Source organism: Malus sylvestris, chromosome 15 (assembly GCF_916048215.2).
Source record: "Malus sylvestris chromosome 15, drMalSylv7.2, whole genome shotgun sequence".
NCBI classification, from domain to species: domain Eukaryota; kingdom Viridiplantae; phylum Streptophyta; class Magnoliopsida; order Rosales; family Rosaceae; genus Malus; species Malus sylvestris.
In genome coordinates this window covers 44,778,044-44,922,222 of record NC_062274.1, presented here as the reverse complement: position 1 = coordinate 44,922,222, position 144,179 = coordinate 44,778,044, and the positions used below count along the sequence as shown (strand labels likewise).

General features: G+C 39.3%; 6 protein-coding genes and 1 pseudogene across 12 annotated transcripts; 5 read left to right on the top strand and 2 right to left on the bottom strand.

Moving 5' to 3' along the window:
- The first annotated feature begins 36,022 nt into the window (after window positions 1-36,022).
- On the top strand, window positions 36,023-42,608 carry LOC126601688 (probable pectin methyltransferase QUA2). Of its 2 annotated transcripts, XM_050268430.1 has the most exons (10): window positions 36,023-36,404; window positions 36,767-36,883; window positions 37,102-37,849; window positions 37,944-38,076; window positions 38,932-39,172; window positions 39,616-39,841; window positions 39,956-40,131; window positions 40,267-40,570; window positions 41,308-41,446; window positions 41,896-42,608. In XM_050268430.1, exons 3-10 carry the CDS (start codon window positions 37,140-37,142, stop codon window positions 42,052-42,054), a joined length of 2,088 nt encoding a protein of 695 aa, XP_050124387.1. In that variant the 5' UTR covers window positions 36,023-36,404; window positions 36,767-36,883; window positions 37,102-37,139; the 3' UTR covers window positions 42,055-42,608. The 2 variants fall into 2 exon arrangements, with proteins under 2 accessions (XP_050124387.1, XP_050124386.1); XM_050268429.1 differs by lacking the exon at window positions 36,767-36,883.
- A 1,669-nt stretch (window positions 42,609-44,277) lies between these two features.
- LOC126601687 (uncharacterized) lies at window positions 44,278-49,316 on the top strand. The gene is made up of 6 exons (XM_050268428.1): window positions 44,278-44,590; window positions 44,837-44,886; window positions 45,977-47,611; window positions 47,698-47,828; window positions 47,896-47,971; window positions 48,055-49,316. Exons 3-6 carry the CDS (start codon window positions 45,988-45,990, stop codon window positions 49,212-49,214), a joined length of 2,991 nt encoding a protein of 996 aa, XP_050124385.1. The 5' UTR covers window positions 44,278-44,590; window positions 44,837-44,886; window positions 45,977-45,987; the 3' UTR covers window positions 49,215-49,316.
- Window positions 49,317-71,157: 21,841 nt separating this feature from the next.
- Window positions 71,158-72,685, top strand: LOC126601690 (protein WHAT'S THIS FACTOR 1 homolog, chloroplastic-like). Its single transcript, XM_050268432.1, has one exon. The coding sequence runs from the start codon at window positions 71,230-71,232 to the stop codon at window positions 72,439-72,441; it is 1,212 nt and encodes a 403-aa protein (XP_050124389.1). The 5' UTR covers window positions 71,158-71,229; the 3' UTR covers window positions 72,442-72,685.
- A 1,499-nt stretch (window positions 72,686-74,184) lies between these two features.
- On the bottom strand, window positions 74,185-77,653 carry LOC126601689 (uncharacterized). The gene is made up of 4 exons (XM_050268431.1): window positions 76,685-77,653; window positions 75,265-76,579; window positions 75,014-75,160; window positions 74,185-74,911 (listed from the first exon to the last, which is right to left on the bottom strand). The coding sequence occupies exons 1-4, from the start codon at window positions 76,736-76,738 to the stop codon at window positions 74,430-74,432; spliced, it is 1,998 nt and encodes a 665-aa protein (XP_050124388.1). The 5' UTR covers window positions 76,739-77,653; the 3' UTR covers window positions 74,185-74,429.
- A 12,453-nt stretch (window positions 77,654-90,106) lies between these two features.
- On the top strand, window positions 90,107-96,921 carry LOC126602067 (uncharacterized). Of its 6 annotated transcripts, none has more exons than XM_050268882.1 (6): window positions 90,107-91,248; window positions 91,354-91,417; window positions 92,919-93,038; window positions 93,248-94,906; window positions 95,578-96,015; window positions 96,500-96,921. In XM_050268882.1, exons 1-5 carry the CDS (start codon window positions 90,194-90,196, stop codon window positions 95,929-95,931), a joined length of 3,252 nt encoding a protein of 1,083 aa, XP_050124839.1. In that variant the 5' UTR covers window positions 90,107-90,193; the 3' UTR covers window positions 95,932-96,015; window positions 96,500-96,921. The 6 variants fall into 6 exon arrangements, with proteins under 6 accessions (XP_050124839.1, XP_050124836.1, XP_050124835.1 ...); XM_050268879.1 differs by having other exon boundaries at window positions 93,122-94,906; XM_050268878.1 differs by having other exon boundaries at window positions 93,110-94,906.
- An 18,847-nt stretch (window positions 96,922-115,768) lies between these two features.
- LOC126602068 (5'-adenylylsulfate reductase-like 4) lies at window positions 115,769-118,582 on the top strand. The gene is made up of 4 exons (XM_050268884.1): window positions 115,769-116,346; window positions 117,130-117,317; window positions 117,400-117,524; window positions 117,846-118,582. The coding sequence occupies exons 1-4, from the start codon at window positions 116,164-116,166 to the stop codon at window positions 118,289-118,291; spliced, it is 942 nt and encodes a 313-aa protein (XP_050124841.1). The 5' UTR covers window positions 115,769-116,163; the 3' UTR covers window positions 118,292-118,582.
- Window positions 118,583-125,158: 6,576 nt separating this feature from the next.
- Window positions 125,159-135,105, bottom strand: LOC126602071 (uncharacterized; annotated as a pseudogene).
- Window positions 135,106-144,179: the final 9,074 nt, after the last annotated feature.

Here is a 144,179-nt window from a genome sequence, read left to right as displayed (position 1 = left end):
TCTAAGTTAGTAAAATTCATTGTTAACTACCACCTAATTCTAGCAATTAATGGAAATCCGACCGTCGGATCGCAATGAGATTTTAGTATGTTGTTCTTTGAGCATAATATGGACTTTAGGAAGTTGTAGATCTAGATTATGATGTCCGAATCTTCGAAATTAAATTGCTAAGTTGTGGACCCCACCGTTGATTTTTGGTCAACAGGTCTTGAACCATGTGAATTACTAAAATTAGTATTACTAGAGAATCAGTGAAGCTTTGCGGACTTGTCTCGGTGAGTGACTTTAATATATGTGATATCGTGATTACCCGATTCTTTATATTAATATCCTTTGTGGATATGACATGGTTTTCTGTTAAAATGTGATTCTTTTATAATTGGCCATCAATCTATTTTTATTAAATGTGATTTGATTCATGGATTGGTAATATTTGTGGAAAAGTGATTCGAATTGCATATTGAAATATTTTGTAAATTGGGGGCTAGTAGACGACTATGACCCTACTTGGTTAATCCGCATTAGGGGGTCGTTAGTGATCCTGCTTGGTTAATCCACGTTGGGGGACCATACTATATATGGATCGAACTTGGTTAATCCACGTTGGGCGATCCTTATGGCCATTTATACTTAGGGGTGATCATGCTTGGTTAATCCGCGTTGGGTGATCACTGTCTAACTGTCACATCCCGGCCCAAAACGGACAATATCGTGCTACGGTGGTGGATTGGGCCCGGGAAGTGGTAAGGGACATGAAGAGGCATTGGGCCGGGTGGTAGTTATCTCTGGCTACGGGCGCAGAGACTTAGGTGCAGGCATTGGGCCGGGAGTTATATTTATTCGGTGATCTTACTAGCAGCACACCGCGCTTACGAGACGATTCATGAGACGTTTATTGTTTTGATTTGTGCGATGATATTCCGCTATATGGCTTTTGAGATATTTTTGGCATGCTAAGATTTTTATTAAATCCATCACTTATTATGCTAGTAGTTTTCATTATATAAATTGTGGGGGATAGTACCTTGATAACTGTTTTATTATTATTATATATATGAACTTGGTCCACTCACCTTTGTTTTGCGCCCCCATTCAGGACTTAGAATCAAGGCACCTAATCCCCGCGTGAAGGCACTTCTGCAGCAGCATCTTCGGATCCTCTCGATGTAGGACCCACTCTTTTATTCATTCAATTTTATCTAAATTCTTTTTAGTGATTAGGTTTAGTTGTATGCTCTGAGCACGTTCCTAAAATTTTTAACTCTTAGTATTTTAAATTTCTAACTCGTATTTACTTCTTATTCTTAGCTTTTGTATCAATTAATGACTTTCGTCACCCTCGGGTGTCGGCCAGCACGTGTCTATCCTGGTATTCGGGGAATATCAGGGTCCGGACGTGTCACTAACAGCTCTATAAGTGTGACTCTGCTTGGTTTATCCGCGTTGGGGGGTTACTACCTACCTGATTATCTTGACCATGCTTGGTTAATCCACATTAGGGGGTTACTAGTGGTCCGCTTGGTTAATCCGCGTTGGGGGACCATACTATATATGGATCGCGCTTGGTTAATCCGCGTTAGGCGATCCTTATGGCCATGCATGCTTAGGAGCGATCATGCTTGGTTAATCCGTTTTGGGTGATCACTTCCTAACAGCTGTAAGAGTGACTATGCTTGGTTAATCCGCGTTGGGGGGTCACTACCTACTTAGTTGCTTTTTTAGGGGTGGCTCTGCTTGGTTAATCCTTTTTGGGGGGGGGCACTTCCTGTTTGGTTATTTATTTAGGCTTCAGCCAAACTACGTCCCTCTAGCCCTAGTTTTTAATGTACATATAAACGATGGTTTTTGAGAATCTTGGTGGTTTGAATGGGAAAAGTCGTTGGATGTCTAGGTGACTCCTTCGGAGTTGTTAGAGACTAGGCTATATTTTCATATTTACGAACTTATATTTGAGGTTTATAAACTGTGATCGATGGTCTTTCTTTTTATTGATTATCACATACTTGTATTATTGTCACTCACCCGAGCTCTGTAGCTTCTCTGAGTTTCGTTTAGCCGGTGCACCATTTTCATGATGTAGGCACTGATTTAACATATGACAGGTCTAGGTAGATTATGAGAAACCGCTTGATGTTTTGGTTCCGTTGAGTGGTCTGGAACCCAGTGTCATTGGATTCCATTGAGTGGTCCAGAATCCTTGCTCTCGCTCATTCCCATAAGGGTAGTCTAGAACTCTAGATTTGAGTGAATGAGAATTGCCCATAATAGACCTTGTGAATATAAAACAGATTTACCATGTTATTGCTCATAATCCAAGTAGGAAATTATATAGAGTCCCTTGGTTAAATTCGTGAAATGATATGTTATTGCATTCATTGATTAACATAATTAAATGCTAAGATCATGTATCTTTGATTCATGAATTGATTGATTGATGGGATTGTGGAATGACCTTGGTTATGGTTGTTATTATTCTGATTATTTTAGTTGATCAATGTAGCTTGAGAATAATATGTGCTTCATTGGTTATTTGATATGTTATATGCTGTGGATGGAAGTATTGTGCTGAAAACATGAAATTTATATGATGGATGGAATGAGAATCTTGAATGGCATGTTGGTTTTTGTAGCCCTGAACTTGATAATGTCATGCATGTCAAGTTCTAATAATTGATTACAGAATGCTATGTATTCTTGTTAGAACACACTGGAATAAATGTCTAAATTAGTGAACGCTGAACTAAGAATGGTTTGATCCCTATCGAGGGTATGTAGGCAGTCTAACGGGAGGTTAGATGCAGCCATAAAGTGTACAAAAAAAATTACTACGCAATTCGAGGTATGGGATGTGCTTGGTACATATCCTGAAGACGGGTGTAGACATCGAAATTTTGGTAAATAAATGTTGACCGATAAATCAAAGTTTCAACGCTCATGTATTACATAAATTTTACACGTAGCGTGTGTCTAAACAAAAAATCAAAATAAGTTGGAAAAATCATCAAACAGGACACGTGTCAACACCTGGCAGAAACGACTTATTTCATCTGGAATATTATATTCAAAATTAGGCCTTGGAAATTTCTATAAATAGAAGGCTAATTCATTCATTTAGGGGAACCAATTCATATTACACCTTGAAGCTCTGAAACTCTGAAGCTCTCAAGCATCCAGGTTCCCGAAGAATCAAGAAAGTCTTCTTCTTTCTTCGTTCATCGTTCTTCCAAGATCAAGCCCCGACAGCCCTTGGATCAACAATTATCCACCTTCAAGATCAAGCCCCGACGGCCCTTGAAGAAAGTGTTCTTCGTTCTTCGTTCATCGTTCTTCCAAGATCAAGCCCCGACGGCCCTTGGATCAACAATCACCAACTCAAGATCAAGCCCCGACGGCTCTTGAAGAAAGCGTTCTTCGTTCTTCGTTCATCGTTCTTCCAAGATCAAGCCCCGACGGCCCTTGGATCAACAACATCAACAAATCCACACATCCAACCGTTCTTCAAGATCAAGCCCAAAAGCCCTTGAAGATCTGTTCATCACCATTATTCAAGATCAAGCCTCAACGGCCCTTGAAGAAACACTCATCCTCAAGATCAAGCCCCAACGGCTCCTTAAAGATCTGCTCAAATCCACCTTCAAAGATCAAGCCCACGGCCCTTAAAGAACGTTCATCCAAGATCAAGCATCGACGGCCCTTGGATCAATCTCACATCCACAAATACACACCTTACGGAGATTGAATCAGAAGATCAAATTTGAGAGAGATTGTAACCCAAAATCATCAAATACAAATATTATTTTGTGCACGTTGTTCTTGTCTCTTTCGTTTCAGCAAATTTTTTCGTGTTCACAAATTGGCACGCCCAGTGGGACAATCTCTACCTCTCATCTCTTTCTCCGTTCAAGGAATCCAAACACACCTCAAAGTCAATGGCATCAAGCAAGGGACAAGCCGTTCTCGCAACCACTGAGGGAAGGATCCTAAGCACTTCTGCCGCAAACGGACAATCCATTGGCGCCATAACCGCTCATCAACATGCCACTTCAAAGTTGGTGCCGCTAAAAGAGCAAAGGGAGCATCAAAGGTGTGAGTCTGTCATCAACCTGACCTCGCTGGGGGCACCGAAGCATACTGCTGAGGCACACAAGATGACATCCCAAAACAACCAACGACGTTCTTCGTCAGCATCTTGGATGTCTAAAGGAAAGTCACGTCTATTAGTTGCACAAGTCATGACCATCGGCGTTACCTCCATCGAATAACAACTGGCTCAAATGAATGAAGCAATCGCAAGGCTAACCCGAACTGTGGAAGAAAAAGACTTGCAAATCGCTGCACTCGTCAGTCGACTGAAGCCACAGGACGGCTAGAACCCTAACCCAGAAGATGAGCCTACGGTGGAGAGAATCGATGTGAAGCCGGAGCCAGACCAAGAAGCGGCACTCATGGGATCTCTTTCTATCCAACAGTTGCAAAAGATGATTGCCAGCACCGTCAAGGCATAGTACGAATGGAGCTCAAATACCTTCAGGTTGTCCTCAAAGCCTTATTCAAAGAAGATTGATGCCCTAAAGATGCCGAGGGGATATCAACCACCAAAGTTCATGCAGTTTGATGGAAAAGGAAACCCAAAGCAGCACGTTGCACATTTCGTTGAAACTTGCAACAACGCGGGGACGGAGGGAGACTACCTCACCAAGCAGTTTGTGCACTCGCTGAAAGGAAACGCCTTTGAGTGGTACACGGACCTAGAGCCTAAGTCCATCAACAGCTGGGAACAGTTGGAAAGGGAATTCCTCAACCGCTTCTACAGCACCCGCCGCACTGTGAGCATGCTAGAACTAACGAGCACAAAGCAGTGGAAGACGAGCCAGTCATTGACTACATCAACAGATGGCGCACTCTAAGCCTCGACTGTAAAGACAGGCTCTCGGAAACCTCTTCAATCGAGATGTGCATCCAAGGCATGCAATGGGGTTTGCAATACATCCTTCAAGGCATTAAACCACGGACCTTCGAGGAATTGGCCACTCGCGCCCATGACATGGAGTTAAGCATCGCCCATCATGGGAAGAAAGAACCGATCTCTGACTACAAGATTGACAAAGTTCTTGAGATAAAGGTGGAGAAGGCTGCGTGGAAATCCACCAAGGAAGCAATGACGGTCAACACAACTCCCGTCAAAATCCCTACACGAGGCAAGGCGATTCAAACCGAAGCTTTTCGTGATCAAGAGATGCGTAGACGCACTTTGAAGGAGCTTGAGGAGAAGACTTATCCATTCCCCGACTCTGATGTGGTTGCCATGTTAGAAAACTTGCTGGAAAAGAAGGTGATCGGCTTGCTTGAGTGCAGACGGCCAGAAGAGATGAATCACACCGACAGTCCTAGGTACTGTAAATTCCACCGCTTCATCAGTCATCCGACAGAAAAATGCTTCGTGCTGAAAGATCTCATCATGAAGCTGGCTCAGAAAGGAATCATCGAGCTAGATCTTGACGATGTGGTGAAGTCAAATTATACCACCATCACTTCTGGCTCTTCCTACTCAAAGTTTTTACCTCAACCTCTGGGGGCATCCTCCAAGACGAGCAAAGTTGAAAGATGGACTCAAGTCACTCCTAAGAAGTTGCACAAAAAGCATACGTCTCCTCCACAAGTCCGCCAATCGGAAAGGGGGCAAAGCAGCTCTTGTCAACCTTCAAAGCAACGTGAACGTGTTGAAGATGATGAAACTTCGACACGAAGATCGTCCGTCCCCATCACAATGCGCAATTTCTTGCCCGAAAACTTCTTCAATCACTCGGTCAAGGCTCCTTGCTATGAAGATTGTGAGGAACGCCTCTCCAAAATTGTTTGACAAATTCATCAAACTGCACAAACCAATGCTCCTTGTTCGCACGAGCCTAAACTGCACGAACCAAAGCTCCTTATCCACACGAGCCTAAACTGTAGGACACGAAGCTCCTCGCCTGCACGAGCCTAAACTGCATGGCGCAACGCTCCTGGTCTGCACGAGCATAAAAGGCAACACCAACGCTCCTGGTCTGCACGAGCATAAAAGGCAATACAACATTCTCCTCGCCCGCACGAGCCTAAACTGCATGGCACCAAATGCTCCTGGTCTGCATGAGCATAAAAGGCAACACCAAAGCTCCTGGCCTGCAAGAGCATAAACTGTGTACGGCAAAATCATCATCAAAATCACCATCAAAATCATTGTCAAAACCACCATCAAAACCGCCAAAAGCAATCCATCACCTATTTGAACTACGTTTTGACTTGATCTCTTTCTTTGGAAAGGTACGTAAGCAGCTCAAGCATTCAATTTCGAGTTCAGTCACTTGATTAAAGTCTCATTAATGAAGGTTAATTTTATTACAAATTTACTTGCAATTTTCTTGGTACAAAATTAAATTACAGTTTCTTTGAAAAAAAATATATATATATATACATGTCTGAGCCCAGCTACAAAATCTGGCCCATCTTCATCTCTCCTCAGACCCAAACCGTGAGCCTAACAAGCCCAGGCCCAGTTCTTCACCTCCAGCAAATTCCTCTGCGTGTGGCGCATCTCAGGGGATAAGGACAACTTAGATTCCCTCATTTACACCTACACCGACGCGGTGACGCCTACCACGGCTTCACCGCCTCCTTAGATCCGGACTAGCCCCAGCTGCTCCACCAGTTCGACTCTGTCATTGGCGTCTACGAAGGCACGGTTTACAATCTCCACACCAACCGCGCACGACCACCATACCAAAGGGCCACGGACGACTTGGCCAAGGTGAAGCGGTTCAGGGAAGTCCTTCTAGGTTATTCTCGACGACTCGGACATCGGCCGCACGACTTGGACCTCGACTCAGTCATGAAAACCTCCGAGGAAGCCCAAAGTCGCCAGACTCCTTCGTCCTCACTCCACCCAAACCCCACATGTGTACACATGGTGTGTACACCCGGAGTAGCCATACCGTCTACCCAGCCGCCGATCTCAAGGTCTTCATTCTCGGCCTGCAGCTCCAACAAGACCAAGTCCGAGTGCCAGTGGTGCGTCGAAACACTCCACCATTCGTTGCTCATTCTACAGGGCCCTCCTCTTCCCTTTTCTGAATCTCCATCCGCCATTCTCAAGGCACCTGTCTCTGACATTTTAACCAGAACCTCTTCCTCTTCCCCTCGAGTCCTCGACATCGACCTCGCCGTGTCTTCTCTCGACAGTTAAAGCTTGATTCTCAGTTCAAAGCTCGATTCGTGGGGATTAAAGCTTGACATCGATTCATGGGGATCAAATTTCACCTGCAATTCCAGGAGTCGTGACTTGTGAACTCGCTTCCTCTCCAGCTTCAGAGGCTTGGGCTGCGCCACCTCCGCCTCGTAGCAAGTCTCGGTGCCGGGAAAGATTCAGAACTCCGCTGATTAGAAGGGAAAGAAGATGAAGAAGAACAAAGAGGTTGTTGACCACGGCGGCTTTGACTTTTCGCCACCAGAAGTTCAAATCCGTTTCTGACGGCGTGCTCCACCGTCTCTCCTCTCATCTTCGCACTTTCCGCTGTGACCCTCTTCCACTCTCTCTTCGTCTTTTAAACGGCAGTGGTGGCGGTGACAAATCGACGTCGCTGGCTGCGGAGATTCTGCCTGCTGGGGTCCAGAGTCGTCGAAAGACGAGTGGGCCTGCGAGCTCCAGTCGATTCGGAGCGGCGGATTGGAGGCCGTGACCAGATCGGGATGAAGGGTCGAGAAGTGCGGCCTTGGGCTTGGCGGGTTGAAGGATTGGGAGACTATGCTCTCCGAAACGGCAGCGTCTCCACGACCAGTCTCTGCTGAGGTGGATAGCCGGGGATGTGGACGACATGTCGTGTGGACTCAAGCAGCTATTGCAGAGCGAGAAGGGCAACCACCACAACAGCCTCATTGATTTCGACAGCAACGCCGGGTTGGGAATCGTTGATCAGGGCCCTAATTTCGATCTAATTGGGAGCAGCGGCATCTAGTGATCCCTTCCTCCACGACGACACGCAGTGCAACGGTTGTGCTCAGTGGCAGTGCTATGTGGTGGTGCTCCGAAGCTCCCCGACCATCCCTACAATTCCTCAACTCACCATCCAAATTTATACAAAAAATAAAAAATAAATAAATAAATAAATAAAATAAAAAAGGAAAGATGGTGGAATATTAGTACATCCACACCATATATATAAAAAATATATATATATGTATAATAATATATAATATATATATGGTAGTGGATGCATGACAAAATAGGAGAATAGTGCCGCACCATTTGCACAATTGGTGGTGGTCAGCACCGAAAGCAGACGTGAAAAGAAATAAAATATATATATATATATATATAAAAAGTGATGGTGCATCTGGCACCATGTGCAAAAAATAAAAAATAAAAAAGGAAAAGAAAAGAAAATATAAAAAATTAAAAAAAATGGATGGTGCATCTGGCACCATGTGCAAAAAAAAAAAAAAGCATTAAGAGAAATAAAATCCATTTTATTTATTTTTTCTGGAAATTTTACATAAATTTGCATTATACATACCTTAAAAAAAAGGGTCAAATCAAATTTACAGGAGGGGATCTTCAAGGATGATCAGGTGGCACCTCATCACTCGGCGAAACTCCAGGAAGAAGAGGAGCCGGAGGTTGATCATCTGGAGCTTCATTACGCGGTACAGCCCCAGAAGACCAAGGCAAATGCCGTTGGAACAGACCCACGAACTTCTAATGATCAAGTAAAATCTGACCATCAGATTCCTGTATCTGGTTAATCTTCCTCTTCATGTTTGTAGCATAGCTATGTGCAAGCATGTGCAACTGTTTATTCTCATGCTTAAGCCCCCTAATCTCCTGTTTGAGACTCATCACTTCAACCGCCAAGGATTCAACTTGACGGGTTCGAGCAAATAGGCGTTGGGCCATATTAGACACAGAATCTGCACACTGCACACTGAGAGTCAGAGAATCCTTAACAGCCAACTCATCAGACCGCTTGGAAAGTAGTCTGTTATCTTTGGGAGTGACAAGGTTTCGGGCCACCACCGTAGCGGTCATATCATTTTTCATCATCGAATCCCCAACGGTAAGAGGACCAGTAGGGGATATGAAGGATGGACGCCATATGTTGTCTGGAGAAGGCAGGACTACCTCTTCACCAAGGTTCAAATCAAAACGACGGTCGGAGGGTCCAGACATTTTCAAAGGTGTTGAAGAAAGAAGAGGTCAGACAAATCAAGATCTTAGAAGTGCAAGAAGGGAGTTTCTACAAGCAAAAATTCAAGTGTGCTTTGAAACGAACTGCGTGCCTCTATAAAGATCAACACTCGACGGGATTTCAGAGATCGAAGAGGCGAGCTCAGAATTCGAAGAGGCCAATTCAAAAATCAAAGAGGCAAGCTCAGAAATCGGAGAAGCATCTTGCTTTTCCAGACGCGTTAGCACCCGTCACGCGCAAACTCAGCTTTGCGGAAATCACGGGCAATTTGTTAAAGCGCCAATCCCAAATATCGAAGAGGCGCCAGTCTTTTTCAGCCTCGTCAGCACCCGTCACGCGTAAACTCAGCTTTGCGGAAATCACGGGCAATTTGTCGAAGCGCCGATCCCAGATATCGAAGAGGCGCCAGTCTTTTTCAGCCTCGTCAACACCTATCACATGCACACTCAGCTTGACGAAAATTACGGACAATTTGTCGAAGATTTCTGATAAAGAAGAAAGCACGTGAAGCCATACGGATCAATCACGCATTGGTTGCCAACACGAGTAAAAGAATAGTACCTCTACAGGTATTAAAGAATTTCCTATAACTGTCCACCTTTACCCTCCATAGCAAGGCAGACATACATAACCTTTCTTCATCTCCGAGAACCTTTCTTCATCTCCGAGAATGCCTTCCCAACGAAGCCTCTCGAGTCACTCAGTGTTTCTTATTCCTTGGGGTACCTCTGCAAACAAATGACACCAAAGCAAAAGTATCTCATATCACCAGGGTAGAAAGCAAGAGTATCTCATATCATGCGTTCTCCTTGTCCTTTCCTTTGTCCTTGTTCTTACCTACAAAGACAAGGATAAAGAAAACAATATGCCGGAACCTCCACTCAAACTCAAATGCCACATTTGCCTGGAGAACAGATAAGGCAAGTGAAAATGATATCTTGCAGCATGTGGAGACAACGTGCAGAAGGAACAACCAGAGAAGAATGCAGTCTTCACAGTCAGCTCAGCAGAAGGAATCCGAGCTAAGGAACTTAAGAAGCTGCCACATCTACCTGAAGAAACAAGTAGAGAAGAATGCAGCCTGCATAGTCAGCTCAGCAGAAGGAGTCTGAGCTGAAGAACTCGAGAAGATGCTACATTCTGCCAGAAGAATAGATAAGACAAGGGAAAATGATACATTGAAGCATGTGGAGACAAGCACAACAAAGCACGTGCCGATTCATCCGCTACTTCTTCAAAATCAAAAGTATCTCATATCATCAGGTTTGCAATCACTCTGGGTGGAAGACTCGTTTTGACCCTCAAATTCTTGGGTCGACTTGCTAGACGTTGTGGGCTGCATGTGCCATTTCACCACCCTTGAATCAAATCCTTAAAGATCAAGTCACCAACTGGAAAAAGAGCCCATCAATCTTGAAGATCATACCGTTGACCAAACTGCTCAGGTGTGAATTAGAAAGATTGAACAAAGCAACAAGTCGTCACCTTCACCTCGTGCCTGCTTGCCATGTGTTCGAGTCAACCTTCAAGAATCAAGCCTCAACGGCCCTTGAAGAAGTTTCCGGCCAAATTCAAGATCAAGCCTCGACAGACCTTGAAGAAATCACAAGTCCGATTCAAGATCAAGTGTCTACCACTCTTGAATCAAAACCTAGTTCAAGAATAAGCTGTGGAAAATCAACAATTGGAGGAATCCAGAAAATCCTCCAACCCAGTTCAAGATCAAAGCTGTGGAAAGTCAACAAAGCGCAAAAACAAATACGTGCCGATTCATCCACTACCAAAGCCAAAGATCATCTACCACATGAAGCTCCTTGTGGTCCAATTTCAACCTTCAAGATCAAGCCTCGACGGCCCTTGAAGAAATTTCAAACAAAAGTTCAAGAACAAGCCTCAAACGGCCCTTGAAGAAATCTCAAACAAAGTCCAAGAACAAGCCTTAACGGCCCTTGAAGAAATCTCCAGCCCAATTCAAAATCAAGCCTCGATGGCCCTTGGATCGACATCTACAGTAAGGGACTTCAAAACGCATCTCTTACACGCGACAAGCACATGTATACAATGCGTCTTGAAGTGGGGGCATTTGTAGACATCCAAATTTCGGTAAATAAATGTTGACCGATAAATCAAAGTTTCAACGCTCATGTATTACATAAATTTTACACGTAGCGTGTGTCTAAACAAAAAATCAAAATAAGTTGGAAAAGTCATCAAACAGGACACGTGTCAACACTTGGCAGAAACGACTTATTTCATCTGGAATATTATATTCAAAATTAGGCCTTGGAAATTTCTATAAATAGAAGGCTAATTCATTCATTTAAGGGAACCAATTCATATTACACCTTGAAGCTCTGAAGCTCTGAAACTCTGAAGCTCTCAAGCATCCAGGTTCCCGAAGAATTAAGAAAGTCTTCTTCTTTCTTCGTTCATCGGTCTTCCAAGATCAAGCCCCGACAGCCTTTGGATCAACAATTATCCACCTTCAAGATCAAGCCTCGACGGCCCTTGAAGAAAGTGTTCTTCGTTCTTCGTTCATCGTTCTTCCAAGATCAAGCCCCGACGGCCCTTGGATCAACAATCACCAACTCAAGATCAAGCCCCGACGGTTCTTGAAGAAAGCGTTCTTCGTTCTTCGTTCATCGTTCTTCCAAGATCAAGCCCCGACGGCCCTTGGATCAACAACATCAACGAATCCACACATCCAACCGTTCTTCAAGATCAAGCCCAAAAGCCCTTGAAGATCCGTTCATCACTGTTCTTCAAGATCAAGCCCAAAAGCCCTTGAAGATCCGTTCATCACCATTATTAAAGATCAAGCCTCAACGGCCATTGAAGAAACACTCATCCTTAAGATCAAGCCCCAACGGCTCCTTAAAGATCTGCTCAAATCCACCTTCAAAGATCAAGCCCACGGCCCTTAAAGAACGTTCATCCAAGATCAAGCCTTGACGGCCCTTGGATCAATCACACATCCACAAATACACACCTTACGGAGATCGAATCAGATGATCAAATTTGAGAGAGATTGTAACCCAAAATCATCAAATACAAATATTATTTTGTGCACGTTGTTCTTGTCTCTTTCGTTTCAGGAAATTTTTCCGTGTTCATAATGGGTTTGTTAGATATATGGTTATTTGATGACGTCACGTGTCGATCCTGGATATATATCGAGATTGTGGCATGATAGGATTTGTATGGATATTTTCATGGATTTCTTAGGACTTTTATCATGCCAATCAACGCAGAGCCTAAGTATGAATTCATCTCCAATTTCTTCTCAACTACAAAACACTCCCCCTCGTACCCAAATTCAAACCTCTCATGTCCCCGCACGCTCAAGAACCGTCGCCAAAGTCGTTTCATTAGGCTCAAATCCATCACCCCTTATTTCCCGAAACAACCCCACCCCATCTCCAGCACACCCCATCTTGCAATACCCAAAAATCATGGAATTCCACGAAACCAAATCCCTCTCAATAATTTCATCAAACATTTTCCGTGCAAAAACCCACTTACCACACCTTGCATACATAGTAATCAAAGAGTGACTCACTTGTTCATCCTTATTCAATGTCATCCATGATTTGTATTGGATTCAAACAATAACAAACACTCACAAGCTTTAATCGCGACCTTACCTGCAACGACATTGGATTGTTCATCAAATAAAGGCAAAGCACGAAATCATACCCATTTTGGCAATGAGTGGGTGGGATTGTTCATCCAATATGGTAGTCGGTGGGTCAGGGGGAGGGATGAGGGATGGTGAAAGCAAGTTAGAGAAATGAGGATTTGGAAACCTGTTATGTATAGATGGTGAGCTGCTCACCGGGTTCTCAGGCTGGGTCAAAAATAGGAAATATTATTCCTCTTCTACAAATAGAATTCTTTGTTCTTGAAATGAAATCCTAGGGGTGAAGGTTGGATTGTTTATGACATTTGTTATTTATATTTTTACTCTCAAATCCATCAAAATCCTTCACCCATTAAATCCTAGCAAATCCTTGATATTTTCACTACACCTAGACTCTTGTGGACTTTTTAAAATCATAATCGACTACCCATGAATTTGGATGTATTCTTTAAAATCCTAATTTGACTACATCATGATTTCAAAATCTTTTAAAATCTCATTGACTACTCCTGAATTTTAAAGTCTATTAAAATACTATCAAGTCCTATCAAATCTTAATTTGACTACACCCCCCAAGTCAATTCATGGACAAACCAATGCAGCCACATCTCGAAGCTGCTCACAAGGTCCTTAAATATATTAAGCAAGCACCTGGGCAAGGGATTCTTCTACCCTTTACAGGTTCATTAGAGCTACGAGCGTTTTGTGATGTCGATTGGGTGTGTTGTAAAGATACAATGAGATCAATAATTGGCTTTTGCATTCTACTTGGCCAAGCACCAATTTCTTGGAAGACAAAGATACAACGCATTGTGTCCCAATCAAGCGCAGAGGTGGAATATCGTTCTATGGCCACTACTTGTTGTGAGATTACATGGTTGAAAAATACATTCAAGGACTTGAGGGTAACTCACATGCAAGCAGTTACATTGTTTTGTGACAACCAAGTGGCCATGCATATAGCTTCGAATCTTGTGTTCCATGAACAAACGAAGCACATAGAGATTGATCGTCATTTAGTACGTGAGAAGATTCAAAGGGGACTAGTGCAGATAGCCTACATTCGAACTACAAATCAGCCAGTTGACTTGTTCACTAAGCCGTTAAGTTCAACACAATTTGAAGTGCTGCTCAGCAAGTTGGGTGTCCTTAACATACACTCCAACTTTAGTGTTAAAGGAAAGAATCCCACAAAATAAGTGTCGAATATTGTCACTGATGAGTAGTTATTTGTTTCCTTACTCTGTATCCATCTATGCATAATTATAGGCAATAGAGTAGGATCTTGATATGTAAATCATGTATAAATCTATAATCCCAGCAGTGTGATTATACAATGAATATTATTCCTACCATATCATGTTTTTCTTGATCACCAACCCTTTTTTTCAAATTTGGGCCTCAATCAAAGCTTGATCATCGACATCAAGCGGACAAGCGTAAAACAATGAGATCCATTCATAAGCATAGGTCATAGGCTCAGTGTGCGATTGATTGTCACAACACGACCAAGCCTAGATAAGCAACTATGTAAAGCATTTGTCGCACAACTTAAAGAAAACAAACGGTTGGAATCATTAAATTCTCATATAAAGTACGCCATACCAATATGTCTAAAATCCGTCAACAAAATGAGAAGGACTGGTAAAGTACATGTACACGGCTACGGTAGTATCCTGCGTCATATAAGTTGCTCTCCAATAGAATATCCCTAATATATTAATCATGAATGAAATAATGAAAGAAATTTCGAAAGAGAAGAGTCAAAAGACCCATACACTAACATTATGGACTCAAGACTCTCTTTTGAATACATTGGGCCGAAGCTTATTGCCTGCAATCTTGGCGAGTCAAATAACCAACCAATCCCATACGCTGAATGGTTCCACTTACAAAATAATTGTTTTGGCTGGGTAGTTACCATTTGGGGTGGTGGCGCAGTTGGCTACCGCGTAGGTCTCATATGGCTCTCTCACCCCCCAGTTATCCATTTTTTCTCACCCCCTATATTTTAAAGTAAAAGTTATCTTAATGCACCACATACCGCACACCAAAATCAATCACAAGTTTTCATATGGTCCAGAAAAAACATGTTCACCATGAACACAACGTATCAAATTCTGCTACTTCAAGGTTTTGTGTCAAATTTAGGGGTTTTACGTTTCCAATGTGAATTTGATTTTCTGCTACTTCAAGGTTTTTGTCAAATTTAGGGGTTTTACGTTTCCAATGTGAATTTGACTTTTCTTTTTTTAACAAACGATATTATCTACACTAAAGGGAAGGGGATACGCTTAACCTCACAATGGGTTAACAATAATATGGAGAAATATGATATGATGTATACATATTCATGATATGGTTGTATGGTTGTGCAGAAATATTCAAAAATTTGAAGTGGTTAAGTTTGAAATTGTGCTGCCTGAAATTAAACCCCACAGCCACAGGCAGTCAATTTTTGAAGTTAATTAGTAGAGTCCAATATTAGAGGGGGATCATTGATTTATTCATCTCATTAAACAAGTGGAAGTGGAAGTGGTCCTCTCCTTGCATGCCCCTTCCTTCTCTTTGCAGATTTGCATCCATAGTTTGTTGTTGGCTGTCCCACTCAACTTAATTCTTGATTATTATTCTTTTAAACTATTTATTAGACCCATCAATTTCCAACTTATCAAACAAGTTATTTTTTTGTCAAAAGGATGGGATTGGATTGTGTCAAAATAGTTCAAATTTTGATACTCTCAAAAGAGTCCTCTATACTACTTGGTATTAACAGATAAATAAGATTCGAAGTGATCTGGGTTATGAATTGTGAAGGGGGACTGATGGCAAAAGGATTTTACCAAGACATAAAATGTAAGCTGTAAAGAGTTTGTAGTTCAAATTTGAGAGCATTTGCCGTTTCAATTTGACGTTACACTTTTTTGTTTTTTTCTCTTCTCAAATATTGCTCGTATATAAATAAAAAATTTCAGTTAAAAGCCTAAAACTAAGCATGAGCAGCAACTGTGCAAGTTGTTGTAGCTTAATATGACATTGAAATTTGTTGAGTTACAAGTCAGGTATCAAGTAACATATTCGTAACGAATTATTGATTTATTAATACATTTAAATGGCTACACAATATTCGATTAGAATGATTTTCTTGTAAGGATGATGTTCAAATGAATATTAAGAAAAATTGAACGATTCCGATGATAAAATTTGTACGATAAATATACGATATTTGCAAGTGAATAATGAACTCATTTCTGCATGGAAGCAACGGAAGTATTGTTCATTTAAGAGAGGAATTCCAAAATTATAGACCATGTGTTGGACATCTTTAGAGATGGCAAGCTGTGTGCATGATGGACCTACAAGAAATTAAAAGAGTGTGGCAATCAAATGGGTAAAGTGGGGTTAAGGAATGGCGTAACGAATCATATTTAACATGCATGCACGAACCTTTTAAACTTTTTTTTCCTAGAATTTCTTTTGATTCCTACATACGATTTGAAATGTTCTTGCTCCTACAGGATACTGTTACTTTTTGTTTTCAGACTGCCAGTAATGGATCTTGGGCCCGCACGAGATGTTTGAGTAACTCATCCAATGATATTGCATTACTGCTCCGTTTGGTTGGTAGGAAGAAGACGATCCCCACACAGATACATATCTACTTGTTCAAAAGTATATTTTTACTAAATTGAATTTAACTCTAGGTAAATTCGAAATTGAGACATCAGGTACAAAAAAGAATTATCTTATTAATCAACTGAACTAAAGTCATCTCCAACTGAGACGGTCATAGGATTATAGGCCAAAACATAACCTTTTTTTTACACAAAACTCATCTCTAATGGAGGGTTAGGCCAAAAAAATTTAGGACCCACTATGACAAAATATAGCCAAATGGCCAAAGGGCTAGGCAAACATATTCAGCCAACCAACCCTAAAAGTTGGGGTCATCTATGCTGCTAGTTGACATCATGTAGCCCTTTTTTTTAAGACGAAATTTTTTTAAAAATTAAAAATTCTAATTTTTTTTTTCCTATAAATACTTAAGTCATTTCTACACCATTTCTCACATTATTTTCACCCTTCATACTATCTTATCTCATTTTAATGTCTAAGTTGTTAACATGCAAGTAAAATTAAAATATTTAATAACATGAAACTTAAAACAACATTTAGTGACAGGTGGCCCTCAAAATATGTTCGGAAACTTTATTTTAATATGGTAGTTTAATTCAATTAACTGATAAAATTAAAAAAAAAACTTAAATAATAAATTATTGAGGGGGCTAAAAAATTGCCTCCTTCTGTTGGAGATTGTATATAGATATGGTATGGCACTGTTTATTAAAAAATAATTTTTTGTATGGTTATAATCTGAATAGGGGCTAAACGTGACCCATTCGGTTGGAGATAGCCTAAGCTCATTGCAATACACGTTAGAGTAAAAACATCTCTTTGATTTGGTTCAGTTTGCTTAATTATAATCTTCTTCTTTTTTTGTCGAAATGAAAATAATATTAAATATGAATCGAAATTTTTACATCATTAGCCAAAGTGTTAAACAACCACTATGGTTTTAACCCATCCCATGAATGACTACCCCCCATAGGTGTGACATAAGAAGCCACAAGATGCGCAGCCTCATTACATGCACGAGGAGCATACAGAAATTGAACAGAATAAAATTGTTTGCTTAATTATAATCACTTAGATACATTAACATTATTAGTTATATAAAATATGTTACTATCTCTAACGACGTGATTAGATATTAGATAAACAGTTGGATATATAAAAGAAGATTTTCTGGATTTTCTACTTAGCTACATTCATGACCATCTTATATGTATTACAGAACAACCGCAATGTTAATGTTATATACAAATACAAGAAAAATGGCAACAACAACAGAACAAGCCTAGTTGTTACTGGCCTAGCTATTTCTAAAGGCGTTATAAACAGTCTAAAGTATGACAACTTTTTGATTTTTTGTCAAGTGTTCTGACTTTTTACACTTTTTAAGCAATAACTACCGCAACAACAACTACTCTTGCTCTGTGATTGTTGCCCTTTTTTCTTGTAACGTGTATCCTAGATTGCTCCAGCATAAAATGGAAGTGAACTTTTTGTGGCTTAGATCAAAACATCAAAACTAGATTCAAATGAATAAACTTCTTATTGTTTGGGTAATTATAAATAATGCAGTATGTAGATAGTTTCATCAAATACCATTTGAGATTTGATCCATGTTGTGAGAACAAGGAAATGGGAGCCACGAGAGATTGTTGACATGAGCTGAAATCTTGTTATTCAGTTAATGCAGAAAACCTTAGTTTGAAATGGGAAGATATTCTGATATTCTTGTTCTAGCTAGGCAGCTTCATATTTGGTTTGAAAATTTGAATTGCAATGTCAAACTTGTGGTCTAGGCAGAGAGTAAATACCTTGAAAGGAGTAACGTGACTGATAAGGTACGTACTTGTAGTAGTGCCTGATCAATGAACTTGTGGCCGGTCCAGCTTTCCGGGAGCAATTTCAACAGGATAACAAATAAAAGGTTGCCTATTCTTCTTTTTTTAGGTAGTTTAATTAGTTTTTTTAAAGAAAAATGTACGATATTTACCAAATCATCTCCCGTGTAATTAGTTAAAATGCAAACCCAAATATTAAATAGGTAGAGTTGGTATAAAAGAAAAATCATATGATATACCATATGGCATCACTTATTAGAAAATGTGTACAAGTTCATATGACATTTCAAAAAATTTCCGTAAATCTAATAAGTTATGCCATATGGTATATCCAAGGAAGAAAATATCGGTAATATCAAAAATATCGGTAGTTCGAAAACACGGAAATATCGATGGAAATATCGGGATAATATCGATATCGATAAAAATTACATGAAAACCACGGAAATTGTAAGAAAAACTTGAAAATTTTTATTGAAACTTTGCAGGATGTTTATTTAGTCAATTATCTATTAGTTTATCACAAAAAATTGGAAGGAAATGCATTGCATGATGGATTTAACATTATCAAGTTGATTATATAGCGAGCTGACAAACATTGTGAGTGTACAAATATGTAGTAATTAATGAAAGAAATTTAAACACACCAATTGGGGCTTATTGCGGCAAGTTTTTTAGATATGACCTCGCATCAAGTCGTCTTTTGTGTTAATTTGCAATCTTAACTGGTTTTGTTGTGTTGTGTCAATTAGTTAAATTAAGCGGTACATCCAATTGGGGCTTATAAACATTTTAATTCTCCTTAAAAATCTAAGGGCATTTAATCAGGATTTTAAGTGATTCTTTAAAGTTTAAGGGGTATTCGATCATGATTTTTAAGAAATTCATACATTCCAAATGTATTCATTTAGAAATTGATTCGAAGAGATTTTTAAAAAGTTGGGAAACTCGAAAAAATTAGAAATATTTCACATAATATTTTAAACATTCTCAAATCGCTCCCTGAAAATTTGAGGGAATTCACTTAAAATTTTACATAAAAGTTTTAAAAATTATTAAACTTCATCAAAATTCATAAATTTTTAAATATATTATAATCCTTTAAAATCTGAATGGAGTAAAAAATTCAAATCTAAACCTAATATGAAACAATCACTAAATTACATAGAATTTCTAAACCAAATCTAACAAGGATCAATTACAATTCTAATACGATGTTGTAATTACTTGGAGTTTTTTAGGGCAATATGTAACACCCACCCCCATTTATAAAGATATATTTGTGTAATTATCCCCTAAACATTTTAATATATCAAATTGGTCCTCTTTGACTACCCAATCAGGATCCAAAACATTGGATCCCTTTCTTTCTGAAGTGGCTACGTGGCAGCCCCCCACCACTCTTCTCTTTTCTCTCTTTGTTCCCCCGTGACTCCCTTCTTCTTTTCTTCTTCTTTCTGTTTTCTTTTCTGTTTTCTTCTGTCTCCCTCTCGGCTCTCTCTCTCATATCTCCCTCATCTCTCTTCTCTGCACCGCAGCACGCACGCACCCATCGCATGCACCCATCTCCCTGCACGAGGAACATCACCATCACCATCTCGTCCTCATGGCCGCGCTCCACCCTCAGTCTCTCGATCGATCCTTCTCCCTCAGTCTCTCCTTGTTTCTTCTTCGGTTCTCCCCCCTATCTCTTCTCTGCAACTCACCTTCTCCCTCAGTCTCTCCTTGTTTCTTCTTCGGTTCTCCTCCCCATTTCTTCTTCGGCTGCCTGCCGTTGCGATGACGACGGAGGATCCTCGGCGATATTATGGCTAATATCGCGATATTATCGATATTAGCGATATTATCGCGATATCATTACGATAATTAAGTGTAAACGTTGAAAATATCGCTATGTAAAAATAACGATATTATCGGCGATATTTCGCCGATAATATCGATATTTTCTTCCCTGGGTATATCATATGAACTTGTACACATTTTTTAAGCAATATGTCATACCAACTTTCTGAAATCATTAATTTATCATCTTAACCTAACTCCATTAAGTTTTTCATCCAAAATAAGTAATGTTCTAAGTTATTCCTATCATATAAGATCTTTTTACAAGTTCTTTACTTTTCTTTAGTAAAACTCTTAAATTTTGTGTTTGAAATTATTCATGTGGATCGTTGACAATTCCATTTCTGGCACCAAATCTCAACTCGTTTCTTATATAATAGCACGTATTCATGTGGATCGTTAAAAATTATTAAATGAGTACAAGTTCATATGACATTTCAAAAAATTTCCTACTAGATTTACTAATATAATAGCACATATACAATTACAATCCTTATACCACATATTGAAGTTGGATATTTAAAAAATAGGGATTAATTGTGGGACTCGCTCCACATCGAACATCAACGATCCGAACCGTTTATTTTGTAAGTCTCAATTCATAGATCGTATTTTAAAAATTCAATTCAATTCAAAACCATTTACCTTTTTAATTGTCTCAATGAAATTACAATGTTTCTTAGAATATAGTGTTCGTCAATTTCTTTCTTTGAACTCAATTAGATGCCTCAAATATTTCAACATCAAACATTAACAATCCAAACCGTTTACTTTGTAAGTTTCGATTCATAGATCATATTTCAAAAATTCAATTCAATTCTAAACCTTTTACATTTCTAATTGTCACAATGAAATTTCAATGTTTCTTAGAACATAGTGTTTATCAATTTCTTTGAACTCAATTAGATGCCTCATATATTTTCGATTTGACTAACATTTTGCAAGGATGATCCATGAGTTTCAACTTGAAAAATAGACTGTTCGGATCGTTGAAGTTCGATGCAGAGTGAGTCTCACAACTAATCCTCATTTTTTGAAGAAAATGAAGATCCCTTCTCATAAAGGCCCTATAGAATTAAATACATATACAATTATTATAACTTAGGTATACGTCATGCATCACAACAATGTCACGCAATATATGCAATAATTTCTTGGCATAAAACACAAATGGCTCATCTTTAGCATATCAAACATGTTTAACAAGCATTGTTTGTTCAAAAAAAAAATTGCTTTGTATCATTTTCTACTCAATTATATCATTTTAAGTTAATAGTTTTTTCCTTGGCATATAGTTAGTCAATGAAAATGGTATTGGCAACTTAGCATGGCATGGCATGGCTTATAATATGGTGCCAATATTTTCCGTCCAGTGAGTTGCTAATTTTATTGTCCTTTTGCCCATGGATCTTGGTTTTATTTGATTGTCAATTCGATGCTATATACACATTCCAGTAGGATCAGGTGTAGTCACTAACTAAGATGAGCTTTAAGCCTTTAACTCCTCTTCTTGTTACGTATGTAGTGGAATTTTCGCACACATTTTCACCTTCTTTTTAATTTCGGTTGTTAATTTGTTTAATTTAATAGTTAATACAAAAACGTGCGAAAAAGGGATACAAAAATCATTCTCCCTATGAAAACTGCATTTTAGATATGTAATTGATATCCAACGAGTCGTTTATGTATTTCTTGCGTTAAATAGAATGATATATCGATCGTATACCTTTTCTTTTTGTCACTTGGACAGTTTTCTGTCGTGAGAAATGTTTTGTATTGTACACCACGGAAAAACACTCTTTTTTGTTTTGTCTATTACTCAACTCTATGCTACATCTAAAGTTTGAAAGTCATTCCCCAATTCTGATATTCATCCTCCAATTCGAAAATCAAAAACCTAAATTTTGAAAGAGAGAGGGAATGAGTTGCAAAGAGATATAGAGAGGAGAGAGAGATGGACATTGTCGGTCAAATCGAGATATTGTTGAGAATTGATGGAGCTCTACGTCGACGACTGAAACGCAGATGGAAAGAGAGAGGTGGTCGACGACTATCTAATAGAGGAATGGGTGGTGGAGGGTCGAGCGGGAGGGACTGTTTGTGTGCAAGCTGTGGGTGGAAGATGAATTTAGTGGGACTGGGCGATGAATTTGACGGTGCAGTGTTGCATGTAAAGATGAATTTGGAGGTGCGGTGTGGTCTGTGTTGTGGTGTGGAGTCGTCGGAGAAGAAACAGAGGAAGAGGATCAGAGTCGTGAGAGAGCGTCAGAGTCATCGAGGAAAGTGCTTGGTCGTTTGGGAAGGTTCTAGCTGGGGAGAGATTTTTCAGTGTGACCATCACACGAAGTGGTACATCACGTTCCGTCTCGTTATATAAATGATGAGATATGTGTATTAAAAAGTTAATAAGTTAAAAAATAAAATTTCTCGCTTACATAAAATCACGGCAATAAGTGATGTGGATAAGTCACATGGTACATGAACTATGCATAACCAAATTTAAGCAGTGCATGGAGGCTATGTCTTCAGCCAAATCACCCAGATAGAAAATCAAAGTGCCATTATTTAAAGACATCACATGCACCGCGGGGTCTTGTATGTGTGGGGTTTAACGTAATCCAGCTTACATCCCATATTGCCATGCATGGTTGGCATTTTGTGCGATTTCTATGGTTTTCAAAGTGAAACATTTGAAACTTTACAGGGTTTTAGTTTGATTTATGTAAGGCAATTGAATTTAAGATTACATTTACGGTTTTTTATTTATAAGGTTGGCTATAGTACATGTATTTATTTAATATGTTCATTATCTAACAGTCGAATATATACTAAAGAATTTTCTGACCACAAAAAACGTATACATGTTTTACATCCCCATAACTTATACATCCCGACTAAAAATGCTCTAACGAACGAATATTACTGCCAAAAACATCATAGTCGACATGATATAATAAGGACCAATTTTCCCATAAGTTTGTATTGGGGTGGTGGGAGTGGGGTTATTAGAAGGAGGCAATACAATTAGTAAGTTGGTTAGAGTAGTTAGGCTTTCTTTTATAAAAACTGTTGTGTAACCTTCATTCTATCAGTGAATACAAAAGCATATTTCTCTCTCTAAATCTCTGGCTCTCTCTAAAACTCTTTGTGTTCATCTTTCTTCTTGATTTTCCCTTCAATTCTCAAACATGCAATGTAGTTAACATGGAGTTTGTATCTGTTGGATATATGTCAACAATATGTGATTTAATTATATATATGCTAATAAACTATAAATGCGAATATAAAAATTATTGAACAGAGTATGAACAATGAAATAAATTTAAACAGAAAAATTGAAGATCGAGCCTTGCGTACCGCAATGTCCTTGAAATAGAAATTTTGTCCCTACTCAATGCTTGTAGTTCTACGGACGTCTGCTTCACTAGGATTCAACGATCAAGTTAGAATTCCAACATCGGAAAACTTAACTTTTGGTGAATTTCTGTGTGGTTCTCTCAGAAATGATGTTTGTGATTGTAGTAGAAGAATATTGATTTTCTGTGTCCTAAATGTCATGCAGATGGATGTATATATAATAGAATGATGCATGTTCGCAACAGGTATGAGAATGGGATGTGTCTGTTGGAAGACATCTTCTCCAGAGGGGTGCTTTGTTCTGTGTTCTTTCTAAACTCTTCAGACTTCATCTGAAAGGATGAGTCTGTTGGTAAAAAATAAATAATTAATTAAATGCGAAATTAATTAAAATAATTAATTAAATCGAAAATAATTAATTAAATAATTTAATTATTAGAGCCCAAGCCCAATAAAGGTCCATCTTTTGATAATTAATTATATATTAATTATATATATATATTAATTATAATCAATTACCAATTAATTAGTGCACCCCAAGGGTGAGCCTAATTTTATTCTCCAGGCCTATTACTTCAATCAGTTTCTATAAAGGACAAAGCCTTATAAAGTGATAAAATCTTTTGGGAATGCCAATGTGGGACAAAGAAATTTCTACTCAAACTACTCAAATTTCCAACAGTATCAAAATATAGAAATCGGAGTGAGGTGAGGTGTTGGGATTTGTACGAAACATGCGAAAGACAAGTTGAGGGGTCAAAAGCCATTTGGAGGTTAAATTACAGTCGTCGCGTGTTTGTTTGCACATATAAAATTAAGGCAATTGTTGATATATTATTTTATTTTATTAATAAATAAAATTAAGTAATGGTATTCATACTATATTTTTATATCACATTTCTATACACTTTAGGTGGCATCTGATGTGGACAGCTACATCATTTGAAAAATTTGCAAAACCCAAGGAAATGAAGGAGAAAGACTCCTCGTATACCACAATCATTATTTAATTAACTAGTTTTTCTTAATTATTAGTTTATAAAATAATGAACTAAATTTAAAATTTTGATTAATTTAAATGATATGGATGTCCACATCAAATGCTACCTAAGGTGGTATGAAACTATGGTACAAAAATATGGTATGAATAGTATTACTCAATAAAATTAGAGAAAATAACAACAATACGTGTCCCAAAACGCAAAAGATCATCGAGCATAGGAGTTCCAACCAAACAACACAAAATTTAATTACTCATAAGAACATTTCCAAAAGAGAAGTCAAATAATCTAACAAAAGTTACAACAAGCCCCAAATCAGCACTAACCCTAAAACACGAGAAATTTTTAATTATGACGGGTATACAAGTGGTACACCACGTGTTTCAATAGAAGTGGTATGAAATTTTATTTTTTAAGTTATTAACATGTTAGCACACATATCTTATTGTTTGTATAATGACACGTGGTGCACCATCTCATGTACCGGTCACACTGAAAAACTCTCCTAAAACACCTACACCAAAATGTCTTTGAGAACTAGCAGCTGCCACTGCCACTGAGATAAACACCATCACATCGGGAGATTTTTCAGTGTGACTGGTACACGGGGTAGTACACCATATGTCACTAAACAAATGGTGGGATATGTGTGCTAAAAAGTTAATAACATAAAAAATAAAAGGGTTAATCTCTGTTTACTACCCTAAAGTTTCGTGGTTTTCAACATTTAGTACATGAAGTTTTTTTCATCCTAGAGTCATACCTCAAGTCTTAAATTTGGGACGGTTTCATACATCCGTTAGTTAAACTATTAAGTTTACCGTTAACTGATGATGTGGCGTCTATGTGGACAATGACTGGGGCACCATGTGTCATCCACGTGGAAATTAAAAATAAATTATTTATAAAATAAAATAAAATAATTAATTAATTAAAAAAAAAAAAAAACCTTCTTCCCCAAATCCTACCCGTGCCCACCCACCCACCCCTTCGTCTTCCCCAAATCCCTCCTCCTTTTGCAACAACAACAATGACCCGAGGCACCACCTCGCCTTGCCCCTCCAGCAAGCTTCACCTCCTCGTTCCCCTTGTCCTGCTCTCTCTCCTTTGTGCTCGAGGCACCACCTCGCCACCATCACTGTCTACCCTGCACATCCCCGTTCCCTTCGTCCTGCTCTCTCTCCTCTGTGCTCGAGGCACAGCTGCAACAATGGTAGCCACCATCGCCATACTTCCCGGCGAGATTTCACGGTGCTCCGACTTAGGTAAGCCTCACGATGCTTAAGATTCTTTAATTTTCGTCATGGTGGTTTAATTTTAACCTAGAGTTTGTGATTTAAACATTGGATTTGCACAGGAACAGAGAAAGCAAGAAACTCAGTTTTCGGCAAGGGTCCGACGGCTTTTGAGCCGTTTTCCGGCCACTTTCCGGCTACGGCAGGGCCAAATATTGGTATATTTATACTTCTCTCCTCCGTAGCTTCAATTTGGTATATAATATGTCTAGGTTTTGGGGTTGATCAGAGTTTGGGGAGCTCCGGCGTTCTTCTTCGTGGAGTCCTTTTAACTAAATTTACAACGGACCCGTTAGTGATAGAATGTTGGGGTGTGGGTGCGAGAGAAAGAGTGTTTTGGGGGAGGGGGGTAAGAGAAGGGGTGGGTGGGCATGGGTGGGATTTGAGGAAGAAGAGTTTTTTATTTTATTTTATTATTATTATTTTAATTAATTAACTATTTTATTTTATTTTATAAATAATTTATTTTTAATTTCCACGTGAATGATACGTGATGCTCAGTCATTGTTCACATGGACGCCACATCATCAGCTAACGGCAAACTTAGCAGTTTGACTAACGGAGGTATGAAACTGTCCCAAATTTAAGACTCGAGGTATGACTTTGGGATGAAAAAAACTTCATGTACCAAATGTTGAAAACCACAAACTTTAGGGTAGTAAACAAAGATTAACCCAAAATAAAATTTCTCATCATTCCTATTAAAACAAATGGTGTATCACTTGTGTTTCCATCACAACTAAAAATTTCTCTATCACAGCAGCCACCTGAACACAGTGGATAAATCTACACATATATACAATACAACGCCAGATTAAAAGCCCAACCAACAAAATCAAAGCTGATCTGGCACAAAACGAAAAGGAAAAGATAAAGTCTCAGAGGTAGATATGCGCTTACCTCGAGCCTGCCAGCGATTCGCAGCCCTTGATTGAAACGCACCGTACAGAGATTTCCGGAGAGGAAAATGCGATGAGGGCTTGGTAATGCAAAAACATGGACGAAGGAAGGAGGAATGACAACCTGAGATGAGGATACAAAGTACTGTGCTCAAAGAACCTGAGATGCAAAACCAGGGACGAAGGGAGGAGAAGAAATCAATAAAAAATTAATAAAAATTGTAGAATAATTAATTAAAAAACATTTGAAGCTGCTATCAAATTTGACATCAACCAGAAATTTTTAGTTATGACGGAAACACGGATGGTACACCACGTGTTTTTATGTAAGTGGTGGAAATTTTTAATTTTTAAGTTATTAATCTTTTAACACACATAACTCACCATTTATATAGAGACACATGGTGTACTACTTCGTGTGACAGTCACACTGAAAAATCTCTCGATAGCAAGAGGTAGAGATGCTGTTTCATGTCATGCCACATCAGATTTGGCTTCTTGATTGAAAAATATTGCTACTATCTTTTATTATCGTTATTACTGATTTGAACATTTTAACATCTCTTTTGAAAATCTTCTAACAAAACGAAAAATATACCGTTATATACTAAACCCTGTGGCTGTCGTGGCTGACTTGCGAGTGCTATACAAATGGGTTGATGATAAGATCATAAGACTCAGAAGAGCCTCCCAAGTGGAGGGCCTCCATGATTAACATTATTTACTAACACAATAATTATCTTTTAACAATTGACAAACAACACTCACAAATTCCGCAAACACGCGTTTTAAGCTATTTCGTTGGCCTCTTTGACATCAACGTCCGCAGCAGCAGCTGGCCTCACTAATTAATCATTCCTCTAAATATATAATAGAAATGCCAAGGACACTTTCTCCTAGAGAAACTGATTATAGATTTTCTGTCACCTCACAATTTTACGTTAATTATCATAATTATAAAATATTGTACAAAGAATATGAGATGGTCCATTGAGAGTCTTACTTTTGAGAAAATTTTCATAGCATTACTCTATATACAAATATATAATGGAAACACATTACAAACATTATTAATTTATATACAACTAATGTAATTACGTTGATGTTCCTGTTGGGGCTGATTATTTTTTCGATTAGAGAAATACTAAGCAAATTTTTTCATAGTGAGATTCTTTATAGACTCTCTACTATCTTATATTTTGTACCAAAAACATGAAATTTCGGAAAGTCTATAAAAATCTCATTTTGGAAAGACCCCCTTAGTATTTCCCTTTTATGCTAAGTCAAATGGTTGATGATTTGCAAAGGTGGAAACACACCGAGACTTCATGTGAACGTTTTGACCTAAACACTTCCAATTAATTATTATTATTATTATTCTTTCCCAATGACATTAATTAATTAATTAAAATCCTTAGAGTCAAACCGGGGATCAAGATCCACTATAAGTAAGATCTACTTAGGGTTGGTACTTAACCATAAACCTGTACGTAAATGCTATTATATTATGACCCACTACAAATACAAGTCGACAAGATTTACGCTTCTGGTTGTTTTTTCTTTTCATTTTTTATCGTTTTGGTAGGAAAAGATGGATCATCATTTAAGATGAAAAACAATGGGTAATCATTCATCTAGGAAGGGGACTTTTGTATTTCAAACGCATTTATTACTTGGCAAAATTATACACTAGTGTAATGCGTGTTTAATACTGAAAGTGGTTAAGGTAGTGTTAGTGTCCCTTTTTTGCATTACACAATCAATGTATTTGTTTTACTACGAGTAAGGTTAGAGTCTTCCTCCACTTGTATAAAAACATATTTCGTATTTGTCTGTATTATGAGCACACTAAAAAAAAATTCTATGACATGTCTTCTTTTTGGGAGTTCAATTTGGCTCATTAAAGATGAGGAGGAATTCTCTCCTCGAAACACTTCATGGCTGGTTTTTTAGAACTCTTCTGATTATGGTTGGAATCCTTAAATGTTGCAGTAACTATATTAAGATTATCTCTGCAAAAATCAATAAAATATGATACTATTTAGTCATCGAACGGTATGAAAACAGTTGATCAGAATCAATAAAAGTATTACGAACTGACTATTTATTTGCTACAATTATTTAACTAAGTGCCCTTAGTTTTAATTGATTTTTTGCTAAAATGATTTATATAGAACGCTTCGTATTAGGCATGATTTTGATCACAAATATGAAGTTCTTTAATTGGTCATGAAGTGTTTTGATGAGGAATTCCTCCTCATTTTTTGAGGAGCCAAGCATTCCTCTTGTTTTAGAGGAAAATCATGTTGATCCATAATATGAAAACTTACCACACTTTATGAGCTTGATTGAATTCAAATTGGGACTGCAAATTGAAAAAATCCAAACATAATCTCGAATTGAGACCATGAATTTAAATAGGACTCTCAAGCACAAACTCAAATCAAATCCTCAAACCCAAATTATATGGAGAAAAAAAAAGGGTTATGATGTGGAGTAGTTCCATATAAATATTGATTAACGGTGAGTTGCTGGACCAATTCTAAAATTTTGGCAATATTTATCTAATTGCTGTTGAAAAAGTGTCTATATTGAATTCTCCTCATTATTTATGGAGAAAAAATTAACGGAAAAACATTCATGCGCCAAAGAGAAAAAGGGAGAGCAAGTGGCTCTCTACTCTAATGGTGAAGAGAAATGTTGTTCTTGCACCACGAGTGAGTTCAAACTCATTGCTTTTTTAATCTAATAAATCTATTGTTCGATAAAAAAATAGAAAGGGAGAGATCTAAAAGAAATTTATTTCCTTGGTACTTTTGCTTATAACAAGAGATTCACTGTTAGTCAAAATGGTAATTATATTTCAATTGAAAGAGAAAATTTAATATTTCTCATGTCGAATTGTATGATATCAGAAATTTCTTTTTTTTTGGTGAGAATTTTAAGATTTGTAAATCGTGTTCGTTTATCGTACATCATGCGTCAGTTTTTAACAAGTACTGTTTGTATTTAATTTTAAATATAAACATTTAAAATGATTTATGATCACACGATGTACGATAAACAGACACAATTCATGAATTTTTAGAATCCTCACAAACAAGATGCGAATCCGGATTCATGAAAACCTCCCAAATCTCGTTGAATTTAGGCATATATCTATATCTCAAAAATAGTAGTAAGACTTCATGAGGAATTTGAGTGGCGACAGAACAATCCCACCTTGGCAGGGCGCAGCCTCGTAGGGTGAAACTGTTGAGACTTGAGATCTTGGTACGGAGGCAAAGCATGCAGATGGTGCTCTCGGTCTCAGCTCTGAAAATTTTACGTGGAACGACGACAACAAGGGTCCCAATATTTCTGCCATGCCATGACCCATAAGGAATTTAACGATTGAGGATTGAGAGAGGAAGGTGGTAAGTGGCCAGCTTATATTATCCTCCTACTTTCTCCATTTTTTCTTAATTGCGTCATAATTACTGAGTCATGACATCCGCTGTGCTAAATGTATGGAACAATGAATGTGCGGGTTAATACTATAAATTGGTATTTGGATGGTAAAGGAAACCAAAATTTTAACCTAGCTTGATCATGACCTATACTTTGTTCCGTCTATATAAAGATTTTTCCTTGTTCACTAATAAATGAATAAATTAACAAGTAATGCTACACTTATCATATTTTTGATACCATATTTGTATCATATCTCTGATAGAAGTATGACCCATAAATATATGTATGTCTCATCTCTGTTAAAAAAAGTACAAAAATCGTATGAAAAATGTGATAAAAATAATATTTTTGAAGTATCCACTTGGGCCTAGGCTATCAGTCTACATGTCAATATCACACCATATAAATGAAGGATACAAATTATAATGCTTGTTTTTGACACATTTGCGTACTTTGAAACGATTTGTTTGTACATTGACATTGATACTATGATTGTACCACTTCGGTTAGAAGTGCTTTTAAAATAATTAAAAATGTGTTGGCTAAAGTGTTTTTACAACCAATTCTCAATAAAATACAAGTGAATCTTAAAAAAAAAAAAAAAAAACTTGAAGTGCTTCTCGCAAAAAACTCATAACAAATTCTTCTTGCAAAAGTCATTTCAAGTCTTTTTGGAATCAAAATACACTTTCATCAAGTTTAGCTAGGCCCTTCCCAAAACTTGAGTAACTCTACATTCTTATCAAAGAAGCTCTCAATGTTAAAAATTAAAAAAAAGAAAAAGGAAAGAAAAAAAAAATTAAATGCCAATCAAAAGGCTAGATATAATTTTGTTTCATTAGTCTTTTGCAAGAATGAGTGTAAAAAAAACTCAAAAATGTTTCACCACGTCCATTTTTTTTTATAAAAATAAAGAAAGTTTAGGTAAAATTAGCTCTTAGTTAATGGTCGTGTGTAAGATAACAACTCATTCATTGAAGGAAAAATATCCACTCATCTCCTCCTTACAAATTTTATTAATAATAAGAATGAAAAAAAATATAAATAGGTGGACCAAGCTAAAACTCACACAATAATATACAACATTGAAATCTGTAAGTAGAACAAAAAAACAAATCTCGACTATGGGTAGAAGCTGTAAAAACTGAGATCATTGACCACCAATAATAAGCACTGCAGATCCATACAATACAAATCTAACAAATCAACAACATGTTTACCTTTCAATAACTATGTGTGCGAATACTACTAATGAAGATGTCATAAGTAGTCGTTTTAGTCATTCAATAAGCAAAACATCATAAAAGAACTTTAGTAGTGTACCCATATTATATTAGTTATTCTCCACTCGTTTCCCCAAGCTACACATACTACCTTAGTAAAAACTAGAATTTCACCACGTCGATTGATATATCATATTTATTTAATTTCATTTTTTTGAAAAATGAGAAACATTACAAACTAAATTCTACTACCATACAATCAAATAATAACCTAAAAACTCTTAACCATGAAACTAGTTGACCGTTTCGCATTTTCTTTCCATTTACTGCTTCTTGTTTATTTGCCCCCACCTCTTTTTTAACCGCGTGGCTCGTGGGCCGTGGAGCCTAGCTAGCCACCCTATTCAATTCCTCGCGTCTAGTACACTCCACCGCCACCACTAACGGACAACTACCGTTCACACTTGTGACTCCGGGCTGCAATCATCTGCGACGCGTACCCATCTCTCCAACCCACCTCCACCCGCCACCTCACCGCTCCAGTCCCACCGACACGGATAAACGCGGCAACTGGGTCCCACTTACCCACTGCCCTCACTGGCCCACTCGCTTCCCTATAGGATATTATCTTATGAATATTTGCATGTGTCGCCCGTCAGCTCTGCAATATTTTTCAAAAGGATCCATGAATAATTATAAAAAAGTCCAGTTCTTTGGTATAATTTATGTCAGGGCTTCCAATCTAGTGTGATCAGGTGCACGATTCCAACCAATTGCAGGATGCCACGTCGGTGTAGTGAAATCTTAGTGGTTGAGTGGAATCAGATTTTGGTAGTGGAAGGTGTATTCTTCTACAGAGGGAGGACAGGGAGCAGAAGGATTGCCCCGTTTGTGTAGGAGAGAGGATTCCCTTTACCTGATTCTCTGACACAAATCATTCACAAGCCCCCAAAGGTGTATCATTACCCTCTCAAACAAGGGACAAGGATAGTCTGTCATTTCACTTTTCTTGCTCTTCCGTGCCCTTTTATTTGTGTGGTCACGATTAAGCCACGTTAATATTTTATATTACAATTTATTTTTGTCTTATTATCTCTATAAAAAAATAATATAAAATGTTGACGTGACTTAACCGCGACCACACAAAACAAGAAGGCACGGGAGACTTGTTTCTCAAAAAAGAACCAGGATCCTCTCCTGAGCAATTCCCTAGGGATCCCGCAATCTTGTCCGTTCATTTTATATTGTGTGGTCAGTTTTTGTTAGATACTATTCATATTTGAATTTTAAAATTTAAATTTTAAATGATTTATGACTGCACGATATATGATGAACGGACAAGATTGCGGAATCCTTAGGATCCCTAGGGAATTGCTCAGGAGAGGATCCTGGTTCCTCAAAAAAGCCCTCACCCATTTATTTATTTTCTCCAACTTTATTTTGTGTTTAATTATCGTGGTAAGAATTTATCTATTTTTTCGCTATCAACAAACAGTAAGATAATTACGTTGAATTTATCTAAATTACAAAAATGAAAGTTTGAACATTAATGCATAGAATTGATCGCATTGTGTCCAACTTTGTTAAATTCATGTCTACTTATCTATTTTATTTTTAAAGAATGATAAACAAAACTGTTTTTAATTTTTCACAATTCTACGTGATTTTAAATGTTGTTTTTGTTTGACACTTAGTACTACGGTCTTATGATATTCCTTTTCACTCGTTTGCCACTTAGTACTATTATTGTTTTCTTTTATAATTTATTTAATCAGATGATTAAATATTCAAAAACAAAAATTGAAAAATTGAAAAATTATCATATCCCTTTCTTTTACAGTTGTGATTTTTTTTTCATAGCTAGTAAATCTATCTTAAAGCAATATATGTCTTTTAGCTTTTGGATAGGAATTTGGATCCCATTCGGATTCAAATTGTGGAAATCCTATAAATTCTCACATCTTAGCCATTCATCGTGCATCATGCAGCAAAAAATCATTTAATTTTTTTATTTAAAATTAAACACAAATAGTACCTGAAGAAAACTGATCGCACTATATAAGATGAACGACTATAATCTGAAGATCTCTAAAATCCTCACAAAATAAATCCGGAGATAATCCTCTTTCTTTGGATAGTACTAGACAAATTACAGTTGAAAATCTGTATTCAACTAAGCCAATTTTTTAGTCCACGACCAAAACCATTTTGACTGCATAAACATACTATAGATAACACATGTGATGTGTTGTTCCTTTTTCCAAAATTTCAGAAATTACGACCAGGGTAAGATACATATTTACAAAAGAAAAAATCCATCTTATCAATGACATGTAAATATTTGTTCGAAGATACATAATTTTATAAAATCAACAATTCTTAATATATCTGCTGACTTTTAATATGTGTTATTTTAAGTATTTCATCAGTTTTGAATTATTAAACGAGTGGGAGGTAGTGAGAAGTGATGCAAGTGCAGTGGGGGGGGGGGGTGAAATAATAAGATTGTTTAGTACACAAATACAGAATGGCAAGCCTAAGTGTCCGGCAAATCAGGCGCAAGTCAAAGTTTATATTTTGGTAGATCCATAAAATTCCTAATACAAAGGGATCCATATTAAACAATGTCTCCTCCTCAGATATAACTTTGCACACAGATAGATAGAGGAAGTCAGCAAGTAAATTCCCCAATTGCTTTTTTATATGATTGGTTTAAATTTAATTCTTTGGAAGATTGAGTGGGGCTCATCCCTAAATTTTTTTTTTAAAAAAAAAAAAAGCAAGCACGGCTGGATGCACAAATTTTTATAGTATAAGTGGTTAATTTTTTTTTCTTCAAGTTTTTAACTATTTGTATTATGACACTTGATGTATTTAATCGTATTACTAATACACTGAAAAATCTCCAGGATTAGGGTTGGTGAGAATAGGGTAAAGAGTTAAGTGATAGAGAGATAGGGGATTGATTTTTTATTTTATTTTTATAGATTTAGAGTTCGATTTCTTAATATTACAAAAAAGACGAGTTTTCGTTTTAAAATAAAGTGAAATGTCTATTTAGATCCTTAATTTTACAACTTTATACTGAAGCTGTTGTAAAATGATAGTAAAGCAAATAAACATCCTTGTGACGTTAGAAAAAGACCTAAGATGTAAGAAAACAAATGACCATCTCCTAAAAAACAAAGGTTCAACTGACAGACAATATGATTAGTCGAGTGGATATTACAAAATAAAAAAACTCATTAGAGGCATGGTTCATAAATAATTAACACCATCCACCATGTTCTTGAAATCTTAATACGAATGCTCTTTTTCCCAATCTCACTTGTATAAAGCAAAAAACTCTTGAAACCTCCCCCAAAATTTCAGCATACCAAATTCACCAAATACCTCTATAGTCATATATAAAGACTTGTGAGTGTGAGCAGTTAAACCTACTCATAGATCAAAAGTTCAAAACTAGTCGGGAAAAGGTCTCTTTCATGGAAGACCATCTTGCTCCTCTGTCGACCAAAATTAATTGAATGTCAAATTGGGACGAATTTGGGGCATTTGATATTTTCACATTTGTGACATTGAAAAAGTGAGAAATAAGAATTTATAGCAGCGGTGCACTTCTTCTCCTGCATGGTAACAAATAGCGTGTTCTTTCTGCAAATAAATAATACAATTTCATAAGACCCTCGTGGCATTTATTATACAAAACTTATACAAATTAATGCAGAAAAAATACTAACGAGATTCTCTCAATAATGGAACTCTCTGCTACCCAGTTATGGAGCTAATGAAGGCTTAGGAGGATCACTTGACCCTTCTTACTTCCAAGTTTTTGTTATATGATTATTTGTATTTAGTTTTTCTTTGATTTTTTTTTTATATCAAAATCATTAAGGTTTTGACATTTATGGTTTATTGAAAAGTATGATACTTTGATTTTTTTTAACCTGTATCTTCGGAGATATAACTCATGAATAAAATTTATAATTTTTTTCTTTCTCTATATTGTGTCAAAGATTGATGATTAGCTAATCAGCTAACCCTATTTATATAATTTATGTCTAATCATGTCACATTAGAAGTGTAGAAGTTAATATACATAATACATTTAAAATCGTCTTTTACGAGTTTTAAATTATGATTTTGTGTTATTATATAAGCTTTTGTAAGTTTTTTTTCCTTCACTTTAAGCTTATGAATATTTAAGATTGACCCCAATAATAAAATTTTTGACCATGCCATTATTTGTAGCATAATGTTTTATAATTTTGATACAAAAATTAACTTTAAATTGTGAGGTGATATAGAGTTGACCTTAACAAAGTCTTCTTACCATTTCTCACACACACACACACATATATATATATATATATATCGTTTCAACCCTCTCTGTAATGGACAAAGATTCTCTCCCCTCCTCTTTCCATTCCCTTCCATCTCTTCCTCTTACATTCTTTATTTTGTTTTTTTCATTCTATAAAAAATTAATATAAGATGTTGATGTGATTTAACCGTAACCATTCAAATAGAAGAGGAGAGGAGAGAAGGGAAGGAAAGAAAAAAACAAAGAATAGAGAATCCTAATCCCTCTCTTATAGTTTACTCTCTCTCTCTCTCTAGTGCATTTTCCCCTTCAAATTACATAGTATCCAGTTTTCACGAACTCTGTCACGATTGGATCGGTACAAAATCCTCTCCCTCTCTCTCTACTTTCTCTTTCCTCTCCTGTGAGCTAAGCATTTGAGCAAAGTGGGAGAGACCGACCCAAGTGAGAGATGAAATCGGAGCCACAGCAGCAGAAGTGTTTGTGGCAATAAACAGACCGAGCTAGTCCATGGATTCATACTGATTTCCTTCCAACAATTTCTTGGCCCTTCTTTTCTGTTTCTTTCTCTTTATCCATTACCCTCATCTCTTTCCCTAATTAAAAAGGAACTGTTTTTTTCTCTGCGACTACTTCTTCTCTCACGTTTGCTACATTTGGCTCCTTCTGCACAATTGGGTAACCACTGGTTTTGCTATCTGTGGATTGATCTCAAATGGGTTTTGCTTACTTTGTACTTCTGGGTCGTTTTATTACACTCTAGGATTGAAATTTGAGTAGAAATATGCTTGCTGTTTTGCTATTAGATCATTTGGGTACTTGAAAGTGATTTAATTTTTTTATTGTTATTTGGTGTGGGAAGTGATCCAAATCTGTAGTTAATATGTAAATGCATCTGCTTTCTGTCTCTTAATTTCTGTAAATCTTAATTGCTCTCTGTCTTCCTTTTTCTGGGTTTATTCTTCCCAATTGATTCTTAGATAAAAGATTTTCCTTTTTCTCTTTAATATATTGAATCGTTTATGGGGTCTGTCTTGCAGCGGGGTTAATGGATCTAGTGACGAAATGATCATGCTTCTGTGGGAAAACTTTTTATCCTTTCCTTACTTTTAAGCTTATTGGGTGGAAAAAAAATTTGGGTTTTGTAGAATCTTAAGGTAAATCAACTTTTTGGATGAAGTTATGACCTCACCAGAAAAAGAAAACTCTTTTGAATGAGGAATTGTTGTGGTTTTGCAATTGTCTTGGGATTTAAGATAAGGACATTTGTGGGTTTCTGCCTTTTTCACCTCTCAGCTTGTTTTTCTCTTGTTTGAGCTTTCCTGGATGTCTTTTGATTGTGTATGAATTTTAATTTTATTTATTCTTTTAACAGATTCTTGTTCCGCGGTCTGCATCATTTGAAATCAAAGAATGGCCAGACCTCTGCATCGAGGTCCGTCTGGTCTGCGGATCTCTGGCAGTGGCAATGATTTTTTGGACTCCCAGATGAAAGATAAAACAGATAAAGAAGATTTGGACAGAAGAGCTTCTTCTGATAATAATAGTTTTGCTTTTAGAATGCCAATTCGAGTACTTTTTCCGGACAATTCTCCTTCCAAACATGGAAATACTGAAAATGGCTTTGCATCTGATCCCTTCATGGCTGGTACTCCCAGAAGTCGGCACAAGTTAATGCTGCTACTGTTGAAGTTAAGTTTAGTTTTGATTGTTATTCTAGCTCTTACTGGATCCTTTTGGTGGACACTCTCCATCTCAACAACTTCAAGAGGTCACATACACCATGGATACCGGCGACTCCAACAGCAACTTGTTTCTGACCTGTGGCATATCGGAGAGCTTTCTCTTGGTTCATCAAGGTTGAAAGACTTGGAGTTTTGTCCTCAGGAGTACGAAAATAATGCCCCATGCTTCAATGTTTCGGAGAATCTTGCCTTAGGTCTTACTGATGGCAACGAATATGACCGGCATTGTGAGAATGGGATGAGGCAAAATTGTTTAGTTCTTCCGCCTGTGAATTATAATATTCCTCTTCGGTGGCCTACTGGTAGAGATGTCATCTGGGTGGGGAATGTGAAAATAACAGCGCAGGAGGTACTTTCTTCTGGAAGCTTGACAAAGAGGTCAGCTGGGATTTCTCTTGTTAGCAAACTTTGCTCTAATTCTATTAACCTGTCCTGGTTTTGCTTTAAATTTTGAGTTTCCATGTGCTTACAGGATGATGATGTTGGAGGAAGAGCAAATTTCATTCCGTTCAGCCTCCTTGATGTTTGATGGTGTTGAAGACTACTCGCACCAAATTGCAGAAATGATAGGACTGAGAAATGAATCGAACTTCATACAAGCTGGGGTAAGTGGATTGGAATTTGTGTGTATTAATTGTTGGAACTGACCCCACATAACAATGGAAACATTCATTATCATGTTCCTTTCCCTTGATTGATTCCCTTCGTGTAGTTTATTTAACTTATATTTAGGTAGAATTTTAGTCACGCAAGTTGACATATTTATTTTAATGCACATAATCATATTGAACAAGAAGTGTTAGGAATATATATGTAGCATTTTAGCCAAGCAGTTGACATCTTTATTTTAATGCTCCTTATTGAACAAGAAGGGGTTCTAGCCTAACCCCCAGTCCAGAATATTCAGTTTAAGAAATGAATCAGTATCCTTTTTTAGTGGTAGTTGACATGTGGGTTAATATGTCAAACATCGCCCTTGGCATGAAAACTGCAGCTCAGGTAATACGCATTTCGAACTGTTTCCAGCACTTTTACGTTTGACATTGCTTACTCCATAAGAGACTGCAAATACTTTATAACTCCTTATGGTACCCTACCAAGCTGCTTTTTTAGCTTTGGTTCCATTTACATGTACACATGAACACCTGCATACCACCTAGAAGGGTACATATGTCATATCCATTGGTTTCTGATGCATGATTGATCATTACAGAAATTCTTATGTACGGATCAGATTATTTCAAAGACAAATAGAGCATACTGTTGTTATATTATGATCACTTGTAGTGTATTTGCTCTTTAATGCACTGCAACACGCTTTCTATGCCAGATGGACTGTGGTATGTACACACTTGTGTCTTAATGTACATATTATCAAGATGTGTGGTGGTTGCACTGAATTTAAAACTCTGCTTTTATGTTTGAATTGGTTAATGAAACTGTCAAAATTAATTCTGCAGGTGAGAACCATCTTGGATATAGGATGCGGTTATGGTAGTTTCGGAGCACATCTCTTTTCCAGTCAGATCCTAACTATGTGCATTGCGAACTATGAGGCTTCAGGAAGCCAAGTTCAGCTGACTCTTGAAAGGGGTCTTCCTGCAATGATTGGTTCTTTTATTTCGAAACAGTTGCCGTATCCATCTCTCTCTTTTGATATGTTGCATTGTGCACGATGTGGGATTGATTGGGACCAACGGGGTAATGCTCTCCTCTTTAACAAGTGTTTTCTTTTTGTACCTGCATACACCACACCTTTTAACCAATGCTACCAACCAACTACTTCTAATTGTACTCCATGAACTGCCAATATTTTAAATGTTCAATCTGCATTATGTTCTTGTTTTCTGTAAACTTATCTTGGAACCTAGCACATTTTGATTGTAAGATCTGACAGAAATTGTGTATTAAAGATGTACAGAATCCAACGGATACAATTCTTTCTGTATTAAAGAGTTTTCAGAAAAATAATTAGACTGTTACTCTTTAGAAGAAATATTTAGACTAGTACTTTTTGGATTTACAATTTTGTTGAGAAGTGGGATTGGAGAAGATATCACATTCAGCCATTAATATACTAAAAGACTAGCACTTTTTGGATTTACCGTATGTTAATCATATGTTAAATTATGTTCGTACGACAGATGGGATCCTCTTGATTGAGGTTGATAGAGTTTTGAAGCCTGGTGGGTACTTTGTCTGGACATCACCTATTACCAATGCTGAAACATTTCGTCGTAACAAAGTGAATCAGAAAAGGTGGAACCTTGTACGTGATTTTGCAGAAAATCTCTGCTGGGAGATGTTATCGCAGCAAGATGAAACAGTTGTATGGAAAAAGACTAGTAAAAGGAATTGTTATGGTTCACGGTAAGGAAACTAACTTGGATTTTCTTTTGAACGTGGGATCATATGTGTTTGGTCTTCAGTGTACAAGAATAAGAGCCAAAATTGATATGTAGTACAATCTACGTATTTCTTCAGGAAACCAGGTTCAGGTCCCTCTATATGCAGCAAAGGTCATGATGTTGAATCTCCATATTATCGACCACTCCAAGCCTGCATTGGTGGAACTCAAAGCCGCAGATGGATTCCTATTGAAGGGAGGAAAACGTGGCCTTATAGGGCTAATCTGAACAAGAGTGAACTTGCCATATATGGTACTTGTTATGTTCTTGATATAGCCTATTTGGTAGAGAAAACAAACAAATGCATCGCTCAGCCTCTGATAAGTCTATTGTCTCCAATTTATTTTAGTGATCATATGGTTCATGTGTGTTGAAATTTTTGTGCAGGATTACATCCAGAAGAAATCACTGAGGATGCTGAGACGTGGAAAATGGCAGTACGGAATTATTGGTCTCTTCTGTCACCATTGATATTCTCAGATCATCCAAAGAGACCTGGCGATGAAGATCCTTCACCACCCTATAATATGCTTAGAAACGTACTTGACATGAATGCTCATTTTGGTGGTTTTAATTCTGCATTATTGGAAGCTGGAAAGTCTGCATGGGTCATGAATGTGGTCCCAACAAATGGACCCAATTATCTGCCCTTGATCCTTGACAAGGGATTTGTTGGTGTTCTGCATGATTGGTAAAGCTACTTTTTCTCACATCTTTTTCCCTTGCAATTACTGTTAAGCATCATGTTTAACTTGGAACCGTTTAACCAAATTTCATTCGCTAAAGATAACATCTCTGCTTAGTTATAATTTCTTGCGATCTGAAGTCTTGTAGCATTGGATTCTTTTTTTCTTCAAATGAGCTCGCCAGTATACTTTCACATGGATAGGATGTATCATTCACGAAGGAGAGAGTTAGATTACATCATCTAACCAGGGATTTTTCTGTCCTGCATGTTTAGTAGGTAGCTTAGTGATCCTTCCCTTTTGTTAATCAGTGGTGTAAAACCAAACAGGAATTTTTCATAAAAAAGACTTCAAACTTCTTGTAGTGTCTTAAATTATGCTGACTTACACAGGTTTGATGGGTAAATTCTTGATGGGGGAAATAATTCAGCATTAATATACTTTAGTAACTTTGGAGTTATCTGAGAAAAAAAAAAGCAGTGAAAACTGAGGGATGTCATTATACTGTAGGTTTGTGAAATGACATTTGTAACTGTTGAATTACAGAACCCAATGGATTGAATTTGACATAAAAGTGGTATTGTCATGGTATTTGATTGGTTGAAAAGTTGATTTGCCTCCAGCATGTTTTACATCATGGTCTGGACTCTGGACTCATATCATCATTTGTAATTGTGGGAAATGCTGCATCGTTGTTCCTTTGTAGGGTTTTGTTTTAACAAGAATTTGTATCTGTTTCTAGGTGTGAACCCTTTCCAACATACCCAAGAACTTATGATATGGTGCATGCAGCAGGACTTCTTTCACTTGAAAGTGATCATCAGCGCAGATGTACCATTCTTGATCTATTCACAGAGATTGATCGATTGCTTCGTCCAGAGGTACCCATGTTAAATAATTCTCATCACATTTCATCTACGGTTATTTTACCAGTCCTTTTATTCCAATATAGTTTCGGGCAGAAGAATGGAGAGCTGTTAACTAAATTTTAGACTCATAGAGGAAATCCCTTTTTAGGACTGTCACACATCAGTTCTTATAGATGTATATATATATGTATATACACACACACGCATATATATATATATATATATAGATATATATGTATGTATGTATCTGTTTACATGTCAGGATGTAACTGGCATACATTATTTTGTCTTGTTTTGTACAGTGTCTTATACTGTCGAGGCTTATGGAAATAAACAACAAAGTTAACTTCAGTTCCACCACCAAAACCTAATAGACCACTTATAGGTGCTATGTAGGATGGCTTTTTGTTTGCTTCGTTATGTTAGTATTTAGAATATCTGATGTTAGTGATTGTTTGCAGGGTTGGGTGATAATCCATGACAAAGCTTTTCTTGTCGAATCAGCAAGAGCTCTCACGACAGGGCTGAAATGGGAGGCACGCGTGGTGGAAATCGAAAGCAACAGCGACGAGAAACTACTCATATGCCAAAAGCCTTTCTTTAAGAAGCAAGCAAACTAAGACAGCAGTTTCCAAAGGGAGCCTGAGATATATGGTGGTAATATCACTTGATTCATATTCATTTACTTATTTTACTCAATCATCATAAAACTCTGCCATTGAAAGGAGAGGGAACCAAAATTTTTGGACAGACGAAACCAAAGAAACAAGCGACGAAAGAAAACCAGTGTTGAGTCTTGTAAAAGCGACACAACACCCGTGGAGCCGGCCGTAAGGCCGCCATGGGACATAGGGCATGTAATTATTATGGTATTGAGGTCCGGAGCAGAGAGAGAGAGAGAGAGAGAGAGAGGAGTGTAGGATTATATTTTTAGTCTTCCATGTCATTTCTCATTGTAACTATACAACCACAGGATTTAAGATTGTGAAGATCATTACAGAATAAACAAATGCAGTCAGTTTGCTATAGTATAAAAAACATGCTTGTCAATGCTTTATGTCAAGCACCCCCAACCTCAATAATTGATTTAATTACATTTCAAGGCTTACAAATCACGAATTTGGCTACAATATTTACATGTGTTTGGTATAAAAACATTTCACATTTATCTTTATGTTGTGGCAAATGGCATTAGTTCTTTGCTTAGTGGTGTCTCTCTTTTTCAATGTTGGAATAGGTCTCAAATTTGAATGTCAGTCGTCACACTGATCGAAACCAAAATTTGAAATCCATATATTTCTTGCTTCAACCCAGAAGTCTCGAAACTTAATGACCACGTATTATTTAGTGTTCTTACTTGACCACTCAAATATCGTGAAATGTGCAGTTTGCTACCTTTAGTTTTTTTTTTTCGTTTCATTATCATACCTAAAGTTGCCATTTGCTCCCAAAATCATTCTTCTGATAGTTTAGTCGTTAAGTTCTCTGTTAAACGATGATGTGGCAGACCTTTAACGCACCAAAAAGATTACGAAAAAAAAAAACTACAAAATTGAAAATTTTTTGCCTTCACTCACCTCCTCCTTTGTCTCTTTTGGGAAGTGGGCACGTCATATATTTTCAGCGCTCATGTCACTAACATCTCCACCATTCAAACCTGAACACCTCACTTTATCCTCGCCCCCACCATGCACCCACCGAGCCAAAGCCAATTCCGGACCACAGTAGAAAATATCGATAATATCGGCGAAATATCGCCGATATTATCGTTTTTTTGGGACCCCGATATTTTAGTAACTATCCAACTTGTTTTCGGCAGAATATCGCGATATTATCGATAATATCGATAATATCGCGATATTTTCGAAACTATCGCGATATTTGGTATGGACTCATCGGAGAACACGGCCGGAGCAAATAATCCGAAACCCTAAATCCCCAAATGCTAAATCAAAGCAAATGAACTGAATCTACAATACAGGATTCCGAGAAGAACGATTTCAGTACAAAAATCAACATGTTTACAAGCCGAGAAGAACGATTTCAGTACAAAATTCAAAGCAAATGAACCGATTCCCTATATCCCCAAATTCGGATTCAAAGCAACTGAACTGAATCCCTAATTCCTAAATCCCTAAAATCTATTTCAGTACAAAAATCAAGCAACATGCAGATAAATCGCAATCTGTACAAAAATAGAAACCCTAATTCCTAAATCCCTAAAATCAATTTCAGTACAACAAAGGTGCAACATGCAGAAAAATTGAAATCTGTACAAAAATTTAAAGTAATAGAGGGGAAGAAGAGAAGTAGGAGCCTGGAACATCGTCTTCCTCACGAATCCAAGACGGCTGGGACAAGTTCGTGCTCCTCAGTGGTGTCGACGGCTTGGACTACGGAGACAGAGGGAGACACGGAGACACGGAGACACGGACGGTTATGGAGTGGTGTCGACGGCTGGGTTTAGGGCGGGTGAGATGGGAGGAGCAGAGGGAGACAGGGAGACACGGAGACACGGACGAGGAGGATCGAGATTCGAGAGATGATGTCTCTGTGTGTGTGTGGAAGAACTGGAGAAGGGGGAAGGGAGGGAGAAGACTGAGAACTTCTCGGTGAGAACGAAGGCTCAGACCGACCTCAGAGAGAGAAGAGAGAAGAGAGAGACTGAGAGGATTCGAGAATATGGTAGTGGAGTGGGAAATGAAAGATCGAGAGAGAGACCTCCGTGTGTGGTGTACGTGTGTGGTGTGCGTGTGTGGTGTGGTGGGGGGGGTCTCGAAGTGTGTGTGTGGTGGAGTGTGAGTTCTTCAGTCTTTTTTACTGTCTGAGTGATGGTGTCTAAGAAAAAAAAGCATCCAATGCTCCAAATTATTCAAAACCAAATCATTCCAAACCTATGTCTACCTCTCTGATCCAATGATCCAAAGAACTTTTTGCAATTTCAGAACATGCACAACAAATACTACTGCTTTAATAATGAAAGCGTGTGACAGTCTTTCACATGCAAAACAGTGTCAATGTCTGTTATATACTTACATTCTTTCATCATCAGAGGCATTCACCGAATTTTAACTTACATTCTTCTTCCCATACCATTTTCAAAACCATTCCAGATCCTTTCCAAAGCCAAGCAACACAAAGGCTTCCATATTTAAGGTAAGTTTACAAACTTAAATTTATATTATTGTAATTTATACAAAAACAAATAAATTTGTGTGCACTCGTATGTTAATTTTTTTAAGTAATTACTTGCATGTTAATTATGTTAATTTTTGTAAGTAATTAAGTAATGTTAATATTAATTGTTTTAAGTAATTAAGTAATGTTGTATAATTATTCCCTAGGATAATTTTAATATGTTTAATGTTATTTATTATTTTATTTTCCTTACCATTTTCAAAGTCATTCCAGATCCATTCCAAAGCTTGAACACAAAGGCTTCAATATTTAAGGTAAGTTTACAAACTTAAATTTATATTATTGTAATTTATACAACAACAAATAAATTTGTGTGGACTCGTATGTGAATCTTTTTAAGTAATTAATACTTGCATGTTAATTTTTGTAAGCAATTAAGTAATGTTAATATTAATTGTTTTAAGTAATTAAGTAATGTTGTATAATTATTCCCTAGGATAATTTTAATATGTTTAATATTATTTATTATTTTATTTCTCTTACCATCTTCATTATCAAATTGGATTATTATTCATTAATATTAGGTTTTTTTATTATCAAATTGGATTATTATTCTTTAATATTAGATTTTTTATTATCAAATTGGATTATTATTCTTTTATATTAGGTTTTTTTATTATCAAATTGGATTATTATTCTTTTATATTAGGAATTTTTTTATCAAATTGGTGGATTATTCATTAAATTTGATTATTATCAAATTGGATTATTATTCATCACCATGTTTTATATTAGGATAATTTTTTTATCAAATTGGTGGATTATTCATTAAATTGGATTATTATCAAATTGGATTATTATTCATCACCATGTTTTATATTAGGATAATTTTTTTATCAAATTGGTGGATTATTCATTAAATTGGATTATTATCAAATTGGATTATTATTATCAAATTGGATTATTATTCATCACCATGTTTTAATTTAGGATAATTTTTTTTATCAAATTGGTGGATTATTCATTAAATTGGATTATTATCAAATTGGATTATTATTCATCACCATGTTTTAATTTAGGAATTTTTTTTATCAAATTGGTGGATTATTCATTAAATTGGATTATTATTATCAAATTGGATTATTATTCATCACCATGTTTTATATTAGGATTTTTTTTTTTATCAAATTGGATTATTATTCATTAAATTGAATTATTATCAAATTGGATTATTATTCATTAATATTAGGTTTTATTATTCCATATTATTTGTATAATTACTTAACTTTTTACAATCATTTTCTTTACTTTGTATTTAATTCTTCTGTAGAATAACTTTATTATTTAGGTTCTCTTATTTTTATCAAAAAATAATTGTCTAATTTTAATGAAAAATAAATATAGGTACATTTAAGATGTCAAGTAAACGTGATCCAGCTTGGGAACATGGAGACCCAATAGACGGAAACAAACATGGCACAATTTGCAAATATTGTGGTCGGGTAAGGAAGAGTGGCGGAGTGACACGACTGAAGTATCATCTTAGTGGATTAGATCCATCAAAAAATGTCCAACGATGCGATAATGTCCCCCCAGAAGTGAAGGCATTCATCAGCACATTATTAAAAAATAAAAAACAGCAGAAGGAAAAGATGACACAAGGAATGGAAAATATTCGAGCTGAGCTACGGGGAGAAGTCTATGGCCAAGCGGTTGACAGTGATGATGATGACGATGAGGACGAATGTGATGATGACATGGGACCTGAAGAACGACGCAGTTTGAAACAAGCATTACGTGCCTCCAAACAGTCAGCATGGGAAAGAGAACACCTTCATAAAATTCCTAATAGGGGACAAGGTTCCGGGACAAGTGGTGGTGCACAAATGAGACGGGGAGGCAGTCTTAGAGAATTACAACCAACACCACCAATAGCCCCAAGTTTATATAAGTCATCCAACGCACGTCAAAAGAGTGTTTGGAGTTATTTCAAGGGAGGTAATGTGAAGGAGGGAATGGGGCGTCTAATTAGCAAGTTCTTTATCTATGAAAATGTCCCTGCTGCGAAGGCTTCATCACATCATTTCAAAAATATGGTAGTGGGATGTCAACATGCCGGTGTTGGAGTACAACCTCCCACTCCCTATGAGATAAGAAACAAATATTTGGATATGGAGTATAAAGACATTGGCGAGTATGTTAACAAGTTGAGGTCAAAGTGGGAAACTAATGGTTGCACAATCATGTGTGACGGATGGACCGGCCCGACCAGATTATCTATCATCAACTTCATGGTATATTCCAAGGGCAAGACAATTTTTTTGAAGTCTGTTGATGCTTCAGACCATATAAAGAATTACAAATATATTTACAAATTATTGAGGGATGTAATCATGGAGGTGGGAGAGCATAATGTTGTCCAAGTCGTGACCGACAACGGTTCTGCATTTGTCAAAGCTGGAAAAAAGTTAATGAAGCATCATAATGTGTTTTGGACATCATGTGCAGCACATTGTATTGATCTTATGTTTGAGGCAATGGGGAAGAGAGAGAATGTTGCTACTGTGGTCAAAAGAGCTAGAACGATCACTAATTATATTTACAATCACGGTTGGTTGTTGGCAAAGATGCGTGAATTTTGCAGAGGAGAAATTATTCGTCCAGCTACCACTCGATTCGCCACCAACTATATTGCATTAAACAGCCTACTCAAGAAGAAAGCAGGGTTGAAGCAACTATTCACCAGTGATGATTGGGCCAACCACAATTTTAGCCGCTCAAATACAGGTCGTTTGGTGGAAAGTATAGTGCTTGATCATGCTTTTTGGAGTCAAACAGAACATGTGTGTCAAGTGTTTGAACCTCTTTACAAAGTTTTACGGATCGTTGACACAGAAGTGTATCCTACTATGGGGGCTGTATATGAGTTGATGCGTGTAGTGAAGGATGAATTGGAAAGAAAACATGGTGCAAGGTGGGTCGTAAAAATAATTGAAGACCGATGGTATAAAACATTATACCACGATTTGCATGCAGCAGGTATAAATTATGTCATAATTTGCAATTCATTTCTTTAGTTGCATAAGTATTATTTATCTTATTAGAGTATGTGTTTCTTTGAACAGCATATTATTTGAATCCCCGATACCAATACAGACCCGGTGTTGGAGATGATGGTACCCTTATACGTGCTGTACATAATGTATACTCTAAATTAGACCCTGCATCACCAGCAGTTGGCCAATTTGGAAATGAGGTACACAATTACTTAAATTATAATAATTACTTTGTTGGATTAAACTAACACAATTTATTGTATTCAGCTAACATGGTTTAAAGATGCAAGAAGAACATTTGGAGAACCAACATCAGTTGCTGCTCGAACAAATATGTCTCCTAGTGAGTATAAACATATTTCACTATAAGTTTATAATAGAATTTGTTGGAGTTATTAGGCTTATCAACATTATTTTTCATTGTAGCTGAATGGTGGATCATGTATGGGACCGATGCACCAACTGTGAGAAAGTTAGCAATAAAAGTATTATCACAAACAGCTTCCTCATCAGCTTGTGAAAGAAATTGGAGCACATTTGCACTCATCCATACAAAGCAAAGAAATAAGTTGGCTCATAGTAGCTTGGAAAAATTAGTTTATTGCTACTACAACATGAAGCTTCAAATTCGAGATAAGGAAGCAGAAATCGATCATGTCGACCGTGGTGACCCACTAGATGTGTTTGATATTGTTGGTGAAGATGATGATACGGAGGGTAACCAACTTTTTCAATGGATTAGACCTCTTCATTTAGATGATGATGAAGGCAACCCAGCTCCTAGAGTTGCTGAAGAAGCACGTAATGAAGGGATAAATGTAGAAAGAGTATTAGAGGAGGAGGTGGGATCTAGCAGCGCTGACTCTTTCGAAGAACTTTTGCACCCAATGCCAAGCAACACTGGAATTCCACCTTTTTCCAATCCTACACAACCACAACATCGTGCTGATACTAATGATAGCTCTAGTACAAGATCAGGAGACTCACCTACCACCGGAGGTGGGAATGATGAAGGAAATAGTGGAGCTGGAGGTAGTGGAGCTGGAGGTAGTGGTGGTGGATATGGAAACTATTATGGACCACCACCTCCCGGATATATGAGCCCCTTCACTGGTGAGGCAAACTTCACGCATGCAACACAAGATGATGACCATGGCAGTAGGCGGGCAGGACCAGGAATTGGTGCCATAGGGAAGGACTATACTCGCAGAGAAAGAGGCAAAGGGATTTTGTCAAGTCAAGAAGATGACTCGTTATCTAGAACTTCAGACTCTTTTGGATTGGGAAGTAGTAACTATGGTTATACTCATAACCAACCATTTCCCTACCCTTCATATCCCATTCCTGTTGGGACGGAATCGAGCGACTCATGGAATCAATCCCAGCCTCAATCTTCAAATGATTTTTCTTATGGACAACCTCAACCAATCTCGGATCCATATGGGTGGCATATTAACAATTACATGCAAAACTATTTTGGGGATTTATCATTTGATAACTACTCTTCACAATACACTCATTCTACACATAGAGATGATGAAGATAGTGACAAATTTGAACCTCATAGGAACTCTATGTGGTACTAAAGTGTAAAATATTGTACTAATTCATTATATATAAATGATTATGGTGTGTTTAGACTTCTTTCATTAATTACTACATATTTTCTACACTCATAATGTTTGTCAGATCGCTATATAATCAACTTGATAATGTTAAATCCATCATGCAATGCATTTCCTTCCAATTTTTTGTGATAAACTAATAGATAATTGACTAAATAAACATCCTACAAAGTTTCAATACAAATTTCCAAGTTTTTCTTACAATTTCCGTGGTTTCCATGTAATTTTTATCGATATCGATATTTTACCGATATTTCCATCGATATTTCCGTGTTTTCGGACTACCGATATTTCCGATATCACCGATATTTTCTTCCTTGTTCCGGACCGACTACTACTAAGTCGTCGTCATTCCAATTCTCGAATTTCACCGCCAAACCAAATGCCCATTTCTAATCAATATATACCCGCTTCGGATTCATACCTAAGACTTGACTACATGATGTTCAAGCCAAACGACAACGTTTTCGACAACGCAACGGAGATAAACTACACAGACATGTTTGTAGATGTTCACGAGAGAGAGAGAATACCTAGTGGGATAAAGATAAAGGGGTGCGTTGGCGTAGATTTGGAGTGGGTCGGATTGATGTGGGTGGGGGAGAGTCAGTAGGGGTGGTGTGCAGAAGGTTGCATGTGTGGGGATGAGAGTGATAAGAGAGAATGTTATTTTACTTTTAACTTTTCAATATTTATGTTTTATTAGTAATTGTTATACACTTTGTATTTAAGTGTGGTTATGTAAATCCTAGATTATATTTGATACTAGTTATTCTTCCTTATTAGGACTTGTATTCCTTGGAGGAGAATGATTATTCCCTCCCTTATAACTATAAATAAAGCAAGGTTCTAAAAAATGCTAGGCACTAGTCGGGCGGCGGGCTGACGCTAGAAGGATTTAGGTAAATTTCTTGTATATCTTGTAAATAATTGCATATTGATACTTACAAAAAATTATACTTGTATGAAATTCATGGATAAAATAATAAAAAAATGATAAAATGCAAAAAGAGTATCCAACAACTCCAAAATTTAAAAACACATTAAGCATATATGCCATATAACCATAGTGAGGAGTATTGTAGGATGACAAATGTACAACAAGTTCAAAATTTCTAGGATGACAAATGTACAATAAGTAAACAATTTTAAACCACTTAGAAATAGATAGGATTATTTTATTTTATTTTTTAATTTCATTAAAAAAAATTTAAAAAAACCGCCTAGCCTTGCCTAGCCTGCCTATAGCCCATCCGATTTTTCCAACCGATTTGCAAGAAAACGCCTCGGCTCACCACCGCCTAGCTCCTAGGCCGTTTTTTAGAACATTGAAATAAAGGCACGACGTAAGGGGAATAACACATCCTCTACACAACCCTACAAACACATCTATCCCTATTCTTTCTCTGTGCTGCCAGCCCCCTTTCCCTTGTCAGATTAAAATAAGCCACAACACGTTATCAACACGCTCCTACAGTTGCACTTAGGAATCTGACGTGAAAGTTTTCTGCATCAAACCAATTCATCAATATCATCACGCAATCAGGTTCTTTCAAAACAACGATTTTTATCCCGAAATTTTTGCAGCCCTGATAGCATGAACATTCACCATAATACATGACCTAACTTTATGTTTTTTGAAATTTAGATTCTACATAAATTGTGTATGCATTATATCCATAATTGTTGAATTATGTGAATTTGATATTGCCATGAATTGCATCAAATATATGTCCATGTATTGAATTATTTGATTGAATATGCATTGAATTAATTTGGAAATCATAAGAAAAAATTATTAAAAATAATTTCCTAAGGTTCTTCAAACCCATGACCTAAACCACCCACGAAGCTATCAAGCTCCACCTGGAAAACCCGACGCTTATGGCTCTAACCCAGAAACTCTAACTCGCCTACAGCGAGACCGTGACCTTGCCGTGCAATTTTCTAGCAAATTCTTCCATGGTGTTGTGATTTTGAACCAAAATCATTGAAATTCTAGAAGATTTTCATCGAATTTGGGTGAAATTCAAGTTTGAATTTCTTGGGTTTCCCTTTTTCCTCCCCCCCCCGACGTCGAAGTACTCCATCCGTTACTAGGAATCGGTTCATCGTTGCCCAGGGCCCTGCACCGAGAACCATGTCCCAAAACCCAGCCGCTTGGGGCGTTTTGGACTTGACTCAAGCTAACTTCGGCTTTGCTTCTCTCAGCCCACATCACTGAGCCCAATTAGGCATTTGTTGGACTCAGCCTGAGACACTAGCCCATGGCTATGGTGTCCTAGTGTCTTGCGACACATTGTATTGCGTCTCCCCTGGGTTCATTTGCCCACGTCGCATCGGATTCCAGCCCGAAGCTGGAATATCGGTGCACTGCAATGTGAAGCATCGGAGCATACCTTCGTGTGGGCTTAAAGCCCTACCTTGCTCCCTACCGCACCTGATCAATACTTATATGGGCCTCTGTTTTTGGATCCATTTTTTGCAACCTGTTTGCTGTTACTAGGCTAGCATCCCAAATTTCTTTTTTTGGCCTGATCAGCCCATGCCTACTCCAGCCTAATTTTGGGCTCGGATCTCATGACATATATTTGCTCAGCCTACCATGGGCTTTGGTCCATTATTTTGGGCCCCGAGTTTAATTGTTTATTTTTTTAGACAAATTGGGTTTTATAATTTTTCACCCGCAAATTAAATTTGGCCCAAAGTCCAAATAATTAATTCAATTATAATTTTAGACCTGAAGGTATATTTGCATATTTTCTTGTTGCATATTTACGTATATATATTTGTGTTTATCTGTAGGAACATATGAACCTGAAGTTTATATTTATTTCGAAACCTGAAGTTTCTAGAAACATGCCTTATTTTCAAACCTGAAGTTTTCTTTAAAACCATCACCCATGAAAACCCAAAGTTTTTTTCATGTAAATTTAAACCAATACATGTCTATTAGAACCTGAATGTTTTACTCCTATTTGAAAGGATTGATTTTTTCTCCATTACAGTAACCACATTCTTGTCCATTTATTTTGTGATAGGGACATGTCGAATTTGAACAAACTAAACTTTACCGCTTTAGATGTCTCTGGAAGAAACTACCTCAAGTGGGTCCATGATGTGAAGCTTCACCGTACCCCATAAAGAATTTGTGTCACGCCATTGAAGATGAGATGGACAACTTGGTTGGTGAAGCTGAGAAAGCCACTACCATGATCTTCATCTGAAGACACATTCATGATGCACTGTAAACCGAGTGCCTTGCTGAGGAAGATCAATGAGCACTTTGGGTCACTTTGGCTGAACACTTTGATCACCAAAAGGATATTTTCTTGCCTGAAGCAAGACATGATTGGCAGCATCTGCGCTTCCAAGGCTTTAAGTCTGTGAATGAATATAATTATGAAGTTTGTCGAATCCGATCACTTCTCAAGTTCTGTAATGAGAACTTGACCAAAGAAGATATCCTGGAGAATACATATTCGACCTTTTATGCTACCAATATTGTCATGTAGCAACAATTTAGGGCTTAGAAGCTCACTAAGTTTTCAGATTTGATCTCTATTTTACTTCTCGCTGAAAAGAAAAATTAGCTATTGATGAAAAATCATCAAGCTCGACCTACTGGGGCTACTGCTGTGCCTGAAACACATTATAGTACAAACCAACGCCCAAAACGCCAACATAGGTGTGGTAAGGGAAGCCAGAAGCCATCCGGTCAAGGTCAACAGAGCCAAGGCCCATCTAAGGGAGGAAATCGAGCCCTAAAAACGCCCTAACTTCGCTCATAAGACCCCAAACTTCAAGAATAAAGGCAAAGCACCTGAAACCATGGATGCAGACATGTGTTACCGCGGTGGTTCAATGGACCATTGGTCCCGTGTTTCCCAGAAGGTTGTAGCTGAATATCATTCTCGTCGTAAGAAGTTTGAATCAAACTTTATGTAAGTGGATGAACCGGAGAGTACCAAGATAGAGGTTTCTGACTTTCAGGAGGCTATTACCCCTATGAAAGATTAGAATCTTAGACATAAACTATTTTTAGTTGCATTTAGAACCTTGGGGGCCGAATTCCACATAATGGCCGAACTCCCTCTTGTTTTTTTGTTTATGTTTGAACATTTTTCCTTTATATTTGGATTATTAATTGGTGATTTGTTTTTGGATATTAAGTTTTTAATTACCATCTTTGAATACTTAAATTATTTTGAATGGATATTTGTTTTAAGAACTTTTATGCATGTGGCCGATCAAATTAATTTTTATTTCTAGGTATGACTAGTGGAAAAGTTAGTTGTCTGGCAGATAGTGCAACCACACACATTGTTTTACGTGAATGCATCTATTTCACTAACTTCATACCTAAGAATACACCTCTAACAACCCTCTTAGGCATATCCAACCTGATCAAAGGATATGGTAAGGCACGTATAATGTTGTCCATTGGTACAATCTTGACCATTGATGAGGCATTTTATTCTCTACGTTTCAGAAGAACGTTATTGATTTTCAAGGACATTCGAGATAATAGTTATCATGTTGAAACCTATGTAGAAAATGTAGTTGAATTTCTGTGCATAACTTCCTACGATTATGGCCAAAAACGTACTCTAGAGAACATGGAGCGTATCTCGAGTGGTCTGTATACTACAACCATATGCCTTATAAAAAGCCACTATGTGGCTGGCCCTACCTCTAGGACTACGCACGAAATTACACTTTGGCATGATTGTTTGGGACACCCTAGATGAACAACGATGCGCCGTATCCTCAGATCATCACACGGGCATCCACTAACCTAAAGTTTAGGTTCGATTCAAGGAATCGCATTTCAAACCTGCTATGTATGAAAGCTTATTATAAGCCTTCTTATGACAAGATTCGTTCGAATCCTCCTACTTTTCTACAAAGGATTCAAGGGGACATTTGTGGACCGATTCACCCTCATTACGGACCATTTAGATATTTTATGGTACTGGTTGACGCTGCCACACGTTGGTCACACGTGTGCTTGTTGTCCACAAAGAACGCTGCATTCTCCAAATTGTTGGCTCAAGTTATCAAGCTTAGGGCTCACCACCCTGATTATCTGATCAAATCTATTTGATTGGATAATGTTGGAGAATTCACATCTAAAACTTTTGATAATTATTGCATGTTGGTTGGGGCTGAAGTTGAATATCCAGTACCCTATGTTCATACCCAGAATAGCTTGGCAGAGGCATTCATTAAGCGCTTACAAATGATTGCTTAATCGTTGGTTATACGTACCAAGCTTCCGATCACTACTTGGGGCCATACAATATTGCAGGTAGCCATGTTGGTCCGCCTGAGCCTGTTATGACCCAACCGTATAACGCCCTTCAATTGGTTACCGGATACGAACCCGACATATTGAATCTGCGCATTTTTTGTTGTGCAGTCTATGTGCCGATTTCGCCGCCCTTACGTAAAAAAATAGGGCCTCAACGAAGGATGGGAATCTATGTCGGATATGATTCTCCTTCAATCATTCGTTACTTAGAACCTTTAACAAGCGATTTGTTTACCATTCGTTTCGCGGATTGTCACTTCTATGAGACAATCTTCTCGTCATTAGGGGGAGATAAAAACGTCAACGTTCTTGAAGAACGACTCGAATTATCATGGACGACTCCTACTATGTCTCATTTAGATCCCCACACTGCTCAGTCTGAAACTGAAGTGTTTCGCATATTAGATCTTTAGAGCATAGCTCATAGCATACCTTATGCTTTCATCGATCTAGAGCGAGTGACAAGATCACATAATCCAGTTAAGAATGTGCCTATAAAGTTAGATGTACCAAATGTACGACAGACTTCCCTCATAGAGGCCCGGGACGCCACTTTGGCTGATCCACGTACATTAGCAGCTAGCCAATCCTCTGCCCTTACACAGAAGTGTGGCAGACCACTTAGTTCAAATGATTCACACCCTCGAAATAGGAAACCCATGGCATAAGATCCTCCTGAGCCTACCGTGAGTCTGACTCTCGCTTACTCCTTCTATCCAACTCAGCGTCCTTGAATAGACGAATCCACATCCCAAGAATCGAGAGATTTCGGTCCATTATGCTAGCTTAAATGATGTTTGATGTAGAAATGAGATGATTATCGATGATGCATTAACATATGCAGTAGCTACCGAGATCATGTTGAGCGGTAACATTGAACCCCATTCTGTTGATGAATGTCGACGTAGAATTGATTAGTTAAATTGAAAACAAGCAATCCAAGTCAAACTCGATTTGCTTGTGAAACATAAGGTGTTTGGACTTGTAGCTCATACTTCTCCACATGTGAAGCTTGTTGGCTACAAGTGAGTTTTCGTTCGGAAGCATAATGAGAAGAACGAAATGTGCCTTACGAAACTCGTCTGGTTGTGCAAGGCTTCTCACAACGCCTAGAGACTGACTATGACGAAACTTATTCACCTTGTTGATGCACAAAATCAGCTAGGACTTTGGTACAACAGAAAGTGTCAGGTTTGTGACCTTCGCTTGGTTGCTTCGATCACTAGTGAAGATAAGTACGTAAATGAATAGGGACAGGGAAGCAAACACAAGATGTACGTGGTTCACCCAGATCGGCTACGTCCACGGAGTAGAGGAGTTCTCATTAATTGTGAAGGGTTTACACAAATACATAGGTTCAAGCTCTCATTTTGTGAGTTCTAGTGAATAGTTTAGTACAAAATGACATTAGAGATTATTGTGGGAGAATGATCCCTATTTATAGAAGAGAGTTTCTAGTTTTGTTATAACATTGACACGTGTCGTGTTGTGATTGGCTTCTGATGTTGACACGTGTCGAGCTGTGATTGGCTTCTGATGTCGACATGTGTCGCATTGTGATTGGCCTCCTGGTTGAAGGGAAGCTCTTCTGGGTCCTTGACGGTATAACGTTGACTGGTGCTCAGTAGTTTCGGGATTGGTCAAGTATGGTACAAACAGTGCTCCCCTAAGTTCCCGAGTGAGGGAAGCTCCTTGGTTGGGGACTTGCAAGATCCAAGCCATTGAGTAATCACGAAACTTCTAAGTACTGAAGTGTGGTATCATTTTCACGTGCCTTATCTGTCTCATATGTAGATGTGGCATCTTCTCTGGAAGTACTTTTCCTCCATCCATGGGTGGTATCTTTAACCGATGAAGATGCACAAGGTAATGTATCAATTTCACTTGAAGCTTACTTGTAGTTTCGGGCTTGGTTAAGTGCGATACAAACCCTATAGTAGGAGTCCCCCAAGTCGCCGAGCTCGGAGATCTGCCGAAAGAGGTGACAGACAGGTAAGCAGTCAAACTTCCAAGCAAGCAACCCAGGATCGGAGGTTCGACTTCGGCTTCCGGTTGATTGTTCTCCTTCTCCTTGTCTCTCATTCAACTGCCAGGATAAGGAGAACCAAATGGAGAAGAGATGATATGAGATACTTTTGCTTTTGAAAAAGTAACTTTCCACAGGCTTATTCTTGAACTGTGCTGGAGGGTTTTCTGGTTCCCTTCAGAGTATAAGGTCGACTCAAGAATTTGAGGGTCAAAACAAGTCCATCAAATCTAGAGTACGTTCAACCTTGATGATATGGGATACTTTTGATGTTGACGGAATAATGAATGTGGTATGGAAATATGTCGTGCTGTAGTGATCTGTTTCAGCTCACCGTTGAACCTTCTGCTTCAATCTTTTGCATGGCAGAAGTGGTGTGCAACCTTTGCATTTAAATGGTCCTTCAGAACATTCCCTCATAGTGACTCATCCACGCTTGGCAGCTTCAGTGTAAAGAGCCAATATCTGATCAACTGTCATGAGGTATGTGCCGGTGGAATTCATGACCTTGACAGCAGTTGAGGATGAGTTCTCGAGAGCAATGCTAAGTAAGCAACCAGGCAAAGGTCTCAGGCAGTCAGTTCCAGATTGGAGGTTTGATTTCAGGTTCCGACTAACTGCTCTCTTTCTCTTTGTCCTGCAGGTGTGGACAAGGACGAAGACAAGGACAGGGAGAAAGCATGATATGGGATACTCTTGCTTTCGACCCTGATGATATGAGATACTCTTGTTCTTGGTGTGGCTTATTTGCTGAGGTATTATCGGGGGGAAATAAAACTGAGTATTTCAAGAGGTTATGTTGAGGGTGCATTCTCGAATGCGAGAAAGGGTTGAGCATTTTTGCAGGTTTGCCTGTCCGTTGAGGAGGGAGGTCGATGTATATAGGGATTTCCCAAAAACAAGTAGTAATGCTATTCCTTTACCCTTCTTGATCACAGCAATGTAGTGGGAGTTGCTAGCTTCACGTGTTTTAACTTTGTCAGAGCACTTTGAAAAAGTGGTATGTGGTATCTGGAAAGCTAATGTTGCGTGTGAAGATTACAGACAAGCTTTATCTAAGGAAATCTGGCTCTCGAAGTTCTGAGAGCTATGCCTCTTCGGTTTTCGAACAAGCAATCCCGTCGGGGATCTGGCTCTCGAGATTCGGAAAGCGGTGCCGCTTCGGTTTTTGAGAAAGTAATTATGTTGGGAGTCTTTTCTCGAATGTGAGTAAAGGTTGGACGTTCTTGCTAGCCTGTCTTGCCACAGAACACGGAGGTCGACACACATAGGGACTTTCCAGTTGTCAAGCAGTGGTGATGTTCCTTTACCCTTGTGGATAATAGTAGGGTAGCTGGAACTTCGAAATTCTCACGCCTAAACTTTGTCAGAGATCTTTGGCAAAGTTATATGTGGTACCCGAGGAGTTGATGGTGCGTGTGAAGAGTGGTGATTGAACAACAAGATTCGCATGCTTTCTATTTCACCAGAAATCTTCGACAGATTGCCCGTAATTTCTGCAAAGCTAAGTGTGCATGTGATAGGTGCTGACGAGGCTGAAAAAGCAGGTGCTTCTTCGATTTCTGAGATCGGCCCTCGTGGTCTCTGAGTAGCCCAGCTTTTGAGAAAGCAAACGCCTCTTCGATTTCTGAAGCTCCGTCAAGTGCAGATTTTTATAGAGGCTGACATTAAGTTCCACAACACACTTAAATCTCCACCAGTAGAAGCTCCATTCTTGCACTTCTAAGATCTTGATTTGTCTGACCTCTTCCCTCTTCAACACCTTTGAAAATGTCTGGCCCCTCCGACCGTCGTTTTGACTTGAACCTTGGAGAAGAGATAGCCACGCCTTCTCCAGACAACATATGGCGGCCATCCTTCATATCCCCTACTGGTCCTCTTACCGTTGGGGATTCTGTGATGAAGAATGATAAGCCCGTTGCGGTGGTGGCCAGGAACCTTCTCACTCCCAAAGATAACAGACTACTGTCCAAACGGTCTGATGAGTTGGCTGTTAAGGATTCTCTGGCTTTTAGTGTTCAGTGTGCAGCTTCTATGTCTAATATGGCCCAACGCCTATTTGCTAGAACCCGCCAAGTTGAATCATTGGCTGCTGAAGTGATGAGTCTCAAACAGGAGATTAGAGGGCTCAAGCATGAGAATAAACAGTTGCACCGGCTCGCACTCGCACATGACTATGCTACAAACATGAAGAGAAAGCTTGACCAGATGAAGGAATCTGATGGTCAGGTTTTACTTGATCATCAGTGGTTTGTGGGTTTGTTCCAAAGGCATTTATTGCCGTCGTCTTCTGGGGCTGTACCGCGTAATGAAGCTCCAAATGATCAACCTCTGATGCCTCCTTCTTCTGGGGTTCTGTCCAGTACTGAGGCTTCGGATAACCACCCTCCGGTGCTTTCTCTTTCTGGGGCTCTACCGACTGCTAAGACTTCCCCTGAGCAACCTTTGTGAATGCTCCCTCTTGTTTGTTTATTTTGATTCATGTATATGTACATATTTGTAACTTATCGGAAATATCAATAAACAAGATTTGCTTCATTTCAACGTATTGTGTTAAATACACCAAGGCCTTCTTCACTAAGTTCTTTGAATTTTTTCTTTTGTTGAAGCTTGTATGTTGAAACTTTGTGAGTGAAGCATGTAGGTTGAGGTAGTGCTCCCTTAATTTCCCGAGTGAGGAAAACTTCTCGTTTGGAGACTTGAAAAATCCAAGTCACGAAGTGGTCGTGAGACTTCCGAGTATCAAGGTGCAGTAGCATATGGTAGGAGTCCCCCAAGTCTCTGGTCAAGGGAGTTGACGAATGAGGCATTTCCTTTTTAAGTGGTAGCCCAAAACTCCTTCTTCATATATACTTGTTATGAAAGTTGTTAGGCCCAAAAAAGATGAGGCCTAGGAATTTTTTTTTTTTTTTTTTTTTTTTTTTTTTTTGAATTTTCAAATTTCCGGATTTTTGAATTTTCGAATTTCCGAAAAAAAAATATATATATATATATATATATTTAAAAGTTTTGTAGGTGAAGCTTTGGTGTTGAAGCTTTGTAGATGAAGCTTTGAGGTTGAAGCTTTGTTGGGCATCATGAATTGATTTTGCTTCACACTGTCTTGATGAAGAGTGTGTGAAGCTTTTATATGTTTTGGTGTTGAAATTTTGTTTTGTAGGTGAAGCTTTGGGGTTGAAGCTTGATAGGTGAAGCTTTGGTGTTGAAGCTTTATAGGTGAAGCTTTGGTGTTGAAGCTTTATAGGTGAAGCTTTGGTGTTGAAGGGTTGAAGCTTTATAGGTGAAGCTTTGGTGTTGAAGCTTTGGGGTTGAAGCTTTATAGGTGAAGCTTTTGTTGGCACCATAAATTAATTTTGCTTCACACTATCTTGATGAAGATAGTGCAAAGCTTTTGAGATTGATATTTGTCCTCCATTGATGAAGCTTTTGTTGGCACCATAAATTGATTTTGCTTCACACTATCTTGATGAAGATAGTGCAAAGCTTTTGAGGATTGTAGTTGTGTTCCATTGATGAAGCTTTGTTGAATTTCCCAATTTCCAATTTCCTCTTTTTTTTTTTTTTTTTTTTTTTTTTTTTTTTTGTTTTTGTTTTTGTTTTTTTGTTTTTTGTTTTTTTTTGGGAAAACTAGAAATTTGAAAATGTGGGAGAGACAACGTATACAAATTTTGCTTCCATACTGTTAAGCGAGAGATTGTGATGCAAGCCACATCTTGTAGTAGTCGAAGGTTTGGATGAACCATATAAATTGAATTTGCTTCGAACAGTCTTGATCAAGAGTGTTTGAAGCTTTCTATGAGTTGTAGTGTTTGCATTGTTACATAGGAGAAATGTCTGAAGCAGATGCAAGAGGGCTGAAGAGCTTGATCTTCGTATACCATGCACTGAAGCCATTGTTGGCTTGCAATAAGACTTTGTTGGTGACTATAGCTCTTGTTAGGCATAAGTGCTCCCCTAGTTGAGTTGTAAAGCTTGATGGTTTTTGATTATTTGTGAATGCTAGGAGTTCACATGTACAAGTTGTACCACTTGTCTTCTGGTTAATGGAATGAATGGTAGGTTGTTTTCATCACTTGGTTGGTGGTACGAATGCGAATTCCTTAATCACCTTTCATCACATTTCATCACGTAGTTGGTGACATGAAAGAGAGTACGCGTTGTACATTTCATCACCTGGTTGGTGGCATGAAGGAAAGTACGCGTTGTACATTTCATCACCTGGTTGGTGGCATGAAGATGAGTTCCTTCTTCACCTGATTGGTGATAAGGGTGGCAAGTTTCCAAATAATATTAGAGTACGGGTTGTACATTTCATCACCTGGTGGTACGAAGGTGAGTTCCTTCATCACCTAGTTGGTGAGAATAAGGGCAAGGTGTCGAGGCACATTGTGGCAAATGTCGAATGACACAAAGTGTGTTGAACCCTTTCGAAGCACAGTTGGCTTATGTATGGATGTGTTGGAATGTATGATGTTTATGCATGAATGTGTTGGAATGTATGATGTTTATGTATGAATGTATTGGAATGTATGATGTTTATGTATGAATGTGTTGGAATGTATGATGTTTATGTATGAATGTGTTGGAATGTATGATGTTTATGTATGAATGTGTTGGAATGTATGATGTAGATCCTTTGTATAGTCTTGTTGACACATACTTAGATTTTGTTTTGTATTGGAAACATTTGCGTTGAAGCTTCAACACTTGAGTGTTTCATTGCTCAGAATGGAAAAGAGTTTATGGCCGAGTTGGCTAAATCACCTCTTTATTGAATTCATACCAAATGGTCTTTGTTACATAGGATGCCGAACGACTGTAGCTTAACACTTGTACAATGTGAGTTTATTTGTAATAGTACTTCAAGTGGTCAGCATTCCATGGATGGCCAAGGGTCTTGCCGTCGGAGTTTCTGAGCTTGTAGGAGCCAGGGCGGCTGATGCCGACGACCTCGAATGGTCCGTCCCAGTTAGGACTGAGTGTTCCTTCACTCGGGACCCTATCACAAAGTAATCTTTTCTTCAGTACCCAGTCTCCCACTTTGAAAGAGCGAGGTTTGACCCTTGAGTCGTAGTAGTTGGAAATGCGCTGCTTGTAGGCGACATTCCTCAGGTGAGCCTGATTTCTGTGTTCCTCGACTAGATCCAGGTTGAGGGTGAGTTGTTTGTCGTTCTCACTCTGCATGTAATTCTGGATTCGATATGTTGCTTGCTCAAGCTCAACCGGGACAACTGCTTCTGTACCAAAAGCAAGTGAGAATGGAGTTTCTCCTGTGGAAGTCCGATATGAAGTGCGGTATGACCAAAGAACTTGGGGTACTAATTCTGGCCAACAACCTTTAGCTTTGTCCAAGCTAGTTTTCAGAGTGCGCTTGATTATTTTGTTAACGGCCTCGACTTGTCCATTAGACTGGGGATGGGCTGGAGAGGCAAAACATAAGTTGATGTTGAACTTAGAGCAGAACATCTTGAACTTCTTGTTGTCGAACTGCCGCCCATTGTCCGTGACTATCGCATTGGGAATGCCGAATCTACAGAGGATGTTTTTCCATACGAAGTCTTCTACTTTTCCCTCAGTAATGGTTGCCAAGGGTTCTACTTCAGCCCACTTTGTGAAGTAGTCAACTGCAACGATTGCATAGTGAACCTTGCCCTTCCCTGCAGGCATTGGGCCGATCAAATCAAGTCCCCATTGGGCGAAGGGCCAAGGGCTGATCATAAGAGTGAGCGGCTCGGGAAGGGAGTGAAGGATAGTTGCGTAGCGTTGACACTTATCACATGAGCGAGATATTCTGATGGCATCTTGGTTGAGTGTTGGCTAATAGTATCCTTGGCGAAAAGTCTTGTGTGCTAGGGATCGAGACCCAGCATGATCTCCGCAGACTCCTTCATGTATTTCCCGAAGGACAATTTCCGCCTCCGCAGGTGTAAGGCATCTTAGGTAGGGCAGGGTAAAACCGCGCTTGTAGAGTTGGTCATTAATGATCAGGTAGCGAGCAGACTTGTATCGAATCTGCTTAGCTTGGACTTTGTCATTTGGAAGGGTGCCGTATCGAATCTGCTTAGCTTGGACTTTGTCATTTGGAAGGGTGCCATGGGCAAGGAATTTATAAATTGGGGTGATCCAACTATCTCCTTGTTGTAAATTGCACACTTCCGCGACCATGGTGCTTGGTCCTGCCAACAATTCGACATGAATTTTTCTCCCAATCTTGTCTTCCACTGCCGAGGCGAGGCGAGCCAAAGCGTCTGCATGACTGTTTGCTGCTCGAGGAACTTGGGTGATCTGGTAGTGGAAGTGCTTGAGCAAAAGTCGTGTTTGCGCAAGATATGCTGCCATGGAGCTATCCTTAGCATCAAAGTTGTTCGTGACTTGGTTGACCACTAATTGGGAGTCACTGAAGATATCAATTTGTTTAACTCCAAGATGCTTGGCCAAACGTAAGCCTGCTAGAAGGGCTTCGTATTCAGCCTCGTTGTTCGATGCCTTGAATTTGAAACGAATAGCGTATTCTATCGCCACTTTGTCAGGGGTAGTGAGGACTAATCCTGCTCCGCAGCCCTGTTGGTTGGATGAGCCATCAACATACAGGCTCCATGCTGGGGTTGTTGATTCTATCTTCTGAGCTTCCGATGGTAATGAAGCTATTGCTTCAGGTGTAGAAGCAATGTCAACAGGATATGTGAAATCGACGATGAAATCTGCTACTGCTTGACCCTTTTCGGCTGGTTTTGGTTGGTAGGAGATGTCAAACTCACCTAATGCTATCGCCCATTTGATCATTCGCCCAGACGTGTCAGGACTCTGGAGTATCTGTCGAAGAGGGTGATTGGTAAGCACGATGATTGCGTGTGCTTGGAAATAAGGGCGAAGTTTTCGAGCAGACATGACTAATGCTAGAGCTAATTTCTCAATGTTGGAGTATTGTGTCTTCGCATCTTGTAGGGCCTTGCTAGCATAGTAGACGGGCCGTTCGACACCACTGTCATTTCGAATAAGAACAGAACTGACTGCTGAAGCCGAAACCGATAGATAGATAATGAGAGTGTCACCAACTTCTGGTTTGGAGAGCAGAAGGGCTTTACTCATGTACTCTTTGAGGTTCCTGAATGCCTTGGCACATTCCTCCGTCCATGTAATGTACTTCTTATTTCCCTTGAGTGCTTTGAAGAAAGGAGCACATCTGTCTGTGGCCTTAGAGATGAATCTGGTTAAGGCTGCCACCTTGCTAGTAAGGCTTTGGATGTCTTTTGAAGTTACTGGCTCTTTCATGTCGAGGATTGCTTTGATCTTTTCGGGGTTAGCTTCAATGCCTCGTTGGCTAATCATGAAGCCTAAGAATTTGCCAGAGCCCACGCCGAAGGCACATTTGTTGGGGTTCAACCTCATTCGATACCTCTTTAGAATGGTGAAAGTTTCAGATAGGTTGGTGATGTGTTGGTCAGCATGTTTGCTCTTGACTAACATATCATCAACGTAAACTTCCATACTCTTCCCAATCTGTTCGGCGAACATTGAATTGACCAGTCTCTGATACGTTGCTCCTGCATTCTTTAGACCGAAGGGCATGACTTTGTAGCAATATAGTCCCCTGTCAGTAGTGAAGGTTGTGTGTTCTTGGTCTGAGGGGTTCATGAGGATTTGGTTGTATCCTGAATAAGCGTCCATGAAGCTCAAGAGCTCACACCCTGCCGTAGAGTCTATAAGTCTATCAATGAGAGGAAGGGGGAAACTATCCTTCGGGCATCCTTTGTTTAGGTTGGTGTAGTCGACACACATTCTCTACAAGACCTTTTGAAGCAGGAGACTTTCCTTGGTCGAATTTTTCTTAACAAGGACAACATTTGCTACCCATGTTGGGTAATTGACTTCACGGACGAAGCCTATGTCCTTGAGTTTTTCAACTTCTGCTTTCATCGCCTCGTATCGTTCAACATCATAAGATCTTCGCTTCTGTTTTACTGGTTTGGTCTTGGGATCAATACTCAAGTGGTGACAGATGATATCGGGAGAGATGCCCGGCATATCTTTATATGACCAAGCGAAGACCTCAGCGTTCTCTTGCAAAAAGGAGATCAGCGACAACCGAAGGGGTGGTGACAAAGTGGTGCCAATCTTCACCATGCGATCTAGATGGTCTTTGGAGATAGAGACATTCTCTAACTCTTCAGCGGGTTGTGCTTGCTGGGTGAATGAGTCATCTCGAGGGTCGTCGGGTTGACTGTTGCCATCATGAAGATCCGAGTTGGCTTCATCTGAACTGATCTTTACTACCTGGTTATGTATAGAGAGGGTCTCCTTAGGGACAGGCAGGTGTTGTTGCTTAACTGAAGTGTTGTAACATGATCGAGCACTAAGTTGATCTCCCCTGATGTATCCATTGCCGAAAGGGGTTGGAAACTTCATCAACAACATATGTGTGGATACCATGGCCTTGAGATCATTGATGCCTGTGCGCCCAAAGATGACATTGTATGCCGTCGGGCAATTGACCACTAGGAAGTTAGTGGTAATAGTAGCTGTGTAGGGGCCTGTACCAATGGTGAAGGGTAAGTGTATACTCCCTAAAGGTTGCACGATATCGCCAAAGAAGCTTATCAGAGGAGAAATCGAGCTATCGAGCAAGTGTTCAGCTACATTAAGTGCCTTGAAAGCTTCAGCAAACATGATATTGACTGAAGCACCTGTGTCTATCAGGATTCGTTTCACATCAAAATTTGCTATGTGAGCCTCCACGATCAACAGGTCGTTGTGAGGGTAGATGATACCTCTTTCTTCCTCAGGGTAGAAACATATTGGATCCCAGTTAGGCTTTTGATACTTGCCTCCCCTGATGTCTTCCATGTGAAACACTTGATGGCCAGGTCTCAAAGTTCGTTCACTGTTTTTCATGGCCCTATTGGAAGATTCAGACATAGGTGTGCCGCCGCTTATAGAATATATCACATTCACCTGGCGTTGGTTACGGTTATCCCTTTGAGGGTGAAGGAGGAACTGATCAATTTTTCCTTCACGTGCCAAAGCTTCAATATGATCACGGAGGATGACGCACTTCTCGCCATCATGGCCATTATACTCGTGGTAGCAGCAAAACATGCCCGTGTTTTTTGTGGACTTGTAATCTGGCTGTCTTGGCTTTGGCTTTGGTATCAGATGAGCTATACTGGGGTATATGGCCGCGCATGTAGCGTTCAAAGGTGTGTATGTCTCATACCTCGGGGTAGGGCCTGTCTTGACACGTGATTGGCCCACTGCATTAACTGCCTGAGGACGGGCGTTATTGCGACGATATCCTGAGTTATCGCGATAGTGCCCCTTATTCTTTTTATTAAAATGAGATTGGTGAGGATGGAAATCTTTCCTTTTGCCCTGGGATTGATATGTCTGCTGACTTGGCGAAGCATTAAATAAGGCAGGGGGTGTGCTGCTACCGTTTGGAAGGTTGAGGTCTTCTCATTCAGTTGGATCTGGCCTCCACTCCCTACTTGCTGATAAGGGGTGACTGTAGAGGGTTTCCCTTCATACGTCATTGCCTCGGCGGAGGCATGGTTGTAAGCTTGTGCCATCACCTCAGAGTAAGTCTTCCAAGTGTTGGCATTGATCATGTACTTGAAGAAACAGTCACGTAAGCCTGCCGTGAAGGCCTTGAGGGCGGTCTTGTCATCTGCCTCAGCGCAGCGAGAATACTCATGGCTGAAGCGGCCAGCATACTTTCGTAATGACTCGTCCGGCTTCTGGCGAATAGTGTACAAGTCATCTGCGGAATGCAAGCGATCGGTCTGGAAGATGTGTTGAGAGACAAACAACTTCCTCAACTCTTCAAATGAGTCTACTGTCTCAGGCGGAAGACGGCAATACCAGTTTAAAGCTCCGCCAGAGAGGGTGGAGGGGAAGAGAAGGCACCGTTCTTCGTCGGTGTGTCTCCGGTATACCATGATGGACTCAAAGAGGTTAAGGTGTTCAATCGGGTCTTCCTTTCCAGTATAGAGTTGTAAGCCAAGCTTCTGCTTTGTCTTTGCTTGGAGGGGGGTGTTGAGGATCCTTCTTGTGATGGGGCCATGCCTGGGTTGGTTCCAGTCAGGTATCTCGGCTTGACGTTCAGCCTTCAACTTGTTTACTTCTTCCAGGAGCTGTAGGACGAGGGGGTCCTGAGTGGAGTTGTGCATCACTGAAGTTTTCTTCCGTAAGTCCCCATCGCCTCTTGGAAGTAGGAAAGTTTGATCAAGATAGCATGATTTTTCCTTGGACTCGTCACACTGACTTCTAGAGTGAGTATGTCGGAACATTTTCGAGTCCCCTGTACCTTCATGTTCTTCTGGGACTTGTTGCCCATTCCTTAGATTAACTGCTGGCCTGGGTCGTGGGAGAGGACCGAGTCTTTCAGAAACTCTTGGGTCATTGATCTTCGAGCTTATGTGGATGGGATTCTCTCGACGTTGCTTTAGGAAGTCTCGACAATCGCGATAGACGACTTTTGATCCTTCCACTCCTTCTGTGAGGATGTGCTTTCCTCTACTCCTTATGCTTCAGGTTGAAGCAGCTGGGTTGAGAGAAGTCTCATGTTGATTATCACATTGATGTGTAGCTCGATCCCTATCAGGGATGTCCGTGTTGGATATCGGTGACCCTCCGTGTTGGGGGGCATTCAGATGATTGTTGACCTCAGCAGGGGCGACGAGCTTGTGTGCTTGAGCATGCCTAGCCTCGTGAAGCATCTCAAAAAGTTTTTCATACTGCTCTTGGAGGACCTCGTTCCTCATCACTATCTTGTTGTTCTGAGCTTCTAACTCATCGACTTTAGCTTGAAGAGTAACTCTATTTCCTTCCTGCTTTCGTTGCTTCATACTAGGTCCAATGGGGGTGTCATTCTGTGTGCTATGGCTTCTTTCGCTCCCCATGTTGGAGAGAGATGTTTGGCCAAAAGAAAGTGTACGAGTGGTGGAAACCAGCTTGACAAAGCTGAAGAGAGTGGGAATAAGTGTCGATTTCCCACAGACGTCGCCAAATGTTGATGCACAAAATCAGCGAGGACTTTGGTACAACAGAAAGTGTCAGGTTTGTGACATTCGCTTGGTTGCTTCGATCACTAGTGAAGATAAGTACGTAAATGAATAGGGACAGGGAAGCAAACACAAGATGTACGTGGTTCACCCAGATCGGCTACGTCCACGGAGTAGAGGAGTTCTCATTAATTGTGAAGGGTTTACACAAATACATAGGTTCAAGCTCTCATTTTGTGAGTTCTAGTGAATAGTTTAGTACAAAATGACATTAGAGATTATTGTGGGAGAATGATCCCTATTTATAGAAGAGAGTTTCTAGTTTTGTTCTAACATTGACACGTGTCGTGTTGTGATTGGCTTCTGATGTTGACACGTGTCGAGCTGTGATTGGCTTCTGATGTCGACACGTGTCGCATTGTGATTGGCCTCCTGGTTGAAGGGAAGCTCTTCTGGGTCCTTGACGGTATAACGTTGACCGGTGCTCAGTAGTTTCGGGATTAGTCAAGTATGGTACAAACACACATGTTATGGACATAATAACTGCGTATGCAACTGATGGACGTAGTAACTATGTATCTCTATGAGGATTTTAATACGAAAATTTATATGAAAGTTCCCGAAGGACTTACATTGATTGGATTAAATATTTCCAACCTTGGAACACACTCTCAATTCGGCTGAGGCGTTCACTATACGGTTTGAAGCAATTCGGAAGAATGTGGTATAACCATTTGAGTGAGTATCTGACGAGTCAAGGATATGTGAACAATGAACTATGCCCTTGTGTGTTCATTAAGAAGTCACATTCCGATTTTGCGATTGTTTTAGTTATGTCAACAACATGAACCTCATTGGAACTCTTGAAGAGTTAGAGAGAACTGTCCCGCGCACCTTAAGTTGGAATTTGAGATGAAAGATCTAGGAAAGACTTGATATTGTCTCGGTCTCGAGATAAAACACCTTTCAGATGGAATCTAAGTACATCAATCAAACTACACCCAAAATGTGTTGTCGCTTTAATGAGGATAAAGTGAAGCTTTCGAGTACTCCTATGATCATTTGATCATTATATGCAAAACGAGATATATTTCGTCCGAATGAGGATGATGAAGAGGTTTTAGAGCCTGAAGTTCCTTGTCTAAGTGTGATAGGCGCTTTATTGTACTTAGGTCAATGCACTAGACCCAACATCACCTTCGCTATTAATCTTTTGACAAGATACGGCAATGCACCTACACGCAGACACTGGACTAGTGTTAAAGACATCTTATATTACCTTAAGGGTACTACGGATCTGGGTTTGTTCTATCCCTACAGATCCTCGAGTGATGTTGCACCCCCTTATCTCGAGTTGATTCTTGCCTTGTTGGTTATACCGACGCAGGATACTTATCTAATATGCACAAGGCCCATTCTCAAACGGGTTATATCTTTACCATTGGAGGCATCACATTCTCTTGGAGCTTAACTAAACAGACCTTAGTTGCCATTTCGTCTAACCATGCTGAAATTCTGGCTTTACACGAAGCAACTCGGGAATGTTTCTGGTTGAGAGCAGTTGTAAGCCATATTCGAAGCTCCTGCGATCTTTACTCCACCGTTGACGTCCCGACAATGATCTATGAAGACAATGCAACGTGCATCGAATAGCTCAATAAGGGTTACATCAAAGGAGACAACATGAAGCATATTGCACTGAAGTTCTTCTTCTCATATCAACAACAAGAGCATTAGAAGATTGAAGTCATGCAAATCCGTTCACAAGACAATTTTGCCGACCTCTTCACCAAATCACTACCAAATGCGACGTTTTAGAAGCTTGTTCAAGGAATATGTATGAGTAAACTTTCTAAGTTGTAACAATATTAGTTCTCTTTGGAATTATGTCAAACTCAGGGGGAGTATCTTGAAGTATGCTTGCTTGATCTTAATGTACTATTTTACCTAACGATTAGGAACATTTTTTTCACTGGGTTTTTATTACCTAACGAGGTTTTAACGATTGGTCATATCCCTAATGACGTCGCGTAGACGTTTTATTTGACTTTGCATTTCTCATGCATTTTTCCTTAGACTATGGATTTTGTCCATACTCGGGTTTTACCATAGCCATTGAGTTTTTTGTGAGACTTAGTTCCATATGCAAGTTCTTGCTTTACATTAAAACTAGCATGTTTCCAAAATCAGTGTCGACGAGTTGACTTCCTCAACTCTACATGATGTTGAATCTACTTGGGACTGCTATAAACTTTGTATTTAAGTGTGATTATGTAAATCCTAGATTCGATTTATACAAGTTATTCTTCCATACTAAGACTTGTACTCCTTAGAGGATAATGATTCTTCCCTCCCTTATTACTATAAATAAAGCATTGTCTAAGGGGAATAACACATCCTCTACAAACATATCTCTCTCTATTCTCTCTCTGTGCCGCCGGTCCCCTCTCCCTTATCGGATTAAAATAAGCCACAATAGTAATATTTTTGGTGAGGTCATAGGCTTGTCACATCACTTGAAGATAGTAAAGTGAAAATTATTTATTATTTATTTTAAGGAAATTTTTTTGCAATGTTATATGAATTTGTACCCATTTTTTAATTTGTCATATAAACTTAAATTTTAAGCAATTTGTCATACTAACTTTTTGAAATCATTAATTTGTCATCTCTCCCTAACTCCATTAAGTTTTCCATCCAATATAAGTTATGTGCCTCGCACATGACTTGTGTTTAGGATTATTTTGGTCATTTTAATACCTTACTTCCCTTTTATCAAGTTGTATTCAACAAAAACTGTAGGGTTTCTCAGGCAATGGAACAATATTTTTTATATGATAACAATGAAATGATCATGCAATGCACTATCTTCTGGTTATTCCAAATATGTAATGATACACAAGTGGGAGTTTGCATTTTAGCATGTCATGAAGACATAATTTCATATGGACTTTATAAATGAGAAACAAGTTGACATTTTGCGCCATAAATATAGTTGTAGATGCATATGCGCTAAATAAATAAAAAAATAATTCAAGTGTTTGTACTAAAGAAAAGTAAAAAAAAAATTGTGAAAAGATGTTAAAATGACCTAAATAACCCCAAACACAAGTATTGTGTGAGGCACATGACTTATATTGAATGAAAAATTTAAAGGAGTTAGGGTGAGAGGACAAATTAATGATTTTGTAAAGTTGGTATGATAAATTGCTTAAAATTTTAGTTTATATGACAAATTGAAATATAAACAAGTTTATATGACATTTCAAAAAAAAATTCCTTATTTTAATTCTGGTTCCAAATTAGTGTAAGTCATAGTGTGTAGTATGCAAAAGTGCTATTATTCCAAATTGCTGTATATTTTTTTAATTATTAGGTTTTAGTATTACTTAGAGAAGTGCTATTCAACTACTTATTTTTATTTGTCATTCATCTTTTTAACTTTCGACTGTTAAAAATGAAGCGGAAAAAATTAATGACTAAAAATTAATAAGACTGTTTGAATAACACTAGCATATAATATAGAGGTGTAAATTATAATTTAGGAAAACAAATGGATATGCTAATTTGTTATTACCACTTAAAAACCATAACCAAGTTCCAGAGTCTCAAATTCTCAGTTGAGCTTCCAATTCCATGGCGTTTTGGCGCCGCATCCTTTCCAAAACCCAAAACCCAAAACCCTCACCTCACCTCCCAAACCTTAACCACTCGCAGCCCTCACTCCTCCTCCGCCAAACCTCGCCGTTCTCCACCTCCTTCCTCATCACCAAAACGCCCAAAAAATTCAGAAAAAAACGCAAGAAGGACGAAAGCCCTCGGACCAAACTCGTCCAGACCCAACCCAACCTCATCCCCCACTTCGAACACATCGTCGAGCGCGACGCCTACTTCCGATTCCTCACCAAATCCAAAGACTTCCTCTCCAAGCAGCCCCACGGCGTCCTCCGCCTCGACGACGCCGGCAAGCTCTACCGCGAACTCGGCTTCCCTCGCGGCCGAAAAGTCGCCCGCTCCCTCCAGCGCCACCCCCTCATCTTCCAGACCTACCGCCACGATGACAATAAAATGTGGATCGGCTTCACCGACTTCATGGAAGCTCTGCTCGAAGAGGAGCGAGTCATAATCGACTCAATGGAGTTGGACCGAGTCAACAAGGTTCGTAAATTGCTCATGATGTCCGCCAACAAGCGTATCCCTCTGAGTAAAATTTACCATTGCAGGTCGATTTTCGGAATTCCTGAAGATTTTAGGGACAGGGTTTCGAAATACCCTAATTTTTTCAGGATTGTGGTTGAGGAGGATGGGAAGAGAGTGCTTGAACTGGTGAATTGGGATCCGTTGATGGCGGTGAGCGCGTTGGAGAGGGAGTTCATGGTGGATGAGGAGAGAGTTAAGAGGGCTTTTCGGTTTCCAGTGAAGCATGGGAAGGATTTGGGTCTGGAGATAGAGGATGAGAGGAAATTGAACATGTTGAACTCACTTCCGCTGGTTTCGCCATATTCGGATGGATCAAGATTGGACCTTTGGACTCTGGAAGCCGAGAAGTACAGGGTAGGAGTGTTGCATGAGTTTTTGAGCTTGACATTGGAGAAGAGGGCTTCCATACACCATGTTGTGGAGTTCAAGGAGGAGTTTAGCTTGACTAAGCATACTTATCAGATGCTTTTGAAGCAGCCTAGAACGTTTTATCTTGCTGGGACGGAGATGAATTGGGTTGTTTTTCTGAATGATGCTTATGACCGAGATGGGGTTCTGATTGAGAAGGATCCCCAGGTGGTGTTCAATGAGAAGTTGTATAAGCATGCTGATATGAAGGAAATGGGACAGAGCTGTGTTGATCAATGAAATGATAAAGAGGTTTAAGAAAAACTTGAGTTCTTTTCTTGAGCTTCAAGGAAAATTGGGCTACAACGAAATCGGCAATGCATCATAGATAGCTTGGCTAGCCTTCCTTGACAGGACTGTATCTTGTGTTTTGAGGTTTTTGAAGTCATAAGAGAAATCATGTGATGTAACCTTGGGGCACTATTTGGAAATTTGGATTATTTATCCCCATTGATAATCCATATATTGGTATCCTTGGCAGATAGTGTTTTAGCGCAGTGGCGGAAAGCAATAATGCCTATGCAATCCGGTGTGGGTTTGATCCCCAACGATCTCCCTCCCACCTAACATTTAACAATTTAACCACTCACACTATCATTTGTCAAAAAAAAAAAAATGTATATTGGTATTCTTGTGATGAAGCTGTGTGAAAATTACGCCTCTGAGCTTTTGAGTTGCAGCAGGAATTTTTGTCTTGTTGATCAACTGGAGCTAGAGTTTAAGTAATTAATGTTCATGCGAAAAGCTCAATCGGGAATTATGTGAACTGTGGCATTCGGGTACTGCTGCAGAAGAAGGATTTACTTCAAGAACCGACATTTATGCCATAATTTCCTTGCTACTAGATTTCAGGTAATAAATGACTTGTGAGCATGAGCTCCAAAGTTCTGTAGTGATCTTTTGAGCTTCAACTTTGAAAGATAAGAAGTTCTCTTTTGTTTATAACTTTGATAAGAAGTTCTCTTTTGTTTATAACTTTGTATACAAGATGCCGTATGTTCTTGAAAAATCTTTACGGTGTCCCAATTTTCTTTTAAGATCAACCATTGATTGGCAGTTGGAATCTCTTGGCCAAGACAAGCCAGAATTGATGTGCAATGTTAATGTCAACAGGTTTTTGTATCCCTTCAGAGCTCGAAGAGACACTGGAAACAACAGAGTCAACAGGGACTTGTCATGGATGCCAGTCTCAGGTATTTGGGGTATTGTTGTGTTAATGAATTATCCGAGTGTCTCCAACTGATACGTCAAATAATTACGTGTTAATGAATTGTTTCAATCGAGTAGTCAAATCCTACATGGATTTCAAATAAAGATTTGAAACGTCAGAAGATTACGCCGAAGATTTGTTTTGGTTTGCAAGCATTATGATCATGATGTTTTCCAGCAATTCTTTTCCACTTTAAATTTTGGTTAAATTATTTTTCTTTAGTGGGACATCTCCCAACTGTTAGTCTGAGCTGTCTCTCATCTATGTGCCAAGCTTTGTGAATGTTCTTCAACCATTAGTCTGAGCTGTCTCTCAATTATGGCCTTGTTTGGTTGGTCGGAATGTTAGAGCGTTCGGAACAACTGATGAATAAGAGATTAGGAATTTGACACATTTTCAATAACAAACCCCTGCTCTGTTTCTCTCTCTTTTTTCTTATTCTGTTTAGTTTTGAAAACAGAGGATCGGACACAAACCTCCCCCTAAACTTGTCGTTTGGGATTTTCCCGACTTGCTTGCATCATATAAGTTCGAAAATTCTTTTCAGTGCTGCTTGGTACATTGTCGATAATATCAAATATCAACTTCGTATGAATCGACAATGTACCAGCTACCAGGTACGGGAGATTGGCATCTGCTACCGAATAATCATTTTCCAAATTTTTGTAGCTGCTTTGGATGTATCACGTAGGAGGTTTAGGTTGCTGCATCTGTGTTGGTTTCAAATATAGCCTGGGAACGTATCTGATCTCATGCTAAACGAGATTCGGAAATTGGGGCAAAAATGCAGCCTGCATATATTAACCGGTGGAAAACTGAAACATGAAAACCACGACGACCTTTGGCCCTACAGACACTGAAGAAACACTGAAGACATCAGACAAGGGACACACACAGGCCTTGAAATTTTTATCTCAAAACTTTTTTGAGTCCCCTAACTTTGAAGAATCATCTAACGGGATGAAGAGTTGCGTTCAGATAACGCTCTAACCATGCTCTTCGTCTTGCGTATGTTTCCCTATACAACACTTGCACCTCTCTTGTTGCCGTGGGTAGGAAATGATGAGCTTTTCTTCGATGGCAAGGCATGAGTTTTTTTAAACGATGCACTTCCCTGGCTAAGCTTCTTGCTGGCTTTTCTTCTAGGGTTCCACCCTTTGTTTCCAAGTGCAGCTTTGGCTACGCTGTCGGTGAGTACCTCCCTTGCTCTTTGTGGCTTGATGGACTGCTTGTTCAGGTACACTAGCTTTGGGAGGAGACTACAAACTGTCTTGCGTAGCTGCTCATCGCCGATGTTGGTCTGGATTGTATTCCCTAATAGGTTTAGAGCCTGCAGCGAGTTGTAGTTAGCTACCAGCTGGCCCAGTGCCTTTGTTGTTGTGATCTTGTTGAAGCTCAAGTCCAGAACTGTCAGCTTCAGTAGCCTATGCAGACCCTCTACATCGCTGATCTTGTTCCCGGAAAGATAGAGCTCCTTCAATACATTACAGCTTGATAATCCTGGCACCATGAAAATCCACCGAGTCAGTGACCATTCGGAATGATACACTCTACTAGGGAAAAGCTTGTGTTCTGATATCAATTAGATGGTTGAAGACTTACCACGTCCGATTCTAGATATTCGGTTGTAACTGAGATCAAGTACTCGCAATCGGGTTAAGTCTCTTAGTCCTTCAATGGCGCTGAGCTTGTTTTTGGACAAGTTGAGCGTGTGAAGACTCTTTGGCAGCGACCCGGGAGTAATGTGGGCTGCAAAAATAGGACAAATAGCCAAGCAACTTAGTTAGGTGTAAAAACTAGTGTGTGTTGAGTATTAACTCTTACAGTTTATTTCTTTTCCGCAGAAGGCATACCTATGAAGTTGTTTGACAAGTTGACAGATCGAAGACTGCAGAAGCATGAAATGTTGGGGATGGCTTTCATGCCCATACCACATATGTGAGCCACTGTTGAGGAAGAATTTAGAGACTGGATCACAGTATTAGCATGTAAGGTATCCTCTTCAAGGCCTCGGCTGAAGTATGTGGCGCTTTTCGATCTAGCAGTCGCAGGAGTCACAGGAGACTTTGGAGTCTCAGGAGTGGGGGGTGTCCGTGGGGAGACGATTCCCTCATTGTCATCTTCATTCTTTTCAACGGAGGCTTGTATTCTGAGATCTTTCACCCAGTCTTGCACTCTTGAAGATGATGAGGCTTCTGTCGAGAAAGCAACCCATTGGTTCTGAGGCCATAAGGCCGACGCACCAATGTGAAAACCATCCCAGCTCTTGTTTTCATCTACAATGTTCTTCCCCTTGTCCAACAATTCTCCAGTATATGATAGTGGTGATTCCGTCTTGCCAAACTGCATAGCTCGATTTGGTTCAAGTGTGTCTGAAGAGTATCCTCCTTGCTTGTTCACTGAAACGGGACCAAGTGTCTTTGGTTTTGCATCCCGTGTTATGTGCAGGTTCCTGTGGCTCCAAAGGAACAACTTCCACCACAATTTTCGACTTCGAGAAGGCAGAACTTGGCTTGAAGAATGCTTCTTCAGCATCACTCTATCAGCACTGTAGTGGCTTGACACACAACTAGGGCTGCCTGGATCAACATCCTTCCTCACACTATCAGCCATTTCCGGCAGTTCTTTGAGAGACAGAGACTTGGAAGCAGGCATCTTAGAGGACATCTTTTTAACCATTTTCTTATGAGTCTCCAAATTAGAGCATGATCTGGTAAGCTTTGGTGATGCCCAAAACTCGGCCTTACCAACCCCGGGATCACTAAGATGCCCGCTTTGAACCCCTTGAGAGCTCGAATCAGGTTCGGATAAATCCAACTTCCTTGATGGAGTCACGTCACCTGAATTGGCTTCGTTGGGTTGCAGATCAGAGTGATCATTAGAGAAGGTTCCCTTGGCTAAGGGGCTCTCTTTGTGCTCATATTCCCCTTCACAAGCCGCTGCTTCTGCTGCTTCAATGCACCGGACAGGACTTTTCGGGCTCCTTGTATTGCCAGTAGGAGGGGAAGAGTACTTGTTCTCAACACCATAAGGTATTTGGACTCCGAAAGTTGCCGGCTTCGATTTCCCATCAATCTCCAACGGTTGCGGAGGCTGCTGTTGAAACCTGACTTGCAGGGTTCTAATTGCCTTGTCCACTTGACCACTTCTTGTAGATTCATCATCTCCCTAAAATCGAGCACAAAAGTGATCGAAAATCAGCGGATCATCACAGGTCAGAAATCGAACACATCACGTTATGAGAAAGAAACCGAAAAGATTAGAGATTCTCACCTTAACCTTCTTCTTCCTCCTACCAATTAAAGAAAAGCAACTGAATTTTGCCATTTCCGATATGAAAAAACTCGGAATCCTCAAAAATAGACCGAAACCCGAAAACGCTTGTATTTCAGTATGTGGATTATCTTCAAAATTGATCTCACATTCCAATTCCAAGGGTCTGATTGAATGCTGAGAAGCTCTACTTTCAGTGATGGTTGGATCAAGGATTAACCATAATCAAGGGGAAGCCACCAGACCGGCGACCGAGACCACCCGAAACAGGGTTGAGAACCAGAGACCTGATCGCCAACGCCTGCCCCGGCTCGAGAAAACTTGCCCGATTCGACGGCCAGAGTTGTATCTGATGCAGCTTCTCTGTGGAAGCTTTGAGATTATAATGTGTTTGCTCAGAAACCTCCTGTGTCACACAAAACAACAAAAGACGAATCCAACACATTAGACACAACTCCAAAACCGACACGAACCCGCATCAGAAACAATCTCAAATCCCCAGAATACTACCCAACACATGAACTTTTTTGCAGAAAACAAAAAACACCACGTGAAGATCGATCCGTCTCCTGTACGGACATGAGTATTTGAGAATTATACGTTAGTGTGTTTTTTTTTTTATTCGTTTACCTGCCAGATTGATTTGCTTTGTTTCCCCCAACACCAAAGCAAAACTTTTATGCTTTTGCAAGCCTTCCCGGTTGTGAGATCACATCGCCAACATCAGAGAGATAGGGTGGCGGTGGTGGAGCAGCGCATCCACTCTCCACGCACCCCACTCAAGAGTTTGACTCTCGTTCTCTCCGCTAGAGCCTTCGAGGCCTTAACCCCTTGTTTGGAATGGGAAGAAAGAAATCGCCTCGGCTTCCTTCGAACCCCAAAAAAAGGATTTAGGTTTTAAGGAGGCCAAAGAAATTAAGAGATGCTGGTTTGGTGTTTGTGGTTTTCAGGTTGTGAACTAGTTAAAGCCACAAGATGGATGGAGAGGAGAACGATAGAAATATGGACAAGAAAAGGACGTACGTACGCGCATGGTACACGGTACTACCTGTAACATGTCACCCTGCCGATATAATATAGGGGCCATGAATAAAACAATTTACTATATTACAAAGGGTAGCGACTTCACCACTCCCATTTTTTACTTTGTGTATAATTTACTTTAATTGTTTAATTTAACGGTTACAAAGCTAGAAATGTGTATGAAGTTAAAAATGATGTGTAAAAGGCAGTACCCTATTATAAAATATGTTTTTATCATTACCCTTTTTTTCGTTGGTGTTGCCTGTAGGTCGTGATGTGCCTCGAGATGGCCGTCTCTTGTCCCCCCATCGGTGGGGAATTTGCTCCCGGTCATCGCTCTGCTGCGTTTGGTCCGTCCTTTAGGCACCTTTGGGAGCCAGGGAATGTGTTATATCATCACCATAGTCCCAATCCATTAAAAATATAATAACAAAATTAACGGTTTTTTTATAATGCATCAGTGTTTGAACGGTTCGATTGAGATTATCAAAATCCAACAATGCACCAATGCATCCCCACATTGGTGTATTATAGATTTTTAATGATGAAATTACCAATTTTCACATAATAAAAGAATTCTTCTTTTTTTTTTCACGTCTTAAATTTTGATGTGGCCTTATCAAAACAAAAAGAAGAATAAACCGACTACAAATTAGGATTCTTATAAAAACCTAAATACAAAACGAATAAGAAAGTAATCCTAAATATTAGAAGAGTAGCAAAGCAAATCCTAAATCTATTATAAAGTAAGAAAGGAGTCATAATCCTTATTTAATTTCGAAATCCTAATAAAAATAATATCAAAAACATCATAACATGAAAATAAACTAAATTGCTAATTAATTAATTTTTCCAACAGTTTTATGTTTTAAAGTTAAATGCTCTAATAATAGTCAAGTGATCGTATTTGGCTCGACAAAAACACAATGAGCTGAATACCTTGACGGGATAAATGAACCTCGAATGCATTGATCAATTCTCTGAATAATCAATTAAGTTATAAACCTATCAGGAAGATTAAATTTAGAAATAAAATTTTAAAAATTAAAGGATATGGAAGTTGATGATTGGTTTATTACTTAAACATTGATAAATATGTTTATTCATATTTGTGACATATCATTTAATTTATAAATTTACTCTATTTTATAACATATCAAAGATTTTAAACTATCTAATTTGAGTTCTGTCACGTAAACCGTAACGTTCTTTCTCTAATTCTATTATTCTTTATTACAACACATACTCACTCACTGGTTAGTCCCCAAATTTTTAAAAACATTTTTTTTAACAAACTATATTATATACGCTAAGGGGGAGGAGATAAGTTTAGTCTCATAATGAGCTAATAATAATGTAATTCAAACTCGTTTTTGACAAGAATCGAATGTGAGAACATTATTGATCTTTGCATTTTACCGATGTTAACTACTTTAGGGGGACCCATGATTCATATTAATCTTGAGCGTTTGGTTGGAATTAGTCAAAGAGGTCATCGTATTAGGTTGCTGGCTGTAGTTTAAATGTAAGGCATGTCCCATCACATTTGACGGCCAATGCTGTCCGTACACGTACCACCAGTCCACCACCGTTCATCGCTGGTACATGCAATTGACACCTTGCTTCACTAACCTAAGTCACTCTATGACGTGTTCTACCTTGATTGCCCTTATTATTTGCTTCACACAAAAATTACGCTGTTACAGTCAATTGCTCACACGTTTTTATTCTGTTAATGCGTGTAAAGTTCATAGCTCGTACATTTTTACCCTGTTAATAAGTGTAAAGTTCACATTATATTAACAACCAAGAATTGCCTTATATTGGAAGAGATTTCAAACTCAAATCGTCATTCGAAAAATTTAACCTAATAATTGAATCAACACCAAATTGAATGGGATTTACGTTGCTATTTAAACATATGGCTTCCAAATGGAAATTTTTTCTTTATATGACAAAGATGTTTGCTCATTTTTAGCAAAGACAAAAGTTGAATGGCATTTCTCAAGTTATTGGGGGATTCCTATTTGGGCTATAGGAATAACTAATAAGCACCAAATGTTCCTCTAAATTGAAGAATTCTCCTATTTATGGTTCAGTGCATGCACCCTGCGAATTAAATCATAGCCCTGCATTTTCTGCTGCCACACAAATACATCAAGAAAATCTAATAGCCTCTTCATAATATCTTCCCATCAAATTAACTGCCTCCGTCAATAACAGATGTGACTACAATACTTTGCGTTTTAAGCGCACGAAAGTGACTAAGGTATATATTACGTTTTGTAAATCTCACCCGTTCATTCACCTTGCATTGAATTTAGCATGTTGTTAATTTTTTACTTAAACGTTGATTAACGTGCTTATTTTATATTGGTGACATATCATTTGGTTTGCAAATTTGGTTTAAAAATTTAATCTCTCTAATATTAGTCTTCACGAAATTGTAAATGTAACAATAGTGACTAGTGAGTCATCACAATTCATCAATTTGGTTGAGATCGTAAGGAATTTAAATTTGGTAGTGTGATCTGAGCTGCTTGAAACTCAATTGTCGTGACCATGACAGGCACATGCAGCATGCAGGAGTCTCATGCTACCATGCAATCATCCTTCATTTTCATGGTAGGGATTGCCAGAGCCATCGCATCAGGCCTAGTGACGTTAAATTAAATAAATGTACCTACCACAGACAAGCAGGTGGGCAAAAGTGGATGCCTCCAAAAGATTAGGATTAAAAGGAAGATCAATTATTTCAAAGATAGATGAAAGGTGAGTCACCCTCTTTTGTCATATTTGTTTTGTTTTTTGTTTATTTCGCATGAAATCTTCCAATTACCAACATGGAAATTGGTTACCATTAGACTTGGTTTCTTAATTAATGTTATTGCACTTTCAAATTTTTTTGTTACATTGGACATATTTGAATACTGGACTTCTTATCGATTTGTAATTGAGTTAGATTCTGATTGGATCAGTTTTGATTCATTTTGGACCAATTTATAATCATATTCTATTCCAATTATAGGATCTGATTTGTCAATTAAGATCCGATTAGCATTGGAATTGGATGATATCAGATCATTATGAAGATATAAATATCATTAGGAACTTCAATTTTTATTTTTAAGTAAAAGTTTCATGTTGAATAATGGGAAAATAGGGTATAAGTGCATTTTTATTGCATAAAAAACTTAAACTACCGTTACAGAAAAAATATAAATATTATGGAAAATAAATTTAGCAAAAAAAATGTATATTGTAAAAATCAAATAATATGTATATTAATTCAAATCGGATCAGCCTCGATCTATATCCAATTCCATTTATAATTAAATTATCAAATTCATATCTTATTCGGATAATCGGATCGGAAGTCAGATCTATATCCTATTAATTACAAAAAATCTGATCCATTGACAAATCTGTTTTTCATCACTATTTACGCTAATCCCAAGGGCTAATTGCACTTTAAATTTTATTACTGGACTTGGAAATTGTTGATGTGTACTTTTTGGTGGTTGCTTATGTTTTTACCTAAAAAGTACTCCTTTCCACCTAGCAATTTTTAGATTTATCATTTTGTGTGCATTTTTGCTTAACCCCCTAAAGTGAGAGTAATGCCCACCCCTATTGATTATTGTTAGATTAGTTTAAATTTCGAGATTCCTGTCTTAAAGTAGTTAAACCAAACTAATCTAATTATAGGTAATGAGCAAAGTTACACTCTCTCATTTTGACCAATGGATATCCTCTGTTGTCGCTAGTTGACACCTCACCAATTTCCATGCCTCCCCTCTTCTGCATCTCTTTCTGTGATCTGAGACCAATAAATTGAGATATAGATTTGTTGTCGATTTAGAGAGAGAGAGAGAGAGAGATAGAGAAATAATGATATCATTAGTATATTACGGTATAGTGACGTTTCATTAGTAAGTGAGATGTCTTAGGTTCGAATCTCGTGAATGACAAGTTTAATAACAATTTGTTTCCTCATTCCCTTAGTGGAAATATAAAAAAAGTGAAAATGAAAACTCTAGTTTGGACCCATATTTGATACCTTCTACGTGACATTACCATCATCTAAATTGTGTCATTCTAACCATTCGACTAATTTGTTTGGGTGGGTTGATGAGATTTGACTTCCCATACCTTTCATCTCACCATATCAATCCCCAAACTTTCTTTCACACATCCATTTGCTCATTATGTTCACACCCACATCACCCATCTCAACGTTCATCTAATGCAAATTCTAAAGTCCTTGCACTAAAGGGAAGGAGAACCTATGACTAAGACAGGTTCCTTTCTCGGGCCAAAATCGCATTTGAAAAGATCATTAAAAGCGCAACCAAAATCTCCAAAAATTTATCTTTACTGACTTGGTCTTAGGCCGTGAGTTGGCACGCTTGCACTCAATCAAAAGGACCAAGAGATCCCAAAATTCTTGGCTTGTGTTCGAGACCAATTTTGAGAGTTGTTGGGCGGGTGAAGGGATATTTCCGGTACAAATAGAAGCTTTTGTTTTGATTTTTTTGTTTTGTTAGAATAAGATGTTCTTGTTGCAGTCCTATTAGATTAGGAATAGAGAAATTTTATTCAGACCCATTTATCCTCTTTCTACACCCAACTTATAGTTTTTAATCTTGAAATTCCGAATCTGCCCAACAATTTTCTTTCTACACCCATAATGAAAAAGAAGACATACCTTTGCTGAGCTCAGCCATCAAAGATTTTCTTCCTATCAGTAAAGAATGAACCTGTAAAACACCCCAAAGCGCTGAAGTGTTAAGCCTTCTGCATTTCGCTTGAAAAACAAATAAATAAAATTGATTCCAATTAGTATAGTTGCAACCCCTAGTAGTATTACATGTTCAAGCTTGAATCACAAAAGATTAAACTGACTGATATTGCTGTTCAAAGCTTGAATCCCCCCCCCCCATTGCCATCTTCTTATCACCCACAAAGAAACCCCAAAGATCTCAGCCATCAATGTCCATTTCCCGACCTTTCACCGGCTACACAATAGGTCTCTCTTCCATGCAGTCCTTCTAACATGTCCGAATTATGCCGAAATTGTTGACGTGTCGAATCTAATTGTGTTGGACCATATGTTAATAATACGATTAATTTTTCCAATATATATATATATATATATATATATATATATATATATTTACATGTTTCTTTTGGGTTTTTAATTGTGGGTTGTTGGGAATAATGTTCTAATTTCCAAATTGTTGTGGGTGGTAAGGGAGGTGGCAATGGAGAGTTGGGGGGGTTAGAAACTAGGTGGTTGAGGTTTGAAGAGATAGAATGGCTGGAGTTGCCTATTGCTAATTTTTTTTTTTTTTTTTTTTTTTTGTGTTTGTTGGGAGTAGAAAGAGAATTATTGCGCACATTTGGAATTTCAAAATAAAAAATAATAAGTTGGGTGTAGAAAAAGGATAAATGGGTCTAAATAAAATTTCCCTTAGTAATATGATTGTGTAAATCCTAGTAGATCTAAGAATATCTTTTATATTCCTATTAGGAGTTCATTACCTATTAAGAGTTGTAATCCTAAAAGGATAAAGATTTTATATCCTACTACTATTTATAAGGGCACAATGAGGTGGAATAGAACACACCTCAATTACACATCTCTCTCTTTCTCTCTACTATTGCCACACCTTTCTTTCTAAGGCATCCATAATTGTTCCGTAAATTATGCCTACAACACGTTATTAGCACGCTCTTGACGCTGCGCGAAAGAGAGTTTGTTATTCAATCAAGGGAATATTACGTTTTAATCATTTTTTTTATGATTAATTTATTATTTTATTGAATTGATCTACATGCTATTGATCAATTTAATTTTTCTATGTTGAACGTGATACAACGCATTGGAAATGCAATTCCAGCTTTCAAAGAATGATCTTCTACAAATTCAAAAGCTTTTGTTGTTTTCTGCCGATTACGCTTAAAATAAAGTAAGATATTTAAAACAATCATGAAGCATGGAAACATTCCCCATAATGCATGAAGCCCCTACATTTATATTTACCTTCCGATATATATATTGTATATGTTTCATATATTTGTCAATATATATAGATACACACACACACAGTTCATGCATTACGCAATTAAATTGTTATGTAGAATTGTGAGTCAAAGCATATAAATAAATTAATCTTGCCCTTAAATCAAATGGATTCATTCGTAGAATACTACCTTTATATTATAAAGCCAATCTCAAAAATAAATTAATCTTGCCCTTTATTATTTAATTAATATGGATTTATTACATAATATTCAGTATTACGAAATGGGGAGGCTGAAATGCCTCTATGAGTCTTCTTGGCCCTCAGAAATGGTGGATAACCATGGCTTACCACCAGTTGTCCCCCTTTAAAAAAAAATGTTACAAAATTAGTTTATAGGGCACAACTCCAACACAAACATCATAAGATGATACAGAAGGCATCCTGAAGTCTAAAACCCAAGCGAGAAAATCATGACACAAAAATGTCATTAATATAAGGTGTTGCTCGGATACTATCACGAGACATAAACAAAGATAAAACAAAAGACATTTCTAATTGTCTTCAATCCTATCCACTAATTTTAAAATCTTTCTAACATTCATAAAAGCTAATTTTCCAAGACTACCACGTAGCATTCAATGATGCACAATTTAGAGCCATTAGAAACATCAAGTTATAGATGGTACACTAATGCACTTGATAAAAAAAACATCTTGAAGAGAATCACGTGGGAAATTTAAAGTAGAAAAAAGCGTTGCACATGCAATAAGTCTGGCTTGAATAACCTTTTCAATGTATCATGTGATGAAGGCAGAGGCAGAGGTTTTCAAGCCAGACTTATTGCTTGTATAGAGTAGGGGTTTGCAAATGTGGAGGTGGAATCAGATGCTAAAGAGATTTTGGATATAGTGAATATAGAGAAGATCACTGATGTGGAAGGGACTATCCACTATATTCCCAGCTTAGCTTCTCATTTGGAGTCAGCCAAATTTCATTTTTACCCTCGAGCCTGTAATAAGAGAGTGCACATTGTGGTTGCTTTTATCGTTAAAGAGCAAGGTGGTTTCTAATGTGACGACTTAGAGTCCACCTGAATTTTCAATTTATTAGCTGCTAATGTTAATATTTCTATTCGTATTTTGATCATTAATGAATTCAGTTTAATTTTTTAGAACAAACATATGAATTAATTATTTTGTTTAAAATAATATTACAAATGGAGCATAAATTACAAAGAGTCACTAAGACCTTCTCCAACCCTGAGCTAAAACTCAAATTTCCATTTCTATTCTCCCCTACAACCCAATCCAACTCAACCCAACCCAAGGCTAAAATGACACACCCCGTCCCGAAGGAGGGCATGTTGGCCGTCATGTGAGAGTGACGTAACCATTTACACAGTTCAGAAGCCTTAAAAAATACAATTACTAAGATGAAACACCCGAGGGTGAGTCCTACTTTTGTGAATTCTGTCAGAACACCGTTGGATTCCTCGTGGCCACCAAAGCTCTGCTATCTAGAACATGGAGGGGCGCAAAACAAAATTGAGTGGGTCAATAAAACTAGGGCTGGTTCGGTATGGGATACCGAACCAAAAATGGCATATCAAATCCCGAACCGAAAATTTTCAGGACGTAAATCTTATGACCGATCCCGAACAGAAATTTCGGGATTCCCAAATTTCGGGATTCCCGAAATATTTTCGGTATTTCAGAATTTCCCGAAACCGAACATCATTAGAATCCAAATCGTCTTAGATTAATATTAAAATCATCCGAACCTGCATTAAAAATCCAAATTGAAATCAGAGACATAGATAGTGAATCAGTGAAAGATTTATGGTCGAGAAAGAAGCAGAGTGAAGAGAAGGACCTCCTCCTGACCCGAGCCCCCAATTCGAAACCCTAAGCCCCAATTCAAAACCCTAACCTCAATTCGAAATCCCACACACACAGAGAATCACTGGAGAGAACCGGAGGTGGGGATGAAGCCATGAGGTGTGGTGGTGGCCGGAGTGGAGATAGTTCGTCGGAGTCAGATTGCTAGACGGTGGGTGGCTGCTAAGCTTCAAATCCGAGAAAGAGAGGGAGAGTCTGAGACTGAGTGAAGGCAGATGAGAGGCGAAATGAAATGAGAGAGAGTGAGTAGGGATGTTTGGCTTGGTTTTGGATTGGGTGGAAGGAAAGGTTAGGTGGTTTCTGGGTTGTAGAGAGAGAGAGAGAGAGAGAGAATACGAGAGAGATGAGACAAAAAAAAATGAGAGGGATAAATGATTAGGTAGAGAGATGACTGATGAGACAGAAAATAGGGAAGAGAGAGAGACGGCTCTGTCTTCAGAAAGCAAGGCCTTGCGTGACCCATCCCTTCCCATGTGCTTGAAGCAACGTTTGTCAGCACCACACCACACACACACTGACACATATACATATATACACACACACACACCAACACATATACATATACACACACACACACACACACTGACGCATATACATATACACACACACACTGACGCATATACATACACACACACACACACACACACACATTTCAACACACACACACAGACGCACACAGACACATGCACACAGACACATATATATAATATACCTAATATAATATTGCCAACACACACACACAGACGCACACATACACATGCACACAGACACATATATATAATATACCTATAATATACCTAATATAATATTGCCAACACACACACACAGACGCACACAGACACATGCACACACACATATATATAATATACCTAATATAATATTAATAAAGTTCGGTTCGGGATCGGGAATACCGAAAATTTCAAATTGTAATACCGAATCCCATACCGAACAATTCGGGATCGGTTCGGTTTCGGTACTAAAATTTTCGGGATTTTTGGTTTGGTATTTTTTCGGTTTGGTTTCGGTATGGTTCGGGATTTTCGGTATTTTTTTCCAGCCCTAAGTAAAACAAAGTTTTTCGAAAACATTTCATTTAAAACATTTCTAACCCCTCGCTATAAAACCTGTATACTTTCCCAGAAAATAACATAATAGCATATACCTTCAAATATCTCAAATCATCAATCTTTATCAAAACCAGAAAGTATGCCATGTCATAATGTCAAAAACAGAATATGGATGCATCAATATAACAGGTGAAATAAGGAATCGACCGGAGACCCTGCAGTTGGTCCTGTACGGTTAATTCTATAGCTCAATATCCAATCCAACCGGAGTCACCACAGTGACCTGTACGGCGCTACTCTGCACATAAGTCGGAACTACCTGAAGTAATCTGTACGACAAGAATGATGTAATAATACGCTCTAGTGCTTCTCTCATCAATCATCTGTACACATAATCTAAGGTCACCTACCAGTCGGAACTACCTCTAGTGGTCTGTACGACTAGCATGTCGGAACCCTCTCATGGTCTGTACGACATGCACCTACTTGGATCCAAGATGAGCGTGCGGTGTGGTGAATAATATAAGCACTAAAACTAGGGGTGCATGTTATGAGCTCTCAACACAATTCACATCATCAATGATTCACATGAATAACATAAAACTCACCTGATACTCACCTGTGCATCCACATCACCAATTCACATATATATGCATCAATTATCAATTCATATATCTCATAATATGCATGCATGGCATTTTAAAACGTACTTTCATTTAACTCAATTTCTGGGAAAAATATCAATAGTATATAGGTATAAACAGAAATACTGCCCACTCACCTAGAGTTCGCCCAACAACTCCCTAGCATAACACATCAAGGCGTCATGACGATCGGCGCCTAGAACAATAATCAAATCCAACCTCAAAAATCATATCGATATAATATATAACTTATATAAAACACGTCACTATGTAGTTCGATTCGGAAGATCTGCAACTCAGATTTCCAATCCATAACTTCCAGAGGTTCACAATATACCTCTAGGACAACATCCTAAAATTTCATTACCATCCAACGGTCGGATCTCCGTCAATTTCCAAAACCAAGTGACGGTTAACATTTTATTTTATGAACTTACAACTCCAATTCCGAAAGATTCGTAAATCGGATTCCCGATCTGTAAGTTCCTATAATCCTCAAATATTACGTATTACAACGTATCAAAGTTTGGTGACAATCCGACGGTTGGATCGTCGATTCACCTTTTGGCTTAACCACGAATCGTAACGAACTTAGGTTCAATTACTCAATTTACGTCCATCAATTATCAAAACTGAACCTAGAACCTTAAACACATGCTAAGAATGACATTAGCGGGCCATTGGCCACGCGCCGCCGCACGGGCCGCCGCGGGTGGCGGTCGGCCGCCCCGGCTCGCCTGAAAATACAACTATTTCAAAAAATTCTCAAAAAAATACAGAATTGAAGATCTCAATGAGTAGAGTAAACTTTATACCTGAGGCCAAGGCCAATTTGGCCTGGAAACACTTCAATTTCACCAAAATCCGTGCGGAACCCTAGAATTGGGTGAGTTCCAATTCGTCTTCAAATCAACTCCGTTGTCCCAACCAATGCTTGGGCTTTGTTCTAGGTCCTAAGGGAATGCTAAAGGTCTCATCTCTCTCTTCTCCCCCTTTCGCCAGCACTCTCTCCTTTCTCTCCCGGAGCTCCTGCTCTCTCTTCCTCTAGTTGGGCAGTTTTGCCCAATCTCTTCTTCTTATTCTTCTTCTTTTTACACACACACACACACAAACCTTCTTTCTTCTCATCCCAGCCATCCATTTATTTCTTCATTAAATCTAGGCCGTCCACTTTCATAAAAGAAATTCTAGATTTTACTAAATTATAATTCCTAAAATGCCCAAATTTCAAACGTTAATAAATTCTTCGATATAACTCCAAATCTCGCACCATCTGCGCCCACGCGTCCGTAGCGACGAGTACTACGAGGATATGTCAAGAAAACAAATCTTAGATGGCACGACACAACGATTAACCTCGAATAATGCGTGTGCCTCAAAGGGCATTTTTGTAAAATCCTTTATTAAAACTTTAAAACTCTTAAAATCAGGGACGGACTGTCACATAAAATGTGGCCTAAAACCTAAAACTCAAATGGAAGCCAAATTTAGCCTAGGATTTAGCCCATGATTAATAGAGCTGACCCATCATCATATATGTATATTTTATTTAGTTTTATATTTATAAATTCATTGAATCCAACGGTTAAGATTTAATTTGATGAAATTCAACGGTAAAAAAAAATTTTAACAGTCCAAATTTAAATCTAACAGCTAAAGTAATTATAAAAAAATCTTTTATTTGTTTCATATTTTTTTCATAGTGTTTAACGAGTTTCATGGTGTCGGTTAGTGATTTTTCAGTATTTGTCAGAATCTAAATTTAGGTTAAAATGTTCATAAAATTAAATTAAGATAGTCTACATAATTTTTTCTTTTAAAAAAGTTACTTAAAGAAAAAAATTAATCTAAATTCATTCTTTAATAATCTGGGGCTAAAATTTTAGGCCAGAAGAGTTGGAGCAAAAAAACTGTTTCTTAATTAAAACCTAAATTTTCTAGGCTAAAATTTTAGATTTTAGACCAAGGGTTGAAGATGGTCTAAGAGCTCATTTCTCCTGTCTAAATATAGGATCTCTCAGAGAAATTTCTATTTTGCTTGGCCGATAGGGTCATTTAGATTTTTTTTTTTTTTTGCCAAATGGTAGTAATTTTGTTAAACTCAAATGGAAATGTTTACATCATTAGCCATAGTATTAAATAACCATTAAGGAAAAAGCCTACCTTATCTAATGGTTTTGCTAAAAGCTCACTAAAGAAGTCCATTAAAGATGCTCTTAGTTCGGTTTGTGGTTTGGGTTTGAAAATCAACCATTGATTTAGGGCCAATTTGTTATTGCTATGCTTAAAAAAAAAAATGCTTATGTTGTGCTGTGCGAGTAATCAGCTATAAAATAAAGTTGTTAAGTGTTTGATAAACCTTTTTTTTTTTTTTTTTTTTTGTAAAAGTGCTTTTAACAAAAGACAAAAAAAAATTATTTGAGTATTTGGTAAACTTTTATATAAATTGTTGTGAATATGTTAAATGACTAAAAATGATATAATATTTAATGTAATATAATAATGGTCAAAGAAAATAATGTAGGGGTAATGATTGAGTTTTGTAAAATATGTGGGGATAAGTTTTTTTTTTCTTAAAAAACACCACAATCCCAAACTAACCTTTAACAAATGTTTCAAAAACTTTGACCAAATACTCAAAGTGATTTTTTGTAGTCGTGAACCAATTTCATGTAAATTACACACTTGTCAGCATGTAGTTGGCTTCTCATAGAAGTCAAACGACACTGCGCGCCACTCAATCAAAAGTCGGGTCCCGAAACGCCTAGTCGTTTAACATCCACCCTGGTCCGCTATTCGTTTCTTCTTCTCCTCCCAATTCTCTCTATCTTCCTCACTGTTCAATGCCATGGCCTTCCCGCCCGTCGTCGACCACCACAACCCTAACCCTAACCCTAACCACCTCCACCTTGAATCCCTCCCTCTCATTGACCTCGGCCTCCTCTCTCAATCAGATCTCTACTCTCTCTCCCTCACCTCCTCCTCCTCATCCCAATCCCACCCCACCCGCCGCTTCGACGACAATGTATTGATCCCCAAAATCGACCGTTCCGTCTTCAACGAATCCGCCGGCAGCCGCAAGCAGACGTACTCCCGCCTCCGCCTTGCTCCTCGCAACTCCCAATTCCCAGTCCCAAACCCCAAATCGCAAAAAACGATTCCCCATTCCCAACCCCGAGACCCCGAAACCCTCCAGATTATCGCTCTCTTGAAGCAGCTATTTCCCTCCGAAAAAGCCCTAAAAGAAAACGACGACGTACTTGTCCCTGTCCCCGTCCGCCTCGCCCAATACGACGCCATGCCCGGCCCCTCTGCGGAAAACTTCTCTGCTGGACTCTCGGTCGATGTCGGTACAAAGAGGAAGAGAGGCCGTCCGCGTAAATATCCCAATGCCACTATATCTTACCCGAGCGTAAACGCTGATGTTTCGATGGAGATGCGTGGGGGTGACAATTCGACGCCTGGGATTGTTGTTCAGAGCAGTGAGGGCAAACGGAAGCGAGGCCGGCCGCGCAAAGATGAGAACAGAGTGGTTTCGGTGGCTAAGCGTGAGAAGAAAGTGAAGGTCAAGGAGGCGAAAGTCAAGGAAGGAAATGTGAAGGTGGAGGAGGCTGAGATCGTTATGGTGAACGGACGTGGAGTTGTTGTGGACTTAGCTGCGGTGGAGAATGCGGACGGTTTGTTTGGGGAGGAGTTGAGGAGGAGGACGGAGGGGATGGATACGGAGGTGCAGTTGTTAGCGTTTCTGGGAGGGTTGGAGGGGCAGTGGTCTAGCGCTAGGAAGAAGAGGAAGATTGTGCCTGCGGATGAGCTTGGTGACGTGTTGCCGGTGCAATGGAAGATTTTGCTGGCTCTCAAGAGGAATGGAGGTCTAGTTCGACTCTTCTGTAAACGATACATAAGGTAGTTCTCTCATTGTCAATAAAAATGTTTTGAGTTTAAATTCATAAAATTTAAAATGTTATTTGGGTGCTCAATAGAAACTCATGTGATACATTGCTAATTTAGGGTGCACGCAAGGAAGGATATAAGTTTCAATTTTGGTAGCCCAAATAGAGAGATATATGGAAAGGTACATCGATATTGATAGAAATACTGGTTTAAAAATGAATATGAAAAAAGAGGAGCTATTGAACATTTAAATTATATGCGAGCCTCTCCAAACTCCAAAACAAACTAATTAACATATAAAATGATGGTTACAATGATAAAGGTGCAAAAGTTACAAAGCACCCTCGTTAAAACCTTGCCATAAAATCCTCCTAAAAGAAGGAAATTTCCGCCGGTCAAGGAAAGAGTACCATAGAATTCAACTACAAAATAAACCATAATAATTAAAACTACATATGCTAGGGAAATGATGAACACACACTTTTTTAGCTTCATACATACCCATGGTTAATCATGTCCTTTGTTTTCATGTGATGTATTCAATTTGATGGCCTGAAACAAAGAGGGGTGTGGAAAAAGCTAAAAAAGGTGTGTGAAAATCAGCTCCCGCCTATAAAACACTAGTACATAAAACTCTTCAAATTGCATCCCCTACATTACATATACAAAGTTCTAATATTTCTAAGTGATTTAAATCTGTCCAAACAAAACAAGAAAGTGATTCAAACTTGTTTCTATTAATTTGGATGTGTGTTGAAATTAATTAATGATTGAACAACCATTGGAAGTTGATTCCAGCCATAATGATTCAATTTTCAATTCATTTTCATTTTGATATTGGCAGTTCGTTATACATTTTAAAACAAAACACCTCTTCTTCATCCTCCTCTGGACTGCCCACCATTTGTATTGTCAAGGGCTCCATAAGTGTCCACTACTAAGGCTGCCATGCACCGATATTGTCCCCACTTAACCACCTAGGCCTAATCCCCTGGGTGGTATCAAGCCCAATGGACCTTAGGTGGGGTTTTATCTCTAACGGCCTCGGTGCAATTAGAAGTGGAACTCGTATATTTAAACCTTAGATTATTGTTGTACTCCTCCAATGTCAGACTCTCTTCACATCCATCTTGGCTTGTATCGTGCCAACCTTTTACACCAGCAGTCTTCTGCAACTTGCCCCACGCTGCTGCTCTTCTTTGCCTCTGGGTGGGTAATTTTTTTTTTGAAATTCCACCAAAATTCAATTGATATTTCCATAAAAAAAAACTATGAATTTTTGGAGATATTCCACCAAATAATCGATATCTAACCGAAACCACTGAAACTTTGTGGAAAGTCAGTACAAAATTTCGGCTGATATATCGGAAATATTGATGAAATTTCAATTCTTGAACATAACTTCATTGAGTAAACTGATTTCCGGAAGTTGGTGCTTTGATACCCATGGTTTGTCTATTTTTTTTTGGGAGAAGGGTATGGGAGGGTATTCAAATTTTCTGTATTTGTTTTTCCCAGGTGGTGTATTGTATATTGTTTCATTAAATATCCCATAGCAAAAAATATCAACTATTTTGGGATAGCTACTATTTATTTTGACCTTGCATTTTTTAGTTAGATGGTTGCCTGGCTCTTATACTAGTTTCCCTAATTTGGTATTATTCAGCCCTAATGGGCAGCAGTTTGTGTCGTGCAAGGAAGTTTCTTCGTACTTGATCTCTTATTTTGGAGTTGGAAACAAGTCAATTCCTGGACACACTGATGGCAGTATTCAGCTTTCTAATAAATTGGTTTCTGGAGATGTAAGTCACTATACGCACCTTTTTTGTTATTTTCTATCATTCTGTTATTTTCATTCATGTTATATATTCAGGGTATGCAACAGGATACTAATACCTTTGAAGATGAGATCAAAGCTAATGAGCTTCCTAGCCGCTCTCTAATGCCTATTACTTTTGTATCACCTGGTCATGAGAAGCAAGAAAACTTATTTCATACAGAAAATTCACAGGAATTTCAAGCAGGAGAAGAAATGGATATGCCTAAGAAAGTTGACCCCATAAATACTGGTATTCTGCAAACATCTTTGAAGATTCATGAGTCGGGTCAAATAGACAGGGAAATATCTTCTGATGCAGTAGCCAAATGTGAATTGAGTGCTGGTTTTCCTTGTGGTAAAGTGAATAATGATATAACAAATTGTTTTGGAACGAACAACCGTGAATTTAATTCATTGTCTTGTGAGGATCAAGCCTTGAAGAATAATAAACTTGGTAAGGATTTGGGATTTTCTGAGCAGGGTAGTGCAGTTAATTTTACAAATGATAAGTTGGTGGATAAGCCTACTGGTCCTGGTCTCAGCTTTGGTGAAACAATTACTTTGGACTGCTTTCATGATGGAATAAATGATGGTTATAAGGCTTCTGTGAGTACAGTTGATGTGCTCAAAGTGGACACTGGTACTGCTTTAAATGGTATGCAAAAAGAACGGAGGTCTGAGAATTTTGATGACAACCAATTAACTAGCACAGAAGAAAATACAAAATTTGATGATGTGGATGATTGTGGGAATGGCAGGTCAATATCTGGTATTAGTGGGAGTTGCATTGGACCTGAGAATGTTTGTACTAATTTCTTGCAGCAAAGTACTTCTGAAGCCTGCTCGCTTCTTCCTTCAACTATCATACAGTCTCTGCAGAAAAGAGGCTCTGAAAGAGGTTTATGTAGTACTACTGATGAGAAAACATGTGATGTCAGGGATGTTTACAATAGTGAGTCACTCTGCACATCTTATAGGCCCAAGTTTGATAATATTGATCAATCTGGGAATGAGGACAAGGCAATCAGTTTAAGCAGCGAGCATGGTATGCTGAATGTGGATGCGATGGAAATCAATGAGCATGTTATAAGTACTGGGAGCTCTTCAAGCGTTCCAGGTCTGGATGGACAAAGTTGTATCAATTTAAGTAATGCAAAGAATCCTAGTTACATAGAGGAGGAACTCTGGCAGGAAAAGAGTTTTCTAAGTAATGTATCTGTTCCATTTGTTAAACAGGGCAGGGGTTCTTCTGCAACTGGTATGATTTACCCCTCTGGCTATGCACAGAGTGTGAATAGCACATACTCAAGCTCAATGGAAGAATCAAAAAAGGAGGAGGCTAAAAGTTCTTGGAATAACGAGGTAATTCTTTCTTTTGGCAGCGGTTGTGCTGGACCAATTTCCAATTCTATGACAAACACTGTGCATGAAAGAAGTTCTGGAGGACCTTCCATTGTTCAATCAGAGAATAGCCAAACATTTTTCACTGGAAATAAAGTAACTGGCATTTTCAGTAGCTCAGTGTTGGAAGATAAGCTGATTAGAGGTTCTGTTGATGGTTTAATACATCGAAATGGTAATGAACAAACCTCTGGGTTTGAAAATAATCTAAACAGGGTTTATAGCAGCATAATGTGGGAGCAGCCTAATACTGAGAGTGCTGAAAAGTCCAGGAACAATGAGCCCATGACGGGTTTTCTAAATCATTCCCAACCTTCTGGGGATGTCATGGCTGAATTTATGTGGAGAACTGATGAGCATAATGTTCAGCAGAGTGGATTGGCTGATACATCATCTGAACTCATGCAGTCATCTGGCTACTATCCGAACTTTGATATGTTGTCTGATAAGGTATGCTGTCTATAGAGAATATATGTATTAGGGACTGTGATGTATGTAGAGGACATTTATTTGAGACTGCAGTATACTTTTCAGCTTTTGTTTTACCTGCAAAGGCGGATGCACACTGGGACCTAGGTGGTCCTAGGACCACCCCGAGTTCAGAAAATATACATGTTAAGGTCTTCCGAGGACCCTCCGAATGTTTTGTACGGGTCTTTTTGTACCTACCAAGTGTTTGATGTAATACCTGCTAGGCATATCTCGACAGGTTGCGCGGACTACACTCGACAGGTTGCATAGACAACACTCGATAAATTTCCTCGATATCGCTCATCAAATGTTTGACGAAATGCCTCTGTGAATAAACTGAAACTTTTTTTGCGTGCTTTGCGCTCTGTTTGTATCTAAAAAACTTGGACCTTTAACATTGGGACCGCCCAAGATTCAAATCCTAAATCCACCACTGCCTGCATAGTTTCACTTTTTCTTTCTTTCTTAGAACACAGTTTTAGACTTGTTTTGAAACATAACATACAGTGAGTTTCTTTTATAGTCTGTCCGTCTTCCTCCAGTGAATTAGAATGTTCAATATTTTCTTTACTACTAAACTCTGCAAAGAATCTGATATGTTGTATTTTCAATAGAAATGACTTTATATCAAATTTTGCTTCAATGAACAGGGTGCAAACGGAGCTTTAAGCGTAAATGAAAAGTTTGACAACATGTCAGGTTTGGAAGGATTGGGACCGGGTCAGTTTGATTATAATATCCCGACAGTGCAAGCAACCTCACATACAAAGGAATCAAAAGTGTTGTCATGTGATGGAGAGCTGGAACAAGGTTTCAGTTCATCTGATTGGCTTGAAAAGGAATCTTTGCCCTCAATGCCAAACATCACAAGCAGGCATGAGATTAACACCTGTGTCTGGTGCAGAAATGAGTTTCCTCATGGGGTCTATGAAAGAACACAACCTGGTTCTGTCGGTTTGATGTGTGCGACCTGCCAGGCCAATTTCTCAGGCGATTTTTTGTAGTTATTCATTCGTAGTGCTGCACCCAGTGATGGTTTCCTTGTTATATATTCATCCTCCTTGCAAGAAGAAGAATTCTTGGTTGAGGTAATTATCATATCTAACAACAGAACGGTTGCTTTGGCCCTTTCTTTCTTTCTTTATTTTTTATTTTATTTTTTATTTTTTTATTTTTTGCGACATTTTGTTATGCCTTTAATATGTTTATGCAAAAAATGGTATTAACTTTACGAACTTGATGAATGTCAGATATACACTGGTCCAGTACACTTGTTTATAGGCCATTTTTCATTCTTTTCCTTTCCTATTTTTCTTACTATTTTTATCAATGGGGGAGAGAGGATACAAATTTGGTCCTATTTCCGATCTTCTGGGTTAAATTTCTTTTATTTTTAGTTGTCTGTTTTGGCATTCAAGATTCAAGTCTATGTGTTTGCACTGCAGATGAAGCCTTAATATGTTCTATTTTCATTGAAGAATGATTTATCTTCTGTTTACTATTATGCTTTTACTGAAGGTAAAGGTGTTGTGAATGATTGTGGATTGTTCTGATGTGTTATGTTTGGTGCAGGCTTTGTTGGAGCTGTTTTGAAGATCACTTTTGCTCGTTGATAGATCTATTGTTCCTATGCAAGAGGCTGATATTTCTGGTTCTGGTATGGTGCTATATGTCCATTTCTTGCCAGAGGTTACTTGCTGCAGCACATTTACCTTTTTTTTCTTGGCTTCCCTTTAGGTCTAAATGATTGTTTCATATTTCTGATTGATTTATCTTTTCAAAAATATTTCTGATTGATTTAGGCCTTTTCTTTTTCCTTTCCAGCGGAGGACTTTTTTCATTTTCTCCGCACGAGAGAGAAACTGAATGTTTAATTAGGTTTTTGGACTAACTTGTGCATAACAACTCGGATAACATTTTCTGCTCCGAATATTAGCCTCGCAAACAAAACATTTATTTTGTTAATGAAGATAATGAACATTTATTTTGTCAAAGAGGCTCGAGATCTACTTTGTTCTCATAGTAGAAGTTGGGGGAAATGTATTAAACAAGGGAAATGATTTTCGTTCGGCCCTTTTTTTTGTTCCTTCTGCACACTTTCCTGTTTTCAGGCCTTTGGAATGAATAAAGCAAAGGAGAATCGACGGACACAAGGAAGGAGAGGACACAAGGAAGGAGAGGTATGTAGGAGGAGAAAAAATGCGGAAATCACTTGCATTAAACAAGTGATCATTTGCTAGTTTCCGCTATCACCATCTCTCCCTTCCCCCTCCTTTTACATTTTATCTTTTCATTGTTAAGCTCTTACTGGATTTTTACTTTTACTTTTCTATTTCCCCCATCTCATGTGATGGAGGGATATGGATTAGAGGAGTTATTATGAAAACATTCACAGCTGTGAAGTGTTCTCTTTCCTCTTAGCCAAAGGTTTACCTTTGTTAGCCATCTGCGCAGTAAGCTATCTAAAGCTGTGGCGTGTTATTGCAATTGTTTTCAAAACCGTAATCGAGTTGTTTCTCGTTTACGTTGATATTGCAAGATGACATTTTTAGAGTGTTAATAACATGCCTTGTCTTAGCGTCCACCGTTGAAACTTTCCAACCCTTGTAACTTTTTCTGACAAGGTAAAACTGGTGTGTTGGAAATGATATGGGGTATGGGATGCCATAAAGAATATTCATATTTGTGTTTTGTTTCTGTCTTCCAGTTCATGGGATCTGGTTTGTTGGCTGCCATGCGTACATCCTGGTGGCTGTTAAATTCAGTGCTCCAGTGACGCCCATTCTTCTGGGTGGATGGGATGGCATGGAGGTCTTGTTATGAGACGATATTCTTCTCTAGTTGAATCTAAATTACGACTAGGGATATTTAAACTCGGGTGCATTGGAAAGCGGGTGGGCACTAGTCAGTAGTCAATGCAGCCATGCCCTCGTATTCGATTATGTTATTAGGAGAAAACCGATGTTATGCGCTTGGAGTGTTTTTAAAATGATTGAAAGTGCTTCTGTAACCAATCTTTAGTTAAATTGCAAGTGAATCATGAATAAGTACTTGAAATACTTCTTCTAGAATGCATTTCAAGTTCTGTAGGAATCCAAAACATTTTGACCAATAACGTTTTTATTCATTTTAAAAGCACTTCCAAACGAAGTCAATTGGAAGTTGACTTGACAATTTAAAAGCACTTGCTCATTGCTATTGTATTCACACAATTATGAACTAGTGTAATGAGCTTAGGACATCTCCAGTCAACACGCTGAAAACAGTAACAAGAACTACATTATCACCGACATCGGTATCAACGATGTTGCCGCGTGGACTGCTTTGATAGCAACCATTTTGTTTTTTTTTTTTTTATCCTTTTGTTGGAGCAACTATTTTGTTTAAATTGCTTAGAAATTTCGTTAAAAGCCTATATATATATATATATATATATATATATATATATATATATTATCTTTCCATAACTATCAGATAGCTTTTCTTGGTAAAAACGCACAATATTTCTCGGCACCTATATAAGCCCTCTTACTTAATTCTCAAATAACAAGTTTAGATACTTGTGGATAGGACTGTAAATCGGCTCGAATGCTTTGAGTTCGATTCATATTTAGCTCGTTTTTATTTTGTTTTAGCTCGGTTGGTAAATAAAATTTGTTTATACCATACTTGACCAATCCCGAAACTACCAAGTACCGGTCAACGTTATACAATCAAGGATCCAAAAGAGTTTCCCTCCAACCAGGAGGCCAATCATAGAGCGACACGTGTCGACATCCGAAACCAATTATAGTGCGACACGTGTCAACATTGGAAGCCAATCACAACACGACATGTGTCAATGTCAGAACAAGGCTAGAAACTCTCTTCTATAAAAAGAGATCATTCTCCCACAGTATTTCCTAATGTCATTTGTACTAAATCATTCACTAGTACTTACTAAAGAAGAGCTTGAGCCTATGTACTTGTGTAAATCCTTCACAATTAATGAGAACTCCTCTACTCTGTGGACGTAGCCAATCTGGGTGAACCACGTACATCTTGTGTTTGCTTCCTTGTCCCTATTCATTTACATACTTATTCACACTAGTGACCGGAGCAATCTAGTGAAGGTCATAAACTTAACATTTTCTGTTGTACCAAAGTCTTCACTGATTTTGTGCATCAACATTTGGCACCGTCTGTGGGAGCAACATTTATTCCCATTCTCTTCAACTTTGCCAAGCTGGTTTCCACCATTCGTACACTCTCTTTTGATCAGGCATCCATCTCCAACATGGGGAGTGAAGGAAGCCACAGCACACAGAATGACACCCCTCTTGCACCTAGTGTGAAACAACGAAAGAAAGAAGGAAAAAGGGTTGCTCTTCAAGCTAAAGTCAATGAGCTAGAAGCTCAGAACAACAAGATAGCAATGAAGAATGAGGTCCTCCAGAAGCAGTATGAGAAGCTCTTTGAGACGCTCCACGAAACTAGGTGTACTCAAACACGCGAGCTCGTTGCCCTTGTGGACATCAACCATCATCTAGGTACCCCCAACATGGAGGGTCATCTCCCTTTGATAGGGGTATCCCTGATAAGGAGCGAGCTAATCATCAAAACATTGATCAACATGAGACTTCTCTCAACCCAGATGCTTCGACCCGAAGCAGGAGAAGTGGAGGAAGACACCTCATTGCATAAGGGTTGGAATGATCGAAAGTCGTTTATCGTGACTGCCGAGACTTCCTAAAACAACGTCGAGAAAATCCCCTCCATATATGCTCGAAGATCAATGATCCAAGGGTTTCTAAAAGGCTCGGTCCCCTCCCACGACCCAGGCCCGCTGCCAATCTAGGGAAGGAACAACAGGTCCCAGAGGAACATGAAGGTACAGGGGACTCTGAGGTATTCCGACAGACTCGCCCTCGAAGTCAGTACGGCGAGTCCAAGAAAAAACCACACGTCATTGCCCAAACTTTCCTACTTCCAAGAGGCGATGGAGACTTATGAAAGAAAATTCCAGTGGTACATGGCTCCACTCAGGACCTTCTTGTCTTACAGCTCATTGAAGAAGTAAACAAGTTGAAAGCTGAACGTCAGGCCGAACGTCAGGGCGAGATACCTGACTGGAACCAACCCAGGCCTGACCCTTTCACAAGAAGGATCTTTGACACCTCCTTCAAGCGAAGACAAAACAAAAGTTTGGTTTACAACTATATACTGGAAGGGAGGACCCAATTGAACACCTTAACCTCTTTGAGTCTACCATGGCATATCGAATGCACACCGACGAAGAACGATGTCTTCTCTTCCCCTCCACCTTCTCTGGCGGAGTTCTAAACTGGTATTGCCGTCTTCCACCTAAGACAGTAGACTCATTTAAGGAACTGAGGAAACTGTTTGTTTCTCAACACATCTTCCAGACTGATCGCTTGCATTCTACAGATGACTTGTATACTATTCACCAAAAGCCAGACGAGTTACTACGAGAGTATACCGGTCGCTTCAACCATGAGTATTCTCGCTACGCTGAGGCAGATGACAAGACCACCTTCAAGGCCTTCACGGTAGGCCTACGTGATTGTTTCTTCAAGTACATGATCAATGCCAACACTTGGAAGACTTACCCTGAGGTAATGGCACATGCTTACAACCACGCCTCCGCCGAAGCAAGGACATACCAAAGGAACCCCCATATGGTTAACCCCTATTAACAAGTGGGAAGTGGAAGTTAAGTTCTACCAAGTGAGGAGATCTTGGCCATTCAGACACCCATTGCATCATCTCCTGCCTCATTTAACTACTCGCTAAGTCACCAAACGTATCTGTTTCTTGGTAAGAGGAAGGATTTTTACTCTCAGCAAGCCCATTACAACAAGAGGGATAAAAGTTTGTATCAAGACAACCAGAGGTGAACGTACCGTCGATTATTATGACTATAGGGCCAAGCTTCACTCTTTCAAAGTGGATGACTAGGTATTGAAGGAAATGCTATTATAAGAAGGCATACATATTACAAATGTTTTGACTTTCAACCACTTGAGATCTTTTGTAACACAAGCCATTATGCAAATATTTAAATAAGAGGGAATTCAGACAACTTTTTCTGAGTCTTTTGCGTTCCTAGCACTGGAACACTTGGTCTACGCTGACCTACCCTTATACTCAAACTCAGAGTTTCAACATGCATACTTTGACACAAAGTATGTGATACTAAGTGTTACAACCAACATGGTTCACATATCAAAAGCATGGATCCCTTCATGCATACCAGAACATTCATAAGCATCATTTATATCAATCAACATAAAGATCATACATTCCAACACATTCATACATAAACATTATACATTCTAACACATTCATACATAAACATAATACATTCCAACATATCCATACATAAGCCAACTGTGATTCGAAAGGGTTCAACATACTTTGTGTCTTCGACACTTGCTACAATGTGCCTCGACACCTTACCCTTATTCTCACCAACCAGGTGATGAAATGTAAAGAAGGAACTCATCTTCATGCCGCCAACCAGGTGATGAATGTGCAACCCGTACTCTCCTTCATGCCACCAATCAGGTGATGAAATGTACAACCCGTACTCTAATATCATTTGGCAACTTGCCACCAACCAGGTAAAGAACGAACTCATCTTCATGCCACCAACCAGGTGATGAAATGTACAACCCGTACTCTCCTTCATGCCACCAACCAGGTGATGAAATTTACAACCCGTACTCTAATATCATTTGGCAACTTGCCACTCATGCCACCAACCAAGTGAAGAAGGAACTCATATTCGTGCCGCCAACTAGGTGATGAAATGTACAACCCGTACTCTAATATCATTTGGCAACTTGCCACTCATGCCACCAACTAAGTGAAGAAGGAACTCAATTTCATGCCACTAACCAGGTGATGAAATGTACAACCCATACTCTCCTTCATGCCACCAACCAGGTGATGAAATGTACAACTCGTACTCTAATATCATTTGGCAACTTGCCACTCATGCCACCAACCAGGTGAAGAAGGAACTTATCTTCGTGCCACCAACCAGGTGATGAAATGTACAACCCGTACTCTAATATCATTTGGCAACTTGCCACTCATGCCACCAACCAGGTGAAGAAGGAACTCATCTTTATGCCACCAACCAGGTGATGAAATGTACAACACGTACTCTAATATCATTTGACAACTTGCCACTCATGCTATCAACCAGGTGAAGAAGGAACTAATCTTCGTGCCACCAACCAGGTGATGAAATGTACAACCCGTACTCTAATATCATTTGACAACTTGCCACTCATGCCACCAACTAGGTGAAGAAGGAACTCATCTTCGTACCACTAACCAAGTGATAAAAGCAACTCACCATTCATTCCACCCACTAGAAGACGAGTGGTACAACTTGTACATGTGAACTCCTAGCATTCACAAATAATCAAAAACCCTCAAGCTTGACAACTCAATTAGGGGAGCACTTATGCCCAACAAATAGTCACCAAAAAAATCTTGTTTCAAGCCAACAACAACTTCAGTGCATGGCATACGAAGATCAAGCTATTCAGCCCTCTTGCATCTGCTTCAGACATTTCTCCTCTGTAACAATGCAAACACTACAACTCGTAGAAAGCTTCACACACTTTCGATTAAGACTGTTAAGCAAAACCAATTTATGGTGCTAACAAGAGCTTCATCAAAGGAGTTTAACCACAATTCTCAAAAGCTTCACACACTCTTGATCAAGGCAGTGTGAAGCAAAACCAATTTATGGTGCCAACAAGATATTCATCAATGGAGGGCAACCACAATTCTCAAAAGCTTCACATATTCTTGACCAAGACAGTGTGAAGCAAAACCAATTTATAGTGCCAACAAGAGCTTCATCACAGAAGTTCAACCATAATTCTCAAAAGCTTCACACACTCTTGATCAAGACAGTGTGAAGCAAAACCAATTTATGGTGCCAAAAGGAGCTTCATCAATGGACGGCAACCACAATTTTCAAAAGCTTCACACACTCTTGATCAAGACAGTGTGAAGCAAAACCAATTTATGGTGCAAACAAGAGCTTCATCAATGGAGGGCAACCATAATTCTCAAAAACTTCACACACTTTTGATCAAGACAGTGTGAAGCAAAACCAATTTATGGTGCCAACAAGAGCTTCATCAATGGAGGGCAACCACAATTCTCAAAAGCTTCACAAACTCTTGATCAAGATAGTATGAAGCAAAACCAATTTATGGTGCCAACAAGAACTTCATCAAAGGAGGGCAACCACAATTCTCAAAACCTTCACACTCTTGATCAAGACAGTATGAAGCAAAACCAATTTATGGTGCCAACAAGAGCTTCATCAAAGGAGTTCAACCACAATTCTTAAAAGCTTCACACACTCTTGATCATGATAGTGTGAAGCAAAACCAATTTAAGGTGCCAACAAGAGCTTCATTAATAGAGGGCAACTACAATTCTCAAAAGCTTCACACACTCTTGATCAAGACAGTGTGAAACAAAACCAATTTATGGTGCCAACAAAAGCTTCAACAAAGGAGTTCAACCACAATTCTCAAAAGCTTCACACACTCTTGATCAAGACAGTGTGAAGCAAAACCAATTTATGGTGCCAAAAGGAGCTTCATCAATGGAGGGCAACCGCAATTCTCAAAAGCTTCAAACACTCTTGATCAAGACAATGTGAAGTAAAACCAATTTATGGTGCCAACAAGAGCTTCATCAAAGGAGTTCAACCACAATTCTCAAAAGTTTCACACACTCTTGATCAAGACAGTGTGAAGCAAAACCAATTTATGGTGCCAACAAGAGCTTCATCAATGGACGGCAACCACAATTCTCAAAAACTTCACACACCCTTGATCAAGATAGTGTGAAACAAAACCAATTTATGGTGCCAACAAGAGCTTCATCAATGGAGTTCAATCACAATTCTTAAAAGCTTCACACACTCTTGATCAAGACAGTGTGAAGCAAAACCAATTTATGGTGCCAACAAGAGCTTCATCAAAGGAGGGCAACCACAATTCTCAAAAGCTTCACACACTATTGATCAAGACAGTGTGAAGCAAAACCAATTTATGGTGCCAACAAGAGATTCATCAAAGGAGTTCAACCACAATTCTCAAAAGCTTCATACACTCTTGATCAAAACAGTGTGAAGAAAAACCAATTTATGGTGCCAACAAGGGCTTCATCAATGGAGGGCAACCACAATTCTCAAAATCTTCACACTCTTGATCAAGATAGTGTGAAGCAAAACAAATTTATGATGCCAACAAGAGCTTCATCAATGGAGGTCAACCACAATTCTCAAAAGCTTCACAACTCTTGATCAAGACAGTGTGAAGCAAAACCAATTTATGGTACCAACAAGAGCTTCATCAAAGGAGTTCAACCACAATTCTTAAAAGCTTCACATTCTTGATCAAGACAATGTGAAGCAAAACCAATTTATGGTGCCAACAAGAGCTTCATCAATAGAGGACAACCACAATTCTCAAAAGCTTCACACACTCTTGATCAAGACAGTGTGAAGCAAAACCAATTTATGGTGCCAACAAGAGCTTCATCAAAGGAGTTCAACCATAATTCTCAAAAGCTTCACACACTCTTGATCAAGACAGTGTGAAGCAAGACCAATTTATGGTGCCAACAAAAGCTTCATCAATGGAGGGCAATCACAATTCTCAAAAGCTTCACACATTCTTGATCAAAACAGTGTGAAGCAAAACCAATTTATGGTGCCAACAAGAGCTTCATCAAAAGAGTTCAACCACAATTCTTAAAAGCTCCACACACTCTTGATCAAGACAGTGTGAAGAAAAACCAATTTATGGTGCCAATAAGTGCTTCATCAATGGAGGGCAATCACAATTCTCAAAAGCTTCACACACTTTTTATCGAGACATTGTGAAGCAAAACCAATTTATGGTGTTAACAAGAGCTTCATCAATGGAGGGCAACCATAATGCTCAAAAGCTTCACACACTTTTTGTCAAGACAGTGTGAAGCAAAACTAATTTATGGTGCCAACAAGAGCTTCATCAAAGGAGTTCAACCACAATTCTCAAAAGCTTCACACTCTTGATCAAGACAGTGTGAAGGAAAACCAAGTTATGGTGCCAACAAATGCTTCATCATTAGAGGGAAACCACAATTCTAAAAAGTTTCACACCCTTGATCAAGACAGTGTGAAGCAAAACCAATTTATGATGCCAACAAGAGCTTCATCAATGAAGGGCAACCACAATTCTTAAAAGCTTCACACACTCTTGATCAAGACAGTGTGAAGCAAAACCAATTTATGGTGCCAACAAGAGTTTCATCAAAGGAGTTTAACCACAATTCTCAAAAGCTTCACACACTCTTGATCAAGACAGTGTGAAGCAAAACCAATTTATGGTGCCGACAAGAGTTTCATCAATGGATGGCAACCATAAATCTCAAAAGCTTCACACATTCTTGATCATGACAGTGTGAAGCAAAACCAATTTATAGGGCTAACAAGAGCTTCATCAAAGGATTTCAACCACAATTCTAAAAAGCTTCACACATTCTTGATCAAGACAATGTGAAGGAAAACCAATTTATCGTGCCAACAAGAGCTTCATCAATGGAGGGCAACCACAATTCTCAAAAGCTTCACACAATCTTGATCAAGACAGTGTGAAGCAAAACCAATTTATGGTGCCAACAAAAGTTTCATCAATGGAGGGCAATTACAATTTTCAAACCTTCGAAGCAAATTCAAGATTTTTCGAAGCAACTTCAATTTATATGGTTCATCCAAACCTTAGACTACTACAACGTGTGACTTGCATAACAATCTCTTGCTCAACAGCGTGAAAACAAAATTTGTATATGTTGTCTCTCCTACATTTTTAAATTTCTAGTTTCCCAAAAAAAAAAAAAAAAAAAACAAGGGAAATTCAACAAAGCTTCATCAATGCCTTTGGAACAAACCCACAAACCTCTAATGATCAAGTAAAATTTGACCATCAGTTTCCTGCAGCTGGTTGAGCTTCCTCTTCATGTTTGTAGCATAGTCATGTGCGAGGTTGTGCAACTGTTTATTCTCATGCTTGAGCCCTTTAATCTCCTGTTTGAGACTTATCACTTTAGCTGCCAATGATTCAACTTAGCGAATTCGAGCAAATAGACGTTGGACCATATTAGACACAGAACCTGCACACTGAACACTGAGAGCTAGAGAATCCTTAACAGCTAACTCATCAGACCATTTGGAAAGTAGTCTGTTATCTTTGGGAGCGAGAAGGTTCCTGGCCACCACCGCAACGGTCATATCATTCTTCATCACAGAGTCCCCAACGGTAAGAGGACCAGTAGGGGATAAGAAAGATGGGCACCATATGTTGTCTTGAGAAGGCATGGCTGCCTCTTCACCAAAGTTCAAGTCAAAACGACGGTCGGATGGGTCAGACATTCTCAAAAAATGATGAATGAGAAATGATGTGCAATAAACCTCTGAAGTAAGGAGAAAATTCCTACAAACAATAACTCTCTAAATGTACTTTTTGCACACAATTGGTGCCCTTATAAAAGAAAGGGCAACATGGTCGTTGGTTCAAAAATCGAAGAGGCACCACTTTCCGGATTTCAAAGAGGCACCACTTTCCACACGCAACATTAGCTCCTCGGGTACCACAGATAACTTTGCCAAAGATCTCTGACAAAGGTTAGACACATAAATTTTGAAGGTCTAGCTACCCTATTATTACCCACAAGGGTAAAGGAACAACACCATTGCTTGATAACTAGAATGTCCTAATGTGTGTCAACCTCCGTGCTCTGTGACAAGGCAGACTAGCAAAAATGCTCAAGCTTTACTCACATTCGAGAAAACACTCCCAACAAGATTACTTTCTAAAAAATCGAAGAGATACTGCTATCCGAATCTCAAAAGTTAGACTCCCAACAAGATTGCTTTATAAAAAATCGAAGAGGCACCACTCTTCGAATCTTAAGAGCCAGACTCCCAACAGGATTACGTGCTTAAAAATCGAAGAGGCACCGCTTTCAGAATCTCGAGAGCCAGACTCCCAACAAGATTACTTTCTCAAGAATCGAAGAGACACTGCTATCTGAATCTCAAGAGTCAGACTCCCAACAGGATTACTTTCTCAAAAATTGAAGAGGCACCGTTCTCTGAATCTCGAGAGCCAAATCCCCGACAAGATTGCTTGTTCGAAAACCAAAGAGGCACCGCTCTCCGAACTTCGAGAGCCAGATTTCCTTGGATAAAGCTTGTCTGCAATCTTCACACGTAACATCAGCTTTCCAGAAACCACAGACCATTTTTTCAAAGTGCTCTGACAAAGTTAAAACACGTGAAGCTTGTAGTTCCCATTACATTGCTATGACCAAAAAGGGTAAAGGAATAACACTACTACTTGTTGTTAAGGAGACTCCTATATATGTCGACCTCCATCCTCCACAGCCAGGCATATCTGCAAATAAAAAAAAATGCTCAACTTTTCTTCACATCCGAGAGGGCACTCTCAGCAGAGTATCTCGAAATACTCAGCTGTTTTTCCTCCCGATAATACCTCTGCAAACAAGCCACACCAGAGCAATAATATCTCATATCATCAGGGTTAAAAGCAAGAGTATCCCATATCATGCTTTTTCCCTGTCTTTTCCTTTGGCTTTGTTCTTACCTGCAAGACAAGGAGAAAGAGAGTAATTAGTCAGTACTTGGAATCAAGGTTCCAGTCAGGAACTGACTGCATGGAACCCCTTGCCTGATTACTTACCTGACAATGCTTTCGAGTACTCATCTTCAACATTTTATACTTTCAGAGAAAATACCACATCTGCCTAAGGAACATATAGGGCAAGTAAGAAGGATACAAGGAACTATGTGGAGACAAACGTAACAGAACACGTGTCGATACATCCATTAATTTGTCAACAGTAAAAATATTCCATATTATTAAGGTTGAACGTACTCTAGATTTGATGGACTTGTTTTGACCCTCAAATTCTTGAGTCGACCTTATACTCTGGAGGAAACCAGAAAACCTTCCAGCCCAGTTCAAGAATAAGCATGTGGAAAGTTACTTCTTCAAAAGCAAAAGTATCTCATATCATCTCTTCTCTATTTGCTTCTCCTTATCCTTGTTGCTGTTTACAACACAAGGAGAAAGAGAACAATCAACTAGAAGCCGAAGTCGAACCTCCGATCCAGGTTGCTTGCTTGGAAGTCTGATTGCTTACCTTGTCTGTTACCTCATTCGGCAAATCTCCTAGCTTGGCGACTTGGGGGACTCCTACTACATGGTTTGTATCGCGCTTGACCAAGCCTGAAACTACAAGTAAGCTTCCAGTCAAATTGATACATTACCTTGTGCATCTCCATCGATTAAATATACCACCCCTGGATGGAGGAAAAGTACTTCTAGAGAAGATGCCACATCTACCTATGAGACAGATAAGGCAAGTGAAGACGATACCACACTTCGGTACTTAGAAGTTTCGTGATTACTTAGTGGCTTGGATCTTGCAAGTTCCCAACTGAGGAGCTTCCCTCACTCGGGAACTTAGGGGAGCACTGTTTGTACCATACTTGACCAATCCCGAAACTACCAAGCACCGGTCAACGTTATACCGTCAAGGACCTAGAAGAGTTTCCCTTTAACCAGGAGGCCAATCACAGAGCGACACATGTCGACATCAGAAACCAATCATAGCGCGACACGTGTCAACATCGGAAGCCAATCACAACACGACACGTGTCAATGTCAGAACAAGGCTAGAAACTCTCTTCTATAAAAGGAGATCATTCTCCCACAGTATTTCCTAATGTCATTTGTACTATATCATTCACTAGTACTTACTAAAGGAGAGCTTGAACCTATGTACTTGTGTAAATCCTTCACAATTAATGAGAACTCATCTACTCCGTGGACGTAGCCAATCTGGGTGAACCACATACATCTTGTGTTTGCTTATTTATCCCTATCCATTTACATATTCACACTAGTGACCGGAGCAATCTAGTGAAGGTCACAAACTTAACATTTTCTGTTGTACCAAAGTCTTCATTAATTTTGTGCATCAACAAAATTAGTTGAATTGTAACAACATATTAGGCTTGTTATTATTAACATTAACGATTTGTTATCATGTTTAATTTTGTTAATTTCTATTTTTTATTAAATCAAACAAACGTTACCTGAGCTTGAGCATGTGTTAATACACTTTTTGAGATTAGCACAAATAATATTATTTGGGGTAAATTACATAGTATCCCCTTAGATTTGACGTCTATTACAACCTCATACAACATCTTTAAAACATTTAAATTTCATACATTTACTTATCATTTTATTTCAATTTCATACATCTGTTAGAAAATTCGTTAAGTAAACCGTTAAGTGATGACATGGCAAATATGAGGTGCTGATGTGGCTGCCAACTTTGCATCAAGTAAATAAAAAAAAAAGATTAGTTATTTAAAAAACCATTTTTTAATAATTAAAAATGAAAAAGAGGATCTAGGGTGAAGGATTTTGGCCTTCTTCATCCCCAATACCACCACCACAACCCGACAAAAAAAGAGGTCCTCGACGCCGCACCTGTCTGCTAACTACTCTTCCAATTACCACCACAACAACCTGAGATCTCACAACTCGCGTCACAGCGTGGTCGATTACGTCGATAACCTCCTCTCCCAGCACTCAGACCTTGACAACCTTCAATCTCCATCCCAAAAGCCAAAAACTGAAAAAGTTCCAAATTTTCCCGCACTCAACAAAACACAAAGAAATCCAAACATTTCCTACCCATTTTCTCTCAATTTCCCTCTAACCAAACACACCCTGTTATCTTTCGAAATAATATGCAAAGCCTACCCATTCAATTTCCCTAAAAAAACCCAACAAAACTAAAAAAACCAAAAAACTAAAATATCCCTACCCGACTACTTCTGAATGATGTCGGCCTGAATGGGGACGAATCGAACCCTATTTCTGTCTTAGAACCCGACTTGCCCCTGATCGAAATCATAAACCACCATGAATGTAACAGAGAGAGCTTGAAGATAAAAGTTAAGAGAGGAAGACTGATTTTCTTATTTATGTGAAGAATGAACATTACAGACCTTATCCCTTTAGGATAGTATATATAGCTCATTACATAAAGCAAACCAGATGTAGAACGCCGGTCATTGGGGTCACCAGCCCAATCTACATCAGACTAGGCTTGCAAATCTAAATTGTCTCTAGAAAATTTAATACCAAACTCAATAGTGCCCTTAAGATACCTTAGTATACATTTGACAGCCACGGAGCGAAGTGTAGTAGGTCTATGCATGAATTGGCAAACTGTATTAACAACGAAAGATAAATTAGGCCTACTAAATGTAAGATATTGCAATCCTCCTACCAAGCTCCGAAATAAGAATGGATCAGCTAGAGGTTCTCCTTCATACTTTAATAGTTTGGTTTCTGGAACAAGAGGAGTTGCACAAGGTTTGCACTCAGTCATACCAGCTTTCGATAGTAACTCAGTTGCGTACTTAACTTGATTCACAAAGATACCTTCAGGTTCATAATGAATATGAAGCCCAAGAAAATAGGACAATTGACCAAGATCTTTCATATCGAATTTGGAGCTGAGAGTCTTGACAAAAGAATCCAAAGCAGCCGAGTTATTCCCAGTTAAGAGAATATCATCAACACAGAGTAATAAAATGATAACAACGGAATCTGTGCGTTGAACAAACAAAGAAGAAAGCCATGAAGGAAGGCATTCTTGACGTCTAATTGCTTAATCGTCCAACCAAAATAAGTAGCAAGAGCAAGAACAAGTCGAACAATAGTGTGCTTAACAACCAGACTAAAGGTTTCATCATAATCTACTCATTTCTCTTGCAAATAACCTTTGGCAACTAATCGGGCTTTGTGTCTAGATACTGAACCATCAACATTCTTCTTAAGTTTAAAAACCCATTTACAACCAACTACGCTCCTTGAAGCAGAAAGTGGAACAAGAGACCATGACTGTTGTTGTTGAAGAGCTTAGTATTCTTCTTGCATTGCTTTATACCATTCAGGAACTTTCATGGCCTGTCGATATGTCTTGGGTTCAACAAGACTAGGATCAGGAGAAATGGAGGCATGAAGTGCGCGTTTCTTGGTAATTCCTAACTTTACTCGAGTGATCATATGATGGTGATTGTGAGGAATTAAAGTAGTGGATGCAGACGACATGGAAGCACTAGAATGATTCTCTGGAACAGTATGAATAGTTGAAGGCTGTGTATCTTGATTGATTGGAAGAGGAATATTTTGTACCACTCTAAAAGTATCATCAGACTGCATATGGATATGAGCCAAATTTGTAGCTTCTGAAGGCCTTGGAGCAGCACATAAAGGAGTAAGATGAGTGTAAAATGAACTAGTCATCGGTGCAGGATCAATGGCCTTAATTAATGCAAAAGGAAACACTCTTTCATAAAAAATAACAAGCCTTGATACATAAACCCTTGCAGATGCAATATGATAGCACATATAGCCTTTGTAATCGAGAGTATACCCAATAAACACACATTGGTCAGTTCTTTCTTGCAACTTATTGTGATTATAGGGTCGCAATAATGGATAACAAGCACTACCGAAAACTTTAAGAGTAGTAACATCAGGAAGTGAACCAAAAAGCTTCGCAAAAGGAGACTTCATATTTAGACCTTTGGTTGGCATCCGATTAATAAGATAGTTTGCTATAGAAAGCATGAAACCAAAATTTCAGAGGCAATGAGGTTGTAGAAAGAAAAGTAATAGCTGTTTCAACCAAGTGTCGATACTTTCTCTCTGCCATCGCATTTTGCTGTGGAGTGTATGGGCATTTTGCCTTTAAATGCAAGAAATTCTTGAAACACTTTACTAATGAACTCACCACAACCATCACTCTGTAATATCTTTATAGACTTTGAAAAATAATTAGAAATATATGCATAGAATTGAACAAAAACTCCAAAAACCTCAGATTTATTCATAAGTGGATAGATCCAATAGTAACGAGTACAATCATCAACAAACATAACATAATACCGATATCCTGAGACAGAAACATGTGGACTTGACCCCCAAACATCGGTCCCCCAAACATTAGTATGGACCTTATGAAAAGCTTCACTAGCTCTATTTACACTAGGAGAAAAAGGCAAACGAGTCAATTTACCCTTCAAACAAGATTGACAAATCATTGAAGATGAATCTACAGAACAAGAGATATTAGCCTAAGACAACATAATAGAAGTAACATCATTAGTAGGATGACCAAAACGTTGATGCCACAGGTGTGAATTGATCTTCTGACCAAGAAAAACACGTTTGGTAAAAGTTGGATCAAGCTTAATTTGGACAGGAATGGGGTACAAGCCATCAGTGCTTTAGCCTTGGTATAAAACCTTCCCCATTTTGTCCTGAATTTCAAAAATAACCTCATCAAATAAGAAACGACACTTGTCCAAACAAAATCGTCTTACTGATAAAAGATTCTGACTTAGTTGAGGAACATGCAGTACATTACGCAAATGAAAAACTCGAGAACCAAGAGTTAAAGTAGCATCCCCAATATGTAAAATAGGGAGTGCAGCACCATTACCTACTGTAATGGTATTAGTTAGAGAGCAAGGTCTCACTGCAGTAAAACAGTTGATATCTGAGACCATATGATGAGTTGCACCACTATCTGTGAGCCAAATATTTGGAGGTTGAAATGGCACTGAAGACATGGCAGTGAAGGCCTACACTGAAGGGGGACTCTTTCCTTGCACAACATAATTGTAGCGATGAGGACAATCAGCACCAATATGACTCAGCTGCTTACAAATCTGACAAGGTATTGTGGATGAGCTAGATGTTGAGACACTAGAAACTGGTGAAGATAGTGGTGGTGCAAGATATGATGGTGCACTTGGACCGAGGACTCCTTGTCCATTATGTGGAGGAACATAGTAGTATGAACCACCTCCATGTGAAGAAGATCCGTCTCCATGAGAAAATTGAAGGGAACCATCATAAGAACCTTGATAACCACTAGAGTGAGGAAATTGTCCACCATTATAAAACTGTAATCCACCATATTGTCCACCATTGGAAAATTGAGGTCTACCAGCTGGAAATGAAGTAGAATTAGGGCCAGAATATTAAGAACGACCATAACCTCCATTATATCGACCTCCTCCATTATATTTGTTTCTTTAATTTCCTTTTCCACGATTAAATCAACCATAAGTATAGCCTCCACGAGACCAAGAAGCGTCATATGAATTGCCTTGAGAATATGGTGCCTGAGATGAACTTCCAAGCATTTGTTTAAACAAATTTGAGTTAACGGAAGAATAAGTCTTGCTGAAAGAATTAGGTATAGGTTCAGTTGTGGAAGATGTAGAAAAAGATAAACCCCTAGCAACCATGGCAGCAAGCATTGTAGCGTTCATGATAGTATTAACTTTAGAAATATCACTCTCTTCCGCAATAAGTAGAGAACGCAACTCAGATATAGTAATAGCAACCGGTCGAGCTCGAATATGGGAGCGAAAATGATTATATTCAACTGGAAGACCATTCAATGTAATAAGAACAATATCCTTATTAGTGATAGTAAAACCCACACAAGCTAAACGTTGGCGAGCGGTCTTAATTTTGCTCAAATAGACTTTAATGGAGTCTGATCCTTTTTGAATGGTTTGCAAATTAGTTTTCAATTGCATAAGACTTGCCTAAAAAACAGAAGAGAAACGTTCCTGCAATGTAACCCAAGCCTCAAGGGAAGTCTCACAATTCATTATTTCAGAAAATGCCTCCTCAGTTATGGTAGCAATAAGCATGTTCTTGATAGCAGTATCATGATCAACCCATTGTTGAAATGACTCATTGGTAGAATTAGGACATGGAAGACTACCATCAATATACCCAAGTAAATGATATCCTTTCAACAATCGTTGAATTTTAGCACTCCAAGACACATAATTTGTGTCATCCAATTTAATAGACACGAAATCAGAAATGGTGCGAAGAATATCCATAGCCGAAGAGTTAGAGATAGGCATGATAAACTTGCACAATTGATGAATTCTAGACAAATGACAACTTCTAGCAGAAACAACAGTAAAGTAGAGAATCAGCAACAACTAATCTTCCAAAATCAGAGATTCAAAACAATTGCAAAGATCAAGAGCTAGGGTTTCGAAGTCTAAATCAATCAGAACATCCAACACGACTAAAAATAAAATTGAAGTGCACAAGAACGTAGATATCAGCAAGATCGATTAAATTCTACAAATAACAAAGCGTAACAAGAATTAAATCCAAAAGAAAAACCTCAATGGCGAGCGGAAATCGCGAAGTCCCAAAGATAGATCACGGAGTCGACAAACAAAAGAATGAGTACCAAATGAAGTGTAGACGACGAGATACGAAGAAATTAAACGCTGCTAAGCATATGGCTCACAATGATACCATGATCGAAATCATAAACCACCATGAATGTAACAGAGAGAGCTTAAAGATAAAAGCTAAGAGAGGAAGACTGATTTTCTTATTTATGTGAAGAATGAACATTATAGACCTTATCCTTTTAGGATAGTATATATAGCTCATTACATAAAGCAAACTTATACTTACACCATTTAACTATCTTAAGACAACACATTAGCTCACTTAAGCTGATGTGTCACTAGTATTATCTATTAGCCCCGGGTCCGCGTCTTCAGTAAAGCCTTCTTCGTCGACACCGACCGGGGCCACTCGTTCCAGGGGACGATAATGGGTTTCATTGTGGGTTTGGGTTGGGGGGTTGTGGGGAAGTTGGAGGTAGGGGTGGGGGATAGGGTGGGGCGGAGGAGAGGGAGTGGATTGGAGGGGGGTGGGAATGGTTTCTGGGTTGCGTACTCGACAGAGACAGGTGCGGCATCGAGGACGGCGGAGCCGGTGAGGTTGTCGTTGATGGACTTGTTGGAGACAGACAACTAGATGGGGATGGAGGCGGCGACGAAAGATTCTTGTTGCATACAAGCACAAAGCAGATGGGGATGGAGTATAGGAGGAGGTGGGGTTATTGGGGATGGGTGAATGCAGCTGGGGATGGGGAAGACATGGGTTTTAGGATTTTTTGTTTTTTTCTAAAAAATACTTTTTTTTAATTAATTATTTTTAAATTCATAAATTTTTTTTTGCCACTTCAGCTCTTAACGAAACAATGGATGAAAAATCTAACGGATGTATTATTTTGAAATAAAATAATACGTGAGGTATGAAAGTGAAATGTTTTAAAAATATTGTATAGAGTCATAATAGACCTCAAACCTGATAGAGTACTATGTAATTTACCCTATTATTTGAGTCCAGTTGAGCACCTATGGTCCTTATTACTCGGGTTAGCTCGCCTCATTTACACCCGTAAACCCAAACAACCCACCAAATAACTTTTTTTGTTTTAAATTATAAAAAGGGAGATTTAAAACACCATTTCATTATCATCACAGAAAAAAGTAGCAATTATTATTTATTATTTATTAGTTTTTATTTGCAAAAGTTAAATTAAATAATAAATAAATAAAGGAGATATATATATATATATATATTAAGTTAAAAAATGAAAAATTAGGCCAATTACGGTATAATAATATTTTTCTTTACTTATAAGCGAAAAGCCTTCGGTAAACACCGAATTATATTATTACTAATCTATTATCTATTATGAAATTTAATCCATCATCTTACTTTTTTTTATTTTTTTAATGTAAATAATATCGTTTAAAAAAAAAATTAAAAAACCACTTGAGAAAGGGGAGAAAGGAGTTGGCAAATACAGAGAAGCAGACGAGTGTGACTCAAAGAAAGAACTCACCGATATCTCCACGTCTCGGATTTTGCTCTCCTCTCCACCCCATCACCAAACTACCCAAACCATAACCAAAACCAAAACCACCCCTTTTTTTCCCTTCCTTTCCCCGCAATAATTCCAAATCAACCAACCGATTTTCTCCCAAATTTACCATTAATAATCAAATCCAATCTGCTTCCCCAACCAACAAGCCTCGACGCTAAAATGCGCCGGGCTTTCTCCCCTGGGCCCCCTCCTTCTTCCTCCTCATCCGCCGTCGCGCTGTTGCCGAGCAGCTCCCCATTTTAGTTTTTCGTTTTTTTTTTTATTTCGGTTAATTTGGTGTTTGGGGAGGTTTTGATTCTTAAATGGGGATTAGGGTTTGGGAAAGTGGGATCGTGATATTGGTTTTATGGGTCCGGCTAATTTCCGCCGCCGAACCCACCTCTTGCCCCGCGGAGTCCGCTGCCGATGCGATCTTCGGCTTCCGGTATTCCAATTGCCCCGTCAACGGCGCTTCCAGATCCGTTGAATCCATGGGTGTTATCGTGGTACACAATTGTTTATCTATTTACTGTATTGCTATTAATTTTTATTTTCAGGGAAATTATGTTTTATTTAGAATTATAGCATTGGTGGTGTATCTCAGTATCTGGGTTGGAGGTGCAGATTAGGGAGATGCTGTTTTTATTTGTTTATGTGTTTATTAAAAATTCGGGTTTCGGTATATGCATTGACCTTGCTATTAGGGTAGTAATTTGTATTGTTGTTGTGAAAGACCTAGTTGGGCAATGCCCATTTTCCCAATGATGTTCAAAGTAGTTGCCGCCCTCTATCCGAAATGGTTTCATTCATAGAGCTTTTCCAAGAGGATCAGTTTAGGTTTTTGAGTTTCGCTACATTTGTGTTTTGAGTGCTTTGGTGACCTCTGATAGCGAACCCTTTTCAGAATTTATATGTTTGGATAAACAAGAACAATACTTGTCTCAAGCAGTCACTTTAAGACTAGATTCCTGCAACCAGTTTCTCCTTTGAATGCTGTAAATATCACATACGGTTTAGTTTAGTGCCAAAAAATTCTTTTTAGGGGTGAGGTAATGGAAGCGTTTTTCTTCCGAAAGTAGAGGGAATAGATGGCACTGAAGATGGATCTGCAATGCACAAGTGAGATAACAATAACATTCAGCTTTTTTCACAATTCCGTGGATTACACTAGCGCTGGGATGACAAAAAAATGTCTTGTTTTTTTATTTTTACACGTATGCATTGAAAGTTGAATTTCTTTTCTCTTACATATTTGTTATTCTAATTTTGTTTGTATTGCTGCTTTGAAGGGGGATGAGGTTTCTTTACAAAGGGCATTAAATATTGTTCACAAGAATACTCATGATTATGTGGCGGTGCTCTTCTATGCATCATGGTGCCCTTTCTCAAGGATGTTTAAACCAACGTTTTCCATCCTGGCTTCTTTGTATCCTTTGATCCCCCATTTTGCATTTGAAGAATCAGCCATCAGGCCAAGGTTTGTAAATATCTGCAGATATTGATCATATTCTACACGCTTTGTTATTAGAAATTGAACTTAACTGATTAACTGTTTGCAGTATACTCTCTAAATATGGAGTTCATGGATTTCCTACTCTTTTCATTTTGAATTCTACCACGCGCATTCGATATCAAGGCACGCGCACTCCTGGTTCTCTTATTGCTTTCTATAGTGATGTTACTGGTATGTCTTTTTTGTTCCTATTGTAAGCTTATGTTTTATATTTGGTATGATGAATAAGAATCAGTCAAAAAAGCCTTTTATCGAGTGATGTATACTAAAGAGAAGTGGTTTTTTATTTGAAATAACTGTTTTAGGTTATCTGTGATCCACTGATTCTATTTAGTCCTACAGGACAACTTGTTCTTTTTTCTGATATTCTGCATCACCATCCAGAATCATGTTTTTCTTAATTTCAGATTTGCCATTCTTTAGTCTCTCACTGTTGTTGTATTTATCTTATAACCCTGTGGGGTAGTTATTGACCGTGGTGAATGGGTGCAGGCATCAAGACTGTATCACTGGATCAATTGTCACTGGAAAAAATTGGATACCCACTAAATCATGAGAAGCATGATAGCACTGAGCAGGAAAGCTGCCCGTTTTCGTGGGCTAGATCTCCTGAGAATTTGCTTCGGCAAGAAACATATTTAGCTCTGGCTTCTGCTTTTGTGCTTCTGAGATTGCTCTACTCCTTTTATCCTGCTCTGCTTTCGTTTGCTCAATCTGCATGGAGACGGCATATTCAAAACATGAGACTGGGAAGCTTGTTGGAGCACCCTTTGGCTTTTCTAAAGCGGGCAGTACAGTTGTTTAATTCTCTAAAAGAGCCTTGCAAGAGGAGTAATTTGCAGGAAGGAGCAATGAACGCCAGAGTGTGGGCTTCCAAGTCACTTGCCACAGTTTCTATCGGGGATGCAAGCACCAGCAGGGGTTATAGCAGTGACTGAATGCTGTAGACAGTTTATCTGAACAGACTTTGATGCTCCCATGCCAAAGGGTGAGGCTGCAGAAAATGTGTTGTCCTAGAAGCGTTTGGTAATCATCTCAACACCCTTTGATGAGGGTTTTCTTGCAACGGAGGTGAATTATGTCGTTGTATCTTGTCGCTGTAGCGTATCATTCCGTTGTTGTTGTTGTCTATATGCTTTACAGGTTACAATATGTTTATCATTCAGACCGATGAATTTGTAATCCAATTTTTGAATAGGTTGAATAACTAGTAACCCTTTCATGTGCCACTCGCATTCGCTTGGGTTCGATGGTTGTCCAAAAGAAGTGAGAGGGGTTCGTTGTATCGTGTAGCTTAGAAGTTTCTGATATTCCTAACGGATTGGCCTTGAATGATGTGTTGAGATTGATGGAAGTTAGCACCAACCTCACATGAATCTTAATAATTTTCGACCAACTTTTGTTTTAGATTTGGAGTAAATTATAGTTATTGCACAGCATAAGTTGGTAAAGGCATCCAATGATTCAGAAAGCACATGCAATCTGTGAATCCAGGCTCCATAATTAGCAAGAGCATAGTTGCATTCATCATTTCCTTCTCCTCCGACATTATACAGTTACTTGATAGTAAGCTTCTTATGGGGACTACTTTGTTCTTTTTAGCATATTATTATGATCTGATGATACTCTTCATTTGTGAGGTCTTTGTGTTAGATTTTTGTGGATGACGAGTTTGATTTGATATCATATTATTATGACGTACCTATTGGTTTAGTTAAAATATGGGTAAATTACATAGAAACACATCAGGTTTGAGGTCTATTACAACCCCATACAACATCTATAAAACATTTCATTTTTATACCTCACGTACTATTTTATTTCAAAATAACACATCCGCTAGATTTTCCATCCAATGGTCTGTTAAATGCTAACGTGACTGCCATATTTGTGCTGATGTGGCTGTCACGTGACAAAATTTTTTTTTTTTTTTTTTATAGATTAACAATATTATAATATTAACCCTATTTACCAAAAAAAAAAAAAAAAAAAAAAAAACCAGAAAAACCCAAACCCAGATCTCCTTCCCCACAACCCCACATCCCACCCCCACCCCCACCCCCACCCCTTACCCATCTCTTCCTTCCCGTCCGTCCGTCCCCACCCCCATACCCATCTCTCCCACTCTTCTTCTTCCTCCACACCAACCCCAACACACTCCCTGACACCCTTTTTTCAATTCCCTCCTTCCCTCTCCCTCTCTAGGGTTTGAACCTTGAATTCCACCCCTCTCCCACATCTTCCCCCACCACCTTCCGCCTCCTGCCTCCACGCGTCTCCTTCCCCCAAAACCCATATTCCCCTCCATCTCTCCCCCCTCAAAGCCCCCACCTTTAATCACTTATCTGTTTTTTTTTTCACTAGTTATCTTAGAAACCCCTGCAACCCACTACCTGCAAAACCACAACCCATAACCCAAATACCTGCAACCGTCGCCCAGGGGGGGTTGCGGGAGCTTATCGTCGACGGGAAGGGCAGAGGAAGGCAGGTGGGTCGTTGCGAGGGGGGTGGGGAAGGCAAGTGGGCATCGGGAAGGGAACGTACGAGTTTGGTTTCTTCTTCTTCTGGGGGAAGGGATTTTGTAAACATGAGTTACAGATAGGTGAGGGGGAAGGAAGAGGATCTGGGTTCGGGTTTTTCTGGGTTTTTAATTTTTTAATTTTTTTTTATATAAATAGGGTTAATATTATTGTAACATCCCACATCGCCCAGGGAGTGATCCTTAAATGTATATTTTCATCCCTACCTAGCACGAGGCCTTTTGGGAGCTCACTGGCTTCGGGTTCTGTAGGAACTCCGAAGTTAAGCGAGAAGGAGGCCAAAACACTCCCATTATGGGTGACCCACTGGGAAGTTGCTCGTGAGTTCCCAAAAACAAAACCGTGAGGGAATGGTAAGCCAAAAGCGGACAATATCGTGCTACGGTGGTGGAATGGGTCCGGAATGTGGTGGACCCGGGTCGGGATGTGACAAATGGTATCAGAGCCAATCCCTGGTCGGAAGTGTGCCGACGAGGACGTTGGGCCCCTAAGGGGGGTGGATTGTAACATCCCACATCGCCCAGGGAGTGATCCTTAAATGTATATTCTCATCCCTACCTAGCACGAGGCCTTTTGGGAGCTTATTGACTTCGGGTTCTGTAGGAACTCTGAAGTTAAGCGAGAAGGAGGCCAGAGCACTCCCAGGATGGGTGACCCACTGGGAAGCAAGGTTCTAAAAATCGGGCGGCGGGTTGGGGCCTAACGCTTAGGCGCCTAGGTGGGGCCTAGGCGGACTAGGCGGATTTAAGTAAATCTATCATATTTCATGTAAATAAGTGTCTGCTTCTACTTGAAATATATATAATTTCATCATAAACTACAAAATAGAATGCATATATATCATGAAGTATTGGAACATAATGAAATCATGTGAAATAAGGATATAATGTTTGTTCATTCAAGTATGCAACAAGTCTCTTACAATTTATTGGAAAAAAACAAAATGCAAAATGAAAGTTGTGTATTTTCTGTCTAAGTGAGTTGCAACCTAGGCGGGTGCCTAGGTGGTCTAGGCGGTGGGCTGGGGCCTAGGCATTAATCGGGGCGGTGGGCTAGGGCCTAGCGCCTAGGCGGCGCTAGGCGGGTATTTTTAGAACAGTGCTGGGAAGTTGCTCGTGAGTTCCTAAAAACAAAACCATGAGGGAATGGTAAGCCCAAAGCGGACAATTTCGTACTACGGTGGTGGAACAGGCCTGGAATGTGGTAGACCCGGGCCAGGATGTGACAATTATAATATTGTTAATGTATAAAAAAATTATTTGTTTTGCCACGTGGCAGCCACATAAGCACAAATGTGGCAGCCATGTTAGCATTTAACAGACCATTAGATGGAAATCCTAATGGAGGTGTTATTTTGAAATAAAATAGTACGTGAGGTATGAAAGTGAAATGTTTTAAAGATGTTGTATGTGGTTGTAATAGACCTCCAACCTGAGGGGTTTCTATGTAATTTACCCTTAAAATATTGCTCCTTTGTTTGAAATATGGGTGTCTTATTAGCATTTCAAAAACTTCATTGTGCATTACTAAGTGTTTTTATTTTATTTTTTAAATATAGAAAGTTTGAAGGCCATAGTTTTTCTGAGTGCAAATAAAAGTACCATAAAATATTATTGTTTTAAAACTTCATATAAGAAACTCTCATCTTATATGAGTGTTGAAGCACTAAATAATTAGTAACTTAAAACATGTTAACTACTTGTCTATACTCTCTTCAAAAAGTAATCTTATGATCTGTACCATTTATTTTTTATGCACTCATCCCAAATCATTGTAAAAATTCATTCAAATCGGAAGTTGTATTAAATGTTGCGGATTACAAGAAAGATTTTGTCATACAAGTACATTTAGCATAATATTAGCTTACTAATTGATTATCGAGGCACATAAGGTGATTAATTCAAAAGGTTATTGACGTGTGAGTTCTAGAACGATTGTTAAGAATCCACGTCATAATATATATATATATATATATATATATATATATATCATTTTATAATGCAAAGTTCCTTTTTGCAAGTAGTGGACTTCTATGATGGTTGAGTTCTTCCTCTTCGATGTTTTAGATTTAAGCCCTTTCATTCCCTCTATTGTAAATTAAATTAAATATTATCACTTGTATTAAAAAAAAGATTTTTTTAGGGTTCATTACAAATAGGACCTTGAGACTCCTATTTTCTAAACAAATAGTTACCTAATCTTAGACATTCAAATAAAATTCTAATTTCAAATAGATTGTCATGTAGATAGATATGTGACCAATTATTACAATATTTTACAACCTATGACACGAGTTGAAACCTTAATTATGTCAATAATGTTATTACTCACCCTAATTATGATGAGCAATAAGCTCCATATAGAAATTTTACATTTCAAGTATCATAAATATTAATATCATATAAAAAGAGGGAGGAGCTCATTAATTTGAATAACATGCATCTTTATTTTTTTTCAAAAAAAAATCATAGGCATCTTCCGTATGAAAGGAAATTTCTTTGTGGGTAAATTATTTTGTATTTATTATTACACATATTAAACATGTTTTATTATTATTACATATACTTATGTTTATAAATAAACAAATAAATGTTTAATCAGATAGTAATTCTTTGTAGATGACGTTTTACGACAACCGGGGATATATTTTTATTTTTTTATTACATAACATGTACATATTATTATATAAACTCCGCAATTACCCTAAGCGGTCACATATTTTTAGATTTTATCCAAATGTAGAAGTAAAGAAAAGTTTAATATCTTCATGTAGAAAACTTCTCTTTACATGTCTTCGAAAAACATATCAAGGTAGTAGAATAAATACAAAATATAGTCAAATTCTCCTGTTACATACCGTGCATAGATCATTATAAAATCGGAAACACAACCTTAATGTTTCAACCATCAAAGCTTCGATCATCCACATGGAAAGAAGGATTAAGAACTCTTAAACCCTCATGGCTAATAACAACACTCCCTACTACAATTTCATGCCAACCAAAGCTGAAGAAGAGAAGGCGAGGGCCAACATGAAGGTGAAGAACACTTTGTACTACAATTTTATGCCAAAAAAGGTTGAAGAAGATGCAGCGAGGGTCAACAATCGCGAGCACCAAGTAACACGCGCTCGTGTGGAAATCAAAGAGCCTTTAGAAACAGAGGACTACCTTGGATCGTAAGACGAGGTTCGAACTTAAAAACTTCTTTTATTATTATTTCTTTTTGCTAGGAAATAACTTGATTTATTTAATTTTTAATAAATTTGTGTTTGAAGACTTATTTGACTCTCTTTGTTTGCTAAAGAGACATAATTATACTTTATTCGTGTCTCCTTGATTGAGTGGAGACACCAAAAACGATGAATATCTAAGAACTTTTTGAATTGACGCTAAGAGAGGCAAACGTGTTCATCAATCCAAATAGAGACCCTAACAACCTTTTCACTTATCTTCTCATTTAAACATTCTCGTTTCTAATCACACCACGTAACAGAGGAAGTAAACTAATGAAATTTTAATATTTTAAAATTTTAACTTTGAGTGCTAGTAGAGTACACGTGTCATAAGAAATTGAGAAGATTATTAGCATATCTCGTTAGCAAAACATGCACGTTAGCATGAGGAAATTATAACAAATAATCATGAAAAATTGTAAAACCATACTTAATTGATTTCTGAAATGATACCTCTAATATGTGTGTTTAATGAGTCGAGGATGAAGGTTTCAAGCCTTCAACTTCAAGGATGAGTGTCGTTAGTTTCATTTGTGAGGATCGACTTGGAATGTCCCGATCTAGATTTATTATGAAATAGATTTGTTTGGGCTCTTGCTTTTAGCCCCGTTTTTCAACCAACCAAAAAAAGGATGAGTGCCGCCTTACTCTTATAAATAAAGCGAATAGTTGGGAGTTAAACATTAACCCAAATTAGGTTTTACTTTTACAGTGCAAGACCCAAAATTGGAAGACATCTATTGACATTATAAGCTTCCTTGTAAGTTTATAACTAGAGACAATCATATGGCAACAAGATGGAACTAGGGCTGGGCACGGGCCGGGGCGAGCCGGGCCGAACCTAAGTTTGTAGGAACCGGAGGTTAAACGAAACGGGCCGGGACGGGGCGGGGATTGGATTTTCTTGTATAGGAACCGGACATTACCCGGCCCGGTTAAAACGGGCCGGTTCGGGCGGGTCCACGGGTACCCATTTTTTCTTTTAGCCATAGAAGAGAAGGGACGACCTCGTTGAGGTCGTCTTCCCCACCACATACGAGAACAAGCAGCACAGCTGCACAGCAAGCAATAAATGAAAGCCCAGATGCAAAAACAACAAATCAAACCCCTTTAATCATGCACACAGACAAAACCAACCACCAAACAATGATCAAAACATCAAAATTGAAAAGAAACAACAATCAACATATAAACAGGAAAAAAAAACATAACAGAACCCAGAACTCGCAAGGATGATACTGTCCTCGATAGTGGTGGTGGGTGGTGGTTGTCGCGCCGGCGATAGTGGTGGTGGGTGGTGGTTGTCGCGTCATCTTCGTCGATCTGGAGCCCACCATCATCGACGAGCTCGCTATCGTCGTCGCGCCATCATCGTCTATCTTCTATCTCTACTATCCCTCAGGTCCCTCGGAGCATCTCCGATCTAGATTCTGGAGCCTCATGTCATCGTCGACGCCATCTTCGTGTAAACCCTAGAACTCGAGAGGACTCTGACAGAACGAATCAGACAAATTGAGAGAGAAATGGATCAATTGCCGTCGGATTCAAGCATCGCCGACACCACCTCAGTGTAAACCCTAGTTCTCAGGCCCACCTCGCGGTACCCTAGCTCATCGACGGCGGCGATAATGATGATGATGGTGGCGGCAATAAAGGAGAGGAGATTTTGCATGTTGGAAGGTTGAAGGAGATTAAAGGAGGAGAGATCGAGGGAGGAGAGATCGAGAGAATGGAGGAAGTGAGTATGAGAATGAGAGTCTTGGGAGTCTCGGACAAGAATAAGAGAGAGAGAGAGGGTGAAATCAACGGTAGGAAATCAACGTAGGAAATCAAGGTAGGAATCAACGGTCCGGGCCGGGGGCCCGTATTTTCCCATTTCTGTACCCGCCCCGCCCCGTTATTTACATGTACCCGCCCCGCCCCGTCCCCTTTTGAATTTACAATATCTGTACCCGCCCCGTACCCGCCCCGTACCCGCATTACCCGCCCCTACCCGCGGGTCCAGGACCCGTTTGCCCAGCCCTAGATGGAACCATCAAACTACAACTATGATACAGTCAGACCAAGTTGGCAGCCCGTCGGCAGACGCTAGTCATCGACATCCACGGAGACAATCTCTTCCTTCACAACCCACAAGAATGACAAGTACATAAAATAGCATAACAATACCAATTTTCCAGTACTAAACGATAACAGTTGCAAAGGTTGCCACATGGGCAGTGACTATATATTTGATCTGGAGGCACTTCGCACAAACAAGCAATAATGATAATCCTCTAATTGGCTATCACAAACGCCCACACACTAGCACAAGCACAGTTGGTACAAATCTGCCACAAAGACGGCAGATGGAACAGACTTATAACAGAACACACAAAATGTCTCCGCGACACAAGTGAGACCACATCAAACCATGCTAACAAGTGAGGCCACATCAAAACCATCTCACACGCGGGCTACATCACTCGCTAGGCAAGACATAACCCGCTAGATGTGGTACAAACGTACTGAACCTACAGTAATCCGAGAAACGAAATCCTCCGGTTGGCTCTTCTTCGATGATTGGCTCATCTCCACCTGCAACTTTACCACTTCTAGTGAGATCTGCCATAACTGTGAGCCAAGCAAGGCAAGGCCGCCACAGATCTGGTCAGGGAAGGCAGTGCTGCCAAGGATTAGTAAAGATGAGCCACATAACCCTGAAAATCAAGCCATAAAGGGAAGATCCGACCCACCAACAACCAATAACCCACCCAAGCCAGTGGATCTTGCGCTAAATCAAGGGAATAGGCCTTGTTAGCCAGTAAATCTCGATTTTTGGGGCGGAGGCTGCATCAAAGCCGTGAAGAAACTGCCCACAAAATGTTGGGGAGAAGAGGGGCTGCACAGCACCAAGCAAGGAGTGGTCGGGGGGAACTAGGGAGGCGGAGAGATTAGGAGAAGTGGGGAGGTGCTAGAAGGAGGGGGGAGAGGCTGACGACGGCCCCAAGCCAAAGCAACGACCAGTGACTAAGACTTTTACAGTGCTAGGGTTTCTGTTTGGGAAAGTTGAAAACTAATGGGATTTGTGACTTGAGGCCCCTAAACCCTAAACCCTGAGCTTTTAGACAGAGCTTAAAGAAAAACAAATCACATAACTGCAATGTTTTCTGCAACAAAGCAACAAAACCACCGAACAAGGCTTCTCCCGTGCTAATTTAGCAGAGCAATTTAAGTGTTGTAAATAAGTGGCAGCACCCTAGGGAAAATATTCTTTCAATGGTCTTTAATATCTTTTAGCTTTTATCGTCTTTTGTGCATTTAGTCTTTTAATACTTTCTTTCAGGACATGGATGAATTTAGAGAATGTTTCAGCTGCATATGCTTCTTTGTATCTAGGGTTTTAGGAGTAATTATAGTATCCAACTAGTTTGATGGTGGTAGTTTCTACCGTTTTCTTGCAACCTCTTATAGTTCCTTATTTTCTTGTTGTTCTGTACTTCCAAAAACAGAGTAGTATTTCCTCATTGTCCTAAATAGAATTACTTGTATAGCTCATACCTATTCTTAGACTCTTCAGCTCACACCTATTCTTAGACTCTTTACCTCTATCCGTATTTAGGCTAGTTCCATTTAATTTTTGGTTTGCTACTGTTCTTAGTAACCGGCTAGAAATTAAGCAGCTAAGCCAAAAAAATGATCATGTGCATCTTTTCTTTTACTCCTGCCTTAAACTATTTTTCCTCTTCGTTTGCCTCAGTAACGGGTGCCAACGGCAGAGCCACCTAAGGACTTTGATGGTTCAGGGCCCCTCTCCCCCCATCCAAGTTCTCCCTTCTCCACTCCCCAATTCCCGCTCCTTCTTCCTAATTTTCCTCTCCCTTCTAAACAGCAGGGCCCCTCCTCCTCTATAACACAGGCTCAGCAACTCTTCATGCTGTCAACTCTAGTAAAGCCTATCTTTAATCTGGATAGAAAACCAATGTGTACTTCCTCTACCTTCCTTAAATGTGAGCTCAATGTGTTGTTTTCTTTACAATCTGCATTAACTGTCTACACTGTTCACTGCGTTATTCTGTCTACAGCACTACCTTGCACAAACTTTCAGGTTCTGTTTCTGTGTGTAGAGCTACTTCCAATTAAATAGTGGAGACACGAAAAACTTGAACCTAACAACCTTATGAATTGCCAAAATAGAGGGCAAACGTGTTTACGAATTTGAAAACCATGCAAGTTGACATGAGTAATTTTTCAAAGATACTTTTTTTTTTGGTTGAGGGGGGGATAATACACACTCCAAACAGGACGAACTTATAGCTCTTCAAATACTTAATCATGAATAAATTATATTATCATAACGTGATTAATCAATCATACCTCTGATGTGTGCTTTAGTGCTCTCACTAAATGGTGCACCTAAAGCTCTCTCCGCAAGCTCATAAAAGAAAAAGTATTGCCATCAGGTCCACTTACTTTATCTTTCTGCAAATATCTGAAACGAAGAACAAAACTTGAGATAGATACCTACGGATGGTCAATAACATACAATCATGACGATACAAAAGAACTGCAAATAAACAATCCATAACAAGTCAAACCTTTGCCGGACAAGTGTGTCCAGTGCTTGCTTTATGTTTGCTAGAACTGGATGGTTTTCATTGCTTTCATCTGATCCCATTTGTGTCAAATTATGCCAAAGATCCTCTGCAGTTCCACCAGGACAGCAAGAGTTGGTTCTCTTACAACACGACACAAGGTAACAGAAAATAAATGATTACTCACATTGGTTCTTAGCTATTTTTAAGACAATATGTGATGATGTATGATCTATACACTTTGCAACAAATCTCATTATACCAGATGTGGAAGAGCCCATTAAGCAAGCAGATCACCAACAACAACAACAACAACAACAAAGCCTTTTCCCACTAAGTGGGGTCGGCTATATGAATCCTAGAACGCCATTGCGCTCATTTGTGTCATGTCCTCCGTTAAATCCAAGTACTCAAGTCTTTTCTTAGGGTCTCTTTCAAAGTTTTCCTAGGTCTTCCTCTACTCCTTCGGCCCCGAACCTCTGTCCCGTAGTCACATTTTCAAACCGGAGCGTCAGTAGGCCTTCTTTGCACATGTCCAAACCACCGGAACCGATTTTCTCTCATATTTCCTTCAATTTTGGCTACTCCTACTTTACCTCGGATATCCTAATTCCCAATCTTATCCTTTCTCGTGTGCCCATACATCCCACGAAGCATCCTCATCTCCGCTACACCCATTTTGTGTACGTTGATGCTTCACCGCCCAACATTCTGTGCCATACAACATCGCAGGCCTTATTGCCGTCCTATAAAATTTTCCCTTGAGCTTCAGTGGCCTACGACGGTCACACAACACGCCAGATGCACTCTTACACTTCATCCATCCAGCTTGTATTCTATGGTTGAGATCTCCATCTAATTCTCCGTTCTCTTGCAAGATAGATCCTAGGTAGCGAAAACGATCACTTTTTGTGATCTTCGCTAGATTGCTCCGGTCATTAGTGTGGATAAGTACATAAATGGATAGAGATAGGAAAGCAAACACAAGATGTACGTGGTTCACCCAGATTGGCTACGTCCACGGAATAGAGGAGTTCTCATTAATTGTGAAGGGTTTACACAAGTACATATGTTCAAGCTCTCCTTTAGTGAGTACAAGTGAATGATTTAGTACAAATGACATTAGGAAATATTGTGGGAGAATGATCTCGTAGCCACGAAACTTCTAAGTACCGGAGTGTGGTATCGTCTTGACTTGCCTTATCTGTCTCATAGGTAGATGTGGCATCTTCTCTGGAAGTACTCTTCCTCCATCCAGGGGTGGTATCTGTAACTGGTGGAGATGCACAAGGTAATGTATCAATTTCACTTGAAGCTTACTTGTAGTTTCATGCTTGGTCAAGCGAGATACAAACCATGTAGTAGGAGTCCCCCAAGTCGCTGAGCTGGGGGATCTGCTAAAAGAGGTGACAGACAAGGTAAGCAATCAGAGCTCCGGCTGATTGTTCACATTCTCCCTATCTTGCAGGCAGCATGAAGGATAAAGAGAAGAAAAATGAGGAGAGATGATATGGGATACTTTTGCTTTTGAAGAAGTAACTTTCCACAGGCTTATTCTTGAACTGGGCTGGAGGGTTTTCTGGTTTCCTCCAGAGTATAAGGCCGACTGAAGAATTTGAGGGTCAAAACAAGTCCATCAAATCTAGAGTACGTTCGACCCTGCTGATATGGGATACTTTTGCTTTTGATAGAGTAGTGGATGTATCGGCACGTGTGCTGTTACGCTTGTCTCCACATGCTTCCTTGTATCCTTCTCACTTGCCCTATCTGTTCCTCAGGCAGATGCGGTATCTTCCCTGGAAACATAAGATGTTGAAGATGAGTACTCGAGAGCAATGCCAGGTAAGTAATCAGGTAAGGGGTTCCAGGCAGTCAGTTCCTGGCTGGAAGCTTGATTCCAAGTGTTGACTGATTGCTCTCTTTCTCCTTGTCTTGCAGGTAAGAACAAGGCCAAGGGAAAAGACAGGGAAAAAGCATGATATGGGATACTCTTGCTTTTAACCCTGATGATATGAGATATTCTTGCTCTAGTATAGCTTGTTTACAGAGGTATTATCGGGGGGAAAGAAAGCTGAATATTTCGAAAGGCTTTGTTGGGAGTGCCCTCTCAGATAAGAGAAAGGGTTGAGCATTTTTGCAGGTCTGCCTGTCCGTTAGGGATGGAAGTCGACATATATAGGAGTCTCCCTAACATCAAGTAATAATGCTATTCCTTTACCCTGCTTGGTTATAGCACGGTAGTGGGAGCTGCCAGCTTCACATGTTTTAATTCTGTCAGAGCACTTTGAAAAAGTGGTTTGTGGTATCTGGAAAGCTGATGTTGTGTGTGAAGATTACAGACCTGTTGGGGGTCTGGCTCTCGAGATTCGGAGAACGATGCCTCTTCGATTTTTGAGAAAGCAATCCTGCTGGGGGTCTGGCTCTCGAGATTCGGAGAGCGGTGTCTCTTCGATTTTTGAGAAAGTAATCATGTTGGGAGTCTGGCTCTCGAGATTCGGAGGGACGTGCCTCTTCGATTTTGGAGCAAGCAATCTTGTTGGGAGTGTTTTCTCGAATGTGAGTAAAGGTTGGGCATGTTTGCTAGTCTACCTTGCCACGAAGCACAGATGTTGACACACAGGGACTTTCCAATTATCCAGCAGTGGTACTGTTCCTTTACCCTCTCTTCGATTTTGAGAAAGTAATCATGTTGGGAGTCTGGCTCTCGAGATTCGGAGGGCGGTGCCTTTTCGATTTTGGAGCAAGCAATCTTGTTGGGAGTGTTTTCTTGAATGTGAGTAAAGGTTGGGCATGTTTGCTAGTCTACCTTGCCACGAAGCACAAAGGTTGACACACAGGGACTTTCCAATTATCCAGCAGTGGTACTGTTCCTTTACCCTCTCTTCGATTTTTGAGAAAGTAATCATGTTGGGAGTCTGGCTCTCGAGATTCGAAGGGCGGTGCCTCTTCGATTTTGGAGCAAGCAATCTTGTTAGGAGTGTTTTCTCGAATGTGAGTAAAGGTTGGGCATGTTTGCTAGTCTACCTTGCCACGAAGCACAGAGGTTGACACACCGGGACTTTCCAATTATCCAGCAGTGGTACTGTTCCTTTACCCTTGTGGGTAATAATATGGTAGCTAGACCTTCAAAATTTATGTGTCTAAACTTTGTTAGTGTTGTTTCTTTGCAATTCTTTTACCCTTCTTGGTCAGAGCGATGTAGTGGGAGCTGCAAGCTTCACGTGTCTCAACTTTGTCAGAGAACTTTGGCAAAGTTATCTGTGGTACCCATGAGCTACTGTTGCGTGTGGGAAGTGGGTGATTGAACAGTACGATTCATGTGCTTTCTACTTCGCCAGAAATCTTCGACAGAATGCCCATAATTTCCGCAAAGCTGAGTGTGCGTGTGACAGGTGCTGACAAGGCTGGAAAAGTAGGTGCCTCTTCGATTTCTGAAATCGGCCCTCGTGGTCTCTGAGCAGCCCAGCTTTTGAGAAAGCAAGCCTCTTCGATTTATGAGATCGGCCTTTGTGGTCTTTGAGCAGCCCAGCTTTTGAGAAAGCCAACACCTCTTCGATTTCTGAGATCGTCCCTCGTGGTCTCTGAGCAGCCCAGCTTTTGAGAAAGCAAACGCCTCTTCGATTTCTGAAGCTTCGTCGAGTGCAGATTTTTATAGGGGCTGACATTAAGTTCCAAAGCACACTTGAATATCCACCAGTAGAAGCTCCATTCTTGCACTTCTAAGATCTTGATTTGTCCGACCTCTTCTCTCTTCAACACCTTTGAAAATGTCTGGCCCCTCCGACCGTCGTTTTGACTTGAACCTTGTTGAAGAGGCAGCCCCGCCTTCTCCAGACAACATATGGCGCCCATCCTTCGTCTCCCCTACTGGTCCTCTTACCGTTGGGGATTCCGTGATGAAGAATGATATGACCGCTGCGGTAGTGGCCAGGAACCTTCTTACTCCCAAAGATAACAGACTACTTTCCAAACGGTCTGATGAGTTGTCTGTTAAGGATTCTCTGGCTCTCAGTGTTCAGTGTGCAGGTTCTGTGTCTAATATGGCCCAACGCCTATTTGCTCGAACCCGCCAAGTTGAATCATTGGCGGCTGAAGTGATGAGTCTCAAACAGGAGATTAGAGGGCTCAAGCATGAGAATAAACAGTTGCACCGGCTCGCACATGACTATGCTACAAACATGAAGAGGAAGCTTGACCAGATGAAGGAATCTGATGGTCAGGTTTTACTTGATCATCATAGATTTGTGGGTTTGTTCCAAAGGCATTTATTGCCTTCGTCTTCTGGGGCTGTACCGCGTAATGAAGTTCCAAATGATCAATCTCTGATGCCTCCTCCTTCTAGGGTTTTGTCCAGTACTGAGGCTCCGAATGATCCCCCTCCGGTGCCTTCTCTTTCTGGGGCTCTACCGACTGCTGAGACTTCTCCTAAGCAACATTTGTGAAGGCTCCCTCTTGTTTGTTTATTTTGACTCAAGTATATGTACATATTTGTAACTTATCGGGGATATCAATAAATAAGTTTTCCTTCATTTCAACGTATTGTGTTAAATACACCAAAGCCTTCTTCGCTAAGTTCTTTGAATTTTCTTTTGTTGAAGCTTGTATGTTGAAGTTTTGTGAGTGGAGCATATAGGTTGAGGTAGTGTTCCCTTAATTTCCCGAGTGAGGAAAACTTCTCGGTTGGAGACTTGGAAAATCCAAGTCACTGAGTGGGATCGGCTATATGAATCTTAGAACGCCATTGTGTTCTGTCCTGTGTCATGTCCTCCATTAGATCCAAGTACTCTAAGTCTTTTCTTAGGGTCTCTTCCAAAGTTTTCCTAGGTCTTCCTCTGCCCCTTCGGCCCTGAACCTCTGTCCCATAGTCGCATCTTCTAATCGGAGCGTCAGTAGGCCTTCTTTGCACATGTCCAAACCACCGTAACCGATTTTCTCTCATCTTTCCTTCAATTTCGGCTACTCCTACTTTACCCCGGATATCCTCATTCCTAATCTTATCCTTTCTCGTGTGCCCACACATCCAACGAAGCATCCTCATCTCCGCTACACCCATTTTGTGTACGTGTTGATGCTTCACCGCCCAACATTCTGTGCCATACAGCATCGCCGGCCTTATTGCCGTCCTATAAAATTTTCCCTTGAGCTTCAGTGGCATACGGCGGTCACACAACACGCCGGATGCACTCTTCCACTTCATCCATCCAGCTTGTATTCTATGGTTGAGATCTCCATCTAATTCTCCGTTCTTTTGCAAGATAGATCCTAGGTAACGAAAACGGTCGCTCTTTGGTATTTCTTGATCTCCGATCTTCACCCCTAACTCGTTTTGGCCTCCATTTGCACTGAACTTGCACTCCATATATTCTGTCTTTGATCGGCTTAGGCGAAGACCTTTAGATTCCAACACTTCTCTCCAAAGGTTAAGCTTTGCATTTACCCCTTCCTGAGTTTCATCTATCAACACTATATCGTCTGCGAAAAGCATACACCAAGGAATATCACCTTGAATATGTCTTGTTAACTCATCCATTACCAACGCAAAAAGGTAAGGACTTAAGGATGAGCCTTGATGTAATCCTACAGTTATGAGAAAGCTTTCGGTTTGTCCTTCATGAGTTCTTACGGCAGTCTTTGCTCCTTCATACATATCCTGTATAGCTTGGATATATGCTACTCGTACTCCTTTCTTCTCTAAAATCCTCCAAAGAATGTCTCTTGGGACCCTATCATACGCTTTTTCCAAATCTATAAAGACCATGTGTAAATCCTTTTTCCCATCTCTATATCTTTCCATCAATCTTCGTAAGAGATAGATTGCCTCCATGGTTGAGCGCCCTGGCATGAACCCGAATTGGTTGTCCGAAACCCGTGTCTCTTGCCTCAATCTATGCTCAATGACTCTCTCCCAGAGCTTCATTGTATGACTCATTAGCTTAATTCCCCTATAGTTCATGCAATTTTGTACATCGCCCTTATTCTTGTAGATAGGCACCAAAGTGCTCATTCGCCACTCATTCGGCATCTTCTTCGTTTTCAAAATCCTATTGAAAAGGTCAGTGAGCCATGTTATACCTGTCTCTCCCAAAACTTTCCACACTTCGATTGGTATATCGTCTGGGCCTACTGCTTTTCTATGCTTCATCTTCTTCAAAGCTACACCCACTTCTTCCTTCCGGATTCTACGATAAAAAGAGTAGTTTCTACACTCTTCTGAGTTACTCAACTCCCCTAAAGAAGCACTCCTTTCATGTCCTTCATTGAAAAGATTATTCATCAATGACTTTGGCTTATATATAAGCTATTTCCCAACCAAATTGTTTTGCCAGCTATCCTGGCATCTTTCCTTTCACAAATGATTAGCTTGTAAACATAAAATTACAAATAGAACCAAAAGGTAGCCATACCTTCAGTCATTTTACCGCCGGATATATGTACAAGACTTAGTATGACAAAAATGAAACCATTGAGAGGAACCGTATGATCATTGTCATTGAAGACATACTTCTTATACACATCAGAAGGAAGCTTACTTGTGATGCAATAGGATTTTGCCTCCGCAGGACCTCAATAATGTGTTCATAAACTACTGTCAAAACCCAAATCCTTGAAATTTCTAATGAATGATATGCCCTGTGCAAAATCACAATTGAACATTTTCCGAAAGGGAACATATAACCTCTAATTGAAAAAAAAAAAGAAAAAAAAACTACATTTCCTGCAACTTAGGAATCTCAATCTCCATTATATATGGTTTGGCCAATTCCGGCTCATATGGTTATCACATGGATCCTACCATACTCGGACTGGAACAAATCACAACAAAATTACAATTCAAACAAATTTACAACCTTGAGCTTAATTAGCAACTCAATTATCGAAATTTCGAAAGTAAAGAATCTTACTCTGTTGCGAAAGGCGTCCCTGGTTAGCGGAAGAAGGACGAGACCTCTGAAGCTCCCGCATTTCGTACCCGAAAATGGTAGAGAGCTTCTGTATAGCCTCATTAATGATGAACGTAGGAAGATTACGCTGGTGATAGTTCTTGGTGAGCAGCTGGGTGAGGTCCTCCCTCTTTATCGGACAACCCGAGCTGTGATGCGTCTTGAACAGCACGTATCGAATTACTTCTGCAACATGCTCGTCCTTTTCCTGAGAAAAAAAAGAAACCCAAAACGAAAAATCGCTGAAATTTGCGGAATTGATGCGAAAACTGAGAGTGAGAGTGTGTGAGTGCGTTCTTACCTCTTTGGAGATGTCGAAGTGAGAGAGATCTACAACTGGTTGGGACATGATGGAGGGAATTTGGGGATTTTTGCCTTCAATATAAAACCCTAGTTCTCTTTTCTCTTGGGCGATTTTCTGGAGGGAAAATCTGTGCCCTCTCACCGATGAGCCACTGAGGTTTGGAGACTGAAAGGCAACGTTACGAAAACTTCCGATACTGTTCATTTTAACAAAAAAAAATTATATTTTTACACTAAAAAGTTAATCCTGGTATTATTCATTTTATCCTTACTGTTAAAACTCAAAGTTTTCAAGCTATTTTCATTAGTTTTTCTTCTATTTTATAGTTTCATACAAAATCCTTTGCTAAGTGAAAACACACTCTCTATCTCTGAGACTTGGCATTTTGGACCCAACCTGTTAACTTGACCTGACCCGACCCGTTAATATTAGTATTTAGGTGGATGCTTAACGGGTCGGGTCGCAAACGGATGAACTCATTAAATAACGGGTCACTTTAGGTCAACCCGTTAACATCCGTTAGCACTCGTTAGTTGAGGATGTTTCAGTAATTTCACTTTTGGGATTGCTCGCATAGGGCGAAATGATAGCGGTCCAAGAGACAAGGTTTCTCCTGGGCATTCCATCAAACAGTTGGTGGGCATAGTCTAAATGACCAAATTTGGCATACATATTGATGGAAAAATCGTCAGCTAAAGATAGATTATGTTTTTTTTTTTCAAAAAACTTTGTTAAAGAATTTGACCTCCGCTCAAAGAATCGTTGGCCAAAGATAGATTATGTTTTTTTTCCAGAAAACTTGTAGGTCCTCCATTATCCCCTCATTGATTCAGAGTTCATTCAACCTCCGCTTCCGCCATGGGCATTAAGACCAGAAATGGGCATTGATCGATGAGCAAAATCTGACAAAAGCTTCCGCTTATGCTCATCTATGTGAGGAAGACTAGCATGGAGAAGCTCCACAGGCATTTCACGATGTATCACTCTGGTGGCCTCTGAACCAATAACTTCTACGCTTTGCTGACTCTGTGTAAATATTGATTATACTATAGTTTCATACTTACTCAGGCAATACTTGGTGAGCAGACCAAAAAATTCATCGAATGATGCCTGCCAAAGGGCGCGGTTAGAAATGTTACCGCTTATAGCAACATGAAGGTCGCTTAAGAGTATAGTTGCATTGGAATGCAAAAAACAAAAAATTTTAACAGGTGAAACGGGTTGGGTTCGGGTGACCCGTTAGCCTAACGGGTCAGGTTCAGGTGTCCTATTAGCTTAATTGGTCGAATTGAAACAAATCCAAACCTGATAAACCTGACCCGTTTACAGGTCTATTCTGAGCCTTTGTCATCTCTCTATGTGAGTTTTTCCATCTTCGCTTTTTCTCCATAGCCGCCGGCCCTAGCTTCGGCACTGGTTGGTGGCAATCATCTGCTTTATTTCCTTGTTATTTCTTTTCGTTTCCTTTTTCTTCAATTTTCCACTGTCTACCTTTCCTATCTGCCTTGCTATTCCACCTTTTTTTTATGCTTTCGATCTTCCTTCACCTCCATTCTCCTTCCATTTCCATGACTTTCATCCTTTCACTATGTTTCTCCCATTTCTTCCACTCCCACTTTAGGTTGGCTCCATCCTTCCTCGTTGCTTCCTCTTTTTCCGATCTGCAATCTCCTTTCTTCATAGCACTCGGCTGTGGTTCTTTTGGAATGTGCGTAGAGTTTTTACTCGGGTGTACACACCACCACCTTCCACTTGCTTGCCTTTATTGGCACTGTCGTTGGTGGGTTCTCCACTGACTTCTTTTGTATTCTGGTTCCATTTAGCACAGTGGTTGTTGCAGGATGTAGGAGTCACCATCTTCTTCTTTTTTGGGAGGTGGATGCTTGACGGCGGTCCGGGGCGTTGGTTTACACTAACGGGGATGTTCTGTGTAAGCGGCTGGAGGCATTTGTAGAAGGCTAGCGTGTTTTGTTTGTGGTGTTTTAGTTTTTGGGCTCTAACTAGTGTTTTGGGTTTTGTGTTGTGTAACTTTGGGTCCTTTTGTTTTTGCTGTGTATCACTTGTTTTGACCTCATGTGTTTAGTTGTTTATTGGTAATAAAATTCGCATTTTGATCAACAAAATAAATGAAAATCTCTCAAAATCTATGAGATTTCGAATACTTAGATTTATATAGATTTTTTAAAATTTTAATCTATTACTGTTGAATTTGAACGTATTCTTTAAAATTCTCTTAAATCTTAAGTTGACTGCATCATGACTTAAAAATCTTTTAAAGTCCTCTTTTAAAACCTAATTGACTACATCAAATTTTAAAGTTTATTAAGGTGCGTTTGTTGCACCAAACTAGCTCAGACTGTACTAGCTTCATAGATTAAACTAAGCTGGCTTGGCTTGGATTAAGCAATATTAAAATTGTGAGCGTTTGATGTAGTATTGGATTAGGACTAAATTTTAATTTTTTTTAATTTAATTATAAAAACTAAATTTCACATTCTGATCTAAATAATTAAATTTAGATCTCCAATTTTTTTTTCTTTTACTATTTAAATTGATGAACTTCAAGATAATCATGGTAATTTAAATATATTACAAAAAAAAAATTAATAATTAAGTTCATCAATTTCCCTTCTTCACGCCTCTTCATCTCTCTTCATCTGCCATAGCCTTGCTAATCCCATCATCATCCTAATTATGAAAACAAATAGTTGCAGACCTGTTTTCTCCTAACAATCTACAGATCCGAAGCAAACCACGACGCCCACCCTCCTTCTCCAACCACGATTTAGCAATCGCGATCTACAAATATGTTTCCTCTTCTTTCAACATTCTCTTCGTATTAACCAAATAAATTTGGATTGGTTAGAGTTTGTTAGAAAAACAGTTTGAGTTAGTTGAAAGGGTAAAATTGTAAATCTACTCATCATTGTCTCTATATAACCTGTTTGTACCATACTTGACAAATCCCGAAATTACTGAGCACCGGTCAACGTTATACCGTCAAGAGCCCAGAAGAGTTTCCCTACAACCAGGAGGCCAATCACAGTGCGACACGTGTCGACATCAGAAGTCAATCATAGCGTGACACATGTTAACATCAGAAGCCAATCACAACATGACACGTGTTAATGTTAGAATGAAACTAGAAACTCTATTCTATAAATAGAGATCATTCTTTCACAATATTTCCTAATGTCATTTGTACTAAATCATTCACTAGTACTCACTAAAGGAGAGCTTGAACATATGTACTTGTGTAAACCCTTCACAATTAATGAGAACTCTTCTACTCCGTGGACGTAGCCAATCTGGGTGAACCACGTATATCTTGTGTTTGCTTTCCTGTCCTTATCCATTTACATACTTATCCACACTAGTGACCGGAGCAATCTAGCGAAGGTCACAAACTTAACACTTTTTGTTGTACCAAAGTCCTCACTGACTTTGTGCAACAACATTTGGCGCCGTCTGTGGGAACGACACTTATTCCCACTTTCTTCACCTTTGTCAAGCTGGTTTCCACCATTCGCACACTTTCTTTTGACCAGGCATCCCTTTCCAACATGGGGAGCGAAGGAAGCCACAACACACAAAATGACACCCTTTTTGCACCTAGTGCGAAACAACTAAAGAGGGAAGGAAAAAAGGTTGCTCTTCAAGCTAAAGTCGATGAGATAGAAGCTCAAAACAACAAGATAACAATGAAGAATGAGGTCATTCAGGAGCAGTATGAGAAGCTCTTTGAGACGCTCCATGAAATTATGCGTACTCAAACACGCGAGCTTGTTGCCCCTGTGGACATCAACCATCATCTGGGTGCCCCCCAACACAGAGAGTCACATTCCTTCGACATGGGTATCCCTGATGAGGAACGAGCTAATCATCAAAACATTGATCAACATGAGACTTCTCTCAACCCAGCTGCTTTAACCCGAAGCAGGAGAAGTGGGGGAAGACACCTCATTGCAGAAGGGTTGGAAAGATCGAAAGCCGTTTATCGTGACTGTTGAGACTTCCTAAAGCAATGTCGAGAGAATTCCTCCACATATGCTCGAAGATCAATGACCCAAGGGTTTCTAAAAGACTCAGTCCCTCCTACGACCCAGGCTAGCTGCCAATCTAGGGAAGGAACGACATGTTCTAGATGAACATGAAGGTACATGGGACTCTGGGGTATTCCGATAGACTCGCCTTAGAAGTTAGTACGACGAGTCCAAGGAAAAATCACATGCCCTTACTCAAACTTTCCTACTTCTAAGAGGCAATGGAGACTTACGAAAGAAAATCCTAGTGGTACATGACTCCACTCAAGACCCATTTGTCCTACAACTCCTTGAGGAAGTAAACAAGTTGAAGGCCGAACGTCAGGTCGAAATACCTGACTAGAACTAACCCAAGCCTGGCTCTCTCACAAGGAGGATCATTGACACCCCCTTCAAGCGTAGACAAAACAAAAGCTTGGTTTACTACTCTATACTAGAAGGGAGGACCCAATTGAACACCTTAACCTTTTTGAGTCCACCATGGCATATCGGATGCACACCGACGAAGAATGATGTCTTCTTTTCCCCTCCACCCTCTCTAGCAGAGCTCTAAACTGGTATTGCCATCTTCCACCTGAGACAGTAGACTCATTTGAGGAGATGAGGAAACTGTTTGTCTTTCAACACATCTTCCAGACTGATCGCTTGCATTCTGCAGATGACTTGTACACTATTTGCCAGAAGCCGGACGAGTCACTACGAGAGTATGCTGGTCGTTTCAACCATAAGTATTCTCGCTGCGCTGAGGCAGATGACAAGACCGCCCTCAAAGCCTTCACAGCAGGCCTACGTGATTGTTTCTTCAAGTACATGATCAATGCCAACACTTGGAAGACTTACTCTGAGGTGATGGCACATGCTTACAACCATGCCTCTGCTGAGGCAATGACATATCAAGGGAAACCCCCCACAACCACCCCTTATCAGCAAGTAGGGAATGGAAGCCAGATCCAACCAAATGAGAAGACCTCGACATTCCAAACGGCAGTGGTGCCTCCCCTTGCCTTACTTAATACTTTGCCAAGTCAATAGACATATCAACCTCAGGGCAAAAGGAAAGATTTCATCCTCACCAGTCTCATTTTAGTAAAAGGAGTAAGGGACACTACCTCGATAACCAAGGGTATCGTCATGATAATCCCCGACCCCAGGCAGTCAACACAGTGGGTCAAACACGTGTCAGGACAGCCCCTACCCCGAGGTATGAGGCATACACACCTTTGAACGCCATATGCGTTGCCATTTACCCCAACATAGCACACTTGATACCGAAGCCAAAGTTGAGACACTCGGATTACAAGCCCACGAAGAACACGAGCACGTTTTGCTGCTACCACGAGCATAACGGCCATGACGGCGAGAAGTGTATCACCCTTCGTGATCATATTGAAGCTTTGGCACGTGAAGGAAAAATTGATCAATTCCTTCTTCACCCTCTAAAGGGTAATCGTAACCTACGCTAGGTAAATGTGATATATTCCATAAGTGGTGGTACACCCATATCTAAATCTTCCAACAGGGCCATGAAAAATAGTGAACGAGTTTTAAGGTCTGGCCACCAAGTGTTTCACGTGGAAGACATCAGGGGAGGTAAGTATCAAAAGCCTAACTGGGATCCAATATGTTTCTACCCTGAGGAAGAAAGAGGTATCATCTACCCTCACAATGACCCACTGATCGTGAAAGCTCACATAGCCAACTTTGAAGTACGACGAATCCTGGTAGACATGGGGGCTTCAGTCAATATCATGTTTGCTGAAGCCTTCAGGGCACTTAATGTAGTTGAACACTTGCTCGACCGCTCGATTTCCCTTATAATAAGCTTCTTCGGTGATATCGTGTAACCTTTAGGGAGCATACACTTACCTTTCACCATTGGTACAGGCCCTTACACAGCTATCATTACCACTAACTTTTTGGTGGTTGATTGCCCAAAGGCATACAATGTCATCTTCGGACGCACAAGCATCAATGATCTCAAGGCCATGGTATCCACACATATACTATTGATGAAATTTCCAACCCCCTATGGCAATGGTTACATCAGAGGAGATCAACTTAGTGCACGATCATGTTACAAAACTTCGGTTAAGCAACAACACCTGCATGTGCCCAAGGAAACCCTTTCTATACATGACCAAGTCATAAAGACCAGCCCAGACAAAGCCAACTTGGATTTTCACGGTGGCAACAGTCAACCCGACGATTCTCGAGATGACTCTTTCACCCAGTAAGCACAACCCGCTGAAGAGTTGGAAAAGGTCTCTATCTCAAAAGATTATCCGGATCGCATGGTGAAGATTGGTACCACCTTGTCACCACCCATTCGGTTGGCATTGATCTCTTTTTTGCAAGAGAACACTGAGGTCTTCGCATGGTCATACGAGGACATGCCAGGTATCTTTCCTGATATAATATGTCATCGCTTAAAGTATTGACCCCAAGACCAAGCCAGTGAGACAGAAGTGAAAATCTTATGACGTTGAACGGTACGAGGCAATAAAGGCAGAAGTTGAAAAACTCAAAGGCATAGGCTTCGTCCGCGAAATCAATTATCCAACGTGGGTAGCAAATGCTGTCATTGTTAAGAAAAATCCAACCAAGGAAAGTCTCATGCTCCAAAAGGTCTTGTAGAGAATGTGTGTCGATTACACCGACCTAAACAAAGGATGCTCGAAGGACAACTTTCCTCTTCATCTCATAAATAGACTTATAGACTCTACGGCAGAGTGTGAACTCCTGAGCTTTATGGATGCTTACTCAGGATACAACCAAATCCTCATGAACCCTCTGGACCAAGAACACACATCCTTCATTACTGACAGGGGACTATATTGCTATAAAGTCATGTCATTCGGCCTAAAGAATGCAGGAGCGACTTATCAAAGACTGGTCAATTCAATGTTCGCCGAACAAATTGGGAAGAGCATGGAAGTTTACGTTAACGATATGCTAGTAAAAAGCAAACATGCTGACCAACACATCACCAACCTATTTGAAACTTTCACCATTCTGAAGAGGTATTGAATTTGGTTGAACCCCAACAAATGTGCTTTCAGCGTAGGCTCTGGTAAATTCTTAGGCTTCATGATAAGCCAACGAGGCATTGAGGCTAATCCCGAGAAGATCAAAGCAATCCTCGACATGAAGAAACTGGTAACTTCAAAAGACATCCAGAGCCTTACTGGCAAGGTGGCAGCCTTAACTAGGTTCATCTCTAAGGCCACAGATAGATGTGCTCATTTCTTCAAAACACTTAAGGGAAGTAAGAAATACATTACATGGACTGATGAATGTGCTGATGCATTCAAGAACCTCAAAGACTACATGAGTAAAGCCCCTTTGCTCTCCAAACCTGAGGTTGGTGGCACTCTCATTATCTATCTGTCGGTATCGGCTTCAGCAGTAAGTTCCGTTCTTATTCGAAATGATAGTAATGTTGAACGACCTGTTTACTACTCTAGCAAGGCCTTACAAGATGCGGAGACACGATACTCCAACATTGAGAAATTGGCTCTAGCATTGGTTATGCCTGCTCGAAAACTTCACCCTTACTTCCAAGCACACTCCATCATCGTGCTTACCAATCATCCTCTTCGACAAATACTCTAAAGTCCTGACACTTCCGGGCGATACTCCAACATTGAGAAATTGGCTCTAGCATTGGTTATGTCTGCTCGAAAACTTCGCCCTTACTTCCAAGCACACTCCATCATCGTGCTTACCAATCATCCTCTTCGACAAATTCTCTAAAGTCATGACACTTCCGGGTGAATGATCAAATGGGCGATAACATTAGGTGAGTTTGACATCTCCTACCAACCAAAGCCAGCTAAGAATGGCCAAGCAATGGCAGACTTTATTGCCGACTTCACATATCCCGTTGACATTGTTTCTACGCCTAAAGAAGTGGTTTCATTACCCTTGGAAGCTCAGAAAATAGAACCAACAGCCCCAGCATGGAATCTATATGTTGATGGCTCGTCCAACCAATAGGGTTGTAGAGCAGGATTAGTTCTTACGATCCCTGACAAAGTGGCGATGTAGTATGCTCTTCGTTTCAAATTTAAGGCGTCGAACAATGAGGCCGAATATGAAGCCCTCATAGCAGGCTTACGTTTGGTGAAACACCTTGGGGTTAAACGAATTGATATCTTCAGTGACTCCCAATTAGTGGTTAACCAGGTCACCAACAACTTTGACGCGAATGATAGCTCTATGGCAGTATATTTGGCACAAACACAATTGTTGCTCAAGCACTTCCACTACCAGATCACCCAAATTCCTCGAGCGATAAACAGTCATGCAGATGTTTTGGCTCGCCTCGCCTCAGTGGTGGAATACAAGATTGGGAGAAAAATTCAGGTCGAATTGTTGGCAGCACTAAGCATCATGGCTGCGGAACTGTGCAACTTACAACAAGGAGATAGTTGGATTACCTCGATTTATAGATTCCTTGCTCATGGCACCCTTCCAAATGACAAAGTCCAATCTAAGCAGATTCGATACAAGGCTACCCATTACTTGATCATTAATGACCAACTCTACAAGCGGAGTTTTAACCTACCATACCTAAGATGCTTTACGCCCGCAGAGGTGGAAACTGTTCTTCGGGAAATACATGAAGGAGTCTACGGAGATCATACTGAATCTCGATCCCTAGCACACAAGGCTTTTCACCAAGGATATTACTGGCCAACACTTCACTAAGATGCCATCAGAATATCCTGCTTATGTGATAAGTGTCAACGCTACGCAACTATTCCTCCTTCCCCTCCCGAGCCGTTCACTCCTATGATCAGCCCTTGGCCCTTCGCCCAATGGGGACTTGATTTGATTGGCCCAATGCCTGCAGGGAAGGGCAAGGTTCGCTATGTAATCATTGCAGTTGACTACTTCACAAAGTGGGTTGAAGTAGAACCTTTGGCAACCATTACTGAGGCACAAATAGAAGACTTCGTATTGCAGATTCGGCATTCCCAATGCGATAATCACTGACAATGGGCGACAGTTCGACAACAATAAGTTCAGGATGTTCTGCTCTAAGTTCAACATCAACTTATGTTTTGCCTCCCCAGCTCATCCCCAGTCTAATGGACAAGTTGAAGCCATCAACAAAATAATCAAGCGAACTTTGAAAACTAGCTTGGACAAGGCTAAAGGTTGTTGGCCAGAATTTGTACCAAGTT

Bases quoted from the DNA above. Each gene is read 5' to 3' on its own strand.
- LOC126601690 (XM_050268432.1), top strand. From the start codon at position 71,230: ATGGCGTTTTGGCGCCGCATCCTTTCCAAAACCCAAAACCCAAAACCC.
- LOC126602067 (XM_050268878.1), top strand. From the start codon at position 90,194: ATGGCCTTCCCGCCCGTCGTCGACCACCACAACCCTAACCCTAACCCT. The intron at 91,418-92,918 runs GTACATCGATAT...AATGGGCAGCAG, and splicing joins ATAGAGAGATATATGGAAAG to TTTGTGTCGTGCAAGGAAGT. The intron at 93,039-93,109 runs GTAAGTCACTAT...TTATATATTCAG, and splicing joins ATAAATTGGTTTCTGGAGAT to GGTATGCAACAGGATACTAA.
- LOC126602068 (XM_050268884.1), top strand. From the start codon at position 116,164: ATGGGGATTAGGGTTTGGGAAAGTGGGATCGTGATATTGGTTTTATGG. The intron at 116,347-117,129 runs GTACACAATTGT...GCTGCTTTGAAG, and splicing joins AATCCATGGGTGTTATCGTG to GGGGATGAGGTTTCTTTACA. The intron at 117,318-117,399 runs GTTTGTAAATAT...AACTGTTTGCAG, and splicing joins GAATCAGCCATCAGGCCAAG to TATACTCTCTAAATATGGAG.
- LOC126601687 (XM_050268428.1), top strand. From the start codon at position 45,988: ATGTCAAGTAAACGTGATCCAGCTTGGGAACATGGAGACCCAATAGAC. The intron at 47,612-47,697 runs GTATAAATTATG...TTCTTTGAACAG, and splicing joins CCACGATTTGCATGCAGCAG to CATATTATTTGAATCCCCGA. The intron at 47,829-47,895 runs GTACACAATTAC...TATTGTATTCAG, and splicing joins TTGGCCAATTTGGAAATGAG to CTAACATGGTTTAAAGATGC.
- LOC126601688 (XM_050268429.1), top strand. From the start codon at position 37,140: ATGGCCAGACCTCTGCATCGAGGTCCGTCTGGTCTGCGGATCTCTGGC. The intron at 38,077-38,931 runs GTAAGTGGATTG...TTAATTCTGCAG, and splicing joins CGAACTTCATACAAGCTGGG to GTGAGAACCATCTTGGATAT. The intron at 39,173-39,615 runs GTAATGCTCTCC...TTCGTACGACAG, and splicing joins GATTGATTGGGACCAACGGG to ATGGGATCCTCTTGATTGAG.
- LOC126601689 (XM_050268431.1), bottom strand. From the start codon at position 76,738: ATGGCAAAATTCAGTTGCTTTTCTTTAATTGGTAGGAGGAAGAAGAAG. The intron at 75,161-75,264 runs GTATGCCTTCTG...CTATTTTTGCAG, and splicing joins CTTGTCAAACAACTTCATAG to CCCACATTACTCCCGGGTCG. The intron at 74,912-75,013 runs GTAAGTCTTCAA...TCATGGTGCCAG, and splicing joins AATATCTAGAATCGGACGTG to GATTATCAAGCTGTAATGTA.